The sequence below is a fragment of the Meles meles genome, chromosome 6 (assembly GCF_922984935.1).
Source record: "Meles meles chromosome 6, mMelMel3.1 paternal haplotype, whole genome shotgun sequence".
NCBI classification, from domain to species: Eukaryota; Metazoa; Chordata; class Mammalia; order Carnivora; family Mustelidae; genus Meles; species Meles meles.
In genome coordinates this window covers 115,718,769-115,862,947 of record NC_060071.1, presented here as the reverse complement: position 1 = coordinate 115,862,947, position 144,179 = coordinate 115,718,769, and the positions used below count along the sequence as shown (strand labels likewise).

The window sequence follows — 144,179 nt, the reverse complement described above, 5'->3', positions numbered from 1 at the left end:
CCTCTTCTTGTGTTGAAATAATTAATAACACACGTTTATGGACTCATGGAAATCTGACTGATCCGGGCAGTCATGAGAGAGCACAGCTTAGATCGCCCCTTGAGAGAGAGCATGCTGTGAGGGTGCGGCTGGCTGACAGCCCCCAGCCGTGGCGCCTTTGGGATGCCTGTAGCGTTCCCACTGAGGCCTTGCTGTCCTGGAGCACAGTAGGGGTACGAGAGCCAGGCCAGGCCTGGCCATAACTTTCTTGGAGCTGTGGTCTACTCTGCATTTCTTCCTCCCCAAGCCTCCTCCCTTTCCCCTCTCCTTTGCCAAGCAGCAGGCCTGCATTGTTGCCGGAAGTCTCTCTTCACCCATCCCGGCTCCCACACCCTTCCTCCTTCACAGGTGTTCTCCTCAGGACATTTTTTTGCATACCTAATTCCATGCTGACATCTTTTTCTCAAAGGACCTGAAATAACTTGCTTGTTGAGACTTGCCTTGACTCCCTGCATGGACCACGCCACAGGGTTGCATGGTTCCAAGGATTCTTGAGTGTTGAGGAGCAAATGAGCAATGAAAAGACAAACTCAAAAATTTGGGGGTGGGGAGGATCTAACACAGACCCCTGGCCTGGACCTTCAAAATGGGATCTCCTTCTCTAAGCAAGATTCTGACAAGAGAGCAGAACAGCCCTTGTTAATCTTGCAAGTGTGTGGGGAGGGTCTGAGGCTTGTCTAGAGTCACACCACAGGGTTGCAGATAGATTCCAAGCATTCCAATTCTCCATCCAGAAGCATCCAGTGCTTAAAGGAGGAATTGATTCTTTACAGAAAGAGCAAAGACTGCTACTTAATGAAGGGAGGAAATGATCAATGAAGCAAAATACACTGGCTTTTGACAAGGATCTCCAAACTGAAGTGGGATTACCCTTGTCGCCCCTGGGAACACTGGCCATGGGCCACAACGACCTCACCCCACCCGCAAGATGACATAGTGCTTCTCATAAATTGTATGCGGTGATTGTTACCTGTTAGCCTCCAAGTAGGTACAGCCCACAAACATGTTTGCTGTTGTGTTTTATAAAATTTAAAATGAGTTGACGAGATTTATCAACTGGGATATTTTACATAAAAACCTGGAGGCCTGGCTTTTCTAGAAACATCAGCAAATCTAATCATACTCAACCTGCACGCCCCCTTCCAGCTTCATATGGGACCAGACTCCCCACCACTCCTATCTCACGACACCTAAAGTTCATCAAGTCAGGCTTCAACCTCCCAGGGGCAGTCAACCCACCAGATGTTGAACACTCAGATTCAAGTCACGAGGCCGGGGGAGGACAGGCTGAAGTGAGCTGTGAGCTCTTTGAGAAAAGTAAGTTACTAAGCCAATTCATAGCCTAAGTAGGATTTCAAGATGGAATCTTTTTTTTTTTTTAAGATTTTATTTACTTATTTGACAGACAGAGATCACAAGTAGGCAGAGAGGGAGGAAGGGAAGCAGGCTCCCAGCTGAGCAGAGAACCCGATGTGGGACTCGATCCCAGGACCCTAGAACCATGACCTAAGCCGAAGGCAGAGGCTTTAACCCACTGAGCCACCCAGGCGCCCCAAGATGGAATTGTTTTTGAAAGCAGTTTCTAGGCACTCCAGTGGGAATGGAGAGCATTATTAGCCCAGCTGGGAGGTTTTTCAGCAGTGACAGCTGGGGACAGGTACTGGCCAGAGACAGAGACCCCAGGCTGAGAGAGGTGAGACTTCTGTCCTGGCTTTGCCCTTACGGGTATGTGACCTTGAGAGATTCCTTCACACTCAGATCAGGTGGCCCGTGCTGTGGCAAGAAGAATAAGAGCTCACATCTGCAGAGTGCTTCTTATCTGCAGGGCACCCTGTCATCTCACACCAAGCCCTGAGGTCGAGTCTGGGTGTTTTTCCCAAAGCCTAGGAAGGTTTGGTGACCTGTCCCAAGTCAGAGGGTCAGCAATGGAAGGAGCCAGGATTCGAAGCCCAGCTGCTCTGACTCCAGAGCACACACGTGTCTTGGCTACACTTGTGGCCAGTCCAGCTGCCTGGCTGGCTCCTCTTCAGAACTAGGCAAGGCCTTGTAGGCCACGTGCTCTTTGTACGTTGTTAAGTGATACAGCAATGTCCACTATGATCACTTGAGCACTACATTTCTTTTCCCCAAAAACTGATGCTTTATCTAAAAAAAAAAAAAAAATCACTGATTCAGTTAGCCCCTTTCTAATTCATTCAAATTAATGGGTTTTTTTCTTTTAAAGAGAGTGTCAGAGAAGTGTGGCTCGAGACACATCATTAGTCCTGCAGCGCCCCCTGCTGATAAGAATCATGAAAGTGACGCAATTCTTACAGCAGGTGACATTGACCCCCTTCGTCCCCCTTGAATAAATATTTCTGGAGCAACTTACTTTGTCCTGGGCGTTGGACTAGCTGTCACGTGGTCTAGAGCATAGGAATGGAGGACATAGGATGTCCCTTTCCAGCCAAGCCTGCCCTCTGTGACTCAGATATAGGAAAAGGAAAACAGAGAAAGCCACAGGCGAGGGGGACCCCACTTCCCATCATGACATCACAGACAGGAGACCAAAGCCAAGCGTTGTTGTCATCCTCTCCCTCAGAAGAGTGCAGGAAACCCCAAGCCATGAGGTGAAGGGTACACCCGCTCAACTAACAACCAGCTCTCCAGCACAGGGAAGCCCTGGTTTGTCGCGTTTGCCAATTTCCATGGTGTAAATACTCCCACTTTGACCAATCTCAAGCTACCAACAAGAAGATTCACGAGATTCTTGAAAATTTCACAACTGGTCTCTCACAGGCGGGTGGGAGCTGGCTCCAACACATCATTTTTTCTTAATCTCTAGAAAAAATACACCCTCTCATCTTCCTTCCCAATCAGCTAGACTCCAGACTCCTTCCAGCTGGTACACATCATGGAGCAGGCACAGATCAGCCTCATCCCAGCAAGGCCGGCCCCTAACAGAGAATGGGGGGAAGCCAGCTGAGGTCCCCTCAGCCTCCACGGGGAGCCCTACACGGGGGTCCTCTTCTCCTTCCATTCCTGCCCTCCCTCTTGCTAGACTTTTTCATTTCTAACCAAGCGAACAAAGAGGGACTGTCCTAAACATCATGAGCAGCCCTGAAAGAGAATGTCCTTCTGACTTGACCTTCCTGTCTTCACCTCCAAATGCTCTCCCCATAGACTGGGTTCACAGGCCTGCCTCAGCCCAGAAGCTCTCACCCCAGCAGAGGGCAACTCCTGGCTTCTGGAGGAGCCCTGAATCTTCTGGTGTGAGGAGGGTGGCCTCAGGACCATGAGCCACTCCCTTCATTTAAACCCCAAGGAAGAAGGCCCCCCTCGGGCCCAGGAAAGGCGGAGGAATGTGTGGGATCATGCACAGCCTGGGGGAGCAAGTTTTAATTGTCTCCAGCTGGAGAGGTGAGCCAGCCAGAGCCAAACCCAGCTGTCAGGAGCCCCAGAGGACCAACCTCCCGAAGGCATGCTCTCTACTCAGCTCAGAAATCACCCAGAGCCCACTAAATAAACCCCAAAATCTCATGTCCCCAGCTATCGAAGCACCAGCCCCCAAACCCTCACCTCCCATGAGATTAGCCATTCCCTTGCTTTCTGCCTGAACCTGCCCCTGATTTCCTCTTGCACCTCAGTCCCTCATCCCAAGAACCTCATATCCTACCTACCACATGAGGCAACCGAAGGGGAAAGACCAGCTCCCGCTCTGGCTCTGCGGCTTGAGCTTGGAGTGGTATGTCCTTGAGAAAGTTCCTCAACCTCCTGAGGCTTGTGTTCTGAAGCTTAAATGGAAATTGTCATCGGCGCTATTGAGAGAATGAAATCGGAATGTGTATGAAAAAGACTTTATAAATCAGAACGTTACATAAATGGTTATTTTTCTGCCTGAGAGAGGTGTTTACAATGTGTTTTTTCTTTCATAAAAGGAATGTGAATTCTTTGTGGACATTTTGAAAAATACATTTGAATAAAAAATAAATAAGAATCACTAGGAGTTAACTGTTATGCACATTTGGTATTTTCCCCAGGTCTTTTTTTCCCATCTGTATGGAAATATGCCTTTGTTCAAAGGGATGATGAAGATATTTATGGCCCAAGGGTGGTGCCCTTGCGCCTCCCTCCTTCCCCTCCACCCCGCCCACCAGACCACCAGTCCCACATTCCCCTCCATCTTCGCTGCTGGGAAGAGGGCAGACTTAGTCTCTCACTAGACCCAAGGCTGAGGGGCTTGCTGTGTCCCCAAGTAAGGAGACCTGAGACATAGAACCTGTTCTTCCTGATAGAGACCTTCAAACTTTGTACTCTGCAAACCATTTTGGAAAGATTGTATGCCCTTATGGATCACTTGTCTGCCTATCCTCATTTGAAAAATAAATTTTTAAAAATTAAAAGAAGGAAGCTTTTTGCTTAGTAGCGTCTAGTGCTGCAGCCGTTCATTAAAATGTTCCTACTCGCGGGGCCACCTGGGTGGCTCAGTTGCTTAAGTGTCTGCCTTCAGCCCAGGTCTTGATCCCAGGGTCCTGCTCAGTGGCGACCCTGCTTCTCTCTCTCCCTCTGTCCCTCCTCCCCATTTCTGTGTTCTCTTCCTCTCTCTCTCTCTCTCTCTCTCTCTCTCTCTCTCAAATAAATAAATGAAATTTGGGGAAAAAATGCTTGTACTCAGGCCCTTTTCAATGTGGAACTGAATTTGCTGTAGGAAATACTTTTGCAAACCCCACACATTTTTCAGTGACTGGCCCATGAATCACCAGAGGAACCCATGTAGAACATGAATGCAAATTTGCTCCACTGGGTTCTCTCGGTACCTGACAAAATGTCATCTTTCCATCAATGTTACCAAGATTGGCCCTTGCTTCTGCCCTAAAACAGGTGTTTCTTGGCTGTCAGCAACTGTCTGGGTCTCCTCTCATCTGTAATGACAGTGGCCCCTCCTGCCTGAGTCCACCTCCCTCTGACTTCTCCAGTATTCCTGTCAACTGGGAGTAGGAGGTAACTCGGGACTCTGAATCCTTGGGAGGGGATGGCAGATGCTCACGGGACTTAAAGTGCATTATTAGGAGAATGTGTCCCAAGGCAAGTCCCAAAAGTCACTTCTGAGTGACTTGTGGCTGAATATTTCCACTCCAGCTGTTTCAAGCTAGAAAACGGTGAAAACCAGGGCAAGTACTCTTCCCTTGAATGCCCACGGCAAGTGCAGCAGCTTCTCACTAACGCTTCTCTCCAGACCCACATAAGCTCAAGGAGCAAAGGACAGCCACTCCGTTGGTCCTCTTGCTGCTGCCAGAAAAAGGTCTCAGTGACTCCTGTCTCCTAAGAGAGTGTTCACCCAGAGGACAAGTCCAGCTGTATTCCTTCAGAGTCCCTCCCGTGTGCAGAAGGTCACTAGTGTGCACAGTAAACACCTGGGCTTCGGACACAGGCTGACTTCAGCTTGAATCCCCACTCTACCACTTCCCACGAACTTTGGCCTCAGGCAAGTGCCTCTACCTGGGGACCCATGGGTGGCTCAGTCAGTTAACCCTTTCCCCTCAGCTCAAGTCATGATCACAGGGTCTTGGGATAGAGCCCTGCATTGGGCTCCCTGTTCAGCCAGGAGCCTGCTTCTCCCTCTTCCACTCCTCCTGTTTGTGCTCTCTCTTTCTCTCTCTCTTTCTGACCAATAAATAAATAACATTTAAAAAAAAAAAAGAAAGAAAGAAAGAAAAAGAAAAAAGTTACCTCTCTCTGGAGCTTGAGGCATGGGCTGTGTGTCCACAGGACATTTGTAAAAGAATGCTTTGCAGGAGACAGAGGAAATGGAACAAGACCCCTCCAGCTCCCCACCACAACCATGCACACAGCCTCCGCCTTCCAGGGACAGAAGTCAGTGTAGAGTCAGAAGACCATCTAAGTGTGGAGACCATCAGGATGATTTGATTACATTTTTCATCTGTCACCACCAGAACCCAGAACGTCCAGCTCATCCCTTTTCTCCAGTGCTCTTCTTTGTAAGGCCCGGATGGTACCCATCAGTGAGGCTACCCCTGGACAAGCACACCCTCCCCACCATTTCCTGTCCCCCACTCACTATTGAAGGCAAAGTCTCATTTCCCACAAAGAAAAGTTTAAGAAAGCACTCCTCCTCCCAAATTCTCTTGAGATGTGACTCAGACAGTGTCACCCTGCCAACATCTTAGAGTCCTTGCCTCAGGAGACCAGACTTCCGGCCCCTCCCCCAGCCCTGGGAGCTGCTGAGGTCTGTGGGGTCAGTAGGATCATTGTGGGAAGCACTAATGCTCCCTGGTTCTGAGACCAGCGCCCCAGTTATGACAAAACAATTTTCAAAGATCCTCATCAGACAAATGGGGAGCCCTTTGGACCAGAGGAAGAGTAATGAGGGATAAACCTCTGCTTGTTTCCCCACTGGAAGCAGTCCCCTGCCCAGGTGATGGAAGGCTGCAGACCCAGGGAAGCAGGCTCTGACTGGGAAAGTGAAAGACACCAAAAACCCAGAAGCTCAGATGACTTGTAGCGGCTGGTCTGGGAGGCCACTGGCCAACACTTTGGGCCTTAGAGCCGCAAGAGACAGCGTGAAGACAAGGAAAGTGAAACTGAACCCTGGTGTTCCTCTGTGGCTCACCCACTGACCCACCCCCAAGGAGGAAGTCACCTGCTGTGTCTACCACAAGCACTTCCTAGACTCAGGAATCAGAGTGTGACCACAGCTCCGGCCAGGCCTGCTCACCCGTGGCTGGGAGGGGACCCTTGTCCCCTTGTCCCCGGGGCCACCACAGCCCCAAGGGTAAAAGCCTCAAGCCCCATGGGCTCCTGGGAAACATGGTGGACCTTGGCAGGCTGCTGCCAGAGCAGGAGGAAGCAGGATCCTCACTCCTCAAGGTCCCCCAGGAGCACCTGGAGGACATAAAGCTGTCGGGAGGCCCAGAAGACCCAGGCAGCTGAGCAGAGCGAGGATTCCCATTCATGTGGGCCGGTGCAGGTTTGGGGCAAAGAGATGGACAAGGGGGTCAAAGCTGGAGATAGGCAGTGATAGGGAAGGCAAGGGAGGGATGGAGGGGGAAGGGAAAGGAATCTCATTGGCAATGCCTGCTTTCAATGGAGTGGAATATTTCCCAGCATCAACCCCAGACAGCTGCCCATCATTTTCACAGCTTTACAGGAAAGTCATTTGTCAGGCAGCCTAGTGGCTGAGGGATCTGGAGTCTGTTCTATGTAGATTCACATCTGTGCTCTGTGTCTCCCCCTAGGGGTCACCTTGGATAAATGTCTTAACTTCTACAAACCTCCATCTCATCTATAAAATGATGACAGTAGTTCCTAGTTCTTGGGGTTGTTGTAAGGACAAAGTGAGGAAACGTTTATAAAGCCCTTGGCACTGTGCCTGCTACATAGTAAACTCTTGATAATTGCTTCTCTTTTAATTTATTGCTGTTGCCATTAGTGGTAGATAAGCATCTGGATAACAGAGCTTCATTTCCCATGGCTAGCCTTTATAAAAGATGCATGTCCAACCTAAAGCAACAAGATCCAGAAAACCAAATTCACAAGCTGCTAATGGTGGAGTGTTAATGGTTCCAGCTACAGTGTTCAGTGGACACAGCTTGACCGAGGAAGTGGATAGTCAGACCCGCTGCAAACGTGCTGCACTGTGACAAAAGCAGGCAATTTGATTTCCCTAGTTCTTCTTTCTTCTTCTTCTTTGTTTTTTTCCCCTTATGGCCAATTTTCTCTGCTTCCCTCCAAGATGATATTTGCAAGGACAAGGAATCTTACTAATTCACAAGAAGGAGGAAAACATTGACACAACAGGGCCCAGTCCCCCAGACCTGCTCATGGCCATCAGATGGTCCATAAGCCTGTCGGCTCCCCTCCCCCAGAATATGCACAGAAGGGGTAACGATGCCATAGCACATTTCATGTCTCAGGAGTGAACTGTGATATCAGGAGATGGGCCCAGCACTGGCAGCTTGAGGCCACCCCCCTTGATGTTCACAAGGTGACCCTCACTGTCTTACAAACAGGAGAGGGTCAGAGGTTCTCAAGCTATACAGTTGTGATGTATCAGGAGCCCCTAGCTCTGTGCCATGAGCAAGAACTGCCCCCCCCCCCCAGATCTCCCTTCTACACCTTTGTCCCAAACCTGAAACTCAGACCAAGAGAGTCAGTCTTTGGGTCACGGGGATGGCAAGTGGGTTTCACAGTCAGTGCCGACTCTAAATTATGGAGAATAGAATTTTTTCAGAAAGGTTCTGAGGCCTTTTCTGGGCTTAGTAGGATGTTTGTGTGCTCAGGTAGCAGTGTCTATCAGGGCACTGGAAAGGAAGGGCCAGGGGTTTTGCTACAGAATTGTCATACTTGAACATTTTTTTGACATTTATGGTTTCAGCTATACGGCCAAGAGAGAGCATACAGGAACCTGTTATGGCTAATGACCGTATCAGCAGGGCCCCACGGGCATAGGAGTCAGGACAGGGACTCTCCAATGAGGGGGTTTGGGAATAGGGCATGCTGCCTGGTGTTGGCAGTTGAGGAAGATAAGCCCAGGTGGGGGTGCAGATGGGAAGCTGGGATGGTCTTGGAGCAGCCCCATTCCTTGGGTTTCTTGGGAAGGGATCAAAATGGAGATAGCAGCCTCCAAATGAGTCACCAAAGCAAATTCTAGTGCAGCCTCATATTTTCTGCCTTTGAACCCTACCCTCCTCCAGTCTACAGCACTCCCATGCCCTTTGCCTAGAGGAGATCCTGACTCCAATGTAAGTAGCAGCCATCATATACCTTCCATCTACCAGCTTCAAGCTTGGTGTATTACACACATTTAATCCAATCCTACATGGTAGGATTTTTTAAATTTCCCAATATTATATATACCTGATGTAATTACTTTTAAAAATCATGTGCTCATAGTTTTAAAAAAATTCAAATAGTACAGAAGGGTCTAAGATAAAGAGTAACAGTACTCTCTGAGCCCTGGTCTCACTTTCCAGGGGTAACTATTCTTAAAAGTCTCTTAAAGGACCCACATGTTCATAGTAGCATTATTCACAATCATCAGAAGGGTGGAGGCAAGTCAGTGTTCATCAACAGACGAATGGAAAAACGAAACATGGCGTATTTGTACAATGGAATATTATTTGGCCACAAAAACATATGAAACGCTGACACAGGCTACAACATGGATGAACCTTGAGGAAATCATGCTAAGTAAAATGAGCCAGACACAAAAGGAAAATGTGGTATGATTGCACTTTATATAAGGCACTTGGAATAGACAAACCCATAGAGACAGAAAGTAGGAGGCTATTTACCAGGGGTGGGGGGAGGGTGGAGAAGGGAGGGCGGAACTATTGTTTACTGAGTACAGAGTTTCAGTTTGGTATGGTGGAAAAGTTCTGGAGATGGAGAGTGTTTGCACTCATTGTAACTGTATTTAAAGTCATTAAATTGTACACTTAAAATGACTAAAATGGGGGTGACTGCATGGCTCAGTGGGTTCAGGCCTCTGCCTTCGGCTCAGGTCATGATCCCAGAGTCCTGGGATGGAGACCCGCATGGGGCTCTCTGCTCAGCAGGGAGTCTGCTTCCTCCTCTCTCTCTGCCTGCTTCTCTGCCTGCTTGTGATCTCTGTCTGTCAAATAAATAAATAAAATCTTTTTAAAAAAATAAATAAAATGACTAAAATGGTAAATGTTACATCATGTATATTTTAGCACAATTTAAGACATCAGGAACACCAACAACAGACATTCTGCCCCGCAGGACCACAGGTGACCAGCAAGCTGAAACCGTTCAAAGGGACCTCAGTCATCAATGAGAAAAATTGCAGCTTCTCTTAGACCTTTAAGTTTCTTTGTCAAAACACTAAAAACTCTATTATTTTAAAAAAGAGGATTTAAAAAAAATAGTAACACTAATAATTACGTGGCACATCTGTTATTTTAAGCAGTAGGAACACTGAGGGTTAACATGTTCTATTTCTCTGTAAAGAATTTACAAGGGTAGTTTGAACAGTGCTTGCCTTCCTTTCCTCATATAATTTACAACACAGCCTGAGCATCACGTATACACTTGGTGACTGTTCATACGCCTTTGGATCTTAACCTCTTTGTACCTCAGTTTCTTAACCAGCAGATGGAGAGGAATGGTACCTGGTTCTGGGTGGTTTTGTGAGAATTAAGTATGTGTATGTGGGAACTCCGAACAGTGCCTGGGACAGAGCGGGTCCTCTGAATGTGGTCCTCAGCCTGTGCGGAATGTTAAACTCTCCATGCGGATGAATTCATTTAACCCCGGAAACATTCCTCAGTATTTCCGTTGGCCTCTGAGGAAACCGAGACCCACGCAAGTCCTTCAGCCCTGAAGCGAAGGAGCCCGGCTTCAATCCAGGCCCCAGACTCACGCGCACCGTACACTATGAACATACATGGAGCACAGCTCGAGAGATGTTCTAAAGTAAAACAAAGAAGTCGTCGCTTCATTCTGGTCTCGAACTGCCCCACGTGCTCACCCGGTACTGCCTCCAAACCCCTTTGGTTGCCTCCATCCGGTTGCTTCTCAGAATCAGCGTCCACCTTTTCATTTTTGAAATATCATGCCCAAGTGTGCAGAGTGCACTGGAGCATGGGGACGAACACGATATTTGGACTATGTGAGAACAGGCAGGATCAATGAGAAAGAGAAGAAAGGGACAGGTTCAAGAGATATGTAGACCCAAAGACCCAGTGACAGGTACATACAGAGCTTGAAGGAGAGGACAAATCCCAAGTTTCTCAGCTGAGCCTGAAAGACTTCTATATCCTCAGTGGAGTAGCAGGCGAGTCAGTGCTGAGAGGGGCAGGAGACTGGGACTGGACTTTTGTCCCCTGCAGGGCTGTTATCTTGCTCTACAAAGGTGATCTGGATAACTTCTCTTTTAAGACTTATTATTTCATTTCAATTCACTTTTATTTTAAAACCATTTTATTTTAAATTAAAGATTAACTCTTTTTTTAAAACACAATTTTTTAGCTTTTTTTTTTTTAAGATTGCATTTATTTGAGAGAGAGAAGGAGAGGAGGAGGAAGGAGGTGAGGAGCAGAAGAAAAACGAGAAGTAGACTCCCCATGGAGCAGGGATCTGACTGGGGGTTCTATCCCAGGACCCGGCGATCATGACCCAGGCTGAAGGCAGACACTTAACCGACTGAGCCACCCAGGTACCCCCAGATTAGTTCTTAATAACAAATAATGGCCAAGATTTTCCTCTTAAGTGATTATCTAACCTCAAACAGCTCCTCATCATGTTAGCTACCAAAAGCTTCAAGAAGATAATCACCATTCTCAAGGTTCTTCTCTGAGCTTTATATGCCTTGGCATCTGAGTGACTGCTCTGTGTAAGACACTGAAGACAAACTGAGGCATGGGAGACAGATCTCACCCCTCAATCTCTTGTGTGAAATGCTTCAAATAAAAAGCATAATGTTTGAATACTAATGCCATCAGTCTCTTCCATTGACTCTATTTTATGTCTGATGTTTGGAAAAGTGATTTATCTTAGGTTACCATTAACGAAATTTCTAAGCAACTTCAGGACCCTCTGGATACGGACACTTAAAGGAAAGAAGAGTTTCATCTCTTACCGAGGGACATGACTGAAGAGGTTGGACTGGGCAAGCAGATAGACATGGTTTAAATCGGGGCTCTGGCATTCACTAGCTGTATGTATTAGTACAACCTGTCTAAGCCTCAGCTTTCCCATCGGTAAAATAGGAAATAATCTGCCTCGTGGGCTCAATGTGGCAGTTAAGTGAGATACCACATGAGAATGACTGAGAATGCCTAACACTTGGAAAGCATTCAATAAACAGTGGTTTATATCAATCATTAATTCCTTATTCATTCAATGCCCTCAGCCTGGATAGGTGAGCTAAACATGGTTTCTGCCTCTTTTTCCCCATGTTCTCCATCACTCTAATCAAAACCATGTTGGCTGGCAGAAGAAATTCTACTCCCCTTTGTCTTGGATTTTTTTTCTGTAGATGATGCATTACACATTCTTAATTTGGTGAGAGTGCCTCCTGGCATATGACCAGCTCCTCTCCCAGGTCACTGCTAAGGCATGAATTGAGATTCAGAACTCAAGCTAAGATCTATTACCATCCTTTTCTGCTGATTCCTGTCACCAGTGATGAATAGTGACAAATTAAGGGAGTGTAAGACCCTCGTTAGATTTACTTGTAGCATAGAGAAAGGCGCACAGTAAAAATTGATGATTAAATACCTCAGATGATTTTTACATATTTTCAACATGTTCCCCCTAAAGCATAAGCCATATGCTATGGGGAATCCAAGTGTTGGCCATCTGGCTGTCTCCATGTCCTCCAGCTGGCTCTGGTCACTTGCATGATTGGAAACCCAAAATGTCCACGTCCTCCCAGTGGGACTGTGTTCTCTCGGCCACCTTTCATCCAATTTTTCGTTTATGCTGAAATCTGAGTCTCCTTCTAACTTTGCCTCCTGACTACTGTTTTGTTCCCTCAACTGGCATAAACCCAATCAAGGAAATCAGTCCCTTTTGCCTTTAATTTGCCAGGGAGAACAACACCAGGCTGTTCACACAGCAGCTTTTTAGCAAGGGTATGGAAATAAAGGTGTGGGGACAAATTTTTTCAGTAAAAAAAAAAAAAAAGTGATGAGACATCATGAGAGCTGGGTTCGTGGGTGTGCAACTAGTGAGGTCTCATAGGGCTCTCGGCTCAGAGGGGGTCCCTTGGTTGGGATTCAAGCTCTGTAGCCCCTGTCTTAGAGTCTTAATAATTTTGTGTTTGAGTTTGTGTTTGTAAGTGAGGTCCAGTAGGTCAATGGAATGTGTACTAAGGACTCAACATTCAGTCCTGCATCCCACCAACACCCTGCCTTCCTAGACCAGGTTCTTGTCTGACCCCCAGTTCTCTTTCCCCTCTGCCTGGTGTCCCAGACCTCCTCCCCACGTGCACCCACTGACCTGTCCTCCACCTCCAGCCTCTCGCCAGTCCACCATGAGCTGGGGCCGTAGGAGAGGGTCCGACTTCCCCACTCCGAGCTTGGGCATGGCACTTGTGTCCTGAGGCTGGCATGAGGGGGAGCCTTCACCAGTGGGCTGCCCACATTGGCATCAAAATCACAAAGCTCAACTCCCAGCTGCTTACAAGCAATCTGCACTCCTGGATTCCCTGTGCCAGACTCGATATTAAATAGCAAATTAAAAACAGCATGACAAAGGCACAAAGCGATTGCAGTTGAAAGGAAAAAGCTTTACATTTTAGTAGCTCTAACAGCCCCTTTTGCTGCATTTTGAACGTTTTCGTTTTGCAATGGGCTCCACAAATTATCTAGCCTGTCCCAGCCCATCGTTGTTCTGATGTTCTGTAACCCTCTCTACCGTAGGGTGTTTCTCACCGGCCAACCTTCCCCACCAGGTTGTCTTTGATTCTTCTCAAAGTCCCACAGACCCTTCCATCTCTCTTTTTCTGTCCAGTTCACCTCTCAATCCCTTTTCCTAGGCTAGCCCCAAACTCCGAATCACCCTCACAGTGCTGTGCAGAATTACTCAATGTTCTCTTTGTTTCCATTTTCCATCTTCCAGATCAGTTCCTGGAACTTAACTTTTCATGACCAAATGACCTACTAAAGTGCTTTGTGAAACAAAATACAGGTTTCCCTCTGAGAGAAATTCTACTATGAGTTGTTTTGTTTTGTTTTGAAGTATCGTTAACACATAGTGTTATAGTCATTTCAGGTACACAATACAGCAATTCAACATTCTACACATTTCTCAGTGTTCATCATGACAAGTATACTCTTAATCCCCTTCACCTATTTAGCCATCCCCCCACCCACCTCCTCTCTAGCAACCATCAGTTTGTTCTCTGAATATAAGAGTCTGGTTTTTGGTTTGTCTCTTTTTTTCCCCCTTTGTTTATTCATTTGTTTTGTTTTTTTTCAATTCCACTTATGAATGAAATCATATAGTATTTGTCTTTCTCTGACTTATTTCACTTACCATTATGCCCTCTAGGTCCACCCACGTTGTTGCAAATGGCAAGATCTCATTCTTTTTATGGCTGAGTAATATTCTGTTACATGTATTCATATACACCTGGTCTTTATCCATTCATCTATTGATGGGCATTTGGGTTTCTTCCATATCACGGCTATGAAATGTAATGCTGCAATAAACATGAGGGTACATATCTTTTCAAATTACTGTTTTCACTTGCTTTAGGTAAATACCCAGTAGTGGAATTGCTGAATCACATGATAATTCTATATTTAATTTTTTGAAGAACCTCCATACTGTTTTCCACCATGACTGCCCCAGTTTGCATTCCCACCAACAGTGCGCAAGTATTCCTTTCCCCCACATCCTCACCAACACTTGTTATTTCTCATCTTTTTGACTCTAGCCATTCTGACAAGTATAAGGTGATATATACAAGTTTCTTAAGTAATAGGATTCCCCCCCCCAATGTCTAGATATAAATAATTAATACTTTTCAGTGGTATTTATCAATAAGTTATATTCCCTGAAGCATTAGTCTCACAAAAACAAAAACAAAAAAAAAACCATTAAAATAGAGTGAAAGAAAGAGATTCCATAGCCAATAAGCTTGGGAAACACTAAATATTCTGCTTTCCTCCTCCCTTTTTTGTAGATTTCCAAGCCTCATTCGCTTATTAAAGAAACTGTTTTTGTTTTTAATATAAAATAGTATTTCCCCAACTTATTTATCAATGGAGCCCCCCCTTTTTTTTTCAGAGAACAGCTACTAACTGCCCACTTTGTAAGCATTGCCATAGAGCAGGCAAACTTTTTCTGAAAAGGGTTGCTAGTAAATATTTTAGACTTTTAGGGCCATACAGTCTCTGCCACTGCTCACCTGTGCTCTTGGATCTCAAAAGCAACCACAGACAATACATAAATGAATGAGCATGTCTGGGTTCCAATAAAACTTTATTTACAGACACTGGAATTTGAATTTTCTATTATATTCACATGTTACAAAATATTCTTCTTTTGATTTTGTTTCAACCATTTAAAAATGTGAAAACCATTCTTAGCTCAAGGGCCAAACAAAAACAGGCAGTGGGTGGTTCTTGGCCGGCAAGCAGTAGTTTGCCAATCCCCAACTTAGAAGAGGACCAAGAAAAAAAAAGTTACTTGGAAACACAAGTTGGATATGGTTTCTCTACCTTAACTGTTACTGATTCTGAATTTTTTCTAGTTAATCCTTTTATACTTGGGTTTTTTGTGGTGTTTTTGTTTTTTTGTTTTTTTTTGGTAAGCATTATGACCATTTCTGGTTCAAATGGCTTCAGATTCTAGTACTTCAGTTCATAGTGGTTAATCTTTAATTATCTCACGTCTGCTGCCGTCACTCAGCATGCACCCTCCTGGTCTAAGCAGGTTAGCCCTGTGGAGCATCTGTCTCTGCCTTTCATGTTCCCTCTTCACTCTCCATCCTGGAGTCACTCTGTTACTTGTCAGGATAGAGTCTGGATACAGCAGAACCAGTCATGTTCCTTGATCTCTCCCCATTTGCTCGTCTGAAGATAGATAACTCCCCTGGAGCCCAACACCAGGGCCAACAAACAAACCACAAGGCAGACAGCCACATTCTTTGCAAAGAACTCACCCATTTCCAGTCTTTTCATAATTACACCCACAGACACGTGTTCTTGACTTCATGACACATTCCATTCTCCTCTTGGTAATACATGGGCGCTCTATTTTCTGAACCAAAATGAATTAAAATTAATTTTCTGAGAAGTTCATAATTAAGATTGTCCCCTGTGATAGCTGAAGATAGCCTTGGAGTTGCAAAAACTCAATTCAAAATCACAGTGCATGACATACACTCTAAAGTTCTTAAGTACATTTACGTTTTGTCTCTCTTTTTTTAATTTCCTTACAGTGGGTATGTAATGGGAATAGAATCAAACAAAGAGAAAATCATAGGGCAGCATCTTTGGGCAGGATGAAAAGGAAAGATGCATGTGACTGCTTTAGTGTTCATGCGGCATCTTCTCTCTACCTATTTTAGAAACAAATAGAAACTGAATGACAGAAAGTCACTGGTTACTTTGAGAAACTTCATCAATTCCTGGAGGACATAGAACAAATCTTCTGTCCTGAGAGGCATTCACAGACATTTTAAGAAACTAATATGAACATATGACCGAAGACTTAAACGAGAGATGTCTCCTTAATGGCCCACCCTTGGTCAATAAAGTGTTAAAGGAGAGTGCATTGGAGGACTGAGAATCAGGATGGTGGCAGCAGGTGGGTGGCTGACTGGGGACACTTGCTATCTTGAGGCAACTCCAAGCATGTGGTTTGGCTGAGCTTTGGGAAGACAGATGGGGGCAGTGATCAAAGCAATACTCCAGGAGAGAAGCCATTGGTGTCGTCCATGTTTAAAGCTCTCCAAAGACCTCAGGCCTCACTCTAAAGAAGAGGAAGTTGAACACCTCTTTGGTCACTTTTGACATAACACCTTTAGCATAATTACACCTCAGCCCAGCCATTGCTGTGGTGAGTGTCTGGGGGCATTGAGTGGTGAGTCAGAAAACATAGACTGTTGTCTCAGCCCTGCCACTGGCTAGTTGGCTTAGCTTGAATTCCCCTCTCCAGAAGGCTTATTAGCACATTAAGATCTTGTCGTTCAGTGGCTGAGAACATGAACCCCAAAGCCAGAATGTTTCCAAATCCTGCTTTTCACCTACAAGGTGGGGCGCCTTCTTCATATTATTTAGCATCCATCTTAGGGGTTTGGTTTCCTCTTCTGTAAACATTTGACAAATATTAGTTATTATTGTGAAGATTATAAAATTGGGCACCTGGGTGGCTTTGTCGGTTAAGTACCCAACTCTTGATTTCAGCTCAGGTCATGATCTCAGGATCGTGAGACGGAGCTCTGTGTGCCGCTCCACACTAGGTGTGGAGCCTGCTTAAGATTCTCTCTCCTCGGGATGCCTGGGTGGCTCGGTTGGTTGGGCGGCTGCCTTCGGCTCAGGTCATGATCCCAGCGTCCTGGGATTGAGTCCCATATCGGGCTCCTTGCTCAGCAGGGAGCCTGTTTCTCCCTCTGTCTCTGCCTGCCTCTCTGCCTACTTGTGATCTCTCTCTAACAAATAAAGAAATAAAATCTTTAAAAAAAAAAAAAAAGATTCTCTCTCCTCCCTCCCTCTGCCCTACCTTCCACCACCCCACCATGCACACACTCTTCTCAAAAAAAAAAAAAAAAAAAGAAGAAGAAGAAGAAAGAAAGAAAGAAAAAGAAATGCCCCAATTCCCTATTAGCCCTACCCCAAGGGGTGAAGGGGTGAAGGGGGAGCCAGGTCTAGCCCAGGTGGCAATGAGAATCTGGGAATTTGGGGGATACAAGCAGAAAACTTTCACTGGATGCAATGAGACACTGACAACAAGGAGGGGACAGCGTGCTTATGGGGAGTCTTTGTGTTCCTTTGAGGGTGGTATTATGTACACAGAACAACTCTGTGAGGTCTGATACTCTGATCATTACCAGCTCCCTTTTGCAGATGAGCAAACAAGACTTAAAGGGATTAGGCAAATTATTCAATGTCCCAGAGCTGGTAATGAGCAGAACCATTATTCCAGCTCAGGTTCCCTGGCTCTAAAGTGCATTCACAAGCTAGGGACCACAATGCCAAGGTTGGGATGTTATTGTTTAGTGGGGACAGGGTTTCTGTTTGGGATGATGAAAAGTTTTGGAATTAGTGGTGATGGTTATACAACACTGTGCCCCTGCTTAAGGCTACCTAATTGTTACTTTAAAAATGCTTAAAATGGTAAATTATACATCACTTATATTTTATACACACATACACAAAAAAAATGCCAGGCAAGAAGTTGAAAGGGTTTTCCAAAAACCTGGGGTCAAAGACAGATATTGAAGTAAGGAACCAAGCTTGAGTTAGCAGTTGAGAAAAACAAAAACTAGAATGTATTTATGTCCTTCCCATGCACAGAAGATAATTTGTAAAACATATGTAAAACATGGAGCAATCATAAACTTGAATTTGTTCCTTGAAGAAAGCATTTTGCACCTTTGGAAGCACACAGGTTCAAACACACCACACTTCGGAGCCATTCCTAGGGCTTCATAGAGAAAACTTACTAGAAAAGCTGAGGAACTACCAAGAACAGAGAAATCCCACCTTTTAAATTAAGAAAACCTTAATCGATACAGTAAGAACAGTGTCTGTCGGACAATATTCCTTTCTTATATAATTAAGATTTAGAATACAAAATGTTCTTGCCAAATAATGACTGAATTGAAATAAACGTGTGAAAGAGCAGGAAACTAGAACAGACTACATCTCTGTAAATCCCACCAGAGAGATTTACAATCAGCAGGTTATTTCCAGTCATAAAAGAAGCTATAAAACAAAGGCATAGGATGAATGCTGGTTCCCTTTGTTAAGGAGGCTGTGGATTATCTAGGAAAAGTCAGGAAGTCTCACACAGGACAAGACTGGGGTTGACATTTGGAAGGTACCAGAGCCCTCTCTGTTTTCTTTCTTTATTTTTAATAACTTGTTTTTTTAACTTTTAATTTTAATTCCAGGTAGTTAACAGACAGTGATATATTAGTTTCAGGTGTACGATATAGTATTCAATACTCCGGTACATCACCCAGTGTTCATCATGACAAGTGCACTCCGTAATCTCCATCCGCTACTTCCCCCATCCTCTACCCCCTTCCCCTCTGGTAACCAGCAGTTTGCTTTATGGAAGAGCATCTTAAACAGGTCTGGGGGAGGGGAGCAAGCAGGAAGGACTGCGGTGTCATTGCAATGTCATCATGATGGCTTTTGCTTCCCTATCCAGAGAGTGAAGCAGTCTGAAAATAAGCAATTAGCCTGGCAGACTCTGACACGATTAACAACATCCTCCTTGTCTCCTTCCCATTCGAGGCATCTGACTGGATTTCGGAAAACCTGGGAATGGCTATTTTTCTATTGTAGTAGTGCCCCCAGTCCAATGCAGTGGTCTTTGGCAGTTGCTGGAGACCTGGAGCTGATAAGAAGGTGGTTCACTGAATACCTTTTAGACTGGTTTCCATGTGGCATTGAACCCTGGCCCCGTGCCTCCCTACCGGCTTCTTCCTTGGTGGTCCAGAGCACGTGTGAGGCCAAGAACATGGAGAAGACAGTGTCTCCATAGAAGAGGCAAGTCCTGGAAGGGGAGCTGTTTATTCCTGGCAAGGAATATGCCTGGGCTAGAGGCACCCACCCCACCCCACCCCCCGCCAGGCCCCAAACATCAGAAGTCCCCTCTCCAGCCCTCCATGGGCAACTGTCCTCCCTCAGAGTCAAAGAGATATACTCACCATACACCCAAGCCCCAGCCCTCTCTTCTAGACAACACAATCTAGGAAGTCCAAGAACTTCCTTCCCCGAAGAGCCCTGAGCCTACTTCCAGGACCTATGTTAACCCCTTCTCTGGGTCTGCTCTTCTAAGGACACATCTACACACAAGCAAATACTCCCCAGACCCAAGGGGTGGCCAAGGAGCCTGGACATGTAGGTTGGGGTGTCCACACACGTGTGCACAGGCCCCTCAGGATGCAGAGCAGGGCCAGGGAGGGAAGAGAAAGGGCCGGGCAGTGTAGGGCCTGGGCAGGCACTCCCTGGACTGCCATGCCCCTGGGCAGAAACCTGAGAAGTCCACGAATTTTCAGTTTGAACCTGACCTTCTAGGTGATTATGAAAGTCTATTTGTCATGTATGCATATTCTTTTATTAAGCAGTTCACTGGCTTGGTGTACAACTTTCACAGAGGTGGACATACGGTGTGTGGGCCTTCAGTTCTTCCCTTGCTCCAGGCCCTGCAAATGTGAGGGCGGTCCTAGCTCCTGGACTGCACCCCTCTCTTCCACAGGCCGTTTCTGGGGAGCAGATGGCTCCATCTGCCCGTCTCCCTCTTACATCTAAGAGGTAAATCAGCTCATCCTTGATTGGCAAAATGTACCCCCAGGGGTGAAAGGATTTAAGCCAAACCATCAGTCCTCCAGGTAGTTGAACCAGGCAAGAGGACCAACACCTTTCTTCAGGAGGAGTCAACAACTCAATAGTGCCCTGCATAAGTTCAAAAGCCATGAAAATTCCTGCCCGTTCTTGGGGTGGCCTCTATTGATCTGGAAGCGGAGAAGGGAGGTCAGACTTCTCTCTGCAGCTGGAAAGCAGCCCTAACTTTTTATTTATTTATTTTTTTAACTTTAAAGAAAGATACATGTGGAAGACACCTGTGGGTTGGGAGCTCAAAGCATTTCCCTTTTCTGTCCCTAGAGAACCAGCCCTGGAGGAAACGGGAGGTAAATTGCTCAGAATAACAAGCCCAGTGAGACTATCTAAATGGGCCCTAGCCCGTGCTACTTATGAAAGGGAGTGGGGTAAAAAGTCTGGCAAACCCTGGAGATTAAGACAGGTTTGACAGCAATCTTCTGCTGCCTAAGCGTGCCGAGAGGGCACGGCGCAGGCCTCCTGGGTACACTTCTCATAGTCCTAACATGTCTCAAAACACTTAAGAAGAGCACCCAGATAAAGTTATTGACGTTCATGGTGCAGAGGGATGACGGAAGGGAATCGGGCCCAGGGAGAAGGAGCAATGAGCAGTGGGTATGAGCCCAGCTGTCACGCCTGTCAGACAGAGCTTGGCCAGTGGCCTCAGGATGGCAGTAAAGATCAAGCCTGAGAAAGGCTGGCTCAGGCCGAGTCAGCCCAGGGCAGGGAGAGTTGCCAGAACCCAGGGAATGGGGCACCTGCTTGACTCCAACAGTGAGAACCTCCTTATACTCCATGCCCTAGGCAGCCTGCTTGCACGCCCTTGCCACATCCAGCGGGTGTCTCTGGGGCCCTATGCTGACCACACACTCCAGAGTTTCCCAGGTGTGCCCTGTCTTGCAAGAGGAAAAGGAAAGCCTGTCACAGAGAAGGGGTCCTCTGATGGATAGTGGCTTTCCAAGCCTAGAGCAGGCCTGGATCCCTTTCCCCAGGAGAGGGGGACAGGGGCCCGCATTCAGCCACAGCCTTCTGCAGACTCAAGCCTGCTTTCCCAAACTGACCTTTTCTCTGCCCTCAGCCACCCGCCCGGCATGCTCACTGGTCTTCTCTCTGTGTCCCCCATCCCCGTGATGTGCTCCTGGACCCAGAAACTACCAGCACGTTCCCAAGTAGTAGGAAACCCAAGCAGCATAAACGCAGAGGGGGACTATCTGTCCCTTCCAACTCAAAATGCCACTCTGACTTCTGTGTGTTGGACACTGTAGGGTCTCGGACAGAGAGACACTGCTGGGATGTGTAGGTGGCCTTTGGCATCTCCTGGGGTCTTGGCATGGTCAGAGAACCTGTGTGTAAGAAAGAGTGGTTTCAACTAAAACCTGAAGAAGCCCGAGCTAGAGGGTTCCAGAGAGTCCTTGTCAGCCTCTCCCAGACCTCCACGCTGACGTCTTCCCAGACGACTCGAGGGTCTTCGGACTACAGAGAAGGCCAAGTGTCATTCTGTAAGGTGGAGAATTTCGCCCCCATCACCACCTTCTCAGCCATGTTTACTGAGAACATCTTTCCTTGGTTCTGGTTGTCCTCAAAAGGCACCAGTATCACTCTCTGCTCCTAGAAAGAAGCCACTTCTGAGCAAATTCCTTCCCAGAAAACTCGGGGTGTGGGTCACAAGCATCCGGGAGCTGCTGTGTCAGGAGGATATGGGACTTCTGTTGCTTATGGGACAATCTGTGGCTGACAACATAGCAGAAATAAAGCTAACAGGATACCCCTAACCAGGTACCTCACCCTATTTTTGTGTGGTAGTCAGACTTTTTTTTTTTTAATTTATTTATTTGACAGACAGAGATCACAAGCAGGCAGAGAGGCAGGCAGAGAGAGAGGAGGAAGCAGTCTCCCCGCTGAGCAAAGAGCCCGATGCAGGTCTCGATCCCAGAACCCTGGGATCACGACCTGAGCTGAAGGCAGAGGCTTTAACCCACTGAGCCACCCAGGTGCCCTGGTAGTCAGACTTTTCAGAGCTCATTCTTTTCTTCTATTTTCATCTTCACAAAACACCATTTAAAATTCTGCTTTGACCTCTTAAATAAAACTTAACTGACCTGCTCTAAAAACTCTCTTCCAGGGACACCTGGGTGGCTCAGTTAGTTAAGCATTATCAATAATCATATTTAATATGTACATGTTATATCCATAGCAAGAACGCGATGTGAGGACAGAAACCATGCCTCTGTATGGTCAATATAGTATCTTAAGTATATTCCAAGCAGACCCTGCAACATGAGTATGCCACCACTTAATATTTTTCTAAGAATTTTTTTCAAAATATGTGGAGCTGGTATGTTCAGTGAGGCTTTTTAAGGACTGGCAAAATTAGATGCGCTCCCCACTCTGGTCTATTTGGCACTTCCATTTCTATTTATAGCAATAAGACAGGCATCATAGAGCTTTGTGGCAAAGACTGACCAAAATGTACTCTATGCAACATCCACACTGTTCCCTGCCTGAAGGTGGGCTTCTTCCATTATCTGTGTGGTCCCTGGCCCCAAAGCGAGACAGCTTACTGGGACTGAGGACAGAAGGGGCAGCCCATACCAGTAATGAAGGGAGGTGTTCTGCCTCCACTTATTACTTTCTTTAGAACAGAAATTGTCCTCTGACAGCGACATCTGTCACATCTCATACCACACAGGGACCTGAGAAGATGCGAGTCTCTGTTCTAAAATATAAAGCATGTGTGTGGGGCAGCTGGGTGGCTCAGTCAGTGAAGCATCTGCCTTCGGCTCCGGTCATGATCCTGGAGTCCCCGGATGGAGCCCCGCATCGGGTGCCCTGTCCAGCAGGGAGTCTGCTTCTCCCTCTCCCTCTGCCTGCTGCTCCCCCTGCTTGTGTGCGCGCTCTCTCTCTGTCAAATAAATAAAATATTCCATATATATACATATATATGTATGTGTATAGTGTTTATGTGAAGCATGTGTGATTTCTAAACAAAGAGCTACTTTAACAGGAAATTTGTGAGATGTTGTTTGTTTTTGTTGCTGTTGTGGCAACCATCAGCCTATCTCCTAGGACAGGTGTTGAGCTATTGGAGTTCAGTGCCCAAGTACAATAGACAACACCATAACAACACACTCTGAAGCCTGACTAGACTGACTGGATTCCATCCCGACTCTGCCATTGACTGGCTATGATATTTTAGGTAAATCGCAACCCCCCTGTGCCCTAGCTCTGTGGAACCAATGTCAGTCTTGCCTCAGAGGGCTGTTGGAAACTTGCATGAGCTACCATTCATACGACACTAAGAACAGTTAGTCCTATAAAAGAGTGTAAAATTAATATATAATTACAAGTCTATTCATTTCATATGCCTCCCACAGGAAAGCTAAAACCATTTCTTGGTAGTGTCAAGAGGTCTCGGGCCCCATAGAGGATTTCCTAAGGGTGTCCCATAAAGGAAGCTCAAAGACTTATAATGTCAGCATCACAGAGCTGAACAAAGTCTCAGAGCTAAAACAACACTTGATGTAGACCCTCATCCTAGAAAAAGATACATAAAAATTACCCTCAAATAAGCCCAGTTAAAATTGAAAGGCTCCCTGAAACTACTATAAACAGTAATTATTTTAACAGAAGGAATTTAAATTACTTATACTTAGAGGTAGGTTTTACACATATCTTTATATTGATTTGGACATGGACACAACTGGTTTTTTAAAAATAACTTATTGAGGTGAAATTCACATAATTGTTTTTTAATCTTTAAACCACCTAATTGAGAAAATTGCTGGAAAGAGTACTTCGAGCTTTCACTTGTTTGCAAAATTACTTCCAGCCTACCCAATATGAGCCCTCCAGGTAAGATTTCACCACCTCACTGGGTAAATGAGAATGATTGTCCTCATACTATAAATATACTAATTCATACTGTATGAGTTGTATGTTTACTATGTGGTTATTACTATGTTGTGAAACTGTAATAGGCAGATTTTTACAAGACCCTTCCTTGTGGATCGGGACTCATTTGAATGAATCATCACAAAAAATTTCCAGAGTGGGGGCACCTGGGTGGCTCAGTGGGTTAAGCCTCTGCCTTCGGCTCAGGTCATGATCTCAGGGTCCTGGGATCGAGTCCCACATCGGGCTCTCTGCTGGGCAGGGAGCCTGCTTCTTCCTCTCTCTCTCTCTCTCTCTCTCTCTCTTCCTCTGCCTACTTGTGATCTCTCTCTGTCAAATAAATAAAATCTAAAAAAAAAAAATTTCCAGAGTGGAACCAAAAACCTAAGTAGGAAGGGCTTAAAGATGCCCATCAGTACTCCTTGACAGCTCCGTTGTGAACTAAGTGTGCCCTTATGCCGACTTGTGCTAGAAGAGAATGAGAAGCTTCTAGAGGTTCCAGAGGGTTGAGTTTTAATGGAGCTGGATTTTGTACTTACATGGAACCAGATGTCTTTGTTGGACCAGTTTCCCTGGACTAGGAAACAAGATGGCACCCAACGATCACATGGCTAAGTGCAGGCAGAGGAACTGGGAGGATAGGAAACCAGATCAGATGCCTGCAGACTGAAGCTAGGGCCTTTAAGAGTTAGTATGAAATTATTTCAAGAGCAGAGAAATTTAAGGCTATGTACTGATATTAGATATTTTCACAGAATTTTTTAGAATAAGGAATCAAACATAGGTAGCTTATTTTTGTGTTGTATTATCAGACAGTATTTTCTTTATATAGTCCCTTGTTTTTTTATAAAAATTTTCATTCATGTTAACTCTTCCAGCTCTGTTAAAGGAGTTTTGTTCATGCTTTCCTTGGAGTAACTATGAATGTGTTTTACCCTTAGAGCCCTGAACAGTGGGGAAGGAGGGGGAAAAAAAGAGAGAAGTTAAAAGACAAAACTCGGGAAGACAAAACTTGAGAAGGAATCTACTTACCTTGTCATCTAAGCATCTCCCTCTAGCCACCCACCCCAGTTCAAATCTTTGAACCAGGGCCTACTCTTCAAGTCTCAGAAAACAGCCTTATCTCTGCCTCCTACGACCCTCTGCTGTTCAAAATCCATCTCATAACCAAGACCTTTCCAGTTGTGCCCCAATTGTTCAGTTTCTCTCAATCCTCCCATACATCTTTCTTTCCTTTTCTTTTTTTTTAAGATTTTTTAATTATCTACTTATTTGAGAGAGTGAGAGGGAGAGGGAGAAAGAATCTGAAGCAGACTCCATGCTGAGTGCAGAACCCAGTGCAGGGCTCGGCCCCACGACCGCAAGATCACAACTTGAGTGGAACAAACACTCAACTGCCTGAGCCACCCATACATCTTTCTTCCTTCTTATATTCTCAAATATTTTTTTTAAAGCTTCAATTTGCCTCTAAATTTATGTTTTCTCTATGTTGCTTTTTACAAATATTCTGTGCCACATAAATATTTTTTACACTGTCCTATTAGATTTGCAGTTCTTTAAAGGGGAAGAGCTTCTATTGGTCTTTGCATGTACAGAAATTGACAGAAAGAGGGTCTTGCTTCATATTCTATTTTATGACTTTCTTCTCTTATTTTATGCTGCTACACAGAGCTATTTCAATCTTCAGAATAGCTATATAATATTCCAAGGCACAGATGTTTCATATTATTGGTCTATCAATAGATATTTCAATTGCTCCAAATGGACTTTTAGGTTGTAAGAAAGCTGCCAAGGATGACTCCCTTGTTTCAAGCTTAACTTTCTGGATAGATGGTGGTAATGCCAATTAAGATAAAGAATACCAGAGAAGTAGCAGGTCTTGGGTAATTTTTGCTGACGATTTTCTCTTTACAATATTAAAACCATTAAAATAGAAACCAACATCAATACATTACCATAATCTAATTCTCATATTCCATTCAAGCTTCACTAATTGTCTCAATATCATCCTTTATAGCAAAAAGACTCAATCCAGGATCATGCCTAGCATTTAGTTACCATGTCTCTTCAACTTACTTCAATCTGAAATTGTTCCCCAGTGTTCCTGGTCTTCCACAAACTGGAGATTTTTAAATATTATAGGCTCATTGTTTTCTAGAAAGTTAATTATAATGGATGTGCCGATGTGTCCTCATGATTAGATTTAGATTATGCATTTTTGTCAGGGGTATCACAAAAGAGAGGCTGTGTGCTCTTGCTTACATTCTATCAAGAGGTACTTAATGCCCATTTGTCCCACTGCTTGTGATGTTGATTTTGACCACTTGATTAGATGATATGTGCCAGACTTCTCCACTGTAAAGGTACCCTGCTTTCCTTCTTAATCATCAAATATTTGTTGGGAGGTATTTTGAAGTGATGTAAATTTCCATTCTCCACTCACCACGCATCGCTTGATGATTCTTGACTGAATTATTTTTATTATTTTCGTTGCCAAAGTGATTCTCTAATTCCATCATTATTTTAAATTTGTTAGTTGACATTCCATGGTAAAGAAGAGCTTTCTCTTCTCCCTATTTATTATTCATTTATTTATGTCCCATAGATTCATTGATTCCCATTTTATTGAGTAGGTTATTGTCTATAATTATTATTACTTACCTCGATGTTCAAATTATCCCAGATTTAGCAAGTAGGAGCCCCATCAAACTGGCTTCTATGTTCCTTTGACATGTCTTCATTATTCTTCCAGCACTCCTTCATTTCTGACACAAAAATATATTCCAGACTCATCCTGTACTTTCCCTACCCTAGGCCTTGAATCAGTCATTTCTCTGAAGAACCTAGATTTCCTTTAGTGGAGAATGTTATTTAGAAACCAGCGTTTGGGTACTAGGTGTACTCATTGCTGGGTTGTTGTATCTCCCAGAACCTCTCAGAGGATAGAATCTATAGAGATCTATTTTTCTGTATCTATTGAAATATGTGAAAACCGTAAGTTTACACAGTTACCCTCCTTGCTATTCCAACATCACAAGATTCGCTCATTCTAGTTACCTTCCTCTCCATATCACAACTTCATTCTCTGATCAGGAGACACCTGTCTTTCATTATTTTCAATATGTTTCTTTATTTTATCAAGATCCAGTGTGTAACCAATCTTCTGTTACTATCATCACACCCCTGCACAGTTGCCCTCATCACCTCACCTACTCTGGGCCCACCCTCAGCCCCTACACTGGCATAGAGGCCCTCCTCTCTCAACTCAGACCCTGACAATCCTGTTGGGGCATCACCACACCAATTGACTGATGCTGCCTCACCCCATTTGGGCTCCCCATATCTGACCGGTCCCTGAAACTCTCACTCCCCACTAATGCATACTTTGCTTGGCATAAGCTAATGGCTTTACACTAAATTATTCAGAAGTGCTGAAAAGAGAGAGCAAGGAAAAAAGTTTCCTTGAAGATTTTTTAATTTAAAAATTAATTCAAATGTTATTAAAAATAAAGAAAGATTGAGGAAATTTTTTTAAAAATAAAAGATACTAAGGAGACATGACAACAAAATGAACTGTGGGATCTGGAAAAGAATAAGGCCATTACTGGGAAAGTGGTAAAATTTGAATAATATATATAAATTCATTAATAATAACATATTAATTTCATTTCCTGGTTTTGATAATTATACCACCATTATGTAAAATGTTAACATTAGGGAAATCTGGGGGAAAGGTAAATAGGAACTCTCAGTACTATTTTTGCAATTTTTCTGTAAATATAAAATTATTTCAAAATAGAAAAATTTTTTAAGCATTACATTCTCTTAGGAAAAAATTCAAATAATGTAGAAATATTCAAACTAAAAAATGAGGAAGAAAATAAGGAAAATGTACCAAGTTTACACAGACTCTCTCAGGAAACAGAAGAAGAAAAAAACACTTCTTCATTCATTATTCTTTTTTTTTTTTAAGATTTCATTTATTTATTTATTTGACAGAGATCACAAGGAGGCAGAGAGGCAGGCAGAGAGAGAGGGGGAAGCAGGCTCCCTGCTGAGCAGAGAGCCGGATGTGGGGTTCGATCCCAGGACCCTGAGACCATGACCTGAGCCGAAGGCAGAGGCTTTAACCCAATGAGCCACCCAGGTGCCCCTTTCCTTCATTATTCTGATATCAAAATCAGAAAAAGGAATTACAAGAAAACTGTGAGCCAATATCCTTATTAATCTAAACATGACAATTCTTAACAAAATATTAGCAAATCAAATCCAGAAATATATGTATATCAAATACATATCAAAATATATATAATATTTTGAAATCAAAAGTATATAATAATATATTTAAATATATATGTATATATAGATATAGGTATGTATATATATAAATATATACATATGTGTGTATATATATGTGTATATATGTCTATGTATATAGATGTATATATAGATCTATATATATAGACATATATACATATATATACACACATATGTATATATCTATATATATACATATATACACATATCTATATATATACATATACATATCTATATCTATATAGATATATAGACACACACACACACACACACACACACACATATATATATATATATATAGTCAAGCAGAGTTTATCCCTGGAATGCAAAGTTGGTTCAAATTGGTTCAACTTTCAAAAAAATCAAGTGTAATTCACCACATCAACAAACTGAAAAAGAAAAACCATATAGTTATCACAATAGATTTTTTTTAAAAAAGCATTGGCCAAAATCCAACATCTTTTCATAATAAAAACCCTCAGGTAACTAGGAATAGAAGCTTTCTGAAAGTGATAGAGGACATCATACTTAATGGTGAAAAACTGAATATATTTCCTCTAAAATTGGGAACACAGCAAGATGTCTGTTCTCACTGAATCAGTGCTCTTTGATGGTTCAATATTCAAAATAAAGAAATAAATGGCATACATTTTAGAAAAAAATAAAAATATTATCATCTACATAGAAAATCCCAAAGAATTAGGGTGTTTGGGTGGCTCAGTCAGTTAAGTATCTGATTCTTGATTTTGACTCAGGTCATGATCACAGGGCTGTGAGATCCAGCCCCACATTAGGCTCCAAGCTGGATGTGGATCCTGCTTAAGAGTCTCTCTCTTCCTCTCCCTCAGACCCTCCCCCTCCCTCTCTAAAAAAAGACCTAAAACAAAAAAAAAGGGGGGTGGGGGAGAAAATCCTAATGAATCTACAAAACAATGAATAGAATTAGTGAATTTAATAAAATCAGAATATAAGGTCTGTGTACAAAAATCATATTTCAAGATACTAACAGGAAACAATTGGAAATTGAAATTTTAAAAATAACATTTGCATTACATTATTCATGTTCATGAATAAAGAAGACTCAATAGCATTAAAATATCAATTCTTCCTTAATTAATGGAAAGATTCAAAGCAATCCCAATCAAAATCTTAGCTGGCTTATTTTTTTTTATAGAAATTAACAAACTGATTCCAAGATTTATATGGAAATGCAAAGATTGTAGTCAAAACTATTTTGAAAAAGAAGAACAAAGTTGCAGGCCTCACATGATCACATTTTAAATCTCTTATAAGGCTTTATTAATCAAGACAATGTGGTTTGGGCATATGGATGGACATGTAAATCAATGAAACAGAATAGAGAGTTCAGAGTCCATAATCAATTGACTTATACATATAAGTCAATTGATTATGGACAAGGATGACAGAGTAGTAGTTCACTAGAGAAAAGATAATCTTTTCCACAAATGATGATGCTGTAACAATTGGACGGATATGTACAAAAATGAACTTTGATGCTTACCCTTACCATATATAAAAGTTAACTCAGCAGGTAAATCTACAGAGGCCAAAAGTAGATCAAAGTGTGCCAAGACCTGAGGGGGTAGGAACAGAAATATGAAATCACTACTAATTGGTAATGAAGTTTCTTTTTGGTTAGATGAAAATGTTTAAAATCAGAGAATACGCTAAATATGCTAAAAACCATTGAATTGTACACTTTGAATGGACTAAATGTATGGTATATGAATTATACCTATTTAAAAAGCTGTTAAAAATTAATTCAAAATGAATCATACACCTAAAGGTAAGAGGAAAAACTATGAAGTTCTAAGAGAAAATATAGAGAAAAAGTCTTTGTCACACTGGATTAGGCAAATAATTCTTAAATAGGACAAAAGAAGGAAAAACTACATAGGAAAAAAAAGAATAAATCACATTTCATCAAAATGAAAAACTTTTGCTCTTCAAAAGACACCATTCAGAAAAATGGAAAAACAAGTCAGAGACTGGGAGAAAATATTTGCCAAAACAACTCACTAATAAAGAACTTACTTCTAGAATATATTAAGAACACTTACAGTTCAATATCAGAAAAATAACCCAATTTTTTAATAAACAAAAGATTTGAAGACACTTCACTGAAAATAATATACACATAGCCAATAAGCACATGAAAAAATGTTCAATATTATTCGTAATTAGGAAAATGCAAATTAAGACCATAATGAAATAACACTACATAACCACTAGAATGACTCAAATCCAAACAACTGCAAACGGATAAAGCTGATGAAGGTGCCAGGCTCCTGGGATATTCGTGGTGGGAATGCAAAATGGTACAGCCGCTTTGAAAAATAGTTTGTCAGTTTCTTATAAAATTAATCATACACTTCATTTATGACCCAACAATATCACTCCTAGGTGTTTACCCAAAAGAAAACTCATAGATGCACTGTAACTTGTACGAAAATGATTAGAACAGCTTTATTTATAATTGCCAACAGCAGAAAACAAGTCACACCGGTGAACGGATAAACTATGGTACAGTGGAATAGTAGTCACTAATGAAAAGGAAAAAAACTACTACAAGCAACAATATGGTCAAAACTCAAAAGCACTGTACTACCGAAAGAAGCCAGAATAAAAAGCTACGTGCACACAGTATGATTCCATTTATGGGGGTGCCTGGGTGGCTCAGTGTGTTAAAGCCTCTGCCTTCAGCTCAGGTCATGATCTCAGGGTCCTGGGATCGAGCCCCACATCAGGCTCTCTGCTCAGCGGGGAGCCTGCTTCCCCCTCTCTCTCTGCCTGCCTCTCTGCCTACTTGTGATCTGTCAAATAAATAAATAAAATCTTTAAAAAAAAAAAAGATTCCATTTATGGACTTTTTTTTAAGTAAGATCAGTGGTCATTAGGGGCAGGGAGTAAAGGCAGGAGATCGACTGCAAAGAAGCAGAAGAAAAACTTTCCAGGTGATGGACATGTTCTATATCTTTATTGCAGTGATGGTTACATGACTCTATCGATTTATCAAAACTCATCTAAGCATACACTTTTAAAAGAGTGCTTTTACTAACATAGATGTGTAATTACAATACAATATATGCAACTTCGACTTCAGTAAAACCCGACTTTAAAAAATGATATTGTAATAATTACCAAAGAATACTTGGGGGGGGGATTGCATTCTCTTTAGGAAAAATTCAAATAATAACCAAAGTAGACTTAGTCAAAAGTGAAAATCACCTCTCTGCCCTCTTCAATCCTACTTGTATATATTCTTTCAGATAATTTATCCATATTCATTTGTTTGTAAAAGTACTTATATGTGATATTATATTACATATTGTTTTTGTAGCCTGCTTCACAGCTGTCACTCTCCACTGTGGACATCTTCCTGTTGTTTATCAATACATAAAAATCTCTATCATCTCCTACCTCAGCACATCTCACTGTCAAGGATGGACTGGGCTTTCCATAAATGTTGTTGACCTTCTCCACTTGCCCAGAGCCAACAGGCCAAAGAGGGTCGACCTGATCGTCAAGAAGAACACACTTATTCCAGCAGCTGTCAGTTTCCAGAGGACACTGTGTTCTTTGGACCTGTTACCAAACCAGCCAGGTCAGTTTCTCCTCCTATTTCAAAGCAAATTTCCTCTCATTCTCCTTGAATTGCCACAACATTTGGCCTGTAATCACGCTACAGAGGAGGGGGAAAGTGTGGCCTAGAAGAGTATCTTCCTATAAACACAGAACAATTGTTCACACATTATCATTCCTATTTATGTTTATTTTAATCAATATGCTTACAGCCTGAACTGTCCAACTGAACCTCGAGAGACTTGTTCAAAGTCACACAGGTCCTGGCAGTGGCGGGAAGGAAGAGTGTGAGATGGTTATGCTGTCTTCAGCCAGCAGGCAGGCTGTGCCCGGAGCTGCCATCCCTACCAAGCCCAGAACAGAATGCCAGGAGCATGGGGCTCAGCACTGACAGTTGGAAGAGACTGTTGGATTTTGGAACGTTGGTATGACAGCTTCAGGAGCATTTTCCCCACCTACCCTTGGAAAGAGTCTCCAAGTGCTCTAGACACCTCAAGGTCTACTTTGTAGCCTCAGGGAAGCAGCATCTGTGACTCCTGCCTTTTTGTTACCCTGACACCCCTGGAATGCCCACCTCGGTCAAGTGTGTGACAACTTCCGGCTATGCGGACCGCACAGGGGTCTCAGGGCATATAAGGGATTCACAAGCCAGGCTTCTCCAACTCATTACTCTACCAAATAGAGTGGGCACGGAGTAACTTAATAGAGATATAAGAGCAACTATATGATTGTTGATCAAAAGAAGGGGCTCAGAGTCATCTGACTAGGTCATTTCCAAACTTCCTTTCCATTCTAAAACTCTCCCTTATGTTGCTATTCAAGGTAGCAGTGCTGTGGCAGACCGAGAGACTTGGTTTCAGATCCTGGTTCTGCCACCTACCAGCTAAGTGACATTGGGCAAGTTACTTGACCTTGCTCACCTCCGGCTTCTGGAAGGTTTCTGTGATGCGATGCAGGGCTTTGCACCACACCTGCACAGCGAAAATGCTTAGTACCGGGCTCTCATTACTTCTATTACATATTAAGAGCTTTATCTTTCTGGGAATACACACAGAAAGTTTTTCTAGCTCCAAGGATCCTTTCTTCTAAAACCATGACTGAGTATAATAAAGGGGGATGTGAGAATCTGGAGGAAAAGACTGGCCAGATAGTTCTTTTTAGTTTTTTACTTTAAGAGATCTGAATGATGGCTAGGAGGAGCAGTCAGTTCTCAGAGGTAATCACTGAAGATAAGTGAGACGAAGGGGTGCCTGGGTGATTCGGTGGGTTGGGCCTCTGCCTTCAGCTCGGGTCATGATCTCGGGGTCCTGGGATCGAGCCCCACATCGGGCTCTTTGCTCAGCCGGGAGCCTGCTTCCTCCCTTCTCTCTCTGCCTGCCTCTCTGCCTACTTGTGATCTCTGTCTATCAAATAAATAAATCTTAAAAAAAAAAAAGATAAGTGAGGTGGGAAGTTCAGGGACTGCTCAAGAACATAAAACTAATTTGACAATCCATTCTTTGCCTCAAATTTCTCCCCTGCCCCAGCCAAACATGCCGTTTGAGGTACCACACAGCCTAACACTAACTCTGCTCCGAGAAACGTTGATATTAGAAGTGTCACTTACAGTCTCTGTGTCATATTGATAATAACCATGATTTATTTATTAAGCACGACGATTTGCCTGGCCCCAGGTCTATTCATTATTTATTCAGTCTGTAAATCACCCTGTAAGTATCACTTCCCTATTTTACGGGTAGAGAAACTTAGGCACAGAGAGGTTAGTCACCTTGCCAAAGATCACACAGCCAGTAAGTGATAGAATCAGAATTCCATAGTGAATTAATTCTGTGGGTCCAAGGGGATCAGAATATGTGATCTCAGGGTCCCTGTCAGCTCCAAATCACAGGCTTCTGGGTGTTAGGATTCCAAGGCACCTGGAGGCGACCAACATTTGGAACATAAGATGATCTCCCTAAAACTCTTCCTCCTGGGGCTTGTGTGGTGGCAGGAACGGACAGACATCCAAGCAAGAGCTGGAGAGGAAGAACCGGCTCCAGTTCTTGGCAGCAGACTCTCAGCCCAACCTTCTCCAACTGGAAGGGAAATGTCATTCCACTGGACTTTCCTACATTCAATGGCAAGAGGCTTTCTTCCCAGAATACTCTCCAAAGAAATGACATGTGGCTTACAGCACAATTAGGAGGAAGCTGAGAAGGCTGAGCATGGAGGACTGAACCCAGTTTGGATGGGAAGAACAGCAACAGAAAGACCCAGAGCTGCTGGGCACAAAGCTTGAGTTCGGCCCCAAGTTCCTGGGCCCGGTTTTTGGTGCAAGGCAAAGCTGAAGAATCTGATGAAAGCTAATAACTAGTAATTATAAGGAGCTAAAAGACCGGCACAGGATAAAGTTTTAAGGATACAGTGTCTGGAAGGCAACACACCTGCACTTTATTCCTATTAGTTTTCCTGTAAGTTGAGTTGCCTTTGTTTGGTATGTCATTTACCCTTTCGGGCCTCGTGCCCTCACCTGTAAGGTAGTCTAATAATAAGGCCATCATGAAGATCCGTGTAGAGCATGAAACCCAAGACCCAGGGCATGGTAAGTTCTTGATAAATGTCTGCTACTATTAACTGTGATCCTAAATAATATTCTTTGCAGGGTTGCTCCAAAGACTCAGTCAACATTCTCAGCTGATTTCCATGCTTTCTGCTGGCTAGGCTGGCAATCAATTCAGTTGTCTCTAAGTTGTCCCTCTCAATCCTGGGAAAATTGCTTCCTACCTGCTTTTATAAGTGTTGCGTAGAAATTTTTATTTTTCAAAATATTGTCACAACACTGATACACTGCTGATGGGGATGCGAAAGGATATAGCCACTTTGGAAAACAGTTTGGCAGGTTTTTTTTTTTAAGATTTTTATTTATTTATTTGACAGAGAGAGATCACAAGTAAGCAGAGAGACAGGCAGAGAGAGGGGGGGGAGCAGGCTCCCTGCGGAGCAGAGAACCCAATGTGGGGCTCGATCCCAGGACCCTGGGATCATGACCTGAGCCGAAGGCAGAGGCTTTAACCCACTGAGCCACCCAGGCGCCCCCAGTTTGGCAGTTTTTAATAAAGTTAAGTGTACACTTGCTGTAAGACTCAGCAATCACACTTGTGGGTACATATCCAAGAGAAATGAAACCTATGTTCACAGAAAAACATGTCTGTAAATGCTTAGAGCAGCTCTATACATAATCGAAACTGGTCAAAACAGGAAACAACCCAAATGTCCTTCAGTTGGTAAATGGATAAACCGACTAGTAGTACCTCCATCAATGGAATACTACCTAGCGATCAAAATGGGGGACCAGTGACATATGCATGAATGAATCCTAAACGCAAAGCGAAAGAAGCTAGACTCAACAGGCTCCATACTGTATGATGCAATTTCTGTGACATTCTAGAACAGGCAAAATTACAGATATAGAAAATAGGTCAGTGGTGGTTTTCAAGGGCTGAGGATGGCAGGAGAGCTTGACTAGAAAGGGGCACAGGAGAATTTTCGGGGGTGAGGGAACTGTTCTTTGTATTGAATGGACTTTTAGGTTGCATGACAGAAATATACACTAAAATGGGGCCCCTGAGTGCCTCAGTGAGCTGAGCAGCCAATTCTTGGTTTCGGTTGGGGTGGTGATCTTGGGGACGTGGGATCGAGCCCAGCGTTGGTCTCCGCACTCAGTACAGAATCTGCTAGTTCCTCTCCCTCTGCTCCTCCCCCTACTCACCCTCTCTCAAATAAATAAATAAAATCTTTAAAAGAAAAAAAAAGAAATATACACTAAAAAGTGTAAATTTTATTTTATGTAAATTGCACCTCAGTTAAAAGAAAACCAAAAAAAAAAAAAAATATATATATATAGGTGTACACATAATCTCATTTTATTCCCATATCCTCACCACCTAGCTCAAGTTCTTTCATTTTCTCTGGGAAAATGAGGCTTGCAGAGGGAAGTGGAACTCCAGCGGAACCAGCACCCCCAGGGGGAGGGGCCTGCTTGGAGCTACTTCTGCTCTGAGCTCTGACTCCCTCAGACACCTCAGTGTTGGACCCCTGCAGCCAGTTCTCTCTCCCTCTTCCCTTTCCTATGAATGTCTAATGTTTTAAGCCATCAGCTTAACGAACACCATTAATTAACCAATGATTTGTTAAAAGTTTGGCAGTGGGTACCTGAATGCCACAAAGTTCCCGAGAAACGTTTTCCTTCCAAGGTTTCTAATTTTGTCCTGGGGAGGAGACAAAGGACATGCTTCCAAGGAACCACATGTCCTGGGGCATCCATGTTCCTCTGATGTAATATTTATAGGCAAATATTCTTGCTACAGAAACCAGGAAGCTGAATCGAGCTGCGGGATCTGTCACACTAAGCACTGACTTCCACATAGCCCCTTGGAATACATATTTGCCTTTAGAAAAGTGCTCACAATGGAGGTTGATTAATTATTTAAAATAAAAGTTATCATCCCATGCAAACTCACACATCTCCATTAAAGATCTGTGATTTTTGTTTGCTCTTGGTAACTTGGGCTTTGAGTCTATGATGGAACAAATAATATATGCAAAATTGTTCCAGTATATTAAAATTTCTCTTACATAATATAAACTCTATTCTGTATCACTGACAGTAGCTGAAGTGATCAATGGAACAAGCCACATCAACAAACTTCCAACGTCTACAAGGAAGCTAACCCCAGTGCGAACGAACAAAAGAGCCCCCACAGGCTCCTTCTTATACAAGCTATGAACCAACGCCTTTAGTTTCCTGACAAAGGAATCAAATTAGTTCAAGGACTATAAGTAAAGTATAGGCTAAACACAGATTGGCTCTTGACATAATCTCCCCCTTTCCATCCTGACCCCTGAAGTCCTCAGAATTGTTGAAAGCCATTTTGAGAAGAATTCTGAACAAGGCACTATTAGCAGAGACCACCCCACCAAGCACAGTGTGCAGAGCATGACCCAAACAGTCTCTTTCTTCCATCTCCTTTTTTTTCAGCCTCATTTTCCATCCTCCCAGGGATGTTTATATCAAGGAGGGAAGCTCTACTCAGCCCCCAAGGGCAAAGATGAAGCAATCTTCATGATTTTTTTCCCCCCAGACACTTCTAAGAGTGTTTTAACGTTTATCCGTGCGGTCTATAAAGTATGATGGAGTTGAAATAGATAATTGCAAGGTTCGGTCCACACTATTTATTGTACACCCCCCCCCACATGCTACCTACAGTGTTGGGTGCCATGATATGAGTAGAGCAAAATGGGCATGGGCATGGTCTTGACCTCATAGAGCTTATGGTCTACGGTGGGTAGGGGGACATGGGGGTAATTGTTTACAAATAAGTCAACAAACACCAAATCAAAACAGATGGGGATTGTTCTAGTCCATTTGTGCTATCACAGAGTATCACAGACTGGATGGTTTATAACAACAGAAATTTTTTGTTCCCAGTACTGGAGGCTGAAGTTTCAAGGGACTGAATAGTGCGCTTTGCAGGGGAGAAAACCTATAGGAGGAATACTCTGGCATTTCTACTCCCTCTCTTATTCCCCCTGGGAAGAGGAGTGACTCATGGGCTTGAAGATTGAGAGGAGAAACTGCCTCCCTGCGGTTCAGCCCGGTCTCCTTAATCCAGCTTTGGAGAATCCAGGGGGGGCTTCCTGATGGAGGTGATGACTCAGCCCCAACAGATGAGAAGAAAAGTGGGGAGGGCTGAGTGGGAGTATTTGGGGGAGGTAACACTCAGGGCAGAAGGAACAGTATGTGGAAATCCCTGGACCCAGAAGAAAACATTGTCCTTTGGAAGAATGGCAATAAGTTCTGCATGGCTGGATTTGTAGAGGGTGGGAGTCTAGGCTTTATCCTGAGGGCACTGAGAGGAATAAGAAGGTTTAATTGAAAGAGTGAAGATACTTCATGCCTGATACATCTTCTGGCTGCGGGGTGGAGAATGGGAAGTTCCAGCCCTCTCTGAAATTGTTAGAAGAAGAAACAAGGGTCCTTTGCAGGGCCAGAAACCTTTGCCTTGGCATTCAAAACCAACTCTCCTGGGCCCTGGGTCTGAGCTCCTTTCAGATGGCCCTCTCCACATGGCCTCCATCCCGGCTCTGTTAACCACTCGTTCTCTCTTCCCTACAGTCCTGGGTGGGCACAACGTCCCAGGGCTTCTGTGCAATTCCTTGTAATTTTTTTTACACCTGCCCACACACTTGTAAACAACCCCATTATTAAAAACTCCATGAATGATCCTAATTTGAGTGTGCCATCTGGTTCCTGCTGAGCCCCTCATGGTTACACCCCCACTCCCTAAATAAGGAGAAAGCAAGCCTAAGTGACATGCAGAAGGGATGGGAATGTCCTCGTAAGGATTATGGCTTGAGAAGTTTGCTGTTTAGGAGAGATAACAGACTTCCTGAGATAGTGGTTTTCCTTTAATAACCCTACTCTTTGCTCAAGAATGATACTACTCACTTAAAAAAAAAAAAAAAGAAAAATGCTGGATGTCCCACCTCCCAGAAACAAATGCTATTAAATGTTTGTTGGCTATCCTTCTACACATTTCTCTACCTGCATATACTCATACAGATATGTTCAATTTTGAGTGACTCTACCCCAAATGCTGTGTCAAACCTACTTTTTCTCATTCATCCACAAGCCCAAGTGTTGAGTTGTCTGTGGAAGAGTCCAAGTAGATGTGTTCAAAAATAAATGGGATATAACAATCTAGAGTTTAAGAGACTCCGTCCTGGGGTCAGTGTCAGAGTGATGACCACAAAAACCTGGAGGGCAAGAAGATCCCATGAGGTAGAGGGTAGAAGGGGGAAGAGGCAAGAAGAGCTAGCACGGAACCACTGGAACTCAAACACTGACAGGCAAGAGAAGGAGGCAGGGGGGAAAGGGAATTCTTGGCCTTCGAGAAAGAGGAGTGGTCAACAGTGAAGAAGGTCACCACGGGGTCAAATAAGATAAGAGCTTTGGATTTAGCAATACAGGGTAGCTGGTAGCCTGGATAAGAGTGATTTTGGCCAAGTGGTAGAGCAGAAGGCGCACTGTGGAAGAGCTGGGGTGAAAATGGAGGTGGTCTGCTTGCCCTCCCCACTTGCTGGCCCCTCATCCCTCATCAGAGCTTCTCAGACTCTGCTGTGTGGATCAATCCCCTGCGCATATTGTTGTGTTGCCGACCTGATTCTGTGGGTCTGGGGTGGGGCCTGTATTTCTTTTTTTTTTTTTTTTTAATTTATTTATTTGACACAGAGCGAGAGATCACAAGTAGGCAGAGAGGCAGGCAGAGAGAGAGGGGAAAGCAGGCTCCCTGCTGAGCAGAGAGCCCGATGTGGGGCTCGATCCCAAGACCTGGGATCATGACCTGAGCTGAAGACAGAGGCTTAACCCACTGAGCCACGCAGGTGCCCCAGGGCCTGTATTTCTAACAAGCGCCAAGGAAACATGGATACCACTGCACCAAACTTGAACTAGCAAGGGGCTGGATGAGGTTGCCCCGTGACAATGCCCAGTCTTGATACATTTACACAGGGCTTTCCCAAAGACACTTAAGCGTACAGAGATGAAAGATGATTATTCACGTCACAAAAGTAATAAAAAGGAAAACTAGAGGAAATTTTTGTTCTTGTATGTCTAGTCCTTTCCTGCATATGTACCTTGCTCGTGAAAGTCCCTCCATTTGGGTCACTTTAAAGTGTTTCTTAAGTTCCAAACTTAAAAGGATTTTTTTAGTCATCTTTCAGTTACTATTTCTATTTTAATTGCTTTGGTCCAGGAACACGCTCTCTGAGATTACAGTCCTCTGAAAATGGTTGATATTTGTCTTATGGCTGAGAACGTGCTCCATTTTTTGTAAATGTTCCATGAGTGCTTGAAAAAAGAACATATACTACTATTGTTGGGTGCAGTGGTTTATGTCTCTTAGGTCAAATTTAATAACTGGGGGATGCCTGGGTGGCTCAGTCAGTTAAGTGTCCAGCTCGTGGTTTCAGCTCAGTTCATGATCTCGGGGTCATGAGATTGAGCCCCGCATTGGGCTTATACTGGGCTTGGAGCCTGCTTAATATTCCCCCCCACTCTCTCTTTCCTTCTTCCCCTCCCCCATGCACATTTGCACACGCTCTCTTTCAAAAAAAAAATTTATTAACTGGGTTGATGGGTCTTTATAGTCTATCAATTACTAAAAAAAAAACAACAAAACAAAACAACAACAAAAAAAGACCATGTTAAAATCTGACCGGAAAGCCTTTACTCCCCGCCTCTCCTATATGCCCAGGCCTCCGCCCAACAACTGGGAATTCATGGCGACCAAAATCTAACGTGGTCTCTGCAGACCCAGTTTCTGCCCTGATGGAGCTGACAGCCTAAGATTTACCTGATCACCAGCAACTCCCCACCCCTCTCAGATCTGGAAATATTTTTCCCTCCTCTGAGCTCTTTTTTCTTTCTTTTTTTTTAAAGATTTTATTTGTCAGAGCACGAGAGAGCACAAGCAGGCAGAGCAGTAGGCAGAGGCAGAGAGAGAACCAAGCTCCCTGCTGAACAAGGATCCCGATTCGAGACTCGATCCCAGTACTCTGGGATCATGACCCAAGCCGAAGGCAGCAGCTTAACCGACTGAGCCACCCAGGTGTCCCCCTCCTCTGAGCTCTTAAGGAATTCACTGCCTGTGTAACTAATTTAACATGTAGTCTGTTTTCATTGTAATTATTTGTGCTCATAATTTATTCTCCTATCAGCTTTTAGATTCCAGGTGGGCAAAAATAATCCTATTTTTCTTATATAACTGATCTATTGAAATATGATTTTTGACAAACTATAAAATTCACTCTTATAAAATCCATCATTTAGTGGAAGACTATCTTATTTAACTTAGCACCCTCTATAACAATGGTTCTCCACGTTGGCTGCACATTGGAGTCACCCGCAGAGCTTTATGAAAAATACCGCTATCTGCCTCTTGCCCCCAGTGGTTGTAACTTAATTGGTTTGGAGTGCAGTCTGGACATCAGAATTTTTTTAAGCCTAAGAGTGATTTTAACTTGTAGTCAGTGTTGCCCTATAATGCTTTGCACATAACTGGCACCAAATAATTTTGTGTCCTAGTTTCTAATGTGAGTTAGCCCTAGTTCTAATATCCAGCTAATTAACTCACTCAGAACTACTTCCCTATCTCCCTTACAACCCCTCAGCCCTTAAAATGATCTGCTTATGTCTGTATCCCCCACTGGATGTTGAAGGAAGATTAGGAGACAAAAGTGTTTAGAAAAGGTAAGTTTACTTGCAAAGATGTGCAGACTTCACTAGGATGGGATCACTGAGTAAAAATTACAACACATATTTAAAGGAAAAAACGTAAAGGGAAGATTACCATGGTTTACATTTGTCTTAAGCACTGATGATATGCTCACAAGGGAAGATACCTCACATATCCCCAGATTTCTGTATTCAAAAGTTAGTGATAAAATGGTCTTCATTAGGGAATGGGTAACTCAGGGGAAAAGCCTAAAATTTCATTCACTTTGGACACCAGGTGTAAAAGAGTAGGTCAGCTACTTTATCTCGGGTTGAAGGTGTCTTATTTTGTCTTTTTCTTCCCTGTGGGACTCGAGGTACACTCTTAGAATGATGGCCGTGCAGTATCATTTTTGTTTCTACAGATGAGCTGCATGAAGTCAGGGACCAGTCTAATCTCATACATTATAGTATCCCTGTGCTGGCACATGCTAGGTGTTCAATAAATATTGATGGAATAAATATGTTTTAACTGGATAGGGAGATGCACAAGTTTCCCATTTTGATATTTTTTGCAAATCTTAATTATGGCACTCTGAACTGGGCACTCCCTAATCCACCTGGGATACAACAAACTCAGAAGGGGTTTTACTTCCACTTAAATGGTTGTTGAGGATCGGAGGTCCATGAACGTGCGAGCCTCACGGTGAGCAGCAAGGATAGTCACCCCCGGATGAATGGATACAAAATTCTCTTGGCTGGGAGCGGTCCGTCAGCGAGGCCGGTCATCCTGCCAGTCCTGTAGCGCCACTTAACACCTGCCATTGACACCTCCCCACTGCCAGATCCCAAAGGTTCGCGTAGGCATTCCGAGCCGCGCCCCCTAGTCCTCAGCAACAGGATTCCCCCCTACCTCCCCGCCCCATGCGCGTTCCGCCCAGGGCGCAATGCAGAGCGACTCAGGCAAAAAAACAAAGTAAAACCAGTCACGCCAAGGAGAGGCAGCGCTATTTAGGCAGTCGGCTACTCCCCCAGAGCCTCCACCCTGTCCCCTGGGCCAGGCGCAGGGCGCTCAGACCTTGCCCGGCTCCAGGAGCCCCAGCTCCCTCCACGTGTCCTGTCTTCCCAGCAGCCTCCTCTGCTGCCTGGGGAAGAAAACCTCCTGACAACTCGCGGTCTGCGGACTACGACTCCCAGCAGGCACCGCGCCGTTCCGCTCTCCGCCCCCTTCACAGGACACGCAGGCGCTCTGGACTCCGTCAACAGGCCGGACTGGGTACGACCGTGTGCAGTTCCTTCTGGGATTTGTAGTTTTTCTGGAGGCAGCTGGGCCGTCAGTCAAAGGGACGACAACTACAAGTCTCGGCGGCCCCAGCGTGACGGGCCCGGTCACGTGGCAGGGGGCCGACCGGGCGTGCGTGCCGCCGTTGATCCGGTGCTGCAGTGAGGAGGTGGTTCTCGCCTGTGTTGTGTGTGTGTGTGAGTGAGAGAGCGAGTGAGTGAGTGAGTGAGTGTGTGTGTGGGGGACTCGGCTAGTTGTTGTCGGTGACTTCCCCCTCCCCTCCACCCCTCCCCCCTTCCCCGCCGCCGCTGCAGTGGCCGCTCCCTGGGCCGTAGGAAATGAGCGATAACGATGACATCGAGGTGGAGAGCGACGTGAGTCCCGGGGCTTCTTCCTTCCCGTGCGGGTTGTCAGGCGGGGACAGCGGCCAGGGCTCTCAGCCGGGCGACGGCGGCAGGGGGCCGGGCAGCCGCCTCCTCCTTCCCCTTACCACCCCACCCCCCCACCTCGACTGGGACCGCCTCCGTCTCGCTCCCAGCTCGCTCCCCTCCGGGCTTCTAGCTGGAGCGGCCTTCTGGGACTGGAGGTGGGGTGGAGACACGCGGCCTTTGGGACCCCCACCTCCCCCGGTGGAGCAAGGTGCTGCGGCCTCCGGCTCCCACCCTGTCCCGCTCAGGATCTGGGGGACTGGAACCGGGTGCGCCCGAGATCCCATTGTCCGGATTCCCGGGAAGGGGACGACTCTCAGGACCTGCCCCCTCGGTCTGCGATCAACCTCTTCCCGAGACCCGCGGATCCTAGGGGGGTTGAAGGAGGGCGGAGAGGTGGGGTGGGAGTGCCCAGATGCCCCGAGCTGGGTGCGAGGGGAGGAGACAGTGCTCTGAACCCCCTCCAGCCAGAGTCGGATCCCGGAAGGAGGGGCGGCGCTCGGGACCCCCCCTGCCCCGCTACCGGATCCTGCTGGGGGGAAGGGGGCGTCGGGTGGGGAGGGAGGGAGGAGGGTCGGGCTGACTCCCCACCCGCCGCTTCCTTTGCCGCCGGCATTTTCTTTCTTATTATTGAATGTGAAGTGTAAAAATAACTTCTATATTTTCTATTTTTTTTTCTCTCTTATTCCAGGAAGAGCAACCGAGGTTTCAATCTGCGGTACGTCTCCTACTCTCCATTTCATTTTCATTTCCGTTCAGTTCTAGTCCTTTTTGGGGTCAGAGAGAAAAAGAGATTGTTCTATTATTTTTAATACTATAGTAAACTCTCCTGTTAACCGCTAAGGTGAGGCGGGGCCTTGTTCTGGGATTCTAGGTGGGTGGGGGGGTGGGTTTGCAAATCTCCTCTTCCTAGACTCAGGTGATAAGTTTCAGAGGGTGTAGGTGAGTGAAAGGAGCTGTTTGCAAAAAAAAATTAGTCGTTCTGTAGTTCCCAGGTGGGGGATTTAGCTGTCACTATGTAAGTGTAAAATGTGAAATGTCATTCTGAAGTAAACTGTGTTATTTCGGGGCAAAGTAGTCAGATTTACTTTGGAACAAGCAGACTCTAAACCATATATGCATAGTTGTGTGAAGCTGAAGCCACATGCAAAAAAAATCATCATGTGGTCATGTGACTGCTGTAGACCTATAGAATGTAGCACAACCTGGTATTATTCTAATACAGAAATTAGAAATCTAGAGGAACCCAAGGTTGAATAGGAAAGTGTCACAGACAGCTTGTTCTGGTCTATTTGAGTTGAAGGAGATGTATGAAAAAAATAGAAAAATTGTTCAGAAGTGGCATCGCAGAGATAGATTTGCTAAAAAGTGGTGGTTGAGACCATACAGTGTTATCAGTAATTTCTCATGGTTTTGATATTAATATTCTCAGTAGATGGTTCTGTGGATTTAGATAGACACTAATCTCGTGCCTTTCCAGTCTGGGACAGTACTGTGGGTGTTCCATGAATAGATTAGAGAAAGAAAAAAAGAAAATCAGAGTCAGCGAGAGGAAGAGAAGTACATCAGAGTATCTAACATTTGACAGATGGGAATAGTACAAAGTTTATAGAATGAGGATCAAAAATTCGGATGCCTCTGGGAGGCCCAGGCAGTAAAATCGTCAGGAATAAAGTAAAGAGCAGAGGTGAGGACTAGGTTCTGGGTTGCACATGTCTCTTCTGAAAAGGCAGCCACTAAACTCCAGTGGGTTGTTGTTATGTGGGAGTAAGGGCTCACTGTTGCCAGATCTTCCTATTTTTAAAGATAGCTTAGAAATCCAGACTTTTATGTTATTTTTCTGATTTTTGAAATGTGTGGGACAACCAAGTTGTTTGGGAACTTGTTAGAATATGCAGGATACCACTTTGATACCTCTGATATCCCAAGATAAAAGCAAGTCCTCTTCCTTGTACCTGCTCTTCATTAGAGCAAGTAAAGTTTCTGCAGGTTGTCCAAGCAGATAGGCATTAAGAAAAAATGTTGTTTATCCAGAGTTTACTGGAGTATGCAGTTGTTCCGGAGGGTTTTAAAAATTATCCCTGGGTGATAGTCACTAAAAAGAGTTTGTTTTGTTTTATTTTTGCTTGAAATATTGCCAGACACTTTATGCATGTATTTGGAAATTCAGTTCTTTTTTCTAGACACTATGATCCTTAATAATGTGAACGTGGAGTTTCATGTTTGGGATCCAGTCTATTTAAAACACTTTTTTTCTTCCCGAAGTCGCCAGTTATAAAATGTGCCGGAGGGCTTGATCAGGGTTGGAGGATAGGGATTGGTTAGGCCTCCTTTGCAGAATCATTATTTGACTTGGAATTACATTGGCTTTCCAGTGAGAGAAAGTTTTCTTTGTGAAAGTTTGGCTTACAGTTCTTGAAAGCTTTCCGCTTTTCAAAATATCCATCCACTTGGGTATTGATGTGAAATGCTTTATTAAATTATTAAAATGTTTCCACTCTCCTAGAATGCTAATGTCATTGTTTTTTCTAGATATTTTTAGTCTGATGTTAAGGTGCCTAGGATTTTTGTTTTTTGATTTTGGGAGGTAGGCAATGGGAGTGGATTTGACCCTCTGTTTTTAATTTGAGACATCTACTTGCTGAGACTTTTAAATACCATCTGGTACAAAATAATCCCAATAGCACGGCAAGAAGAAGCAATAGATAAATTTTATAGTATATCAAACAATTACTGTGAACAAGTAGGGTAAAAAGGATTTGGGAGTTTTTTTCCTCTGAATACATCAGTTTATTTCCTGCCACTTAGTATAGATAATATATTTTTTAAAACTTGAGGGAAACTATTCTTAAGCTTGTGTTAATTCAGAAAAGGCTGTGGACTGTGAACAGCCAAGGATTTAGGACTATAGAAGAACTTTTAAAAAGTTATTTGGAAAAGGTTCTTTGGGTCCTGATAGAAAAAGAGGCCCTCATTTGTGTTTTATAATGTCACTACACTAGGCACAGCCTTGCTAAGTGTGAGAAACGTAAGATTCTCAGCAAGGACAGTTAGGAAGTGAGGCTAACTATAACAGAAAGTGAAACTTATTTGACGAATATTGTTTTCTGTTGCCTCAGTGCAAATGGCAAACAACTTTTCCAGTGACCAGTAAGCTTTGTTGAAGGAAATAATCCCAAACAATATTTTTATTACTGAATGCTATCTTACTGTTTTTTGGAGGGAAGAGGTTACATTTTAAAGATTATTTTCTGGGACAGGTACATTTCATACAGAGTGATCTTTTGGTTTTATTTCGGTTTGGGAAATTCCTTTTGGGGAAAATGAAAGTATATGAGAAGCATAGGGTCAGTGTGTTAGGAGGGAAGCCCAAAGCCTTTTTCAGCACCTTCTCCTCCATACCAGCTGAATGTGTTGCAGTTACAGTAGGTTGTTGGGGGTGCAGTTTCACTTGTGGACCCTCCTCATGTGAAATATTTTTAACTTCTCAGTGCTCTTTGCTTCTTTAGGAATTGTAATCCATGTAGAGGGGAGTGAGCTTGGTCGCCTTTGAGATTGGAATTTACTCAGGAAACCATTATCTGTTTTACCTGGAATTCGCTGCATCTCAGAAGTGCTGCACACTGCCTGTACTCGGTGTGTGCTTTAGAATGTTGACAGCGATGCAGCAACACCAGGCTTGCCTCCTAAGTACACCTGTTTGTTAGAGAAAAGGGTAATCTTGTGTTTTAAAGTTCTTTTTCAGGATGGCCGTAATGGGGAAATAGTTGATCGAGGAATCCAGCTTGGTTTTGAATTAGAATTTCATGACCAAGCCATTTTTACTCTCTTAAATGGCTATAGTTTGACAACGTATTTGGTTTATGGCATTCCCAAGTTCATTCACGCACCAAATCATATCCCCCCCAAAAAAAAACCAACCCTCAATAACACATGTATTTAGTAGATGTTAGAGATACATAGCAGGCAGTGAACTTCCAGCAGGACAGATATTGGAAAGTTGAAATTCATATCTTTTGTTAAGGACCTTCGTGAGTTTCTCATCCTAGCTGCCTATTTCTTCGTGTTGCAATTTTCAGGTTGATTAAAATAAATTAAGTTGCTTAGAAATTCAGCTTTATTTACCCTATCTGCTTGCCATCAGAAGTAATAAGTAGATCTTTTCTGATGAGAATTTTGAACTTGTATATTTTCCATGTTTGTGTTTAATAAGAACAGCTTACTAATAATAAGCAACACTCTCCTCTAAAACGGCAACCTTTGAAATTCTTAAAGGCAGTGAATGTGTCGTGGGCAACTCCAGTTCGGTATAGGCTGAGCATTTTTTATATGGGAATTAAGAAGATTCTCCTTATAGATGGGATAGATGTCAAGTAGTGTGAAAGAAATAGCATTGTTCTGGAGAACCTTGTGCGCCCTTGAATAATGGAGCAATATTTCCCCATGCTATTTGCCTACCTAGAACTTGGAGGAGACAAGGCTGCTAGCTGACATAATGCTTTGAATGTAGATGCATTCTCTATGCAATAAGTTGGAAGGAAATAATTCAAAGAGATTTCCCTCAATTTTGAATAGATCTCCGTAGCTTGAATGACCTCCTGGTTTAGCAACTTCTTGGCTAACAAAATAATGTTTGCTTTCAACATATAACAAAACTTAAGATACACGTGCTTGTTAGTGTCAGAGGTGGACAAATTGTAGGTGAAGATTTGTACTCTGGCTGCCAGTGTGGAAAGTTTGGTGGAAATAAAACAGAGGCTGAGTAAAAACCTTGGCAGAGACGTCAAAGCTGGAAACGATTTGGTACTGGAGTTCCTGTTGAGCATCTGTGGGCCACTCTTCAGTATCACACAGCCCTTTAGGATTTCTGTTAGCCTGGAATGCCCTGAAGGAAGGATTTTTTGGCAGAAACTGCAAATTGAAGGAAACTGAAGGAGGCGGCATCCAGCCACTGCTCCTATAGGATGTGAGGAGGGAGGTATTTGGAGGCCTGCTATGCAGCCCAAGAATCTTTGCTGTCTCCTAGAATTTGTTTGGTACCACTTGTTTTCATTATCAAACATCTTTCTCAGTACAGGCAACAGAAAGCTGGCTAATTTCTGAGTTTAGCTTTATTTGTTTAAGACACACAGTTCTTTGACCCTTCCCCCATGCCTCCCCTTTTTTAAACTAGTTTTGAGTTTGTGGGAGGATCTCAGATGCTTTATACTGGAAGTCTTTACCCTGTTTTTCATTCTCAACTCTGAAATCTTGGCCCTTTCAAAAAGGGTTGCCAGCAAGTGAAGACCATTAACAAAGCAGTGATAGGCCTGGCAACTAGCCTTCCATTTGGATGATGCGGAGTGGGGGACAGGGGAGTAGTATTATTGGGCTGGATGGATCTCTGTGGTTTGGAAATGTTTCCCAAACAGAATTCTCAGCTTTGTGTAAAGGTTTTTCGTCTGCTCTTTCAAGCCATTAGAGATATCATTTAGTATAGAGTTGCCTGGAGTTAGGCATGTTAGTTCTGCATATTTTTAACTTGCTCTTTCAAATGAGGCCTAGGGAGGAGAAAATACATCCTTGCCATTGTCTCTAAGAGCTTTGAAATTGACTCTGGTTAAAAGTAACAGCTTGGGGATGGACATGGCAGCAGGGATTGGTCTAAGATTCTACTCTTCTGCTAGTTAAATTGGGCCTGGAACCACCACAGAAATTCCATCCACTACTTCGAGAACAACAGTCCCCAGCCCAGGCTTTCTACCAGGCAGTGGACTGCTGCCTTTCCTTGTTGAGCCAACTTCTCAAACTTGGCTGGCTCCCCAGATGAGAAGCCAAGATTTCTGCTGATGGTCCACAGCCAAGTTCACTTAACAATCCTCTAACCAAAAGACTTGTCCATTTGAGTCCTTTCAGGGCTCAGTGAATGGGAAGGGGGTAGTGCATTGTGGGGATGATTTTGGTGTTAGATTATACCTAGCTCCACCCTTCTCGTGCAGGCCTGAGTGAAACCAAGTCCAACTTGATTCTAACCTTTTGAGATTTGCAGAACTCTCCCAGAAAGAGAACAGACAATTAGGATTTTATTTGTATCAACAAGAGGAATTGTGGGTGACTCTGCTGCCAGTGCTTCTGTGTACAGCTCTTAAGCTGAGAGGAGGGCCAGAAATCAGGGTGATTTAGTAGACAGGAGTATCTTGGACTGTGGCTGGAGACCAAAGGTGGGCAATTAATTCACATATAAATAAACCGTTCTGGGAGTCTGTAGCAAATGATGGAGAGGCAGATAGATGCCAAGTGCCATCTCCATTTTCTCAGTGCTTTAGGTATAGTCCAGGTTAGAGCTCAGCCCACCTTACCTATGTAGGTGACTAGAGGGGACAGTAAGTTAGGAAAGGACTAGATACTTAAATATGCTTAATTCCTTCAGCTTATTTCCTACTGCTGTTAGAAGGCATCAGCATCTCATTCTATGCTGTGTGGGAACAGTCCGGGTACCTATAGCCTCAGTTTATCTGGTGTCCAAACTTGATTGTTCCCTCAGTTTCCCCATAAATTCCATGTGTCATTAAGTTCAGCAAACACTACCACGAATTCAGACTTCACAAGATTAGGAGGGTTTTAGAAGTGCCCGTGCATCTGCCCTCAAAATGACCTGCTATGCTATATAGAGTCAGGGCCTCTGTGGGAACCAGGTGTCCAGTTCAACAGAGCCTGTTTGAGAGACCAGGAAGTGACTTCAGTTACCACAGCAGCTCCCAGCCGCCTCTTCCTCTCTCATGTCCCAGACTTAGGATTAGATAAGGGAATTTCAAGTCCTTTCATTCCCACAACTCTTGTCTTTATAGATTTTTGTCTGTACATCTTGTCTAGTACAAGGATTCATTTGAGGCATTCTTGTGCTAAGCCAAGTTATTTACTCTTGTTGCTTCATATCTAGACTTCCTGGTGCTCTGGGTAGGTTAAAGCTACCCAGACTTTCCATATACAGACCTGTTCTCTGGGTTAGCTCAGTACAACCTTGTGTATTCAGGGTACATTTTTCAGAGTATATTATTTTCCATAGTGCCCAAAGTGTGGATGTGATAAAAAGTTTTTGCTTTAGACTAAGTTAAGCGTCTGTGTTCCATTCGGAGGGAATGCCCTTTTTTTCCGGACCTGCTGAAGCTCTCTTGGCAGTGCTCTCCAGCACTCTCTTTTGCCTGAAGCCAGAGTATTTTGCCATTTCTGATTTGTCTGGAGTCTTCTTCCCTCTCCAGCTGATAGTTCTTTGTGATGTTAAGCAGGACAGGATAAGACTTTGGGCCATGGGTATTTAGATACTGCCAAATAAACTTGACCTGCCACAGGTGCCTGAGGAAATTTATTCAGAGCATGTGGGTGTCAGATGATTTGCTATCTAAGAACAACCTTTCTGGCATGGCGTGTGTGAGGGGAAGCCCTTGGCAGGATAGCACCATGGATAAACGTTAAAAAACAGGAACTCAGAATGTGGTTGGGTCTTTATCAGCTCTGTCATAATCTCAGATTCATGGCATTTGGGTTTTCTAGAGGTTTTAGTTAGTTTCTATTGTAGAATTTGGTGAGCAGGTCTTAAATTAGTCCCTTTTAGCAAGCTGGAGACCAGACTCATGGTGATGGGTTTCACATGGAAAGAAACACTGCACCAGTGACCTACTCCTTTTCTGGGCACCCACCATGGAGAATCTTTTACAGTGGGGGTGATCACATTTTATAAAGGGACCCCCTAGAGCTTTTCCCTGGTCACTTCCCAACCATGGACTGGCGGCTGTTCTGTCACATAAGTAAGTTGTGGGGGAAGACTGATGTTGCAGGAGAGTTACACTTTGTCCCTGTGAATAACTTTTATTTTACTTATGCATGAGCTGGATGCATCGAGCTACTTTGGATGTTCCTGTCGCAAGCCTTGCTCACCCCTTTCTCCCCCTTTAGCAGATCCTAATTCTGGAGACTCCTAACTGCCCACCTCGACAAGTCCTTCCCAGCCCAATCGCCAGGGACAGCGCTGACAGCATATACTTCCAGGCTATTCCCCACCCACCTATAGCAAGCAAAAGGAGGGAAATTGCTAATGTGCTCTTTCTCCTGTTCTTCTAGGCTGACAAACGGGCTCATCATAATGCACTGGAACGAAAACGTAGGGACCACATCAAAGACAGCTTTCACAGTTTGCGGGACTCAGTCCCATCACTCCAAGGAGAGAAGGTGAGTTTATTGAGAAAGCTGATGGCCACCACTAACTTGAAACTTGCTGGGGGGCTCACCAGGGCTCTTCCCTGTCTGGAAAGAAATGGAATCAAGAGATATTACGGTTGCGTGATTTCCTTCATTTTTGATTCTTTGGGGTATCATTGCATACCTACTCTGTTCTTAGCAAATGACAGATGTGATAGAGCTGCTTCTAAGACATTAATAAGAGTTATCCTTTAAAATAAGAATGATTTATAACAAATTATTATTCAAGAAATGATTATAACTATACAGTACAGAGAATAGCCCATAAAAGTTTGGGATAACACGAAGAATTTCTGAAGTCAGTGATTCCCTAGCCCTCTATGAGAATTTCTTTCATATGGTTCAAACTTAGTACTTATTTTAAATGGGGAATGTATATGAGCCAACCTGGACATCGATGATCTTCCAGTTTCAGCAGCTTTTATTTCAAGGCATATATAAAGAGCATTTTAAGCTATAGGACAAAAGACTTAAGGAAAGATAAATGTTCATATGAAACGGAGGGGAAAAAAATAACCGGTCTTTGCTTCCCTCCACCCCACTGATGGCCTTCCAGAAACTAATATTTTCCCTGGAGAGTTAGGCTCTCCAGCTGTTTCTACATTTGAAAAACAAAGTTGGAAGCTTTGAGTAAAAAGCCTATGGGTTAGGGTCACTTCTTGGAATTTGGAGAAAACATCTGTTTGTGCAGTTAGTTATAGCCTTAACACAGAATGTAGCCAGCTGCTGACCGTAACAATTCAGTGGTATGAATGGCAGACTGGAAAGAGGACCTGTGTTTTTGTGTTCAGTGATTCAGTATTTTAAAAAGCAACTATTTTAAGAAAAGTCATTACTTTCAGGTATGCTTTGAATGACTCTCCTGATTTAGCTATGGGGGTGGGGGTCCTGAGTTTGTTTGGTTATCCAGAATCAAACTTAGAACCATTATAGTTTTACTTTGTTTATACTGCCACTCCGGTCAATCATGTGCTTTATGCCTTATCTAAGGTGTGGCTTTCTCTGTGGCTAAAGCATGGAGTAGGTCTAACCTCTGTGAAAAAAGCAGAACAGGCCAGGTGAATACCTAGTATTGCAAAACCAGGATTTTCCATGTATTAGGTCTACTTACTGTGGACTTGGTTTAGTGGCCTTGAACTAAGGTGCTTACCTAGAATAACAACATTCCTGGGCACAACACTCTCAGAGCAGCACAGGAAATCTTTATGATGGAGAGGCAGACTCATCCTTTCAGAGTACACACATGCAAAGGATTACTTCTTGTGCTTGTCTGAACTGTAGACAGTGCTTATTCTTATGCCGTGGTATCAATTAAAACGGCTTTGGTGGGGCATCTGGGTGGCTCAGTGGGTTAAAGCCTCTGCCTTTGGCTCAGGTCATGATCCCAGGGTCCTGGAATCGAGCCCCGCATCAGGCTCTCTGCTCAGCCAGGAGCCTGCTTCCCTTCCTCTCTCTGCCTGCCTCTCTGTCTACTTGTAAACTCTGTCTGTCAAATAAATAAAATCTTTAAAAAAATAATAAAAATAAAACGGCTTTGGTGAACTAAATGGACAGGGCTCCTTTAAGTCTCACATCTAACCCGGAGTGGCACCAAGGCAGTGTTTTCCAGGAGGTGGCCTGTGGCTCACTCCCTTCAGATTCACTGCTGACTGCCATTCTGGAGGCAGGCCTGGGGATTTATATTTAACAAGCAATCAGGTGATTCTTCGGCATTTTTAAGTTTGAGTACACTTTGGGAGAAGCTGGTCATAGGAGGTCAACTATACCTTTTTCCTTATCCAGCATATTTTGCACTGCTATAATACTCTTCTTTAAGTTCTTAAAATCACACTGTCCTAAATCCCATTGTCTCTTTTCTTCAAGGAAGTTGCTAGTTTAAATTTGGTAGCCTTACAAACTGAATAGTTTGTCATTTGATGTGGCCCATTCATTTATTCAGTCACTTCATTTATCAAATGTTTATTGAGGGTCTGCTGCATGCCAGGAACTGTTGTAGATACCAGGGAAACGGCAGAGAACAAAACACACAAGCAGAAGCTCTTTTTCTGGTGAGGAAAAGATAGAAAGTGAACTAGTAACTGTAAAATATATATAGCATGTCAGATAAGTGCTATGGAGAAAATTAAACAGGGTAGGAAGGGTTGCAGTTTCAAGAGGTCAGACAAGGAAACTCACTGGTAAGTCAACATTGGAATAAAGGTTTGAAGGAAGTGAAAGAACCAGGCATCTGTCTGGTAATAAGCACTCCAGGCCAAGGGAAGGCCAGCGTAATAGCCCAAAGGTAGGTACCTGGGAGTATTGCTGGGCCTGTCAAGAACAGAGGCCAGGGTGGCTGGGGTGGAATGAGTGAAGGGACCATAGAAAATGAGGTCAGAGAAGTAGCAAGACTAGGGGAGACAAGTAAGTAGTCAAAGGGCTAGGTTATGTAGAGCGCATTAACAAAATCCTAGTGTGGGAATTGACCAGGTAGCTTTCTGATCTCAGAATCCTGTTCTGTATTATAATCCAGATATTCCACACTAAGCATAAGTAAAGTCATTCTAATCTCCTTCCCACCCAAATTCCACCATCTGCATGATTTTCCTTGTCTGCCAGCATTGTTTCACAGATGCTGGGGGGAGTCTAACAGAGTACTTTGTCACTCCATCTAACCAGTGCTCACTAAATGTTGCAATTTTTTAAAAATATGGTATTTGAACCAAAGGAAATTGGCTAATTCTTGATTTGTATTGCAGTAATTAAGGTTGCAACATTATGTAAATAATCATGAGTTTGGGAGAGCTCAGATCCAGTTCTTGCAGGGAAGACATCCAGTCTCTTGATTTGGGCATCTTTTAAGTTCCAGGTGACTTCTCACTTAATATTTGAATTACCTATCATACATGGCCTAAGTTTTTTTGATTTTTAAACCGAAACGCAATACTGAGTGAATTGGATCCTAACCCAAGAGTGAGGGATACTTGTATAAAAAAATAGCTTTAAATGTGAGACCCAGACTCTGTCCTCTGTTTTCTTTATTTTTATTATAACATAAATGTTATAAAAAGTGGTCACCTTTTGCACAAGTTAAAAAATCAGTAATAACCAACATCTCTGTTGCAGCATAAAAATAAGCACAACGGTTCTGTGAGGTTTTATTCTAATAGAATTGAACATTGGCTATTACTGCTGTTCCTATCATTATTACTGTATCAGAGATGAGGAAGCAAGCTTGAGATCATGATCCCCATCTGTAGCTGGACAGGGACTAGAACTTAGGACTACTGATTGCTGAGGTCAGTCTTTCTGCCACAGTGGAGGGGTAAACAACTTGAGGATATTTGAATAAATCTTACTTAAATACTTATATCTTTATATTGGGAGCTCCCCCTAGGTAGAGCTGGTAATCTTGGCAGTATGTCATACCAGGGCTATTATTACTAGAACACTGTCTCCTGAAGTGGCATATGTAGGTGACACTAAAGTACAGACGGTTGAAGATCACTAAAGTCTGTAAATTTTTCTGAGTCCTCATAGCTCCTCTGAGAAAAAGACCATTACAGCTGGTGGTCCATTTAGGCTTTGCCATAGGTCCCAGTGTTAGCAAGTAGACCCTTGAACTCTACTTTTTGAGTCTCTTATTTTTGGTGTAGTTCTTCCACTGGACATCCCATGGGGAAAGATGGGATGGAAATAGAACTATCAGCCACTCAGCCAGAGAAAGGGATGTAAGGGCAAGGACAACTGTTCTAAAGGTGCCTGGGTGGCTCAGTTGGTTAAGCATCTGCTGTTGGCTCAGGTCATGTTCCTGGGGTCCTGAGATCCAGCCCCACATCAGGTTCCCTGCTCAGTGTGGAGCCTCCTTCTCCCTCTCCCTCTGCAGCTCCCCTGCACATTCTCTGTCTCTCAAATAAATAAATAACACTTTAAAAAGGAAGACATTACTTTTTTTTTTTTTTTAAAGCAGAATTATTATTTGTTTTAAGGGTGCTAGGTTGGGTGCTAGGAAGTGTTGCCTGTGGCTTGCTGGCACTGAGATCATCCTGTTTTTTCGGGTTCAAGACCTGGTGACCAGCCCATCAGTTTGCCTTCACATGGGGAAGTGATTCTGCCCTCTGCTCCATACCTAGCATCCAATCTCACTGTCTCCTTGACATGGTTGACTTTAGTGGTAAAAGGTTCTATTGCAACATTGCCATTTGCAGCTGTACAATGGTTGAGAGAAATTTCTTATCTTTTAAGTCTCTTCCTAAATGCCTGTTTTAGTTAATTGCTCTCTCAGGCAGTTGTGCTCTGGATTTCTCCTTTCTGGATAGAGCTGTGTTAAAAAGAGATAATATATGGGTGCCTGAGTGGCTCAGTCAGGTAAACAGTTAAGTCATGATGCCAAGGTCTTGGGATGGAGCCCCACATTGGGCTCCCTTCCCAGCAGGGGTCCTGCTTCTTCCTCTCCCTCTGCCTGCTGCTCCGCCTGCTTGTGCTCGCTCTCCCTCTCTGTCTCTGCACCAGTAAATAAATAGATAAAATGTTTAAAAAAATTTTTTCAGATAATAAAAAATAATATTACCTAAGATGAAAATAAAATCAGGGTTTCTTCTAGTGAGCATTAAGTTCAGAATTCCTTCCTTTTGGGTGAGAACATGAGGGCACTGCTCAGCTTCTACTAAAGACTCTGACAGTTCTCAGTACATAGCTGTGGAGTGAGAGCACCAGAGGAAAGCATGGGCTTACTCCGTCCTGGAACTAAACAGCAACAGCCGATACGGTTGTGTACACCTGTTTAATTGAGACCCAAGACCCATGTTGAGCACTGTAGAGGTTTAAAAGGTATAATAATAGACAGAGTCTCCTCTTGAGGGTCTTGTTCTCTTGTTGGGAGAGAGGATTATACCACTTAACAATAATAAGATAACATGCTGAGCATTAAATAAGAGGTTAAAATACTGAGCTAATCTGTTTCGTTTCTATTAAAGCCTGCTTTTCTTAACATGTTAAGGTGTTGAAACCAAATAGCTCCCTTATACCAAGGAACCTGACAGTTCTTACAGCCGAAGGTCACTCTCCCGTTAAACTCACTCAGAACTGTGACTGGGGCACTTATCCCAGTTGTAATTCTACATATGTTTGTATGGTTACGTGGTGACTGTCTGCCCATCTGCCATACTGCACCGTGAAGGCAGGGAAGACAGCTTCTGGTCCTATTTTCTTCCCTCAGTGCCTGGCAAACAGAAGGGTGCAATGAGTACTTATTAACTGAAGGTTAGAAGACCCTGGCCCCCCATCCACATTATCCTGGCAGAGAATTGTCCTGGTGGGCACCTTTTAAGGCATGCTGTTCACTCAGCAGCATGTTTCTATGTCATATAGGGGCTATTGAAGGGATTATCTTTTAAATAAAATGTAGTAAACCAGGGCACCTGGGTGGCTCAGTGGTTGAAGCCTCTGCCTTCGTCTCAGGTCATGGTCTCAGGGTCCTGGGATCGAGCCTTGCATCGGGCTCTCTGTTCAGCAGGGAGCCTGCTTCCACCTCTCTGCCTGCCTCTCTACCTGCTTGTGATCTCTCTCTATCAAATAAATAAATATAATCTTAAAAGAAATAGTTTAAAAATAAATAAATAAAATGTAAACCACAGTGCTAACCATTTCACCTCATTACTCATTAAGGTTGTTTCCTGGCCAGACTCCAACCCAGGCAGTTATTTTCTTCAAAATTAATTTTTTCATTGGGGCATCTGGGTGGCACAGTTAGGTGTCCAACTCTTAAAACAGTCCATAAAACTCTTGGTTTGGGCTCAGGTTATGATCTCAGTGTTGTTGGATGAGCCCTGTGTCGGGCTTCATGCTCACTGCAGAGTCTGCTTGAGATTCCCTCTCCATCTCTGCCTCCCACTCTATGCACGTGTGCACTCACACTTGCATGCTCTCTGTCTCTGAAAATAAATAAACTTTTAAAAAATAATTTTTTCAAAAATTTAATTTTCTACCTTAAATTTGTTGTCCATAGTTGCCCAAGTCTCATTCAGCCCTGGGCTCAGCAACTGTAAATGTATTGATTTATTGAATTCTTTGTAAACTGTATTTATGTGCTACTGAAAAGGTTTTCAGTGCCCATCAAGGTAAAAACTGGTGTTCTGTGTTCTCTAAATAAGGTACCCACCTTGCCTTCCTGCTTTTTTTCTCCTCCTTCCCTTATTGTGGAGTGCTGTACGCCCCCTCTGCTTCCCCAGGAGTGTCATTTATCAAAGTTCCTTCCTCTTCTCAAGGTCCAACTTCAGCCTTAAACACCCAAAGGACGTCAGGGTTTCACAGTGAAGAGACCCACCACGAGGGCCTTCCAGCCTGTGCTACCTTTTGCTGCTGGACCATCTCCATGTTTCTCCCTGCCTGGACCTCCCCTGCCAGTCTCCCTTCCTGTCTGCCTTCAAGGCTCATATCAAGCAGTTCACCACCCAGAGAACCCTGCAGTATTGTTCTCCCATCAGCTCCAGCAGGCATGGACTCCATGGGGCCTCTCCTATGTGTTCCTTCCCTCTGTGACAATCTTATCACCTGACTGAGGGGTACACTCATTGAGGACAGAAACCTTGTCCCACTCTGCTGGAAGTCTGCAGTGCAGAGCAAGGAAGGGCTCACTCCTGTGGGGAGGACTAGAGAGCCAGGAGGCTTTTCCATACTGAAATTTGGAGGGGTGCCGGATTGTTTCCTAGGCCCTCCTTTCAGCATTTCTTTTGCTTTTTTCCATGTAGCAAAATTGCAGAAATTTTAGGAAAATGGGAAGAAGAAAACAGTACCCCCTTTCTCTAACGCAACTGTAGCCTTTCTTTATTCTAAGATTTGGAGACGTGTTGCCCTGTATATATTTAAAGTGAGCCACAAATCCATTTTAAATTTTCTAGTTGACATAGTAAAAAAAAGTAAAATAACAGATGAAGTAAATTCTAATAATATATTTTATTTAACCTAATATGCAAAAATAAGTATGACTTCAATGAAATCCCATGTATTTTGTACTTAATAGCACAGCTTAACTCAGTCTAGTCACATTTCCAGTGCTTATTAGCCATTTGGACAACCGTGCAATTCAGACATATCTCCCCCATTCCACACCTCATGTTAATATGACTAAAATTGGGTGCTGTCTTATAGTGAGTGCCAAAAGAAACTTGCCTCCATTTCTTCCTCCCCCAAAAAGCTGCTGTTGCTTAATTTATGAAATAATGGATGGAATCTAAGAAGCAAGGAAATGATGGTATTATCAATCTGTATATTCCCTTCGGATTTCTTTGTATACATGCTTTACATGAGTGAGATGTTACAACTTGTTATCACAGAAGATGCTTTTTGCACAAATGATAGTGTTCATATTGTTATTGGGCATATTTCTGTTGGCCAGTTACGTTGTTTCCCAGATTTTAATTGTATAAGAAATGTAGTGATGACCATTTTGGTGTAGGTAATAGTTTTCCTACAATATTCCTAGAAGTTGGGTTGCTAGGTGAGAACATCTGGTTTTTGCTGTGTGTTGACAAAATGCTTTCCAAGAGGATTGTTTTCATGTCTTCATTCTTCCATTTTTTATTTTGTAAAGCAAATGCTGAAGACTGGTCCTTTTTTAAAAAATCAATTAATTAACATCTAGTGTGTTATTAGTTTCAGAGGTAAGTTCAGTGATTCAGCACTTGCAAATAACACCCAGTGCTCATCACATCACGTGCCCTCCTTAATGCCCATCACCCGGTTACCCCATCCCCTCCAGCAACCCTCAGTTTGTTCCCTATAGTTATGAGTCTCTCATGGTTTGTCTCTCTGATTTCGTCTTATTTTTCTCTCCCTTCCTCTGTGATTCTCTGTTCTGTTTCCTAAATTTCCATGTATGAGTGAAATCATTTGATATTTGTAATGTCTAGTCTTGACAGTGTTCTAAGAGTTCCAATTTTACCATTACTGGAATTTTTAGTAGGCAAAAGGTAGTAATTAATTTTGTATTCTGTGTATTACTGGTGAGATTAAATCTTTTTCCACATGTTTATTTTCTAGTTGCATGTCCTCTTTGGGGTACTGTGTGCCTCTGTCCTTCATTAATAAGTTCACACCTTCATTTCAGACTGCCTAGAGCACATGAAAAGAGAATGCAAGGTTTGAAACATGATCTGTGTTGACCTTTAAATGTCTGACTCCTGGCTTAAGCCCCTTAAAGAGCATGAGGACTACTTTCCTGTAGTAATCAATAAAATGGTCCTTCGGACTGGGGAGGGGCTGCCAGCGGGAAGTTTGGAGGGGCTACATTGGGCTGGTTCTGACCCCACAGTCTTCCAGCCTACCTTATTGGCGTTGATGGGGCTTCCAGTTTGGAATGAACTACTTTAATGTAAACTCAGATTTATTATGCAAATCCTTTAATTTTTATTTTCAGAAGATGGTTTATTCAAATGGAAATGTATGTCAGCTTTCTCTTTACCTTAATGTGTATAAAAGCTTTTGCAGATTTCAGAAAATAATGGTGTTATGTTTCCTTAAAATATGTCAGTTAGTGAGGCAGGCAGCATTCTGTTTTCATTCCCCAGAATATGGCGTTTTGGTTCTTGGGGGAACAATGCAGTGGTAACAGCTTGGTAAGAACTGGTTTTGACAGTAAGGAGGAAAACTGAAATAGGACCAAGGTAATTACTTCTTGAGTCAGAGTTAGGAGCCTAGGGAACAGCGGTGGTTCAGAATAGTGAACATTCTAGCACTATTCTTCTCTTCCTCACCTCTCTCCACCTGTTTTCTAAAACAACGTGGGTTTTTACACAAATCCAGATTACTGTAATAAAATTTACATCTCCAGAAACATGTGGATCTCTTGCCTTATATAAAAAATTGTGAGAGCTGCTACCTTAAAGTGGGGCTTAGTAACCTTGGATTTCATCCTAACATCAGTGTTAACTACTTCAAGATTCCCAGGGGGCCTTAAAAAAGTTCTAATTAGAGTCATACTCTTGGGTTTGGGTCTTTTTGTGAACTATGTCATTGTTTCTTGCTGCAGCACATGAGGTGGGTGCCCTGTGTTCCCAAGCTCAGTTCCATTCAGCTGGGTGCCGCTGGAGGCTGGGTTGGCCCTTGCCTCTCTTTGTTGCTGTGGGCAGGGATGCCACTAGGCCGGTAGTAGTGGCACAAGCCCAAGATGGGATAGGAACCTGCTGGGCACCTCAGCAACAGCCACCCCAGGTCTTCTCCTGTGTCCATTTTGGCTGTGCCCTTGTTAGGTAATGAGACAACAGTACTGTTGGGAGCTGGCATCTCCCTTCCCTTGGGGCCAGGTTCATTCCATTCTCCCACGCTGTCTCATATCCTCAGGTTTGTTCTGTTTGCCGCTTCTCTGCTAGAAACCTGTTTAGTATGCACCTGTCTTTAAAAGAAAAAGAAACACAGTCTTCCTTCAACAGCTGCTATTATTACAAGCTACTTTTTTCTGATTTCTCACTTTTTTAGCCTAATTCTAAAAAATTGGTTTTCAGCTTCAGCTCATCCCTATGCTCTTTACCTGTGCAAGGATGATTTACCTGAACTCTGACTATTCCAAGGAAACCATCCTCTCCTGGGTCTTTATTAACATCTTGTAGATGAATCCCTTTCCCTCCTGCTCAGACTCTCCTCTCTATGACAACGCCATCAGTGCATTTCTGTTGGTCACAGCTTCCTCTCCGCCCCCAAAGTAGAAGTGTCCTGGAGGCCTGGGTTCAAATCCTGACTGTCCTGCCTACGAGTAAGCAAGTTAGAGCTCTGTGCCTCAGTTTCCTTATTTATAAAATAGGGGAAATAATACATCAGAAGCTTGTATGAAGACGCCTGCCATTTAATAAGTACCCAGTAGGTGTTAGCCGTTGCCATCACTGTCGTCATCATTGTCTGTATTACCATAATATGGCCATGGCTTTCAGGAAACTTCTGCATGGCTCCCAGAGGTAGAGAAGGAGCCTGAAGAGCCACTTTGCTTTAACTCATGCTGCTGCTACGTAACAGACCCAGTACCTCTTTGGTCCCCTCAGCCACAGTGTGTGCTGGCTCAGAGCTATGTCAGTTTCTGCTCAGAAAATTAAAATCAGAATTAGTGCCTCCTGATTTTAAAAACTAGCAGAAAAAAAAATTACCCGTTTCCATACTTGGTATCCAAAGGCAACAGTCCATACGTGGACACACTGACTTACCAAGTCCTATCAGCTCAGTCACATACACACACACACACAGATTGCTGACTCAGCCAACAGTGCATTTCAGAAAACAGAAACCGAAAGCCCAGGCCATTGCATAGTCCATGCTATAAAGTCTGGGGCCACTCCATAGTTCAAACCATAAAGCCCGAGGTTCTTGTCTGTTTCTTGTTTACTGTTCACATAGTAGAGACTTGTAAAGGCACAGAAGGGCCTGCCCACACCCTAATCCTGTGGCTGGGCACATGATCTCATGGTTTGGAAAGCCAGAAAGAGGGGATTTTAGATGTCTGGCGTTTTCTAGTTTCAACAGTTTGCTTTCACCCCCATTCCTGGACTAGATATGCATGTAATTTTGGGAGAATTCTCTGTTTTGTGCTTTAATTTTTTTACTGGTTGGATTTTACTTAGTACTCTGGGTAGGGCAAAATAAAGTTAATTGAACCATTCTTTTGGACTTGCTAAGGGGTGACCTGGGATGCTTTGCTCTCTGCGGGGGATGGAGGAAGGACTGTGCTTAGCCTTCTGGAGGCCCTGTGCTGGGTTTATACCAATCCAGCCGCCTTCACGGGCCTCTGTGTTCTGAGCATCTATGAATTTTAACTTCATCTGAAAACTGCCCTGAAATGGGTAGATCACTAACAGGATCTTTTTCCCTCTTTGTTGTGCCATGCTTATTGCTCACTTAGACGTCATGGTTTCGTGTATAACTATGTGAAGAAGAAACTGGCAGCGCTTGGGCTGCTTCTCAGTGTGGTCCTTCATTAAGAAAAATCATCACTGAACATTTGCAGTCTTGCATTTTTTTCCCTTGTCCCAGCTGCAAATGAGTCGTTAAATAAGAGCTAGTGTTGCTTTCTGGGAACTGTTGGTTGAAAAAGTAGACAAACGTTAAGAGGGACTAGGATGTAAATATCCATAGCAACTAGATCATTGATGGGATCCATAGAATTTGGAGGGTCTGAGAGAATTTCTGATCAGATAAGAAATAGCCATGGAGAAAAAATTTAGGTCTGTGGTCAGAGAACCAGAATGCAGCTGTCTTCTGGGCTCCTGAACTCTTCTCGCCACTCTGCCGCTGATCCTCCAGAACTTCTTGTAAATCCCATCTCTCGTATCCGGAGAAGCAGAGTATTTTAATTAGTCCTTTCTAATTGTGTGCCCCTTTTTTCATCTTATTCCTTAGTGATTACCCTAATAAGTTCCTTCAGCAGAAATGGAAAACAGCGTCTGAAGCAGCCTTGCAAGCCCCCGTTGCTAGGTACTCTCATTCTTCCTACAGAAGCTGGCTGACTCCAGAAACACACCTAGCTCGGTCTCCACTCTCGTACCCCTGCTGTGCTACTCTCCCTGCCCAGAGTGATCCTTTCCCACAGATGTCACCTCAGTCTAATGTGTGTACGTGCGTGCGTGTGTGTGTGCACACACACACACAGAACCAAGGCCATTGCCTGACACACAGTAGGTAATGGCCCCAGCCAGAAGCCATCTTTCCTGTGGCCTTTCTAATCTATACTACTCAAGTTACACTTGTCGGTGCTGCCCTGTGATTTGTCTGTGTGTAGATATATTTATCTCTTCAGCTGGATAGTAAGCTAGCTTCTGAACCAAAGAAGCCATGACTAATATGTTTGGTTTCCCCACAGTGTCTGCTCAGTACCTTGCACATAATTTGCAGCAGATAAAAATGGTTAAATATGAACAGTTTCCTTTTGAGGAAATTGCCTTAAGCGTGCTGTAAGTGGAAAGCCTGGAAGTTCTAGTACTTTTGAGGACTGGTGAATAAATCCAGTCCTTGCAAAGTTCTCTGATCTCCAGCCTAGCCTGAGGTATATAAGTTGAGATTGTCAGGATTTAATACAAGTGGATACAAGTTTTGCTGTCCTGAATGTAGATGTTTTCTTTGCCATTTTCCCCTGTTGTGTTTGGGTTGTTTAGGACCCACTAGGATTATAACACAGAACTGTCCAGTACTGCCCTACCCTGAGTGAGAAGCTGTGCTACACACTCAGCTTCTAGACTACCCTGCCTTGGGTGTCAGTACTCTGAACTTGGTGCAATTTTACGAGTTTGGCTGGTTAGCCGCTGGCCATGAGTAGCTCTGGCCATGTTTGCAACTTGGAGGGACTCTTTTTTAGGCATGTTGGACCTCCAGGGACCAAGTAATCCGACATCCATTTTAATGGCTTGTCAGCTTGTTCCTCTAACACGGCAGTGCCTAGGCTGCCCATGGCCATGGTCAAGGTGTGGTTGCTTCCTGAAATGGCCCAATCTCCTGCCCTTCCTGTGTTGACATCAAGCTCAGACAGCTTTCACTAAAGTCTCTTCAGCCAGGAAGGCTGAAATAATGACACAGCAGCATGGCTCAGTGGAAATAGTTAACACAGCCAGGGTGTGTCTGAAATCAAGGGACCTGGATGAAAAGCTTTACACCTACTCCAGTTCCGAGCTCGATCCCCCCGAGGTTTTGCTCTTGTCTCTCTGGCCCAGCTGCCCATATCACTCCCTAGCAGAGAGTGGGTAGCGTCAGCTCTTGGTTAAGTAGTATTTTAATGTTTTCAGACATAGCCAGGCTGAAGACTTGAAAGCAGCCTAAAGAACCTCAGAGGGGATGGGGGGAGTTCAAGTTCAGAAGTCAGATGGATCCGAGTTTGAATGCAGGCTCTGCCATTATCTGGCTGGTGACTTTGAATAAACCAGTAAAGTTCTCTGAGCCTCAGGTTCCTGGTGGAGCTGTCTCCCAGAGAGCGCTGCTTCGAGGTAAGCCACATACGGTGCTCAGCGCCTTGCCTGGCACAGAGCAGGCTCCTCCACAGCAGTTCCTGGCGCCGCCGCAGTCCTGTCCCGCCTCACCCTCCTGCTGCTCTTCCCCTGTGTGCTCTCACAGAAAGGCGTGGTTTCCTCACTGCTTGGACTAGGTCTTTATTTTGTTCCCTTTGCTTTTTCTCCTATTGCAACAGGCATCCCGGGCCCAAATCCTAGACAAAGCCACAGAGTATATCCAGTATATGCGAAGGAAAAACCACACACACCAGCAAGATATTGATGACCTCAAGCGGCAGAATGCTCTCCTGGAGCAGCAAGGTGAGCCCCTGAGCTGGTGGGGCCTCTGGCCCTGCTATGCTCCGGCCAGGTCAGCGCTTCGCACCTGGGCCTGCAGTCAGAACCAGTTACAGAGCGCGTGCTCATAAGCAGCTGCGGCCTGCTTCTTGGGCTGAATAGTAGAGTGTTAGAACCATCTTGAGGCAGGACCTGAGCCGCCAGTGAGGGAACAGTGGAGTCCAGGGGTTGGACGTTTGGAGACTTTTTCTGACCTGATCTCAACCCTTCCTGGGGCTCAGGTGCTCTGCCTGCCGTAGGGGTCGCACCTGGCATCAGGTGTCTCAAAAGAGCTTTGAGGTCCTTGGATTGGAGTGTGCTGTGTAAGTACCAGAAACTCCAGGTGTTCAGGGACAGTGAGCCCTCCCCATTGTCAATGGTAGTCCAATCAGGGCAGCCTATGGGCCAGGCCCATGCTGTTCTCCAATGCTCACACCCGCCTTTTCCTACAACCACAGGGGAAAGCGAGAGCTGATCAAGTTCTTTGTTCCTGGGGAATTCACTTCTCTTCCTCCCTCATGGAAGATGCAAGTAAAAGGAAATGCAAGTAACCACCTGGGTTAGAACACCTCAAATAAAATAAAATAAAATAAAATAAGATAAAATAAATGGGTTGACCTTCCAGGCTCAAGATGAGCTGAACCCCAAGGGACGGGCAGTGGGAGGCGGCAGCGGGTTGGTTATTGGGCCGAGCAGCCTGCATGTAGGGGCTACGTGTCGAAAGGCCCAGGTATTCCGTGTGTATTGGTGACTTGCTTCCAAGTGTCCAGCTTGTCTTTCCAAGTGGATCTTGTACAAGAGAGCTAAGCCAAGCCTTTTCTTTGGCTGACACATCCTATGTCATCCTTTCCTGCTGTTGTGTGGCCTTCACACCCTTGTGGAGCCTGGCATGGCCAGGCCAGCTTCTCCTCTGTCATTGCACTGCTGGGTCCCACAGGGAGCTTATGCTCCTGTCTCTACGCTCGGCTTCCATGGCAGGACGGTGACATCACAAGCCTTCTCTTTAGGGTTGGGTGGCATCGCGGAGTGGCTGGCCATGTCTACTGGGCCCCCGGGTCTGGCTGGGAAAGGAGGAGGGCAATGAAGCCTGTGGGTGGAACAGCCACCAGAAGGGTGTTACTTCTGAGCCACCCTGAGCCTCGGGGGCTGGCAAGCCCTTCGGAAGAACAGGCTGGACCCTGAGCTGAGACTTGGTTACTCCCCCAGTCTCCAGAAGGCTGTAACCTGCTCGCTTGGTTGCCTTTCAGTCCGTGCACTGGAGAAGGCGAGGTCGAGTGCCCAACTGCAGACCAACTACCCCTCCTCAGACAACAGCCTCTACACCAACGCCAAGGGCAGCACCATCTCTGCCTTCGATGGAGGCTCGGACTCCAGCTCGGAGTCGGAGCCCGAAGAGCCCCAAAGCAGGAAGAAGCTCCGGATGGAGGCCAGCTAAGCTCCACGGGGCAGGCCAGCAATACAAACTGTCTGTCTCCTCCATCATCCCATCCTTCTTTCAGTTCATCCCTAGAACCCTCACAACCATTTAAGAGACTTTTTTTTTTCCTCTTTCTCTCTCTCTTTTTTTTTTTTTTTTTTAATTTTATTTTTACGTAGAAGCTCTTGGACAACAGCTCTCGTTCTCCTTCCCCATTTCCACTTTTTTTTTTTTTTTAACGTTCCCCTTCAGGGATTCCCTGTACCCACCAGGAATTTTTAAACCAAAACACCCCAACTTGGCAGCTTTTTCTATGGAGGACAGACGGCCGGCCGGACCTCTGAGCACATGATGTCCGGACCGGCCACCAGCTCCTCCAGCCCTGCCGGGCACTTGCCCGGAGGACTCCTGCCCCTCCCAGGCCTTTCCTCCCAGGCCACCCTCACCTCCGTTTGATAGACTTTGTGAATCTGTGGACTGCTCTACTTTAAGAAGATGACCGGTTTGGAGTAATCAAAATTAATCCCCCTTCTTTTTAAGGATTTTTTTTTTTTCTAAAAAGCTATTTATCGCTCCTATTAAAAGACCAGATCCTTGAAGAAGTCTGTGGTATAAAAACAAGTGGGGACAGAGTTGCAGCCCCGTCTTTGGCCTGTTTCGCTCCTGCCTCTCTCAGCCAGCCTTAGGGAGGGCCGCGTGACACCCGTGTGGTATGTGTGGGGACAGTGGGCAGCAGTGAAGTAGCCGCCAAGGGGTGGTAGGGGGTGGGACAAGGAGGGAGGATCGGGTCGGGGAGAGGTTTTGTATTGAGGGCCAGTGATGATGTTTTGATATTTATTTCCTGCTACTGAAATTTGAATCTGAGTGAATTGTCCCTGTTTCTGATGATGTCGGTATTGCAAAACGACAGATTCATGAAGTAATGATCAAATCTTCCTTTCTTTCTGTGTGTATTTCTAAGAAATAGAGCCAACTGATTTTGTATGTAAATACCAAGAGCAATTTACCTGGTACTAAACCCGCCCCCCAGTGCGGACCCTTCCCTGCCCTCACCCCACTCCTGTTCCACCTGTCCTGGAACCTGTTCCCATCGTGTGATCCAGCCCTGGTCCTGGCTGCGGTCAGCAGATCCCAGTGAAGGGTTTTGTGTGTTTAGGCCTCATTTCTTTGTCTTTTTCCTACTCCGTTCCTGGCATTTGCTGATTTCTAGTGTGTACTCTGTAGTCTCAGTCCGTGTTTGATTCCATTCCATGGAAATAAAAAGTATGTTGTACATACTGCCCAAGAATTGTCTTGCAAGTTAAGGCTTTCCCCTTTACTATAAGACTATAAATAAAAACTTATTTTATCCTTCTTGGTGGTGGTGTCTTCTTGCCCTTGCAGAGGCCAAAATGGTTAAGGGAGGGGCCCTCTGGAGGCCATGGGGTCCGTGGGGAAAGCTGAGAGAAGGGCAGAGGTCTTACGTGGGCTTGCAGAATCTGGAGCTCCTGGAAGTCACAGCAAGCCCCTTGTTGTAAGGGCTCAGCTCAGCTGGGCAGGCCAGGGGATGGGTAAGCCAGTGGTGGTGACTTTGCTCATTGGATAGCAGCTTTTAAAGTTTCAGCAGGGGTGGGGTTATCCAGAGCATTTCTAGAGGCAGTTCCCCTGACTCTTGGGGAATTGGTAACCCAGAGCTATGGGTTTGGGTTTCTCCTGGTAATGAATGTCTAGTTCTTTTCCGTTTCTAGAGAGTTCCACCACGGTAAGAGGAGGCAGCAAAGGAGCTGTCAAGGGCTGGAGGTAAAGGAGGCTCGTTCAACAGCATCATGTTAGCTCCACTCAGCCTAGTGACCAACACTGGCCTGAACTTGTTTTACCTTGAAAGGAAGAGAATTTATGGCCAGAGCACAGCTCAGCTTTGGTTTTCCTGTCTGGCTGACAGGAAACTGCTATTCCTAGACCAAGGGAGGGAACGAAGTTAAATCAGTTCTTTGATTTGTCCCTCTCTTTAGAATGGCAGTGCTCGGGCTCCTGTCAACCGGATGTCAAGTTCAGAGGATCTCTTTTTGGTTAATGGGAGTCGATAGGTAGGCCATGTCTCTACAACAGGCAGTTTAGAGCATGATCAAAACATGATTGCAATTAGGAAAACAAGGATGCTGGGAGAACAGCATCCCATTTATTAAACACCCTCTTTCCCAAGATCGGAAAGATACTAAGAATAAGAAAATGGGAATGAAGTCAGGTGATTTAATAAGCCCTCAAAGGTCTCATACTTTCTTTTTTGTTGCCCTTTACTATATCTCTTTGTGTGTCTGACCTTAATTACAAATCTCCTACACAGCTGGCTGGGAAGGGGTGGGCCTCAGGAACAAGCTGCAGGTGAAGCCGTGTTTTTGAGGTGGAAGTAGTGGTGCAGCTGGGCACGCGGGAGGCGGGCCACGGGGAGGAGGGCAGTGGAGCGGAGAGCCAGCCCTGGCTCCAGGATATTGGCTGGACAACAGCTTGAGTTTTCAGCTTCTCAAAATTTCTATAAGCCAGCTGGAAGAAAAGGGCCTGGGTAGGAGGCTACCAGTTCCTGAGAAGCTCTGAACCACCTGACTGCGCGCTGTGATGGAAGAAAGCAGGTGGCACTGGCAGCAGCTGCCTGGAAAGAAAAGAAGGTAGGAGACCCAGAATGGAGACGGTGCTCACTGAAGGGGACAAATGAAAGTCACGGCCGGGTTCCTTCTCGTCTGTCTAGGATGCCAAGATAAGCGTCCCCCAGGACACCGAAGTCTTCACCCTGGGTCGCTTTCACAGCGAGTCGCTGCGCTGTGGCAGGCGGCACAGCGCCGGGGAACCTGGTGACACGCCTGGTCGCTGCAGTAGGCAGCCTCACCAAGGGTCCTATAGAAAGCCACCTCTTTCTCTCTTGCAATGGTAAGCTTGATATTTTCCTACCTTTACGACTGCCCCAAGTGCAAGGGTGTTTTAAACGGCCCGGTTTTTAAAATTCTTAATACGTAGATCCCGTATGTCGAGTAGCTGTAAGTTCAACAAAGAATTACCTCAGCTCAGAGCTATCATCTTAACTGGGAAAGGTTTGAAAAACAAGACTGAGTGGGTGAGTGGAGATGGAGCCCTGACCTAGGACTGAGGAGAGCAGAAGTCTGTTTCTAATAATAGAGTGATTTATGCTTGGGTTCTGAAGTCAGACTGCCTGAATTCAAAATCCTGGCTCTGACGGTGGCTGCTCATCTCAGGGGAGCCACTTGTCCCAGACTCAGTGTCCCCATCCGTAAAACGGTAATAACAGTACTAGCCTCATAAGGTGGCTGTGAGGGTTAAATGAGATAATGCTTACAATGTGCTTGACCTCGGGCCCTAGTGAGCAGCCAGGTGCCAGCTGTCATTATCTACCCAAGGCACATGACCAGGGCTGACTCTAAGATGGAAAAATCCAGCTCCTGCAACCAGCCTTCTCTGCAGTGTGTGAGAGCGGACATCTCGGTATCCCACAAATGCTTCCCACCCCTGAGATGTGCCCTGTCCTTACAACACAGGGTGAATAAAGAGACAGCAAGGGGACCCCAGGACTGGACTGACATACTTTTTAAAACCAAAGAGGCACCTGTGGCTTCCTTAGATCTGCTGTCAGCCCAAGCGAGGCTCTGCCATTCCCTCCTCCTGCTATTCTTTGGCATCTCTGAACTCTGGACACATGGCGTGCTGCCCATGGTGGTGTTGCTCAGAGCAGGGTCCTTGAGCCATGCGCAGGGTGCTTGTTGAAAGGGTTTCTGGGCGCCTGCCTCTCTGACCTAAAGTGTACCGTGGCCCAACACCCAGAGTCCATCTGCTCAACAGGCCCTCCCACGTGGTTCTCGTGCACTCAGCTTTGACCCCCAAAAGTAAAATAATCCAGAGAACAAAAAGCTATTGGAGGAAGTGTGAGACTACAGCTGAGCTGAATTAGCAAAGTAGGTGTGAGGTCAGGCCCTTCAAGGCTGTACTTGGGAGAAAGGTGGGGGAAAGGAGAGGGGCTTGGTAAGCCATGCGCTTGATAGGACTGCCCTGATGGCGTTTCCCTTCTCCCAGTGGGGCTCTCACTCTCTTGAGGGCTGCCTAGCCACCCGCTTTCGAAGCCCCCAGCATGGGTGATGGTGTGGGGCCACACCCATGGCTGTCCCCATATCACACACTGGCTGTCCTCTGGTTGCTAGGTAGGTCTCTAGGCCAGCCGGAGCAAGGCTGTCTCAGACCCGTTAGCCAGGCTCTGCTATGGACAGCCTCCGGGAGCATGAAACTAGAGCCTTTCTTGGTTCCAAACAGTTTCGCTGGACTGAGGAGGAAACCCAGGTGGGGAGAAGGAGTTTGCCGGCTTCTGCTTTGGCCATACAATGGGACAAACCACGGTGAGAACTGGGGCCCTTCGGAAGCCCTGCTAGGTCACGAATGAGCAAAGACAGAATGTCTTTCTGTGTGGGGGGTTATTAAAGCATGGACTAATTTAATTAATACAGCGCCACGCTTTCCTTGGGAAGGGGGTAAACAAAAAATATTTACTGAATTCCTGAGGTGGAAATCAAATTGGCCAAATAACCCTTTCCTGGCCAAGTTTGGATAAGCTGGCTGAAGTGTGCGCAGGGCTGGAATGATGGCATCAGGCAGGCCCCCACTTGAGTTCTGGAGGCCCTCCTGGCAAAGGATCGCCTCCACCTGGTGAGTGTCCTTACGGCTTCATCAGGGTCCTGATAGGGCCAGGAGCCGGGCAGCTTCCGAGCTAGTGCCTGATGGGTAGGACCCCGGCTTTGAGTGTGCCTCCTGGATTGGCTCTGGGTAGCACTGCACTGGTTTCCCGAGGCAGAACAGGAGGACAGCGATAGCACAAAGTGCCATTATAAGGCGTGAGTGTGACAGTCCCTCAGCTGTGCCTGGCACTCGGTAAGTACTCACATGTTACTATTTCCTAGTCCTGTCCTGGGCTGTGCAACCGTTAGAGTTTCGTTGAAACATGGAGCAAGTAAAACCCATCCTTCAGTGCATTTCATTTTAATCGGTACAAGAAAGGAAGTAAATACAGGTTGAATACGAGAGGGTGGTCACAGATAGGCTTTACTTGATTCCTGATGGAACTCAAGCAAGACCACAAGTCTTACTACCTTTTGAAAAACTCTGGACGTGGGAAAAGAAATACACCCTTGCTAGCTGGATTAGAGCCATGAACCATTACCATACTGGTTCCTTCACCCTGTGTTCTATCCTGGCTTTACTTTGGATTTCTGCACCACTGGTGGCCCGTGCTGGGCCCTGCACAGGAATCCTGCCAGCCCATCACGTGCCCTCTGGCTCTGTCCTGCCCAGGCCTGCTTCCCATAGTGCTTGAGCCCTTGTTCAGCCTTCCCTCCCGGGGGCCCCTTGAGCTGAGCTGCCTGGAGAGGTGAGGTGGGGACAGACTAGCCTGTTGTCTCCATGAGGTTTGATGACTAGACCCCAGGGCCCGGACGCTCTAGCTCATGCTGGCTGAAGTGTGTGTACCTTGTGCATGCACACACACCCAGAGGGATGGGCGTGTCTAGAAGAGAGCCCAACAGGTGGCCCTGGACAGTTTGCAACCAGCTGGGCAGGCTCCCTCCTGTGCCCTGCGCTGGGTGCCAGCTGCACCAGCAGGCCTGTTCTGTCTGCCAGGCCCCATTTAGGGTTGTTTTCCTCTGTGTCTGTGGCAAAAGTGGGGCCCTGGTATACCGATAGCCTTCTCTGAGCAAAACTGTCCAGCACCGTCTCTGTTAATTTTTCCCAGTAAATTAATGGCCAGAGGAGGCGGTGGGGAAGAAAAATCAAGGATCCAATGTTAGGAAATCTGTGCCAGAACCTTCCACTCCAGTGTTGAACGTGATGAGGGTTTGAGTGTCCTGCCAAGGGAAACAGAAACTAACAGCTACCATCACAGGCCAGCTGAGAAGGGTACATACTCCATAAGCTGGGTCCTGCAAGGGCCTGGTGAGCCATGCAGAGTCTGGGTCAAGAAACAAGCCAATGGGTGTGCAGATGTGCCACCCACACCCTCAGTCAGGTGGAGGCGGCCAGCTGGCAGCGGGGCTCCCACGCACATGCCTGAGAGCTTCATTGTTTCCTATCTCCCAGTGCCATCAACAGCTCCCAGGTGGCAGGGCAGGTCTGGGGCTAAAGGACAGTGGCTGCTGGCTTGCGGCCAAAGGCCACAGCAAGGCCAGCCAGCCAAGAGAAGGAATGTCACGTCCACAGCAAATACCTACCACAAGGCCAGTGGGAGGCTTCAGGTAGAGGAACTCTGGTCCAAACAACTCAACTAGGTCTCCCACCCAGGAGAGGAGTCCAAGACTGGCCACTCGGCACAGGGCCGCTGGGAACACTTAGGTGGGCATTTCTAGCTGGTAGCTCCCCCGAGGCCAGGACCTGGTCTCACACTTGCTGCCTCCTCACTATCACAGTACCTGGCCTCCCACGGGTTACCCTCCGCACACAGAGGTGGCATGCCAAGGGACCCCAACATCTGGCACACGTGCATTCCTGTGCACTTGTTGGCCAGTTCTGGGGTTGCCTCGGGAGGAGTTCAGCCCCGGGGCTGTGAGCAGCATGTATCTTGAGCTCAGCACTATGGCAGGCGCTGGGGATATTCAGGGCAGCTGAGGAAGTGCGTGCCCTCCCTTCAGGAAGCTCAGAGGAGGTAGAGACTGGACTCGAACACATGGCACAAGGTACACGTCTACACTCCAGATGCCGAAGGAGTTGTGAAGCCCGGCCCTCCACGAGAGAGACTTGGTGTGCAGAGGGGCGAGGGCCAGAGCCAGGCCCTCACTTCCCAGGCTCTGGTGTGCTCACCTTCCTCCCTCCCCACAAGCGCCACGTGGAGAGTTTGGGTGAAGGGAAGGTGGGCCAGAGCCTCCACTCTGCATGGACAGGATCCCTCTGCCCATTCCACCACAGTCACTAACTGCCTTGGTACCCAGGCTGTGGCAGCCACTGCTCCCAAGAGAGGGGAGAGACATGATGGAGCCCAGCAAAGCATCAGCCTTTCCAGGCACGCCACATAGTTCTCCTGGGTACTCATTCCATCATCCCCATTGTTATCAGGCTCCAGGGGTGCGCCTTGCACGACCCCCACCACTACCCTGCCAGGCACTGGTCAGCCTGCCTGGGGGACATAGCCCCCTGCTGTCCCAGGGCCCCCTGGCCCTGCCCTCGACAAGGCTGTGACATTTAGCCTACTCTGACTTGGGAGCCAACAGCGTCGGCTCCTGTCACCACCTTGTCCCACCCGCCCAGGCCATCACGGGTATAGCAGACAACATGAAGTCACATCCAAGCGCACTGGCATGCGATACTTTTTATTCCGGAAAGAACCGAATGATATCAAAGATTGAGAGAGTAGTATGCCGAACCCTAACGTACCCATTACCCAGTGGCGACGGTTATCAACATGCCATACTTCTTGAAAGAAAATGGATGGTAAAATACATGATTATGATTTTTTTATTAGTATTTTCTAAGTAAGGAAGTGTGGAGACGTCAAAGGGACACAGGAACCAGCTGAGAGAGTTAATGGCCAAAGCCAAAACAATGTAAACAATAAAATAAACAACACAGTATGGAACATAACCCAGAGTATAAAATCAATACTCCTGAGTCCATACTTGATAGACACACATGATTGTATAAATAAATGGAGAAAAGACAAACCTCCCACAGAAAAATTCCAAATAATCTATGTAGATGCTCCACCTTCAAGGGTGTGGGGGAGAACTCCATTCCTGCGGCGTAGGCCAGGCACACGGACTTCCTACTAAAGGGGACAGTCTGGAAAGGGGAAGAAAGACTCTCACAGCGGGGTAACCGGACACACACTGTTCAGCCAGGTGCCCAAGGCTAAGAGCCGTGCGGACACACAGCCCCTTGAGGGGATGTGAAGACAGGGCGCCTGCCTCTGGGGCCTTCCTTCCAAAACCCACAGCCCCAGTGTATTGGTTTTCACAGAAATCTCAACTGAGGGACACTACGAAATACCTGACTGGTACTCCTCAGAACTGTCAAGGTCATATGAAAGAAGGAGAGTCTGAGAAACTGTCACAACCAAGAGCAGACTAAGGAGGGACTTGACAACTAAATGTAACGAGGTATCGTGGGTAGGATCCTGGGACAGAAAAGGGAGATCAGGTAAAAACTCCGTTATTGAACTGACCTATGACCTCTAGTTAGTAGTAATGTATTGATACTGGTTCGTTCGTGTGACAAATATTCCATACCAAGACCCTAACGATAGGGAAACCGACTTAAGGGGTCTCTAGGAACTCTGTCTACTATCCTTGCAATTTGTCCCTCAATCCAAAACTATCCTAAAATAAAAAGGTTATCTTTTAAAATGTGTTCTTCTTGTTATTTTGCAGGAGTTGTGTTTATGCAGGAGGGGCAGAGGGCAGGGAACGTCTTCCATGAAGCTGGGCTGGCAAGCAGCACTCTGTCCCCGCCTGCCTGGTTGTTCTTGGATGTACCCAAGAAGTGGGAGGGGAACATCGGCCACCTGGCCTCGTTCTCGGAGCCTCCTGCACCAGCTGGTAGAAAGCAGTGGCGAGGTTATTGCCGGGAAGTGAAAGAGGATGTCCAGGAACCAGTTAGGCGGGCCGGGTCAGGCCGGGAAGGGCAGGCTGTCTTCAGGGCTGCGTTCTGCTCCCAGAAAGATTGACTCACCACAACCTTGCTTCGGAGTCACTCGGTGTCACACTCTGCACTTGGGGTGGCACCCCTGTGGTGCGGGGAGCATGGCTCTATGTCAAGGACTTGGCTTAGAAGGGTGAGGTGAGCCTGCCGCTGCTGTTGGCTGTCACTGTCCTCGTCCTGGTAAAAGATGGGGACAGGCATTTGCGGTCTCAGTAGTCCAGCCCTGGAGGTAACCCATGTGTGTTTAGCTCTGGCCCCCATTCCTGAGACCATCCATTTCACCTTCCTTTAAACACCTAGGGGGATGGACACACATGGGCTTGGAGGCAGCGAATCTGGGGTCAGGTTCAGACTCCACTATTCAGTAGCTAACAAATATGGGTGATTCACTGAAGCTCTCTGCCCTGCTTCTACAGCTATAAAATGCAGATAATCCACCTGCCTCACCCACCTCATGAGGCTGAGTCAAGGATCAAATGAGACAAGGCAGGAGATCAGGAGGAACTCTTAGGGGTTATTCTTTGGGTGGATGTGGCAAGGGTGGGCAGTGTCCTTCAGCAGGTAAGGACTTTGATGCCCTGGGGGCTGATATGGGATAGAGTTTCATAAATTTTAGAATGCTTTTGGTTGCATAGTAAGTAATAGTAATAGTAAAGGAATAGTAAATCCAACTCAGGTTGGCTCACATAGCTGAAAAAGCCAGAGACCAAGCAAGCTGCAGGAGCGATGTGCTCAGGGTTCTGGCCATGTTTCTCAGTAAGTCAGGGAGTCTGTGTGTACTGCTTCTAAGACTGGCTTCCTTCTAGGTAGGAAAATGGTTGTAGGAGTCCCAGACCACACATTCCCTCACAGGAGAGAGGTGCTTCTCCTCCATCATATAATGTCCAGGGCTTCTCTCTCTCTGGTCTGTTTCAGGCCATGTGCTTGGCCCTGCAGCCATCCGTGAGGCTGGGACAACCCATTTGACTGGCTTCAGCTTGGGTTATTGCCAGATGTGAACAAATTACTGAAGCAAAGAGGGACGGATTAAAACGACTGGCTTAGGCCAACCGGGACCTGGACCTGGAGGTAGGAAGGGAATCAGATCCACACAAGCCTACTGGCCGCCACAGTTGGGGAGCGGAGGAATGGATGCCGACCATGTCCACCACAGGTTTCCATCCCAGTAATAATCCGCTGTTGTAGAGAACCATGGTGATTTGTCTCCCTAGCATCCATGTCCTCTTTCCATTTGGCTACAACCCTAATTTGCATTTGGGGCTTCATTCCTTCCCCATGCTTAGACTATGTGTTTCTGATGGAACCGCATTTCCCACTCATGGGGGAAGCGTGTGATCTAGACTTAGGTCAGTCAGTGCCCTCTAATCTCCTGGCCACGAGACCACTTCTCGGAAAGGTACTTGGCTTGATCAAAGCCCATGAAACGCAGTGACACTTGCCAGGAAGGAAGACTGGGCCGGTGCCAGCCGCTCGTCTGCAGAACTTCACCCTAAGAGGAGACAAGGCCCGGAGCGATTGCTGCCGCCATTTTACACTCCCATGGAGAGAGCCCGAGAGTAGAGCTGATACAGAAAGATGGAAAAAGGGGGAGAAATCTACCGAAGCCATACAACCAGGCCAATTTCAGGACGTCTCTGTGAGTCAACACATTTCCTCTTTGCTTTAAGCCGCTTGTAACCATGTCTTAAGTTGTACAATTCTCCTCCCAGTTCAAAGGCAGTAGAATCCCTGAACGGCGCGTGTGGGTGTCTGGAATCTTTGGTACAAACTTTACCAAGCACGGTTCTCATCTGAGACTAGCATTACATGGAAAGCATCTCGGCCATGAAAGATGTGGAAGAATGCTGAATGAACACGGATGGGATTTAGCCTCGATCAGGTGGAGGCAAAGTACAGCCCACCTGGCCAAATCTCACCCACCACCTGTTTTCATGAAGTCTGTGGCTGTTTTGTACTCCAAGGGCAGACTGAAGTTGAGTAGTTGTTTGCAAAGCTTGAAATATTTAGTATTTGGGAGCTCTTGGGTGGTTCAGTGGGTTAAAGCCTCTGCCTTCGGCTCAGGTCCTGATCCCGGGGTTCTGGGATCGAGCCCCGCATCTGGCTCTCTGCTCAGCAGGGAGCCTGCTTCCCTTCCTCTCTCTCTGCCTGCCTCTCTGCCTACCTGTGGTCTCTGTCAAATAAATAAAATCTTTAAAAATAAATAAATAAATAAAAAATATTTAGTATTTGGCACTTTACAGAGAAAATTTGCTGCCCCCTGGTGTAGATGGTAGACTAATAAGATATTAGCAAATACTTCCGCCTCAACTGAAGGCCTGCATTCCCAAATGGATGCCACAGGGAGTCGACCTCCATGACCTCTGTATCATTAACCTCAGGTCTGATTACCAGCATTAGGAAAGCAAGTTTTCATCAAACTGAAGTTAGCCCAGAGAACGAGAGCCATCCCACATCTTTGTTAATATTTGGTCTCTGCATTGTTCTGACCACACAGGCCCTAAGAAAGCCTCCAGACATAAAGAACATTCATTTCCCTGTCCCAGACCATGACCCTTCCCTTGGAGTTGGGATGTCGAAGCTACTGGAGAATTCCTGCAGATAGCCCAGCGGCCTCCTTCCACAAGGAGGTAGGGTCAGTGGCAAGCTGGTGGGAAGACCAGACAGCCTCTCGCTCTTCATAACAGAATGGCAGCGCTGGGAGAGGTGCATCTGCCATCTGAAGCCGACGGATTCCACTTCTACCGACCAGAGAGGGCACGGGGGCTCTACTCTTCCTCCAGCGAAGCTCCTGCCCCAAGTCTGGCATAGAAAGTTAACATTAATGAAATAGCCAAGGTCACAGGAGCAGTCACCTTGCCAGGGTTCCTAGCCTCCATCTCAGCTGCTAAGTTCAATCACCAGGAAACTGCATGCCAAGATCTAAGGCTGGTTCTCAAGGGAAGGCCATCACGGAGCTGTTATTTAATATTACGGCATATGCTTTTGTGTGAAGTCTCCATGAGAAGGAGCCTTCATCAAGGATAGGACTGCCCTGTCCCCAACACAGTGGCCAGAATCTGAGGGGTGGTTTCTAACTCAGAAACGATGCCACGAAGAGAAGGCAGTGTAGGAATATGGTTCGCTCGTACTGTTTTCCCAGGGAAGTCTGCTTATCTAGGAGGCTCCCCTTCTGCTCACAGGAGAATCTAGCAGGCTGCCCGACTTATATGGGGCTCAGGGTGGGTCTGAAATGCATCCAAGGGGGAAGCTGGAGCCCATCTGGATATAGACACCTGTGGTAGCTTTGTATTTCTTTACTGATGGACCCCGCGTTGAATGCAACATCAGTGCCTTCTACTTAAGGAGCCAAATGATACATTTGAGAATTTCTGTCCAGCACTCACTTGAATGCTGTCAAAGTCAGGAAATCCTCCAGACCCAACTGGGAGCAGGAAGGGAGTCTCGTGATTATGCCAGTGTAAAGCCCAGAGATAAGAGTGCCAGCAAACGACCCTCTCTTTTCTGGGAGGCACACTTCACCTACCCCTGGGCCAGTACACACCCTCCCGCCTGGGTGTCATAAAGCCAGCTCACACCCGAGCAATCCCTTCCGTCTCTTAACCACACCCATTACTGCAACCCAACCCCTAAGACCGTGTGAGGCTCCAAGCATGCGAGGGTTTGACCTTTCCTTAAGGTGATGGCCAGCATGCCTCTCCCCGCGCTGCTTTGTAGCCCAAGCTGTTACCAGGGCAATGACAGCACAGGGACAGGGATTATATTCCGAGAGGAGGACACCCTCTCCTCACCCCTGGAGGAAAGCCAGTTGACCGCAGGACTCTGGCCTGTTCGCGTTTCTGTGGCAGCCCCCTGCCTCCGGTCAGGACGACCACCCCCACCTGTGGCTGAGTGCTTGCCTTAGGACCCGGAGCACAGCCCCTGCCCAGTGTCAGAGGGAGGATACAGACACAGGCAGACCATGAGACATGGTGTACAGAGTGCTGGGGGTAAACCAAATTGCTCTGGGGAGATTGGAAAGACAGAGCTTCTCTCGCTGTGCATTAGGTCCACTGTGGCCTCGGCTGGAGGACGTGTCTGAAGGTGGAGCCCAAGCCAGACGCCTGTCTTCGCTCACACGCAGGGTCTGGAACCCTGCACACAGGAGACTGGCGGTCCGTGAACAGCCTTCAGTAACTCCCAACACTGGACGTTCTGAGGGAATTTTCTTGGTACTAGTCACAAACAAGAGACATCATTGAAAAGGTCATTCTTTTATTATTTCAAGGAGGTAATACATAGCCCAATCCGCCAAAGCAATAGGGAATTAGAGGCAGCAAAGGGCAGAGTTTTTGAGAGGGGCCTCATGCTGCATCTCTGAGCGCCTGTCGGCCCGCAGTCCACGGCTGCTTACGAAGACCAGGCCAGCCACATGGAGTTTGCTGGGACTGCAGCAGTGGACAGATGGCCCAGCTCGACACCCCGCTGACCGAGAAAGGGTTCCCTGTGAGCCGCAGAGGCCTGGACAGGCTAAGCACACGGGGCGGCCCCCCGCCCTGCCTCAGCCAGGGTTCCGGGGCTCCGGCCTCGGCAGCAGCTGGCCCACCGAGCACTTCATTTTATGTCTGGGAGCCCAGAGTGGGCAGGACGAGAATAAATCCTGAGTCAAATTAAGGTGAAAGACTTAGTAGCATTAATACTCGGGATGAGAGAAGACAACACTATCTCTGAGGGGGCCGGGCTGGGAGTCTGACGGGAGATGGAAACACACAGAAGGGCCACGGAGAGGGGTTTTCACATGATGGGGCAGGGAGGGGTGAGCACTGGGCTGCTTCCTCGGGTGCAGAACCGAGCTAGAGATTCATTTCCACTCATAATTGGCTTCCTGGGTCGAAGTCACCGCCCGGGTGGCTGAAGCAAAGCGCCTGCACACCCATCGGGGGCCCTGGGGAGAGTGTGGCTCGGTTCTCCAGGCAGAGGGGCAGGAGCTCACAACCCAAGGAGACCTTTCTCCCCCACCCCCGGATCCCTTCCCCTGCAGCCTTGGGCATCTCGTAGTGAAGTCCCACCATGATTTTTTCTAGAGAATTCAGTCTGATGGGACCAAAGCTCCCCCTCCCCCTTGGCACAGAGCACTTATTTCCACCCGCAGGACGGCACCTTCCTGGTGACTTAAGGGTGGCGTACAGGAACGGTGGGGGGGCAGCAGTGACTCACAGATGCCGTTCGTTTCAGTACCACTGTCCAGGCTGGAGAGCTGGCAGCAAGGGCTGCTTCTGCCCAGGGCGCATCGCTCCCCAACAACCCAGGCCAGGCCAGAGCCAGGTTCAGGTGCCACGCGGCTGACAGATTTTTGGTTTGACAGAGGTGGAAAGACTTTTCAAAAAATCACGTCACTATGTTCTCCAAACCCAGAACCATCAGTTTTGTTTTGTTTGACAGGAGAGGACAAAGGACCACAGCCCCATAGTGGCCAAGGCTTATGCAGCACAGAATGTGGTACGTATCGAAATGTATACACCTTGGTCTGACCGGGGAGGTGGGTGAGCAGAGAGCCACGGGAGCCTTGTCTTCTAGGCGGTGGCGGGCTGTGCTGGTGCCTCGTCCTCCCGCTCTTCAAAGCCGGGGACTGGCTTCTGCAGAAAGTGCATGGTGGCCTGGATCACCTTATCTGGTCCGATGTTGTACACAGGGTGAGTGGGCTGCTGCAAAGAGAAGGACAGAGGCCAGTTAGCAGCCCCAGTGGTCCCTGGGAATGGGCACAGCCTTGAAGCTGTTAAATTCAATGCACTTGTAAGCATTTATCAGAAGGAAGACTCATCAGAGACACCCAGGGAGATCCACCCACAAGGCCCTGATGTCCAATGACAAGGTATTAGTAAAAACACTGAACACTACGTGGGATACAAAGGACTATTATGTACCCATTTAAAAACATGCTTTCAGAATATGTAATGATGGGCAAATGCTTATGGAGGAGAACGGTACGCATGTTACCCTAAACTTTTTGAAAATGTGTTCATAGATGTGATTTATAGGCAGAAGTCGGACATACACCCAAACAGGAATAGTGATGTGATTGTTTTAAATTTTCTTAATTGTACTTCTATATATATTCCAATTATTAAAACAATCACCATGTATTTACATTTGTAATGCTGCAAAGGGAACACAACCCTATGATGCAGTAAATGTGTCAGGCCATATTTAAATTCTTTTATATTATTCCACTCCCTCACAGAAACCCAAGAAACTTTGGGTCTAAGACAGAGTACAGCTGGGGGCCAGTATTCAGGACTCTTCCATTTGGGGAGAATGAAGAAAGGAACAGAACTGCAGGAGAGTTTTAAAAGCTTTTTTTTTTTTTTTACATTTTATTTGTTTATTTTAGAGAGAGCGAGAGTGAGTGGGGCAGGGAGGAAGAAGGAGAGGGAAAGAATCCCAAGCAGACTCCACCTTGAGTCCAGAGCCCCTCACAGGGCTTGATCTCATCACCCGAGATCATGACCTGAGCCAAAAATCAAAAAGTTCGATGTTCGGGGGCGCCTGGGTGGCTCAATGGGTTAAGCCTCTGCCTTCGGCTCAGGTCATGATCCCAGGGTCCTGGGATCGAGCCCCCACATCGGGCTCTCTGCTCAGCAGGGAGCCTGCTTCCCCCCTCCCTCTGTCTGCCTCTCTGCCTACCTGTGATATCTCTCTCTGTCAAATAAATAAATAAAATCTTAAAAAAAAAAAAAAAGTTCGATGCTCAATGACTGAGCACCCAGGTGCCCCAAGGTTTTAAAACTTTTAAGAGAGAATACTATGAGCGACTTTATGCCAAAACATATAAAAGTACATATAAACTCAATAATTCTATAGAGCAATTTAATTTTCAAAATTTACTCAAGAAGTTCTTTAAAACATATGAATAAATAAAACAACTGCTTTTTCTGCTACCATCATTCTTGCCCCAGGATACCAGGCCTAGATGGCTTTTCAAGCAAGTGCTATCAACATACAAGAAACAGATCATCTCTAACCTGTACAAATGTTCTCAAAGACTTGAAAAAAAAAAAAAAAAAGGTGGAGAGGGTGACAGGGAGAGAAGATACCCATCTAATTTTATGAGGCTATGATATTATCCTGAAATATAAACTGGAAAAAGCAATACAATAAAACAAAATTTTTAGATCAGTTTTTCTTTTGAGTATCATGCAAAAAATCCTAAATAAAAATACTGGCCAAAAAAATACTAGCAAACTGAATCTAGCGATGTATTAAATACACACACACACACACAAACACACACACACACACTGTCCTATGACCAAGAAGGGTTGATCCTGGGAATGTAAGGTTATCATCAGAACATTTATTAACAATAGCATATTTGATTAAAGGAGAAAATCAGATGCAGAAAAAGCACTCAATAAAATTTAATATTAGATTATGATTGAAACAAAACAACAACCTAGCAAGCCAGGAAGAGAAGGTAAGTAACATCCTTAACCAGATAGGAAGTATTTGTCAAAAACCCCAGGGGTCCCTGGGTGGCTCAGTCATTAAGGTCTGCCTTTGGCTCAGGTCACGATCCCAGGGTCCTGGGGTCCAACCCCACATCAGGCTGCCTGCTCAGCCGAGAGTCTCCCTTTCCCTCTGCCCATCCCCCTGCTTGTGCTCTCTCTCTCTCTCAAATAAATAAATAAAATCTTAAAAAAAAAAAAGTATCCTATATAATGGTGAAATTATAAACGCCTTCCTATTACAACCAGAAACAAGATAGGAGTGCACCCTATGACTGTCTCCAGTCAGCACTCTATGGGGACCTTAGCCAGTATCTCAAGGCAGGAAAAAGAAATAAAACTCTTAAGAATCAGAAAGAAAGGGGTGCCTGGGTGGCTCAGTTGGTTGAATGTCCAACTCTTGGTTTCAGCTCAAGTTGTGATTTCAGGGTCATGAGATTGAGCCCCATGTCAGAGTCTACTTGAGGATTTTCTCTCTTCCTCTCCTTCTGCCCCTCCCCCTACTTGTACTCTCCTCCTACTTGCACTCTAATAAATATCTTAAAAAAAAAAAAAAAAGAACAGAAAGAAAAGGGCAAAACTGTCCTCATTTTAAAACAACACCACATTCTAAGTAGAAAATCCAAGAGATTCTACAAAATATTACAACAACTAAGTAAGTTTAGCAAGGTGGCTAGATACAAAATTAAAATATAAATATCATTTCTGTACTTTAGTAACAACCAGTTATAAAATATAATGGAAGAAAAATCCAATCACAACAGACACAAAAGCTATAAATTTCCTAGGCACAAGTCTAACAAAAGATGTGCTAGTCTTTTATGGAGAAAATGATAAAAAATCTGAAAAATTGTGTTCACAAATGGAAAGCCTCAGAAGTCAGTTCTCTCCCATTAATCTTAAGTCCAATGCAAATTCCTATAAAAATTCCATTATAGTTTTTTGTGGGACTTGATAAGCTGATCCTAAAATCCACAGGAAGAAGCAAAAAGCAAAGAATAGGAAGGCAATTTCGAGTAAAAGAACAAAGTGGATGGGACTTGCCTACCTGCATTTAAGATTTGCTTAAGACAGTATTGTAAGGCAAACAGACCAAAGGAACAGAACCGAGTCACCTCGGATACAGAAACTCGAGTACGTGATGTACACGGGACACACATCAGTAGGAGACTTGTAAACTTCAGTTAGTAGTGGGGCTGGTCAACTCTCCATCCACATGGGAAAAAGAGAAAATTATACCCAACAGACAAAAGTCAATTCCAAGAAAATTAAAAATCCAAAGGGAAAAGCAAAACTTTAGACTGTTTGGAAGAAAATATATGTATGACCTCAGGGCAGGGAAAGATTTCTTAAGTATCCCTCCCCTCCACACCCTCAAAAACTAAAAAGGCAATAAAATTGTTCACTATAAAATTAAAAGTCTCCTTTTCAAGAGCAAGAAAAAAACCCATGAAAAGTGAAAAGACAAATCACAAACTGGAAGAGACTCTACATACACACCACCGACAGAGGATTACTATCGACACAGAGAACTCCAACAAATGTATGAGAAAAGGACAACTAAAATCACAAATGAGCAAGAAAGCAAGCAGCCAGCAGCCAAGTCATGGAAGATACAACACAAATGGTCAATGAGCATCTGTAAAGATGCTCAAGCTTACTACTAATCAGGGAAACGCAGAAATAAAACCGAGGTACCACTTCCCACGTATCAAATAGCAGAACGGAGAAATTGGACAACAGTGCGACTGCCCTGAGTTCTGCGTGAGCATCAAGTGTAACAACCCCGAGGGGGGCGGGAGACGCTGTCTAGTGAAGGTGAAGCGTGTGTTCTCGTCAACCCAGTGAGTCTCCCCTAGAGAAACTAACACAAGAAAGTACACGGCGAGTCTGTCTGCAACAGCACAACCCGAAACCATCTCGATGTTAACCAACGGAAGGAAAACTGCAGTCCGTTTGCACCCAGGAATACCAAAGAGTTGTTACAATGGATACACCAGGGTAGCACATGAACGCCGATAAACGTCCGAGCACAAGGTCGGCAAGAGAAGCAGCGCAGGGGACACAGGCGGCAGATCATGCTCTAAAAGGCATGAAAGCACACCCTCTCTGTGCTGTTGACGGAGACGGCACAACGATACCGGCAAGCATGACAAGTGTCAAACTGAGGACAAGGTGATGCTGGGGAGGTGGGCAGCGAGACAAAGGGAAAAGGGTTGTGTGGGAGGCAAATATGGAAAAAACTGTTAAGACTTGAAAAAGCTGAGTGGTGGTGAGTCCGATTTGCTCTGCTCATCAGTGAGGCTGAGCGTCTTTCCTTCCATCTCCTGGCCATCTGTGTTCCTTCTATGGGAGCTATTTTGCGACCGTCTGCACGGACCCATTATTTGTCAGCTGTGGACAATGTTAGCTGGAGTCACGTCCCAGGCTCAGGTCTGGGCTCAGGAGTGTTTCACTGCGGCCAGGCTGCCCTAGGGCTGGAGGTGGGCTGAACATCGGCCCTCGTGGGGCTGACAGTTTTGGGGGGCAGCAAACAAAAACGAGTTAAACACACACATTACAAATCGTGCTGGGTGCTGGGGAGGGCACAAACAGGGCACCATGGAGGCGCATTTCGGGGAGACCTCGTTTAGAGGTAGTCTGGAAGCTTCTCAGGAGAGCCCCTATGCCAGCGGAGGGCTCCAGAAGACAGCAGGCCATGAGCCAGCGCTGTGTAGCTGCAGATTCCAGAAACTTACTGCCTCTGAGCAGCTCCCTTAGAGGAACTAATGGTTAAGAGGTTTGGGTCCTGAGGCAGGGGGCAAAGGCACAGATCCTCTGTGGCGGACTGGACCCCAGCCCCCGACCTGGAAGCCTGAGTTTGCCTTTTGGTAGTTTCCTCCTCAGTCACAAGCTCCTCCGGGAAGGCTGTGAATCCAGGAGGGTCTGGGGGGGATAACGTGCTCACAGGTCCGCGCACAGGATATGCGCAGAGGGTTATGCACGGCAAGAGTGGCTGCTCTGCTCTCTTGGTAAGCCCCATCCTGGGGACCCTGTGGAGAAGAGGTGTCACATCTCCCATCCCGCCTTACCAGGGCATTCTCCGGCACTCCCAGGACCACATCGTGCAACATGGCTCCACTGCCGAAGTGCTGGGCTATGGACAGGCCACTCAGGCAGTAACAGGTGTGGTAGAAGTCCCGGGACCTGCAAGGACAAGGTGAGGACGAGCCCTCTGAGCAGGGGCTCCTCTGCTCCACGCAGATCCCCACAGGCGCAGCCTCCCACAAGAGATCCAGACCCAGGACACAGCCCCACGTCCCAATGCCACCCGGTGGCCTTTCTCAAAGCCCCATCCTTCTGCCCTGGCCACAGTAGGAACTGTGGGCTTGGCCCCTCTGGGGTCCCTCCTCTTCTTCTTCCCTCTGGTCTTCTGGAAAGGGCTCTCCAGGGTGGTGCTGGTGCTAAGTTAATATACTTCTCTGAAGGACTACCAAAATGCCTGGAAATGGGCCACGTTCTTCCTGATCAACTGCTCGAGACCAGCCCTGCTCAAGACCAGCCCGGAGCTGGGCCTTCCCCGGCATGTCAGCAGGGGCAGGGTGTGTCCAAGCCCAGTAGCCAGAGGGACAGGATTTCTCTGATTTCCCTTTGCTTTGGCTGTGGTGCCTAAAGATATCCAGTGTATGTGGCAATAGTTGTGATGATTATAATTTCTGTTTATGACACTCAAGGGTTTTAAAATCCTATATCCTGTTCTATTTAGATCAGTTTAGTTTAAAAAAAAAAAAAAAAGTGGGGGAGGAAAGAAAAGCTACGCACCAGCAATCTGTATGACTTACCTGGGGGTGGGGGGTGCATATAAGCAGGGGGAAAGAATGGGCACTGAGGGTGCCAGGAGGGCAGTGGAAGGCGGTGCCCCCACCACGACTAAGCAGCTGGATGCAAAGGGACTCCCCTCACCTCAGCCCCACACACCGGACTCTTAAAGGTCAGCAGCTGCTGCCCTCTGCAGAGCCCTGGGTAGGCCTGAGTGACACACTCTCCCTCCCTTCCCCATGCACCCCTCCCCTGAGAGAAGGCACTCACTTGCCAGGTTTATCCAGAAGCCCCCCCGCGGGGCACTGGCAGCACATGAGGATGTATTCCTGCAGGGCCTGCTGATGGAACATCCAGTGGCTCATGCTGAGGGCAGGGTCGCCTGCAGAAAGGCAGAGGGTCAGCACCGGCCCAGGCCCGGGACACCGCCAGCGTCAAGGACAGTCTTTGTACTTTACTACCCACTGAGGGCCAGTCAAGTTTTCCCTCTGTTCTTCCTGGATGAATTCTGAAGATTGCATTCTCAGGACACTCAACACCTTCACCCAAGTCCCGTGATATGTCCCTTCTCCAGACCTCTGACTCCAGTCAGAGCTGCAGCACAGAGTGGATGCCGGTGTGAGACTACATCCGTGAAGGTGTGAGCCAGCTGCTTCTGCCTTCCAGATCAACACTGATACTGCCCCCTGACTCAGTCCACAAGTCCCTACTCTTCTCCTTTTTTCAAGATTTTCTTTATTTGCGGGGGAGGAGGGTCAGAGGGAGGAGAGAAAGTCCCAAGCAAACTCTGTGTGGAGTGTGGAGGCCAATACGCGGCTTGATCCCACAACCCTGAGATCACAACCTGAGCCAAAACCATGAGTTGGTACACTTAACCAACTGCACCAGCCAGGCGCCCTAAACTACTCTGGACTTCTTAAGACACTTCCTCTAGCGCATCTCCGACTCTAACTGGCTAAGAGAGCTCTCAACAGGGGTGACGTCTGTTCCTTCTCTTTTCTAAGCCTGAACTTCATCTATCTCCAAAGGGCATCCTCCAACTTTTCTCTTGGCTCAAAAACTTTTCCTAAGCAGCATTACTGGTAAGTGCCAGGATTCTTGCGTCATCTAATATGGTAGCAGAAGCAGAAACTGGCAATTCTGGTAATAGTACTAAACTAGGAACAAGCAACCAGGCTTCTACACTCTGAAGCTGAATCTGTACGGTCAGAGAATTCTGGGCACCGTACAGTTATCAGGTGGGGAGGAGAGACAGATTGCCAACAGATGGAAGTTTCCAGAAGCACTTACATGGGAACTGGTTTTTAAAAACTACACACATGCATTCAGTCCTTGGTTAATTTTATACTTTGATCCCTGGGCTACTACAAAGATAGCAATCAATCTGTAAATAGCAATTAAAAGCTAATTTTTCTTTTTCAGTCTTTTTTTGTTTCTATGCATTTTTCTGTGTAGTTACTATAATTTTGTATTTTGTGTTTTCCATTTAACACTAGAGGCATACATTTTTCTATGCTATAATCATACTGTTGATTTTTTCCTTTGTGATTTCTTTTTTTTTTTTTTTTAAGATTTTATTTATTTATTTGACAGAGAGAGAGATCACAAGTAGGCAGAGAGGCAGGCAGAGAGAGAGGAGGAAGCAGGCTCCCTGCAGAGCAGAGAGCCCGATGCGGGGCTCAATCCCAGGACCCTGAGATCATGACCTGAGCCGAAGGCAGCGGCTTAATCCACTGAGCCACCCAGGCGCCCCTGTGATTTCTTCTTTAAAGAAGCATATTTAATAGCTATAGGGACTTTGGGGAGGGGATGAAAATTCTAAAACTGATTATGGTCATGGCTGCACAACTCTTGTGATGCCACTAAAAACCACTGAATTGTATATTTTAAATAAGTGAATGATATGGTTATGTGAATTATATCTCAAGAAAGCTCTTATTTTTTTAAAAAGCAAATGCATTAAAGTTCAGAATAACTGCACTAAGCATCTGTACAAAATACACCTTTATTCTATATCCTGTAAGAAGTAAAAGACTATTATATTGCTAACCTATCACTAAAATCGGAATCTGAAAAGAACTGCTATGTTTACTACTAGATAGATTACAGAGTAGGTCCATTACATGCTGCATTACTGAAGTCTGCAAGCTCAAAGTTCACAAGCCTGACAAGGAGCTTCCCGGAATCCTGGAATTTGCACGGCAGCACACAAAATCACAGACGAAGGCGGACATGACAACAGGGTGCTGACGGCTTGGAATCAGCCTTCTCAATCCTCCATACCTCTCCCTCACGTTATGAATCCCCATCACTATGTCATTTTGGATCTCAAAGATTCCTTTCCAAAAGTGTTCCCAAACAGAAACTGACAGGCACAGCGACATGTAGCTCAACATCACAGGTGGACAGAAACAGGCCTGCGGTATGCCTCCAAGAACATTCAAGCCACCGGTAACTGCTCATGGGCCTGCCTGTTTCCTACGGCTCCATAGAAACCAAAGAACTCTAATTTGGTCAGCATTTTATATTTTAAAAATCTTAATAATTTGTTCTTCTAGTCAACCACTGTGTTCTACACCCATACAGCAGCGACCTGCATGGAGCCAGGGAGGTGGGACTGGGTATGTGTGCCACCGGGGGTCGGCCTCTTGTTACCTCATTAACTACCGAGAGGATCATCATCTTAAAAGTGTACTGGGTTGTTTGCTGAGATAAAAGTAGGAATGAACATGTTAGGGAAAAAGCAGGTGTGGCACAGAAGGAAACAATTTCAGTACATAAGTCTCCCTCCCTTCAACTCCCATCCATCTCCCAAAGGTGCCCATTGTTAAAGGGGTTTTGCTCGCCTCCAGGAAAAGCTGTGGGGCTCTCAGCCCATGTGCACACAGACCAAACCTTTTACACTTCATGTTGGGTTCTGGAGAGTTTTCCATAGGAACCCATCGCATGTAACCATGGTATGGAGAAACCGTAATATATTTAACTATTAACCTTTTTTAAAAAAAAGAGATTTTATATGTTTGAGAAAGAGAGAGAGAGCAAGAGTGGCGAGGAGCAGTGGAGGGAGAGGGAGAAGCAGACTCTCTGCTGAGCAAGGAGCCCAGTGTGGGCCTCGATCCCAGGACCCAAGATCATGATCTGAGCCAAAGGCATACGCTTAACTGCTTAGCCCCTATTAACCTTTTCATGAGCGGTTGGGTTGCTCGCCATTCCTTTGCTAATATCTCTGCAGGTAAATTCCTGCCCATGCACTAGCCCGGTTTAAGTAATTTAAACAAGTCTCCAAACGACCTTCCAAAAACTGATACAGCTTTTTACACCCACACTGACAGTGCAAAACTGCCCGTTTTCCCACATTCTCCCCAACACTGACACCATGTTTTCTCATCTCTGGCAATCTGACAGTAAAAGCGACCAGCGCCTCTCTGATTTGATCTGCACATCTTTCACTGTATCTTTTTGTTCCGTTTATGCACCTGTGGCAGCTATACCGGGGTAGGCGGCGATCCGGTATCAGAGAGCAAGTCACTTAGCCTTACTGTTCTTTGTTTCCTCCTCTGTAAAATGGGGGTGACAAGACTACCTATTTCATGACATTGTTCTGAGGCTCAAACGAGAAAATCCATGTGCAGGACTCTGTTGAGTTCCAGGTTGAGCAAGTCTCGGCTGCCCGCCAGGAGGGGGGGTAGCCATAGCAAAAGCAACGCCCCCAGGAGCTCCTTCCCTGCCTGTTCTGAATCTCCCTGTTCAGATCCTCTGCCTGGGTTTCAGGGAGGGTCAGCTATTTCTTAGTGATTTGTAAGAGTATCTCAAAGAAATTAGCCCTTTCTCATTTGTCGTAAATAATTTTTCCCACCTTATTTCTTGTTTTGCTTATAGAATTTCTATTCTTTGGTAAAATAACTTTTCTTTATGCAAAAAATACAAATTAATTGCAGAAAATCAGAAGATACAAAGAAAGGAAACAAGTATCACTTGTCATTTCACAACCCAGATACCTTCTAGTAATTTTTTAGAGTCAACTCTTCACTAAAAATGGAATTATGGGGCACCTGGCTGGCTCAGTCAGTTAAGCATCCAACTCTTGATTTCAGCTCAGGTCATGATCTCAGGGTCGTGAGCTCGAGTGCCGCATCAGGCTCCTTACTGAGTATGGAGCTTGCTTAAGATTCTCTCTTTTCCTCTCCCTTTGCCCCTCAAAAAAAAAAAAAAAAAAAGGAATTATATACATGCTGCTTTGAAATCTTTGATCATAGTGTATTATGAATATCTTTCTACCCATCGTCTCCTTTTGACTCCCAATGTCAGTATTATGCCTCTTGCTCGAGACACTTCCCTTCTCCGTTTCTCACTGTTGCTGAGACATGGGTGAGCTTCAAGCCCAACTCGGGTCTCCTCTCTCAGGCAGTGAAAAAGCTGCAAGGCCCAAGAGTCACAGGCAACCTCTTCCACAGGCAAAGCTCTGAGTGTGATCAGGCCTCCAGAGCAGGTGCCACAATAAACAAAATGTCAGTAGGACCCCCCCACCCCCCCACTCCCCCCACCCCATCCCCTCACTGCCACCCATACTGGCAGGTGGCGCTCCTGTAGCAGCTCTCCCGGATGCTCCTGCAACCGCATCAAGAATGTGTCGCCTCCCGGCCAGGAGCACATCTGTGAAAGGCTGCCCATTTTACCAGGGGCTTCACCTCACCAGTTCCAGATAAAGAAATCATTAAAACCCCAGGCGACTTTTGCTTTGAGAACATTGGACTCTCGGGGATTTCTTGGCTTCTCTATTACAGCGGTCAAGCCAGAGACAGTGCAGGCTCAAGTCAGGAGAACGGTAATTCTTAATGCCCCGAGATCAGAAGCCCAGGGGCCCCAGGCAAGGAATCTCAGGACAGACTACGACTGGAAGAATGAGGAGAATGGGCAGAGGTGGTGTTTGCTTCAAGTCTGTATCCAAAGTGGCGACAACTCAAATGAAATGAAGAAAGTAAAGAAAAGGGGCTCAGAAAGATGAGCCAAAGAAGATAAAAAGGCACATGGGGATGGCAAGGCAGTAGCAAAGAATCCCATCTTCCACATTTGAGCAACTAATTACCCACCTACTAAGTCCAAAGAAAACCTTCCCTCTGGGCCAAGGGACCTCACTCCAAGAATAGATCAGGATCCAGCCGGGCAGCCATGACTTCCCCTCTCCCACTGGTTTCCCCAGAAACACCCTGCTCTCACATAAGATTAACAAGAAAGCTGATCTGGGAGTCCGCAGGCAACCTGAGATTTCAAGACATAATAAAGGAAGGCTCCCAGAAGTTTCGCTTGCTCTCTGAGTGCTTTGGTTTGGCAGTCCCATTTGAGATGCGACAGAAACGAACACAGGTCTCTCCCCTCCAGGTGGCGGAGGGGCGGGACAAACTTGCATTTAGGACACTTCAATGAATTTAAGATATTTCTAATGGCGGCATTTCTAATGGCGGCCTCAACAAAGCTGGTCAGACACAGGATCTTTTCTGCACTGGCTCTGTTTCTCTGTCCCTTTCTGCAAGTGCCTGTTTGGTTACTGTTGTGACCGCAACATGCACAGCATGGGTTTTCAGTTCCAGTCTGACTGATGCAGAACTCTGCCCTGGAAACTGTGGCTTCACACCCAGTGGAGGTGGCAGTCACCCCGGGGCCCAAGACATACACCTACCTCCTGGCCACAGTCAATCTGAAGCAGCCACTGTAACGCAGCTGAACCCTGGAATTGAGTCCTGCTCTGTGCGTGCCTAAGGCAGGAGGTCCCATACCGGGCACCCGCACTCCAGGACAGACAGAGCTCATTTCTGCCCCCCTAAAAAAGCACGCTGGCCTCCTGACTTGATAAGCAGCCGCAGGACATCTCTGGGCCCCCGCCAGCACCCCGCCCCCCACCAACAGCCCCCCAGGCTCACCTTGAGCATGCAGTGCCCGGTGCAGCAGGGGCAAGAGCCCCGCCTGCCAGAAGGAGTAGCAGCCATCCACCAGCTTGTTGCAGCGGCCCTGAAATCCACCTTCGAAGCGCATCTGCCGGCTGGTCACCCATTGCTGAGGATGACACAGAAAAGGAAAAGGCAGTTACAGGCGAAGGTCCCATCCCTTGGCTTCTTGGCACTGGCAGTCCAGGGCGCTGGCTGTTACCTCCTCCCTCACTGCTGCAGATGCAGAGTGGAGCACTTAAGCTGGACCCCTTCCGGGCAACAAACACTGATCTCGGCTCAGAGCCTAACAGACAACGGACAATCAGCTCTTCCTGGGTTTCAGATGGGTTCTGGGGCTGACAGGATGAAGAGGCCAAGTTGGCCTATAAGGACAAGACTTAACTAGGAAACATCAGGCCAAGACCACCAGGGGCTCGTTTCTAACCACTTTTCCTGCTGGGAAGTTTATTAAAAGCTGATCAATGGAATTTTGTGCTATGTCTCATCAGATGATTTTAAACTGTCCCTGACTTTGACTTGGCACCTGAAGAAATCCATCCAAGGTTTCTTAGCAAAACACTTGAAGGACTGGAAGCAGAAGCCATTATCCCAACCATCAATGATGGATCTGTCTGGTCTAGCCTCTCTGCTTCTCCAGGGGAACCTGGCTGCCTAACAGAAGAAAATCTTTCACTCTGACCCTATAAAATGGCTCCTGATGTCCCTCGGCAATCACCCATGATGCTGCCCTTCCCCGCTTATCTCTAAGTTTCCTAAACACACGCTGCTACCAAGATCAAGATAGCCGTGGGTTTGGCCTCCAGGAATGAGCAGAACCAACTGGCTGAGCAGATAATGACATCTCCATTTCCCTCCCAGGCAGTTCCAGCCACCAGCCATGGACTTTCAGAACTGAATGGTGTGGCATAAGGCACCTCCTCATCCCTAGGTTCTTGCTAGACTGACTCCCCAAAAGGAGCTGCCAAGGACCCTTTTCGGAATGGGGGTGTCCAGCCTATGTTTTAGTTAGCAGTTGTGGAGTTTAGATTATATCCCTGTTCAAGGCAACACTCACCCATAAGAGTCAAGTCCCAAGTTTTCTGAAGAAAGACAAAAACTAGATTGCAGGTACAGACACTAATATGTCCCCACTAAGTCTTCAGTGAGCCCATTAGGGATGACACTATTTAATGAAAGTAGGTGAAGCATCACTCAAGGAAAGAGAAAGCAGGTACTATAATGGGGAACCCATTCTTCATTTTTACTTACCCTACAGACTAAGGGTTGATTTTTTTTCCCCCAGACCAATGGTTTTTAAGTCAGACTAAATAATTTTTCCCAATGCCTAAGCCCATGGGTTTATTCTGTTTCTCTTGGCTATACGAATTCATAAAATCCTTCAGGCATGGGTCCTAGTTCTCCCAAAGCAAATGGAAGGCAGAGAGTGGTTTGGTAAGGACACTGGCATTTATTGAGCACCTACTATATGCCAGGCTGGTTTATAGATTTTCTCTCCTTTCAGAGTCCGGAGTGCTAACCTTGCCTTTAAGTTTAAAAAAACCCTGTTATCTCTACCTTATAGAGGAGGAAAAAACTGAAGCTAGAACAGACAAATTTCCTAAGGTCACATGGTTAGGAAGTGGTAGAGACAGGGCTCAAATCTAGAATATTGCCATTGTAACTGAGGCTTCTGCTAATTATATTCCATATTTCTGCCTAGGAAATGGGACTTCCATATTTCGTGCCTTACTGGTGATTAGATTTTTAAATGTCTAAAAACTCAAGGTCTAGTGGGAAAAGTTGTCTATTTCAGCATGAACCTTCAAGGAAAGTATACCATAGGAGGCTTCCTAAGGATTAGGATGAAATACTGCTGGTCGCGTAGCTACAGAGTACAACAGGAACTTCCTTACAAGCTCATGAAGGGTCTCACGACGGTTCCTATGATGAGAGGCTGACATCTGAACTTGGGAAGAGGAGATGAATGTCAGTTGCAGCTGGTCTACTCTGAGGTCATGGTTGGGAATAAATGCTTCGCAGGAGATGGTGGCACTGGGTGTGTGTATGTTTGTAGTAGTTTGTAGTTGTGTGTAGGCTTCTGGTGATAATGTCAGTACAATCTGGTGACTCCCTGAAGCTGACTGCTTTCTGAATTCACTCTCAATGTCTGTCAGGAACTCAGAGTCCAGACTTACATGCTTGGGCTACCTACTCACGTAGTTACTAGTTGGGGTGAGTGCTGTGTATTGTGCAAGGCTGATAATCACAGACTGTACCCCTGAAACAAATAACACATTATATGTTGCTAATAATAATAATAATAATAATAATACATAAATAAATAAATGTAATTACTAAATGTTCATATATTGCAGTCCATAACAAAAGCTTGGCCTCAAAAGGCCTGAGAGCCCTTCTTATGACGTTTTCTCTTAGGAGATTCTTCCTAAGACACGTGATGTCATCTAAATTTAAGGAACTGAAGCTACAGCCTTGGGAGTATGAGGAAGGTACTCTGGCTCATGCCAGATGTGTGACAGACTCACGAAGGCTATGGAGTTGGCCTAACACACCTCAGAGCAGGAAGATGGAAAGGCAGGAAAAAAGGAGCCAAAACCAAGGAGACGTTCACCTCTCCCACTTTTTTGGAACAGTGCTGAGTCCCCCAACAACTGCATTGAAAAGCTTCATTACAGGACATTTAGTCCGTGGGCTCCAGGCAGGAACTCTCAGCCCTTCCCACAGCCGAACAGTCCCAAAGCCTGTGGGTTTGAGCAGTCATATCACGGGGGGCCCTGGGGCCCAAGAGGAAGAGGGGTCAACACACACTTACCAATAAGCTCTTCAAATTCAAGGAACGTTCCTTCTTGAGGATGACCAGGGCAGCCAGGCCACAGAAAGTGTAGCCGCCATGGGCTTCCATCCCTGGCACCCCACCAATTCCACCTTCCCAATTCTGACACCTATGGGGAGATTGAGAAGAGCAGGCTGAGTGGTCAGTGTCAACCAACGAGTGGCCAGCTCTAGTGCGGGGCACAAGTGCGGAACAGCCCTGGACGGCAGAGAATAGTTTGCTTAGGTCACTGTGTGAACCGCACAGCTGTGAATGGAAAGATGCCAGCTAATTAACTTCTGCAAATGCCTCTCTCTCACACAAAAAAAGGGAAACTCAGAAATATTCTACTTATGTAAAAAACATAGTACCTCAAATCTTTACCTTTAGGGAAAAGCTTATAAAATCATACATTCAGTGTGACAACTAGTATTTAAATGTTGTATCTATTTCTGGTATTTTTCCTCTTTTCTGTATTTTCAAAAAATTTCTATAATGAACATTAATACCTTTATTACTATCAAAATAAACTTATTTTTAAATGACAACTTTCTATATATTCAAATTAGCCATTTATTATTATCATAGTTGTTGTTATTAGGGGGTTATAATATATTAATAGTGTATTCTCTAGTCATAAAAATGTGCCTGATCTTTGGACCAGCGATATGGAGTCATTTCTAGGAATTAATCCCACAAAATAAGTGAAAATGTATTCAAAGAGCAGGTTAGAAGAATGTTTACCATATTCCCATTTACAAAAGTGAAATATTAGAAACAACTCAGGAGCTCAACAGTAAGGGACCGGTTATAGAAATTACAGCACACTGTACAAAAGAAAACCACTCATTTAAAATGATGCTACGAAGTATATTTAAAGATGTCCCAAATATATCACATGAAAAAAGCGATAAAGTGATAATGTACAGTATAATTTTTCTGGAATTCTAAAAAGATATACACCAACAGAGTGGTTGGCGGTAGATTCCAAGCAGTCTGACTGTTCTTCTTTTTGCTTGCCTATAATAAATGTTTTATCTGTGAAATAAATTTTCTTTTTAGTATATTTTCCTGTAACAGGGCAGGACTTTACTTCCAGTGATCTCCAAGAATGAACACGGGCTCATACTCTGCAGGTGTGTCTGCCTCCCAGTACTAGCTGCAGAACAGGTGCACAGGGGGAGGAGCGCTTACTCCAAAACTTGGCAGGACTTCCAGACGAAAGAGAAAAGAATTAGTAATCCTGCCCCCATCTTCCAGGCACCTCTCCTTAGAGGCCTGGCCTCTCAGGAACTCACAGGCCATGTTCAGAGCAGTCCCTGGGCCCAGGGACATCACAGTGCAGAGCGCCAAGTCAAAAACAGGCTACCATTCCCTGCACAGACCCCTCAGCACCTCTGTCCCAGGACCCTGCCACCCCCCACCCTCAAGAGGCGAGTGTTCCTTCCTCACATTTGGCCGCAGGGAAGGTAAGAAGAGCTCAAGTGTGAAGAGTGTCATGAGTGAGGAACATCTGGGGACCTCTTAGCATTTTTCTTTTTCTTAATTTAGCTTTCAAACAATTTTTTTTGAATTAAAAGAATAAATTCTGTTAAAGAATAAATAATGAAAAGTAAACCTCCTGCCCACCCTAGTGCCCAGACCCTCTCCCAGGCAGTGACCAGGCAGTTTCTGCACCTCTGTCTCTTTCCCTCTCTCTCTCTACACACACACACACACACACACACACACACACACACACACACCCACAAGTGCAAACGCACATGATCTACATTCCACTTTTTCTCCCTCTTACATGCATGGGAGCAATTTTAATCACTGTAAATTCGTAAGTTGAGTAAAATTCTTCGGGAGTGTCTTCTAGCCAAATCTAACAGATTGAGCACAAGAGCCCAGTAAAAGGAAAGGAAAGGAATTTAAAAAGGGATAAACTCCAAGGGTAAAGAGCATAGGAGAAGATACACACACAGACAGGAGATAACAAAATTTTGAAAGCCAGGAAAGGAGAGAGATAAGAAGTAACGGACCTAACAGATTAGAGAACCCTACACCAGCCCGGCGGGCAGAAAGCAGGGTGATGTGCTCCAGCGGAAGGACCAGGAACTGGAGACGCAGGACCCCTCGCCCTCCCTCGAGAAGCCAAGAAGCCGAGAAGCCACATGAGGTGGAAACAAGTTAATTGGTTGCAAATGTATGTAAGAATCAGTTAGACCCCCTGGTGCCCAGCAGGCCAGGACAGGAGGTTTGGGGGGGGGGGCTAATCAAGAGGGTCTGGACTCCAGGATATCCAGCACAGAGAACAGGAGGGAGGCACCACACTGAGCAGGGGAGTGCGTGAGAATCTATAATCTGAACAGCCCCCACCCCGTTTCCTCCTAGTATTTCACAAAGGCAGCTACCAACTTCCTACCCCAACCAGGAATCTGGAAGACACTCCACAATGGAAACTGATAAGCCCAAGGGACAAAGCCCAATGGGGTGAAAGGCTGAATGCTGGCACACGCAGCTCTCTGCCAGCTTTTTAGCACTCGGCTCCTAAATCTGAACACCAGGCATTTCTGCAGTCTCTAATACGAAAGAGAGAGAGAGAGAGAGAAAGAGAGAGAGTGGAACAGACACACAAAACTAAGCTGGAGAAATGACACAGGGAGCAGAAGGAAACGTTTTAGTTAAAATAGTATATGAGAGAGAAATACTGCAAGAATAAAACATGCCTGAAACAAGAACAGGAGAGTACATAAAAAAGTATTTCTTTTAGAAATTAGAATAAAATAAACTCTAGAAAATTTAAAATAGAATTGCAGAAATAAAACCTCATCAGAAGGGAATCTCTCAGAAAGTACAATAAGAAAGGTTAAAAGAGTTAACAAGTAGGCAAAATAATCCAAAAAATCAGAAGACCAACCCTATGTATAGGAGGTTATAAAAACAGCAAACACAGAAAACAGAGGGAAAGAAATTATCAAAGAAATAATATAATAAAGATTCTTAGAACTAAAGTATATGCCATTCCAGACTGAATATACTTGCCGAGTGCCAAAAGAAAAATTTTTTAAAATCTGTATCATGGTTCATCAGCATCAAGTTTCCAAACAGCAAGAATAAAGATTTCCAAAAACTTCTAGGGAGGGAGATATGGTGGGACAGAGAAAAAGAGAAACAAAACATAAGCGTCTGCCTTCGGCTCAGGTCGTGATCCCATGGTGCTGGGATGGAGTCCTGCATCAGGCTCCTTGCTCAGCAAGGAGCCTGCTTCTCCCTTTCCCTCTGCCTGCTGCGCCCCCTGCTTGTGCTCTCTAAAGAGACACACACACACACACACACACACTGGACTGGGACACACACACACACACACACACACACACACACACACACACACACTGGACTGGGACTACAATGGCATTGGGAGGCAGTGGTTACCATAACAGTTTTTGGCTACTTAAACTCCTTGCATTTCAGCTTAATATCAAATTCAATATCCCACCATTTTATATGCAAGGAAACTATGGCATAGAGAAGTGAAATGATTTGTCCAAAGCTACTAAATGACAAAACTGGGATTCAAACCCAGGTAGTCAGAGTTACACATCAAGTGAGTGCCTAACAATCCAATCCTGCAAATACTAGTTATACACTCTGGACAAAATACACAGAAACAACTTTTCCCAAGGGCTCAGTGGGCTGAAAAAAGGCAGGCAGATTTTGGTGGAGATTTAAAAGTTGGAGCAGACAACAGCAGGCAGGCAGTCTCTTCCCTCGCCAGCCCTATTTTTTTTCTTTCCAGTTTGCCCTGGGATGGCTGCGGTCACCCAGTGGTGGCAGCAGCAGGTCAGAGGGGTCAGTGGAGGGCAGTCGAAACAAACAGAAAGCCTACTATTTTCCTGGTAAGAAGAACCAGGCTGACGGAAATGGTGGAGGAACACCAGAAAGAGGAAAGTAAAGAAGGAAAACTCCAAATTCCATGTTAAACGTCTACCTGACTCCAGGTCATACATGCATCGTGCAAACTGAAAGCAGATTCTGACCCAAGAACTGACCAAAGGGCCAAACCCACTGCCCAGTGCATGTGTAACAATCCGTACTTTGGGTCTAACCAAGTTGACTGCTGCTAAAACAAAGCCATCAACACTCTTTAAAGCAATCTAACAGAATCCAGCCTCTATGATACAAGACCACAATGTCTACGATACAATCCAAAAATTACTTGACATATGCAGAATCAGGAAAATGGGACATCCCAACTCCAAGATACCCAGATGTTGAAATTACCAGACAAGAATTTTGAAGCATTTTTTTTATTTTATTTTTTAAAGATTTTATTTATTTGTCAGAGAGAGAGAGAGAGCAAGAGCGAGCACAGGCAGATAGAATGGCAGGCAAAAACATAGAGAGAAGCAGGCTCCCTGCCGAGCACGGAGCCCTATGTGGGACTCGATCCCAGGACGCTGGGATCATGACCTGAGCTGAAGGCAGCCACTTAACCAACTGAGCCACCTGGGCGTCCCTGAAGCAGACATTTTAACTATGTGTTTACCTCAGGGTAATGGAAAAAAATATATACTTGTAATGAATAAAAAGATGGGAAATCTTAACTGAGAAAGAGAAAGTATAATAAAGAACCAAACCCAAGCAAGTTAGCTCAAAAGCCTATACTCTCAATCTCTAAACTATGGCTACCTTACACCAGTGAGTATTACATGCCAGGTCTTCAGTAAATGTTGGTTATTATTATTGTTAGTCTTTTCCACAATGATACTGGAAGCCAGAAGATAATGGAGGAATGCTAAAAAAAAATTCTGAAGGAATACAGTTTATATAGTTTCCAATTTAAAAATCTCTAACCAAATAAAATCTCAATCAAGTGTGAGACAAGAATAACCATTATGCACAATCTGAAAAATTCATCTCCTAAGTGCTCTCTTTTGGGATCTACCGGAGTATGTGGTTCATTAAAATGTGTAAGTAAGCCAAGAAAAAGGAGGGCAAGGGCTTCAACAAAGGAGAGAAGTGAAGTGAATTTCATGCTGAAAGGAAGCTTCTGGATACCTGCTGGGCAGCAGGCTGAGAGCAATCTGTCCAGACTGAAGCAGGAGGGCACAGGGCTCCAGGAAGGAGAACTCAAAATACACACACACACACACACACACACACACACACACACACGAGAACTGATACATTACCTAAAGTGTTTGACTGTAATGAGAGTGATTTTATAGCTCTGGCAGAAAATCTGGAAATAAATTCATGATGTATGCATTTTTAAAAAGAGGTAATGACTAATTCCAGGAAAATAAAAATTACCTAGGAAAGTAAATATGATCATAGTTTACCATCTGATTTACCTGTAAATTATATTTTCATAGTAACAGGTACTACTTTGGTAAGAATAAAAACGTAAAAAACAAAATAATACAGCTTGGATAACATTCCATATTAGTACACAGGTATCTTCTATACCTTTCCTTTTCTTATTTTTTAATCATGAGATACCTGAAACGTCTAGGAAAGTCTACCAAATAATATATAGAACATACATGTATGTAACACCTAGCTTTAATGAAGTCATATACACTTCAGTCTCTCTTTTATTTTAAAGAAATGAACCATTACAGATACAGATAAAGTCTCCTTTGGAAATGGGTAGACATTTCCTGATTTCATTTCCTCTTCTCTCCCTGAGAAGTAACCATCATCCTGAATTTGTTTTTATATTTTTATATTATATATATTTTTATATTACCACATGTCATTCTTCCTATAAATACAGGATTATTGTGCATGTTTTCAAATTTTAAGTAAGTGTGCTAATCTGCATGTTTTAACATCTTTAACTCAGGGTTGTTTTTGAGGATTTATCTGTCTTGATACACACAGCTCTGGTTCATTCATTCCAACTACTATCTTATATTGCAATGTGACTACACCACAGCTTGCTTCTCCCTCAGAATCTGTTTCTGGGTTTTGGCTATTACAAACAAGTCGCATGTTGGTCTCTTTCATGCACGTGTGTGAGCTTCTGTAGGTGTGGGATTACTGGGTCATTAGCAACGACATCTTTAAGGTATTATCAAGTTGCTCTCCAAACTGGTTAAATCCATTTAGATGCCGTGAGTACTGTTTGCACAAGGTTTTGATCCTTGCCCATCTATACAATAACACAACACTGAAGAAAATTGGGGAAAAAAGAAAATTTGGGAGCATTTCTGAAATGCACCATGCTACAACCCCAATCCGTCTCTTGTAATTTTAGAGTTCCTTCCATTCCTTTTTCATTTTTCTTCATTTTCAGAGTCTTGACCCCCTGCTTTCTAAGAGGCCAGGACAAATCCTGGCATCTCTCACCTTGCTATCCATTCGGCCGTGCCCTCAAAGAGGTCTGGAGTGATGATGTTGGTCAGAGAAGCTACGGAGGCGGCACAGTACGCACTTCTGGAAGGACAGAAACAGAGGGGGAGAGTGTTAAGCTTTAAGGAAGAGCTAAAATAGGATTCATTGAACTCAGGCGGACTGCTCTCTGCCTGGTAAGCTGTAATCACCTCCTGTCCTCACTCTTGGCACTCGGTCAGTCCTCCTGGGTCTCCAACTGAGAGGTTTGACATTCTATTTGGATAGAGTTGCTCACAGCGTGGCTTCAGTGAAAGAACATGACATTCTAGTCTCCCTACCTCCACATGGTCAAATCTACATCAGAGGAAATAACAGCCAGATCAATTCATGTCCAAAGTGAATTTAGCTCTTTCCTTCAAAGACCTATCATGGTTCCCAAACTTCCACAGTGTCATTCATTCGGCTATTTCTGATATGCTCATTCATTCGATGTCAGTAATGTTTTCGATCCAGAATTTCTGTATATGGAATGGACACATTAAAGGTTAATTGTATATTTTTTCTTCAACAGACACTCCAAAGCAGGGCACTAGACCCTAAAGGCTGCTTAGTCCAGACGAGAGGGACAGGAATAGATGAGTCCACTCGGATACTTCCCTTAGGCCTTCAGAGGGAGAAAAGAACTTTGATTTCAAGCACCCCACCACTAGGTGTACACACACACACACACACACACACACACACACTTTTAAATGAAAAAGAAAGAGAACATCTTTTTTTTTTTTTAATGTTATCCTACTTGATTTGGAATAAGTCTTCCCATTCCATCCTGCCAGCCCTAATTCTTCTCAGGACACATTTCATTTCAGCTTCTCTCTCTCTATTACGGAATATATCTACAAACTGTGTTTTCTTTCCTTCTATGCCCTTTTAAAATATCCAGCATCTCAGCTCCATTTTACGATGAAGACAGTTTGTTCTAATTCTGCTTACAGATCCTTTCTAAGGGCTCCTGGGAATATAAAAGGGAAGAAAGAGGAAGGCCTAGATTCTGTATCGTTCAATATGGACATAGCTACTAAGCCAAACTTACGAGGTATCCCGAAGACATCTGTGCAGAAGCTGCAAGCTTATGATATGACACCAGCCTTTGCATCGGCCGCCTCACGCTGGCCCCGGCACGGCAGGGGCTGAGTTACTCCAGCAGACAGCAGAAGCATGCAAGAGTCCTATGTGCCAAACATTATCACCCACCAGAAGCTAACCTCAGAGGTCTGATCTCACTTCTTTCAGGTTTGGAGCCTCTCAAAGGGGTTCCACAGTATTTGCTCTTGAACCTTCACATAACCTCTGAGGTAGGGAAGCGGCCAACCACGTAGTTTGCCTCTCACAGACGGAAGAACTAAGACGTGATGCCAGAAGCTGCTAGTCCTAGATCGCACACTGAAACGGGAAGCCAACAAAACCCACCCCTTATGTGCAGTTTCTTCCTCTCTCCTTCTATCCGGCCATCGCATCTCTCAAATTTGTTCACTACTCCCCATCCTCTCTACTGTCCCCCAAATCCAAATCACCGTTCCCAGGATCGAGGTCCTGACTGGTCTTCCTCCCAGAGGACTTTTACTAAAACACTGCAATCCATTCACTGCAACTGGGAAAGTTCTAATAAAATACAGACCACATCCTATCACTCCCTACTTAAAAAGGGTCAGTGACTTCCCACTGCTCTTAAACTCCTACTTCAGGACCCCTTGGTCTGCTCCCAGCCTGTCCTTCCGGCTTCACTGCTACTGCCCACGAGGCCCTCTCCACTTCAGCCATACAAAACTGCTTTCTCGAGCCCACTCTAGGCCCTGTCACCTCAAGTTCTACGAATGCTGGGTCTCTGCTGCCCCCTCCCCTCACAGAACACTCCAGGTTCTCCAACCTAGATGAGGTCAGTAGTAAATAACTGCTCCTTTCTGAGAACTGAGAAAGGGCGGCAGGTGCAAGGAGTTCACCGAGGTTTGGTCCCTGGCAGCACACCTGTGTTGTAAAGCCCCAAATTAACTCATCCCGGAGACTATCAGGAATCGTGACAGACGGGAAAGATCACGAGGCCATTGCGTCTAACCCAGAATGAGGCCTCCTAGCCTCCAGACGCCCAAACATGCCCTCCCCCAGTCTCCACCCGTCACTGCTGGTCAAACCCACTCAATACGCACTCTGGAGTCCTGGCGGACACTTTCAGGCAAAGGACAATTAAATACCAAGCAAGAAATGTTGGGGGCGCCTGGATGGCTCAGTGGGTTAGGCCTCTGCCTTTGGCTCAAGTCATGATCTCAGCGTCTGGGGATCAAGTCCCACATCAGGTTCTCTGCTCGGCGGGGAGCCTGTTTCCCCCTCTCCCTCTGCCTGCCTCTCTGCCTACTTGTGATGTCTCTCTCTATCAAATAAATAAATAAATAATCTTAAAAAAAATGATGGAACTGGGATAGGAGAATGCAAAGCAAGGAAGCGTTCTCCTCTCTGATCCTACGCAAACGAGAAGCATGGCTGAAAGGGAGCCCATTAGCAGAGGAGCTTCCGTACAGGTGAGATACAGCTGCAGGGCTCTTGGATGGAACAGATCAGTTTTACTGGAGAAGTTTGCTAGCATCTGTCTAGCAGATATAAATATGAACACAGAAAAAACCTGCGCTGGAACTAATAAGCTGGAGAACAATCACACCTGCAAAAGCTATGTGATACAATGCAAAGCAATATGACTTTGCCTTGTAAGTAATGTCAGAAGTTTTAAAAAGCTAAATTTGGGGGCACCTGGGTGGCTCAGTCACTAGGCCTCTGCCTTCGGTTTGGGTCATGATCCCAGGGTCCTGGGATCCCGCCCTGTGTTAGACTCCCTGCTCAGTGGGAAGCCTGCTTCTCCCTCTTACACTTCCCCTGGCTTGTGTTCCCTCTCTCACTGTCTCTCTCTGTCAAATGAATAAATAAAATCTTTAAAAAAAGAAAAGAAAAAGCTAAATTTTGAAATCGTGCATATTCAGTTGGACCAGCTGTAGAACAGAAATGAAAATGTGGTGTCAGGGGTGGGGGAACAATTTTTAACCTTTACCTTAAGAGTCAACAAAATACTGCTTTTCCTCATTAGTCATATGGGCTTTGTTGGTGTTGACAAGGTTAAACACACAACCACAGTCCCAGATGGAGTCACTTATGCTAAGCCCCATATCACCAAACTGAAACCTAATCATAGTTTCGGCTCTCCAGAAATGAAGTCTTAAACCAGTTCATCAGGAAGCACCTGATGAGTGCTGGTTAGGTCACCTGCCTGACAGAACCCTGCTGCCTCTGAAAGGAAAGTAACCTTGCAAAACTGACCCACTTGTTTGCCTTGTATAACTTTCCTGTTCCCGGTCCCTTCTTGATACGGTAGAAATATAGGTTTGGGGGTGCCTGGTGGCTCAGTGGGTTAAAGCCTCTGCCTTCAGCTCAGGTCATGATCCCAGGGTCCTGGCATCAAGCCCCACATCAGGCTCTCTGCTCAGCGGGGAGCCTGCTTCCCTTCCTCTCTCTCTGCCTGCCTCTCTGCCTACTTGTGATCTCTGTCTGTCAAAAAAAAAAAAAAAAAAAAAAATATATATATATATATATATATATAGAGAGAGAGAGAGAGAGAGAGAGGTTTGGCCTTCTCCCAGATTGCTGGTACAGCACTCCCGAGTGACAGGGGAGACAGGAGAGTCTCTAGTGATTCAGAACAAGCCTGCATGAAGCACACCTGCATTGTGCTAATGAGGTGACTCCGGGGGGACGGGCCGCTTGCCACAGAAACTGACCCCATGACTAGAGGGTTGGCAGCTTCAGCCGCGCTCCCCTGAGGAGAGGGGCTGCAGATCAAATTAATCACCAATGGCCAACGATTTCACCAATCATGCATACACAACAGAACTTCCATAGAAACCCTAAATGATGGAATTTGGGGAGCTCCAGGGTGGTGAACACAGCCAGGTGACTGCTGGGAGGGTGGCATACTCCAGCTTCATGGGGACAGAAATTCCTACACTCCAGACCTTTCCAGACCTCGCTCAATATACCTCTTCATCTGACTGTTCGTTTGTATCCTTTATAATATCCTTTGTAATCAATCGGAGAGTTCTGTGAGCTGTCCCTACCAAATTACTAAACCGAAGAGGGGTCATGGGAACCTGATTTGTAGCCAAGTCAGACAGAAGTGTGGGTAACATGGGGACACACAACTTGTGACTAGCATCTGAAGTGGGGGCGATCTTCTGGGACGGAGCCCTTAACCTGTCGAATCTGAGCTAAATCTGGTTAGTTGATGTCAGAATTTAACATGAGGAAAAAAAAAAAAACAGACGCTTGGTGTTGGAAGTGTTGTAAGAAATTGTTTTTCCAGGGGAGGACAGATTTTTGGTTCGAGTAGATTCATTACATATGTTTTCCTCCCCCTTTACTTTCAACAACGGTTAAGCCAGAAAATGAATCAACTTGTATAGAAGCTAAACACATTTACAAATGAGGCAGTAAGATGGCTTTGCTATAGAAAGCTCAAAAAAAAAGTATTTCTCTAACAATAATAATTATTATTATTATTCTAAATATTCTAATATATATTATATATTATTCTAAATAATATAACAATAATTCTAAATAATAAGAATTTGGTAGAAGATCTCAGTGATCCACCACCTTTGAGAAATGACTTAGTGAATTCCCCATACATCTTGAGTAATCTTCTGCCAGATGAGTGAGCTACTTGCTAGGTACATTAGATCACTCCAGAGTAAAATAATAATTTTGAGCCAACTGGTTCTAATCAGTAACTAAAATTCGATTTCTCTCAACTCTACTAGCCCCCAAGGGTGTTTGAACCTCCCAAAGCAATTCTCATGCAGGTGATAGACATTCTCCCAATTTCTTCAAATCCATTCAGAAAATATTTACGAGGTCTCTACTGGGCTTCCTTCTCCCTTCCTATCCTAGAGAGATGAAAGATTGTATTATGCCATACCGTTATTATATGTTATGCTATGTCATTTTCTACCAATCAAAAAAATTTTTGATTCTGAAAAGCATTTGATTTTGTTCCTGTCTTACTTATATTTTGACATTTACATAGGAATCAAGGGAGAGCGACCCCTGAGGATGTCGGTCTCACATTTGCCATGATTATGAACGGTGTCCCTGACATGTCATTCCACGGGTCATTCTGTGAGACAAAGCAGCATATTTTTCCATGTTGTTCCTTGGGGTTGGCATCTCCAATGGCAGATGAGCTCTGGAATCTATGTATGCAGCAGCCTGAGAAAAACCCCACTCACCTCACATCCACCTCACCTCCAACGTGCATGAGAAAAGAACCATCGGGCTGCTTCAATGAGTACAAATACTGAAGAAGCTTCTCTCTGAGAAACAAGCAGCAGAAAGGCAAGAGACAGCAATGGTCAGTGCAGTGTCAGCAGGGGGCCCCTCTGGAGTCCCGCACCCTGGCTTTGGCCATACCTGTTAATGACGTCATAGGCCTCCTCGGTGCCAATGATGCAGAGTGCGTTGACGGCGGCATATGTGGGAGCAAGATGCGGATACTGGCCAGGGCCCCCCCCAAAGCCACCTTCTGGACTTTGACACAGCTCCAGGAACTGACACACGCTAGGGACACAGCCAAATGGAAAACCAAAGTCAGAGAGCATTCATTTCAAAACAAGTTCCACCACAGTCCATGACTTTCCCTCAAAGGGGGAAAAATAAAACCCAAACCTCTCCTCTCAACTACTGAACATATACTGAATATAATTAACCTCTGAAAAGGGCCTCTCTTCCCTGATATTTTGAATGCCTTTCTTTCTGAGTTTTGCATTGAAGGACCCACCTAGCTGTGAAGCACGGAGCAAAAGGCCGGGCAGAGACCACCAGCGTTTCACAGAACTGGGAATAAGTCTCATGCTCCTTGACCAAATCTTTCCCATACTTTTCCCTCAGGTCGCCATGCCGCATCTGTGTTGCCAGCCCTTTCTCCTTGCCTCTGAGGTCCCTAAATTGAATTTTGTCGAAATTGTGATGGCACCCAACCTCTCGCCATGCTAACCACCCCGCTCTGGGGCCACCACCTAGGCCAGCCAGGGTATTTAAAGAGATGTCTCCTCACTCCATTGTCACCTGAGCCCCAGGGGCTTCTGACTTTTATTCCTACCACCACCAAGAAAGAAGCTTCTAGTGGAGTCTGCCTTCATGGTTAGGAGAATAGAAGGAGGGTGGACTTCTAGCGCGCTGACCTCAGTTGTGGCAAACTTCAGCACTGCTGACTCGTATCATAAAAATGCACCCCAGCCTGTAGCCTTTTGGAGAATTTGTCACACTCATCCACAGAGGCTCCAAGTCCCCCACCAAGGGAAACTGTTTTAAGGGTTTGCCTCCAAGCACGGCATTGGGTTGCCCAGAACTTGCATTATTGTCTGAGGTCAAACTGAGGGAGCCCCTATTTATCCAAGGTCCTCTGAAACTCACCGGGAAGGGGGTGCCCCAGGAAAGTCCTGGTTATTGAGCTCTTTCCCCACAACTCAGCCGGGACCATAGGCTCCCTATTCGGACAAGTGCGCATTTCAGAGAATAAGCTGCAAATCTCTGTCCTAGTGCTCTGGCAGCCTTCTTCCCCCAGACTCTTTGATCTCATTCTTTCTTATCTACTGCTGCCAGAAGGACCACAGAGAGTCTAACTCATCTCTAGGGCACAAGCTTATTACTGCTTTTCCACATCGTATCTGATGACTTTTGATTTCAGACTTTCCATTATCTCGCAGGGACAGCAACAGAAAATTCTGCTCACTGACTACGGGAGCTCTGAAGTCTTCACAGGTTAAAAGAAAAAAAAAATACACACTCTCTTCTATACACTCTCCTTTCCATACACACTTCCTTCTATCTGCACCTCTGATTTGACTGCGCAAAACACGAGAACTGACGTAGAAGCTGATCATCAGAGAAGGAAGACAGTACTGTGGCATATTTGTAATAGTGATTAATTTTCAATGGGAAAATGAGTTTGTTCCTAAAATATTTTCCAAACCTTCATTAATTCATATCCTATTTCCTGGAAACAAATAGCTAATAAATTAATGTCCTGACAAAGGTTGGCTGGACTGGCATACAAAGACTTTTCTGTATCACAAAAACAAAAGGTTTTAGTTGATATAAAGCTTAACAGCACATTTTTAAAAAAAAAAAATGAAAAGAAAAAGAGTCACCTAGTCATCCATTCTCTTTCCCAGCTCCCGAGATAGAATCGTGCCAAATCCAACACCCCGGACTCTGTAGCCTCATGTCTGGTGAGCCGGCATCTGAATGTACCTTTAAATCATCCCTCCGTGCCAACCTCCCTCAGCTGATATGCAGCATCTGACTGGCCATGGGGCTACACTGGGGAGCAGGGCTGGGCTTTTCTGGACTCTCAGACACTTCCATATTACAGAACATTCTGCTCCAGAGGCTTTCCAACCCATACGCAAAGGAACTGGCAAACTGACCACAAAGTTACCAGCCGTCATTAGCAGAGTTCTTAGCAACTCTGAAAACCAAAGTGTGAATGAGACTTCTATCTTTAGAAAGGGGGAGGAAAAACTTATCTGAGAGAGCAGAAATTCACCACCTAGTTAAAAACAAAACAAAACAAAACAAAAAAAAACCACAAGCAGGAAACACAGTGCAAATACCAGGAGTGGCAGACTTTCTGAAGAACGAGTTTTCATACATCGCTCCTTTAGTACTGTGACTAAAAGGGCAAGGAGACCAGTTTGCTTTCACGTCAGCGAGGCATTTCATTCTAGCTAATGTGACAATTACCCACAGAGTGGGGGACTAACTTTAAGATGAGGGATTTTCAAACCCAACACGTGTATCTCACAAACATTGGAGAGCGAGTAGAGACAACAGAGATATGAGAAATAAGCCTGGGCCTCCATATTTTTACCAAATTCCCAGAGGATGTGAATACACCCAAATTTGAGAACCACAAGTCTTAGCTGAGCAATCAGAATCACTTGGGGAATGTTTCTGAAAAACCCAATGCCCGGGCCACACTAATACCAATGAAATCAGAATTACTGAGGATGGGACCCAAGTGGCCATATTTTTTTTTAAATTCCCATGTGGCTCCAATGTACAGCCAAGTACCAGTGCCTGTGAAACTTGAGTGCACATAGAAACCACCCAAGAACCTTGTTAAAATGCAGCTCTGATTGGAGGTGCCCGGGTGGCTCAGTGGGTTAAGCCTCTGCCTTCAGCTCAGGTCATGATCTCAGCGTCCTGGGATCGAGCCCCGCATTGGGCTCCCTGTTCAGCAGAGAGCTTTCCCCCCTCTCTCTGCCTGCCTCTCTGCCTACTTATGATCTCTGTCTGTCAAATAAATAAATAAACTCTTTTAAAAAAAATGCAGCTCTGATTAAAGTGAAAAACGGGCTGGGGGGGTACAAGTCTATAAAACATATATGTGCAAAAGAAAGTAAAACTTAAGCAGTGACTTAAAACCATAGGTTGGGAAATATGAATCCATATGAAATGGGAGGACAGTTAAAAAAGAAAAAAAAAAAAGAAACTAAAAATGAAATGGAAAATTTAGCCTGAAATATAAGTGAGTTGTGGGGGAATACCTGGAGCTCCCTACATTGTTTTCCCCTGGCGCTGGAGTTTACTTTAACAGTCCTATGGGAAAGGAGCTTAGAGCGGGAGACAAACCAGAGGACTCTGGACTCCGGGAACTAAACTGAGGGTTACAGAAGGGAGGGGGTGGAGGATGCAGTAACTGGGTGAGGGGCATTGAGGAGGGCACGTGTGGTGATGAGCACTGGGTGTTATACGCAACTGATGAATCGTTGAACACTACATCAAAAACTAATGATGTACTATATGTTGGCTAACTGAACATAATAAAAAAAAGTAAAAATAAATTAAAAAATAATTTTTAAAAAATGCAGCTCTGACTCCAAAGAGCTAGATGGGCTTGAGTCTGCCCTTTCAGCAAACTCCAGGTGATGGCCATGCCACTGCTGGGGAACCACATTTGGGTAGCAAAGATCTGTGCTGTCCAATAGGTCGTGACTAGCCATATGAGGCTATTTAAATTTTAAACTAAATTCATTAAGTTAATTTAAACTTAAGCTCCTTGGTCACAGAAGCCATACTGCAACTGTTCAATAGCTAAACGTCCCAAATGGCTCCCACAAAATAGAGAACATCTCCATTACTATAGAAAGTTCTACTGAACATCAACACTGTCATTCAACTATGAAAAAGTCTGTGAAACCTGTAAGGAGATCAATTCAAAGCAAAAGTATCAATGATTAACCGTCAGCATCATAAGGGATTTACTTGGACTTTAAGGTGATGGTTGAAGACTGACCTGAAGTGGTTGATTCTGGGCATTGCTGTCACCAACTTGGAGGAAGTACTCTAAAACGAGCAGTTAATTCCAAAGGACCAGAGAAACACCTCCAAGGTGAGAATTAAAGTCCAGAATATCATAAAATAAATCAGTAGCACATAAGAATAAAACAAATCAAACAGGGACAAGATAATAAACTTAGGGATGGCAGGAGTGGGGGATAAGTAAACCATATAAATATACTATGGGAAAGGACTGGGAAATAGAAGAGAAAGAGGACCAGAGGTTAGGGCCTCTGAGTTTGTGAACATAAATGAGAATACTACTTTTTTTTTTTTTAAGATTTTATTTTAGATTTTATTTATTTATTTGAGAGAGAGAGAGACAAAGTGAGAGCGCATGAGAGGGGAGGTCAGAGGGAGAAGCAGACTCCCCATGAAGCTGGGAGTCCGATGTGGGACTCGATCCCAGGACTCTGGGATCATGACCTGAGCCGAAGGCAGTCGCTTAACCAACTGAGCCACCCAGGCGCTCCAAATGAGAATACTTCTTAAGAGCATCATAAATGCAACACTGGGGGCGCCTAGGTGACTCAGTCAATTAAGTGGCACCTTCGGCTCAGGTCATGATTCCAGGGTCCTGGGATCGAGTCCCACATTGGGCTCCCTGCTCAGTAGGGAACCTGCTTCTCTCTCACCCCCTGCCACTCCATCCCTCTCGTGCTCTTTCTCTCCCACTCACTCTCTCAAATAAATAAATAAAATCTTAAAAATAAATAAATAAATAAACACAGTGCTGGCCACAACTATATTTGGTTCAAGCCTCCATTTGCCAACTCAAAGGAGGTTCAGGTTAGAGCTGTAAAAATGGCTAAATATCAAAAATGTTAAAAGGCTTAATATGACAGGCAACACCAAGAAGAAGCTACCCAGCAAAATACCTCAAGCGTACAAAGGATAATTGTACAAACTTTCTGGTAAAGAAATGAACACCGACACTAATCCACAGCACCAGAATTTAGGTCAGACTTAAGAAAACCTTCAGCACCAGAACGGGTCACCGTGGACAGAGAAGTTACAAAGATGATAACTTTGGAAATAGCAAGTCATCCTTGAGCAGGATGGCTTGGGAGGTGAGGCCAATACAAGATGGATGCCTGGACATCGGGCTTCCTCTAGGATGAAGTCTTTTCGAATTTCATACCATGAAACAACTTGAGCTTAGCACGAGAAAGAGGAAAAGTCCTTCCTGAGCAGAGTCTGGCAGTAAACGGGTCAAAGGCAGATGGGCTCTGCATGGACCCCAGGAGGCCGGTGCTGCCTGGAGAGTCTGACACGTCGTCATGTCCTCTGGATGCTGCTGCTCTGGAACTACGGTCAAGGCTGAAGTAGGTCATTTTAGAACAAGGCTTCTCCACCTTGGCACTACTGACATTTTGGACTGTGTAGCTATACATTGCGGGAACTGTCCCACTGGCAGCACCCTTGACCTCAACCCACTAGCCCCCAGCGGCTCCTGGCCAAAAAATGCTCAGAACACAAAGGACGAGATGAGGTATCTTCATAGAAAGGTAAGGAAACAGACGAATTATATTTTAAAATTAAAAGGAAAAATATTTAAAGAGCTATTCAGAGGATCAGCTACTAATAGCCTTTTGAAAGGGAAACAGTAGAACACTGACACATGAAAACTGAAATTTAGTATTTGGGAAAACTTCATAAGCAGAGAAGTCCTAAAACAATTAGGTTCAAGACAATTTTTAGATCTTACAGGAGCTAAAAACCTAACTTTGACAGTGCAGCCATCTCCCTGTGATTTCACTTTAGTTTTCAGTAACAAAGCATGGGATCCTCATTACCCTCCCTGCTAAAATCACAAAAACAAATGTAGTTAGTCTAGTTCCAAGATATTAACTTATCTCAGGTAAACACATGCAAATTTGTGGATACAGTCTCTCAAAAGTGGCAAGCTAAATTCCTACCTATGAATATACACACTGTCCTTAAAAGGTCTGAGGCCAGCAGGAAAAACCTGGCCCTTCCTGGCTTCATTAGGCAGTCAAAGCAGCTGAAAAAGCGATTTTGTCCACTAGAGGGAACTCAGCTTGCCATACAGTTCCCTAAACACATAGAAGAATGACACTGAACAAAATAGGAAAGAGAAGAGCGTGTATGTGTGTGTGTGTGTGTGTGTGTGTGTCCAGACCTAAACTCTGCACCTAATACCTGTATGAAGAAGGGAACAGAAATGTGACTACATTTTCAAAGCATTTCTTTTCTCTGTGCAAAATGAACAAAAAAGTAATATCTGATATCAGATTGTCTTTTAAAAATCCCCATATTTTTATAGACGTCATTAAGATTTCTCTGTATCTTACTAAAAATAGTTTATTTCCTTATTTGTCAAAGCTAAGCTCATTGACAACAGATATTATCTGCCCCTAGAATTAACTATCTGCCAAGCACAAAATAAAATTCATTATTGGAAAGTCTAAGTAATTCTTTAAAAGTCTGTTAAATCAACGCTCAGAAGAACCACAAGTAAAGATTCTAAGGCAGCTGGGCAGCAGAAATTCTCATTCACTATCACGCAGTTCTTAAAATTAGAACTAGCTTTTTAGTACAAAAGCATCCTTTTAACTACAAAACAATAAAATAAATAACATTTTAAAATATGCACATAATCCCACCATCCAGAAATAACTACTACCAGGTATGTATACCTTCTGGTTTTCTCTATGCACATAACCAGCTATATTTTTAATCTACAGAAGTTGAATCCTTTTAACTACCTTTTTTCACTTAAATCGTGACCATCTTTCTACATAAATGTAAGCATTTTAAAGATGTTATTTATTTATTTGAGACAGAGAGAGAAAGCATGAGCAGGGAGAGCAGCAGAGGGAGAGGGAGAAGCAGACACCTGCTGAGCAGGGAGTCCATATAACGTTTTTGTAAACAAATGTGCATTTTACATGCATACATTTTTACTAAAGTATAATGGATATATAGCATTTTATTAGTTTCAGGTGTACAACAGTGCTTCGGTATTTGTACATATTGCAAAATGATCACAGCAAGTCTAGTTAACATCTGTTGACGTCAATTTTTCAATGTCTGCACAGTATTTCACTGTACGCTCTGCACCATATTTTACTTAAGCTTCAGATATACTTTAACACATCCCTACAGTGGATACAGGGGCTGTGTCCAGCCGTTCACTATGGAAGACCCTAGAAAGGGGTCCTTTCTTCCTATCTGACGTTGCCTGGAAAGCTGTTCTGACACTTCCTTCCTCGGCAAAGCCTTACCTATACGACAGCAAGTCTACAACCTAGAACACACTCAGAATCGATGCTGACCCAAGACTGATCTGCGGTCTTCCCGGTCAGGAATTACGTCCTCCTCCCTAGCACACCTATTCTTGCCTGCCCCAGAATCCTCCATTTCTTTTTTTCTTCTCTCGTGTGCAACTCTCCCATTCCCCGGCTGCACCTCCTGATTCTGTATGTGTGGGGGAGAAACTTCCCAAACACTCCACAACCCGCCCCCCCCAACTGGTATTTCAAAAACACATGAGCCTTTGACAATTAAATTCCTGGTATTGCAGAAACTGGGTCCAATTCTACTTTCAGAGCTAGAAGCAACGAGGCTTGTGGCAGCATCATGATGAGGACAATGCACATTTTTCCTTTTTCCAGAAAGCATCGTACACATCACAAGGGTTAATTGCCTAATTCTTTATTATCTTCCCCATCCACAGTCGTCACAAGACACTCTGCCCAGGAAGGCAAGAATGAGAGGTCATTGTGAAGACAGAATGAATGAGACAATGTGTGGTTCTGTTCTTCTGACCTGACAGCGTGACCCAGGCAGGGGCACGGTGACCAGGCAGTGACCAGCGCGGGGCCCAGGCTAGTCTCCACCCATCCTCATGCGGCCGGTACTGTGGGCTGCAAGCAAACGACTCTGGCTCACGGGCCTTCCCACCTGGACTCCTCTCCCTCAGGAGCGCCAGGGGAGCAGAGGAACTCCAGATGTCATCAAGGGAAGGTGCTCTCTCTCTCTCTCAGTGAGAACAGGGGCATCAGATCCAATCCCTGGCTGCCCTTCCCCACCCCAGGTATCCCAAAGACTGGAGTGAGGACAAGGTTCTGCTTTAAAATCTAAACTGTGACGAGCTTCTAAGGATGAGGTGCCACAGTCATTCCCAGAACAGCTTCTGCACCAGCAGTTTGGGGACAATCTCAGTTGCTTAGATATCTGTTCATAAATCAGAAGTTTAAGAAAACTGTGGGTCAAGGCATTGGCACCCCAAGAGTGTAACACATCTAATACCATCGAGAGCTACACTGTCCCCCAGGCCTGACGAAGGGGACAACCATGGAGGTGTTTATGGAAGGCATTTTTGTTCATGGGGCTGGCATATGTTTCCCCACAGAAGCTACTCGAATTCATACTGTTCTTTCTGGCAAAATCATGTCTTTCAGAATTGATGATGAAGAATTTTCTCAAAGACCAGAGCAAGAGTCAAAAGAAAAGGCCACAGAAGAAACCAGAATCCTTCTCTTGGGAGTTCAAAGTCTTGTTCTACCCACGAGCTCACAATAGGCTTCTAAAGTGGAGGAGTTTCAGGAAGTTACTGGGGTCAAGGGGAGGGCAAGGGTATGCTTTGCAGCATGATGGGTTTTTCATTCAAAATCAGTAAAACAGAAACAAAACAAAAAGAACCCCCAACTCAAAAGGGAATTTTCAAAGAACAGCCCAGATTCCCGGAAGCCAGACTCACTCTGTGGCCACCATCTGGGGGATGGGTTCATCCAGCAGTTCCAAGCTGTGCAGGATCCAATAGCAGAGCCATGGGCGGCTGGCATCCAGACACTGCGAAAGGCACAGGGGAGAAAACACACCCCGTATTCAGAATCATTCCAAGACGCTGCTGACAAGGAGGCATCTGTCTCACCCCGGCAGCCTGGAAAGGGGGAGGAGGGCACCCTATGAACAATAAGTGAATGAAGGACGCTTTGCTTTGTGGCCCCAGTCAGCAGCTGAAGTGACCATATGTGCAAAAAGGACAATGGGACAATGGGACAAAGACATTTACCTTGAGGCCACGGGGTCCTCCCCTGAGAGGCACCCAGCGAAGGCTCAGCAGAGGAGCAACCACATGCTAGGAAGCTAAGTGATGCTGTTTTCTCAGTGTAGACCCAAGGAGATCCAGGCTCTCAGAGAGCCATTTGCTGGATTAACTCATTCACTGATTCAACAACTATTTGGTACCTCGTTGTGTGTGCCAAGCATTTTATCAGATACAGGGACACAATAATGAACAAAATGTAGTTCCTACTCTTGCGATGCTTGGGATACAGAATGTGTGTTCATCTGCAGAGGAAGAGGACTCTAGACAGATGCAGTTAAGCACGAGTTACCTTAGGGCTTTCTGGAACAAGATGGCGCATAACACAGGTGTGCATGTACCTGAATGACGATACGCACTGCACTGGGCAGGAGCCATGTGAAGGGAGCACAGGAAGAGCCTAATTCTGCCTCAGGGGCTGGGAAAGGCTTCCTGAGGTGACACGTGAGCTGCTTGAGATCCCAATTCAACCCATAAACACGGAGCGAGCATTCAAGGCAAGCAGGCAGGTAGTCTTACTGCTCCCATTTTCCAGATTAAAAGTTTACAAATGCAATCCAGAGAGATTAACTTTTTCCAGATGACAAAGACATCAAATGTCAGAGCTAAGAAGCCAGGTTTCTGGACTCCCACTCCAGTGCTCTTTCCACTGGCCCAAGTTACCCTCTTCACAAATGCACTGACTGTCCCTAGCTGTGGCTAGGCCACCTGAGGAGCACTGGGTGTGGATCCTGCCTGCCTGGCTTGGAGTCCCAGCTCCTCCTCTTAGAGCTATGTGCTTCTGAGCAAATGCTTAACCCTGCGACTGACCTACCTCATGTAGTGAGATAAGTTGGTGAGATGAGGCATGGTAAGCTTCAGCTTGCCGACCAGCTGTTGGCTGGTACGGTATTAACCATATCGGGCTCACTGCACCCTAACCACGGAGGCCCTGCGTTAAGGATTGAAAATTTTGACCCGGAGGCCAAGTCTAGCCCGTAGGCATGTTCTGCTTATTCCTTGTAGCATTTTGGTTTTTTAATTAGAATTAGTTGCAACATGTAGGCACTGGGAGATTCACAGAGAAATCTGGATGTCTGGCTTAATTTGAAAAGAGAGAGAGGAAGAGAGATCTGGCGAGCGCGGGTCTGCATTCCTGGATAGCAGCACCTGGCAGGAACAGAGGGACAGCACGGTGCCCAGGTGTGCCTCAGTCTCCCTCCCACCTGCCCACTTCTCTTATTTATACTACCTGCTTAGATCTACAAGCATTTCAGCTGGCCAGTCCCTGTTGTAAATAATCAAATGCAGACTCCCCCAAATAAAAAAGCAAATTAGAAGCAGGGCTACTGTGTATAAGGTGAGGCAGGAAGACTGGAGCCCTCCTGTTCACATTCATCGCCTGCCTGCCACTTTCCCAACACCCTCCCCCCTTCTCCACCACCACTGCGCTCCCCTGAAGCCCCTCTGGGGAACCCCAGGGCTCTGAGGAATGTGATTTAAAATGCACGCTAAGCGTGGGCATTTTTATAGTGTTCAACTGTGGAAGTCCTCACTGGGATTTATATACTGATCCTCTGGCCAGCACAGGATTAGATCCGCTTATAGGGCAAAGGATTAGGGATGGACAGTAACTGCCTTCTAGGCAGCTGACAAGTGGTGGCCAGGAAAAGCACGTGAACCCCTCACCATGATCGAATGGAGGAAGAAAGCCCCACCCCACGCAGGATGCTCTGTCCCTCCCAGAGGAGGACACGACTAGAGATCTAGTTCTGCCCTTTCAGGAGGGGGAATCCCAGGCTCTACAGGTCTGGGCTCCTGCGTACCTGGCTCCTGCCACAGCCATGGGGTATGAAGAGGGACTCTGCAGCAGGCCAGGCCCATGAGTGTTTCACATTCCAACAGGGAAAAGGACTATCTGCCTGACCATTCGCCTGAGCTCCTGGGCAGCGAGCTTACCTCGTAGGCATCTGTCAGCTGTCGAAGTCCTCTTTTCAGATAATGGAAGTGCTTCTCTCTCTGCAAAATCAGCCTGGAAAGACAAAGAGCTTGAAAACCTAGTCTTACGCTCCTGCTCCCTGCCCACTAGAGAACACGTGTGTGCACGTGCACACACACTCAGCTTCAGGACGCTGCACTCCCCATGGTTAACCAGTGGATAAGCAGCATCTCCTTTAGTTCCCAAGGGCAGCTAAACCGGACAGAAGAGGCCAGCACCTGAATGTCCCTAAGGTGTCTGAAAATGTGCTGGCCAACACTGTGGGTGAGTTCCTCTCCTTCATGGTAGGTGACTTTGGGCAAAGTGAAAAGCCACAATGGACACACATGGCCAGGCGATGACAAACCATCCAGAAAGCTCCTCCAGGGTCTAACTGCGAACAGACACCTTGCAGCTCCCCACCCTGTGAGCAATTTCACCCTGAGCCACACTCACCCCTTTCCCTGAGCTGTTTAGCCTCTGTCGTTCCAGTCATTTCTTCTGGGGTCACTTCTCTGAGGCGGGTAGCGTGTACCCTGCCTGTTCCCCAGCTGTGCATCTATGACTCCCTCCCCGAAATTCCACCTCCTACATGCTGACCCATTGCCCTGGCCGGAGGACCCTATTTGTATTCCGCAGCCAGTTGGTCTCCTTGGCACTGAGATCAGCAATTCTGGCTGTAAGATGGAATGTGCTGCCCATGGCCACCTGCACGGGCAAGGCCAAGGACAGGGGCTGCGCTTTTTGCTGGGTCTCACAGCAGAGGCCTGTGATTGTGGGAGGAAGGAAAAAAGAACAAAGTGGCAGACAGTCCCTCTACTTACTAATTCCACAAATTAAAAAAGAACCATTCTCCTTTCTAGGGGATCAGTTCAAAAACGACTGACTGAACTCCCTCTATATTATGCCCAGAGTACAATCACTCATGTAGTCTTTACCTCAAAGACTCTCCCAGTTCAGTGCTGGAAATGCATTAGAGACGTGAGTGGCTACAGTGTGAGAAACAAATGGGCAGGCGCCATAAAGGAAACACAGGTAAAATACTACCAAGGCTCTAAAGGGAAGGGGTGGGGACATCTCATGGAGAAAGGAATGATCAGGAAAGGCTGTGTGCAAGAGGTGGAACACGAGGTGGGCGGCCCTGCAGAAGGAGAAAATGTTCACGGGTAGAGATGGTGAGGTGAGGAGGAGACGGCAGCCAGAATGAACAGCAACAAAAGGGCTCAGACCAGGGCTGTCCAGAAGAACGTCCTGCAGTGATGGAAATGGACCTGTGTGGTTCAGCAGGCAGACACCGGTCACGTGTGGTTGGTGTACATGTGAAATGTGCTAATGTGGCCGAGGAGCTGAATTTCAAGTTTTATTTAATTTGAACTGCTTTCAGTTTAAACAGCTGCAGGAGACACAGGCTACTGTATTGTGCACTGTAGGTATTCAGGTGCAAGCCAGGTGGGGGATCTGGCCTGAATATTAGGAATACAATAAAAGTGGTCAAAAGGCAACTTAAGCCATTTATAAAATGGGGTCTGGGATGCCACCTGAGGAATTTCGACTCAATTTAGTAGGCTAAGGTAGACCCTGAAGATTTTGTGTATTTTTTTTTTACTTAAGCTATGTTGGTTTTTGTTTTTGTTTTGTTTTTTAAAGATTTTTATTTATTTATTTGACAGATGACAAGTAGGCAGAGAGGCAGGCAGAGGAAGAGGGGGAAGCAGGCTCCCCGCCGAGCAGAGAGCCCAACGTGGGGCTCAATTCCAGGACCCTAAGATCACAACCTGAGCTGAAGGCAGAGGCCCAACCCACTGAGACACCTAGGCACCCCTGGGTTTGGTTTTTTCTTAATTGAAGTAGAGTTGACACACAATGTTAATATTGTAATAACCTAATCATTCAACAACAAGTTTATGCATTAAATGATGCTCACTCAAGCATGCCTACCACCAGCACCATATAATGTGATTACAACACCACTGATGACATTCCCTATGCTGCAACTTACTCATTCCAGAACTAGAAGCTTGAATCTCCCACTTCCCTTCACCCATTTTTGCCTTCCCTACACTCCTCTCCTCTATAACCACCAGTTTGTTCTGTGTATCGATGGGTCTGTTTCTGCTTTTTGTTTGTTCATTTGTGTTTTAGATTTCACATATAACTGAAATCATGTAGTATTTGTCTTTCTGTGTGACTTATTTCACTTAGCATAAAACTCTCTAGCTCCATCCATGCTATTACAAATGGCAAGTTCTCATTCTTTTTTATGGCTAGGTAGTATTCCATTGTATATCTACACCACATCTTTATCCATTCATCTACTGATGGGCACTGAGGTTGCTTCCATATCTTGGCTATTATAAATAATGTTGCAAGAAACACAGGGGGGCATATGTCTTTTTGAATTAGTGTCTTTGTCTTCTCTGGGGAAATACCCCATAGTGGAATGACTGAATCACATGGTGATTCCATCTGTAAGGTTTTCAGGCACCTCCATACTGTTTTCCGCATCAGCTATGACAGTCTGCATTCCCACCAACAGTGCACAAGTGTTCCTTCTCCCCCACACCCTCACCAACACTTGTTATTTCTTGTCTTTCTGAATCAAGCCATTCTGACTGGTGGAAGGTGAAATTCTGAGGTTCTGAACTGAGAAGAAAATGACCCAAACTACGCATTAGAAAGATTATCTGGCTGCCGTAGGTATTCAATATGTGTTTACAAACTGGGCCAAGTCAAAGCACGAAGTGTGGAGGGAGGTGAGGTGGGAAGACAGGGTAGGGGGGTGCTCAGAGTCAACCAGGGCAGAAGTACTTCAAGTACTTAAGGGCTCAAATTAGCATGGTGACCCATGGGCAGGTGGGCTGATAGCACAGGAAGTGTATTTGGGTGACAAGGTCAATGGCACTGTTGGAAATACATGTAACACTCAGGGGAGGGCTCCAAGTGACACAGACAGTGAGTCATTTGTCTGCACGTAGGTGACTGATGAAGCTACAGGAGTAGAGGACAAACCAGAGAGAAGAGCCTGAATGCTGAACGGGGGAAAGACCCATCCTTACGGGCTTAGAGGACAAGGAGCCAGAGGAAAGAGTTAAAGAAAGTCACATAAGTGGGAGGAGGATAAAGGCAATGTCATGTCACAGGCAAAACAGGAAGAGAGAACTCCATGGAGGTATTTAACCATCACAAATGCTGCAGCAAGACTGAGGAAAAAGAGAACAAATGACAAAGTGGCTGGTGACCTTCGAGAGAGCTCAGGGAGCAGTGAGGGCAGATTCCAGAGCATAAAGGAGAAGAGAAGGCCAGACTCGATGTCTCTTTGAAGGAAATCCAAGGGCCGGGACTCTGAGAGCCCACTGTGTGCAGACCAAGAGGGTAGAAGGTGATCCATTCCCTAGAGCAGCAGCTCAGAGGTAGACACAGACGAGCCCGTGGCAGTGACAGCCCTGGCCCAGAACAAAGCCTGGCAGGCTCTAGCAGCACATGGCAAGGCATGCAGGATGAGAAGAAACTTCCCGAAGGACACAGCATTGTGTTAAGGAATGAAGGAGACCACAAGGACACGAGTTAGCCAGCCAAAAAGAAGGGAGGGCGTGGGTGTTTCAGGAAGGGAACAACGCCGCACATTTGTGTAGGTTTAGTTCAGCTGGAGCAGAAGTACAAGGCAATGAGCCCTGAGAACTCAGCCTGGAGAGGTACAGAGACACTAGATCACAGGGGACTTCTAAATGCATCAGAAGTCACTGTGCTGTCAACATCAGATGACCCTTGGGAAGTAAAAGGAGCTGTCACAGAAAGACCACATATTGTACTATTTCATTTACATGAAATGTCCAGAAGAGGCAAATCCGCAGAGACAGGAAGTAGCTGAAGCGGGTGCCAGGGGCTGGACGGGAACAGAGGAATGGGAGGGTGGTGGCTAAAGGGGACAGGGTTTCTCAGGGCGGTGACAAAAACACTCTAAGATGAACTATGGTGATAGATGCACAGCTCTGTCCATAAATTAAAAACCACTAAGTTGGACACTTTAAATAGGGAAATTACATGATATCTGAATTGTATCTCAAAGCTGTTAAGGAAAAAAAAAAGGCAAGTGAAAAAAATTTTAAGGCAGTCATTGAAGTATTTTAGGCGTGGGAAAGACATGGTCAGATCTGCATTTTCTAGATCGCAGGAGCAGCAGCATGCTGAAGAGATTGGGGTAGGGATAAGACTAGTGGCAGGAAACCAAACCCACAATCCAAGCTTGCCGTGATGTGTGTGAGGGGAGAAAGACAACAGACTGGCAGCCTGAGGGGCACTGGGGGGAAGGCAGGCGGTTCAGTCAGAGGAGAGGTAAAAACTGCTTGAGAGCGAAGATGCTGAAAATGCAAGAGCCCAGAGAAAATCCACCAAGGACGGTCCCTAAAGAAGAGGGAGGAAGGAGGGTCGGGATCGAGAGTTCAGGAGAGAGGAGCCTGGCAGTAAGGACGGATGCTCCATTCTCATAGATGGAAACAGTGAGAGAAAGTGTGAAGTAAGACAAACACAGGATTTGAAAGTGGGGAAGAAGGAAACTCATGTGGGACAGCCCGGAGTTTCTCAGGAGGTAGGGGGCAAGGCTGGCCAGTGGGGTGAGTGTGTTAGGGAATCCACAAGAGAGGAGTGAGGGGAGCTCACAGCAGCAGTGAAGGCCCAGCTAAAGCTTGTAGTATGACTTCTGGAGAAGTCGTCGCTCAGCAGGCAACGTCGCATGACTTTTCTCCTGGGAAATCTGGCTGGGACCCTTCCGCAGAAGCGCCAGGATAGGGATGCCAGGGTAGGTTCTGGGAGGAGGGGAAGAGCTGAATGGTGGAGGTGGGAGGGACCTGAATGAGCCCAGGGAACCGCTGACAAATAGCTCTAGAACCACGCTGGTGCAGGCTGAGAAGCTGGGGGCGGCCAGGATGGGGGTGCAGACAAGGAGAACCAGGAGGGTCCACGAGACCATCCATGAGGGCAAGTACAGAATCTGGAGGCAGATCACCTGACTTTCAGCTCTGAAAGGACCCATTCACGGTGCCGGTTTTCTTTCTTTCTTTTTTTTTTTTTAGATTTTATTTTTATTTATTTGACAGACAGAGATCACAAGTAGGCAGAGAGGCAGACAGAGAGAGAAAGGAGGAAGCAGGCTCCCCGCTGAGCAGAGAGCCCGATGTGGGGCTCGATCCCAGGACCCTGAGATCATGACCTGAGCCAAAAGCAGAAGCTTTAAGATTTTGTGACGTTAAGTACAGTACTAGGGAAAGGGACCAGATGAGAAGGGGGTGCACTTACTGCAACCACCTGGTCAGTCCGTCCCCCTACTCCACTGTCCTGTCACTCTGAGAGCTCCTGCCTGGCTTGCACATCTGGGCCCCGCACAGATCAGGCTCTCGACATCTATTTGTCGAATGAGCAGAAGAAAGAAGAAAGAAACGGACAGTAAGGCCTGACTGACCTAACAAGACTGTTGTCCCTGGATAGATAGATGTCCCTTCTGTTTAAATGAATGACAAACGGGCGCCTGGGTGGCTCAGTGGGTTAAAGCCTCTGCCTTCAGCTCCGGTCATGATCTCAGGGTCCTGGGATCGAGCCCCGCATCGGGCTCTCTGCTCAGCGGGGACCCTGCTTCCCTCTCTCTCTGCCTGCCTCTCTGCCTACTTGTTATCCCTCCCTCTGTCAAATAAAAAAATCTTAAAATAAAATAAAATAAATGAATGACAAACCTCCAGGGGAGTTTAGGTTCACTCGGAGAGGGCAAGGAGAGGGGTGACTGGACCGGCCCTGGGGTCTCCAGCTCTCCTCTGTGCTCATACCCTCCACACTGAGGAGACGTGCCCACCACAGGCTGCCCACCCCCCAACCCCCCCCACCCCCGGACTGAGAATTCTGAGAGCCCAGTTACACAGCTAAGCAAACATTTCCTCTTAGTGGGAAAACAGAAACAAGAAACCTGGAGAAGAAATACTTTTCCTTGTTATCTCCGCACTCCTCTCACTTGACAGGGAGGGCTTTTCTGTCACTACAAAGTGAAAGACCTCCGGGGCAAAAGCTTTTCTGCCTCAGGGGTAAGAGATCCTGCCTCAGGGATACCTGGAGCCTCACCTGCCCAGAAACACCTAACGGAAGGGGGCCTCAGTTACCTTTGCTGCAGCTCGGGGTTGGACCCTATGGGCAGGCTCCCTCACAGCACCCTCCCAGCTGAACCTCACCCACAGCCAGGCCCTAGCAGCCCTGCCGCGAGGGAACTAATAAGTTCCCCTAGCTAGTTTCATCTGAAGACCAGCCACAGGCAGGAAAACAGAGATTCTACACCGAGAGCCATTTCGACAAGCGAAAATATTCTCTTTCATTTTCACCCACTTATTCAAACACACACACACACACACACACACACACACACACACACACACACACACACTAACGCTGACATGCATAGGTTATTCTAAAATCTTGCAAAAGGTCTCTTTGTTTATGTAGAGCTTCAAGAGCCACAATGCTGACTGAATTTTAACTTCTCCTCTGAGACTTATTATTCTTTTATTAAATATCTTTTTTTAAAAAAAAGACGTTTTTTAAATTTATTTGACAGAGGGATCACAAGCAGGCAGAGAGAGAGGAGGGGAAGCAGGCTCCCTGCTGAGCAGAGAGCCTGATGTGGGGCTTGATCCCAGGACCCTGAGATCATGACTTGAGCCAAAGGCAGAAGATTATCCCACTGAGCCACCCAGATACCCCAAGGCTTATTATTCCTTTAAATTGAAGGGACATATATCCAGTTTCTTTCAGTCAGTGAAACTGTACTAAGAGCCTTATTATATGGACTGAACCATGTCCCCCAAAATTCATATGTTCAATCCCTAAACCCCAGTGGGGCTGTATTTGGAGGCAGAATCTTTAAAGAGTTATTTAAGATTAAACAACGTCTAATGACCTTGTAAGAAGAGGAAGAGATACCAGGGAGAAGCACATACAGGAAAGGCCATGTGAGGACACAAAGGTTTCTCCTGAGGTCTCTCTCCTTAGCTTGTAGATCCTGCCAGCACCTTGGTCTTAGACTTCCAGCCTCCAAGATTCTGAGAAAATAAATGTCTGTTCTTTCAGCCGCCTAGTCTGTGGTATTTCATTGCAGCAGCCCTAAAAAACCAATACCCTTATTATTCCTTTATTCTCAACTCACCTCTGCCCAAAAATCTTTTCTGTGTAAGGAGGTAAAATAAAAAGCTAGAGCTCTTTCCCTTTCCTTCCTGAACAATTCAGCCCAAGAGCCATGCCATTAGGTGAAGCAGAACAACACAGGCTCTGTGCAGGAGGGGGGCGGTGGGGCAGGGACTGCAGGGTGTCAGTGTTCAAGCGGATGAGAAGGACATCTATGTGGCTGTGCAGAGGGGGATGGGAGATAGGGATACACAAGAGAAAGGATCAAGTAAATATGTTAAAGATACTGGGAGTCCAGTTCCACTATCTGAAAAAGAACTTAGAAATATAGGTGTACTGGGCAGCAACGTAAACTGTAAATACAATGTAACTTCTTACTATAACTTGAACCCCATTGAGTTCAAGACCCTTCATGATGTGCCTCTACCTATTTCTCCCCAATCTCATCCCAGACCCTCACTAAACTCCAGTCACACTGCCTTCCTTGTGATCTGTTCTTTTCAGTCTCAAGACTTTAGCTCATGCTGTTCCCTCTGTCTGGAATACTGCGACTGCCTCCTAGGTCTCAGCCTGAGAGCCACTTTCTCTGAGAGGCCTTCTGCTATAGACTGAATGTTCACGTCCCTTCAAAATTCATGTTGATCCTAATCCCCAGTGTGATGGTATCAGAAGTGGGGCCTTTGGGATGTGATTAGGTCATGAAGGGATTAGCGACCTTATAAAAGAGGCTCCAGAGAGCTCCCTCACCCCTTCCACGTGAGGACACAGTGGGAAGATGGCCATTTATGAACCAGGGAGTGGGCCCTCCTCCAACACCGAACCTCCCCAGCCTCCAAAACTGTGAGAAATAAATGTTTCTAGTTTAAACCACCCAGTCCATGGTAATTTGTTGTAGCAGGCAGAACAGACTAAGACACATTCCCTAACTTCCCAACCTAAATTACATCCCCCCTGTTACTCTCTCAGAGCGTCCCATTCTCTTCCTTGACACTCATCCCATTGATAACAGTGTATTTCCATTTGTTTATTTAATGACTACCTCTTCCATGAGACTAGAGCCCAGAAGGGGCAGGACATGGGTAGGCCTTAATCACCCTGTTGCCCAAGGGGAAAATGACATGGGAGTACCTGAAAGAAAGAGAGAGGGAGTTTAGTTTAATGCATCTAAGCTTTTTTACGAAAGCTAACGGAATAAATGAAAAGGGTGAATTTCTAAGTGTGTGGAATAACCACAGGGAAGGAAAAATTAGCTTTCATGGGAAAGCAGCCTCCTGACAAACAAAACTGTTAAATGCACAGTCAGAAAGATCCTTGGGAGGGACTACCTCACTCCAGGAGAGGATGCAGGCTTCACGGTCTTAGAGAGAGAAAGAAATCATTCCTGGAATGGGGAATAATTGTAGAAGGTACTGATGTTCAGCTTCAGCCTTGAATTTCAGCCAAACGTGCTGTTGGGCTGTGGCACTGGAAAGTTCATTAGGCAAATGCCTCCCTCAGCATCATTCCTGGCATCCCTGGACCCACGCGCAGTCAGTGGTCCTGGATGTGTGTGCGATGCTATCACACCGACCAGCATCATAACCTCAAAAACAAACACGCCGTGTCATTTAGATTTATTGCTAGTATCTGAATATTCACTTTAGCTAAAAATGAAGTTGGTTCCTATGTTATGTCAGACTTTCTAAAATTTGACTTCTAAAATGTTTAATATTGAAATTGTGATAATAATTTAGAATTTTGCTAAATCTTCAGGTTTATTCTTTTATCCTAGAAGTTAGTTCTATGATGGTGATGTTTGGCTTCAGCCTTATATTGATACATTGATTTCTATCAGCCATTCACTCAGCCTTTCTGCCAAAATGTGTAATATCTTTAATATTCATTAGCATGCTATGACATAACGATATACTTATTACCATCCTTTAAAACACTCATTTTCATAGGCAACAATAAAATGGTAAATGTCAGATTCCTGAAATAAACCCAGACCCCTGATATATTCTACTTCCAGAAAGATCCAAACCCAGGAGGAACATTTTTGTCTTCCACCCACAACTGACCTAAGACCTATGAATTCCTATGAATTCAGGGGATTTAATTTTTTTTATTGTCCTCTGGCACCCTTCCCCAAATACCACTTCTTCCTCCCAGACTATGTAACCTCCAATTCTCCCTCACATCTCAGTAAGAATAAAAGAAAAGTCCAAGGGTTTGTTCTGATGGTGGGTGAAAAGGAACATCAAATGATCAAAGGTCCCTTTCGAAACACAGGGATCACGTGTCCACAGGGCCTCAGACAGCAGACTCAGAACCCAGTCCGGTGAGTCACCAGGGATGCAGCAGCGAGGCACAAAGACCCCCTGAAGCAATCACACCCCTCACCACCACCAAGTCCCTCTGCCTCTAGAGAACATGCCCCCTTCAGCTGTTTGTTGACTGATTTGTAAAAAAACACTCTGTTTTCTCTTTAGCACAAATGGCAGAGTACAACACATATTTTTCCGTATTTTTATTTTTCCATTTAATATACCTTGGAGATTATTCTAAGATAGAAACCGTGTTTAAATAAAAACTTGGAAGAAATAAACAAATTGTTTTTAAAAACCTATTTGGCAAAAATGTTATTTAAGTAGAGTTGACACACACTGGTTGTATTAGTTTCAGCTTCTGAGCTGTGGAAACCAATGGCTTCATTTCCTAATCTCCAGCTGTGGCTCCGGACGAGCAATAACTCATTTATTGAGGACTGAGCTTTAGGTTAATACAGAGATTTAGTTCAGCAGTTTGGGAAAGACTCCTAGTTAGTTGGTATCTTCCCTCGTTCCTTCCCCAGGGAAGAAAAATGATGACCTTCTCATCTGCCTTTCCCTTTTTCCAATTTGCCTTTTCCAATTGTTTTCTGCCTTGGCTGATCAGAATTTTCAGAAGAAAATTTCTTTTTCAAGGAAATAGTGGCAAAATATAATGGTGGTAAAAAAAGACACAAAAGGAACTCGGGCCAGAACCACGCATGATGTCCCAGTAAAACCAGAGCACTCAGAGCCTGACTAGCCTGGAATTATTCTGTTTAGTCTCCGAAGCACAGGACTCAGGGCTCAGGCAGGACCTCAGCCTCGCCCTGCTTCCCAGCCAGAGCGAATCAGCCAGCAGCGCAATGGCCCTTTGTTCAGAGGGGGTCAAGGCAGAGTGCGGGGTCACTAAGATAAAACCATGACCACACACAGTTTCGGACTCCTAATCTGTTCTGATGGCTGGAAATATGACACAGGATGGTTCTGGAGAAACAACTTGGGACTGGGAGAGACATGTTAATAGAGGGATGAAATAGCCTCATGGAATCTAGCGTGATACATTATAAACTACAAACAAGGAAAAGCAAAGGTTCAACTTAAACAATAAGTTTAAGTTAAGCTTATAATCCCCTTTATGGAATTCCTGACATCAAATTGCTTAGAAACCTTCAACTTGCTAAGTGCCGAGGGAAACAAAAGGCACTGTGTGTTCTCCCTGGAGACTGCATCCTTGGGAGCGGCGCCACAGTGACCAATAAGGGCCGGACTGGGAGAAGCTCAGACTCATCACCTCTTCCCAGTCAAAGCACAACACACATCAAGAGAATCCAACCTTTGCCATCTCCTGGACTCAAAGTGCCAACAAAAAATAAAACCTCAAGAGTTCTGATCCGAACCACCAGAGCACCAGGTCACGACTAAGCAACAGAAACATGAATTTCCCCTCCCCATCATCAGACCTCAGAGTCCAGGCCTTAAGGGGTCTCCCCATGTAACACCTGATGGCTCAGATCAAGGAGAGCATCTCCTCTAAACAGCTTTGTAACAGAGGAAGGAGTTGGGGTCATTAGCTTACCAGGTGGCCACAAGGTCAAGGTCAAGAAACCCTTCTCCCAACAGACTTATCCCTTGAGGTTGAACAGGCTCAAGGAGGAAAGAAGAAAGACTCGCACAAGAGGAGGTGTCTCCCTGATCCCCCCACACTCCTAACCACAGCTTACCTTGGTACAAGGTGGTTGAACTTGTAAGAACTGAAGACATCCTGGATCTTTTCTTCTACTTTTGCCTGGTAAGAATGCAGAAGATGGGAGAGAGAAAACAAATACGGATGAGTCCTCTGTCAACTTTTTCTTCCAGTTGCCACAAATGTCCATTGGCTACAATTGCTTGGTGTGGTTTTTGTACTTCATAGGACTGTAAGCCCCGATTCAAGGGCTCTGCAGGATGGCGGGCTCAGGACAGATGAAGCAGAGAGAATGTCCTGTACCATGATGGCATTACACTCGACTTCTCCAGTCAACTACCCATCTATCCAAACTAATGGCGGTCCTGGAGTTTGGCTCACTGGCACCAGCTAGGGAGCAGACAAAGCATTTTGCTTGAGAGATTTATTCTTGCCTGCTCTATGAAGTTGTTTAGGTGTTCGCTTAACTGGCCATTCACAAATACAAAATTAATTTCTGCTAAGGGTCATACCTTTTAATGTCAGACTGAACCATTTAAATACAGATGGAACATTAAAATTCAATCTGTATTTAAATTCCTTATGGGATTTACAAGAACATCAATCATGGAAACACCAACGAAACAGCACATCTGGTCATTGGTCCTATGTCACACACAGCACTCAACAGTCCCATAATATACAGGATCTCAGAAAGCCAGGTCACAAATCCAGATCGCCTGTTTCCACCACGACATGGTCACACAGTTCAGCTTCTGTAAGGAAAGGATACAGCAGTGCAGAAGTGGGCTGGTTAACAGGAGACAGGGTTTCTCCTTCACTGGTATCCCTGTTCTTGGTAGTGAGGCATGTCCTCATTGAGATTTCAAGATACATCATAATGTCCTCTCTGGGAATTTCAAAATGTATTCTTTATTTCTGAATGGTCCACTGAGTTACAGCATCTAGGGCCTTGACGTATGTGCAAGAATTATTTGTGATGATGAGGGGAGCAATGATGTGAGTCATCTAAAATGGCAGCCAATCTAAAATTCATTTATACTTGGTTTCACGATATACTTTGGTATTTGCCTCTGAACATGAGTTTGAGGGATATTTCAAAAAACAGACTGAAATCACTGTAAGAATCTGACTCATGAGGAATAGGGAAGTTGTCCCAATTCTTCATAATTCTTTTCCTTTCTAGACTCTCACACAAGACTAACATAAAGCACCAGCCTAAAAGGAAGACAGACTGCATTTCTCAGTTACGCCTTCTTTAGCTGTAAGCTGAAAGGGACAGAAAAATATACAAGAAACATACGTCAGTAAGATCATGCAAGAAAGATTTGCCTATAATATTTTATGAGAGCTAAGTGACTCTTTAAGTGAATCGATGAATTCTGAATGAAACAAAACCAACTGGGAGGAAAACTCACTTTGTTTGCCCAAATACAAGCTGACTCAAGTCCACACGACTTAATAATATTCCAAGGCCAGGGCGCCTGGGTGGCTCAGTGGGTTAAAGCCTCTGCTTTCAGCTCAGGTCATGATCTCGGGGTCCTGGGATGGAGCCCCGCATCGGGCTCTCTGCTCAGCAGGGAGCCTGCTTTCCCCTCCCCACCCCCCGCCTGCCTGCCTCTCTGCCTACTTGTGATCTCTGTCAAATAAATAAATAAAATCTTTAAAAAATAATAATAATATTCCAAGGTCCATGGATGAGCCCATTATCGCCTTAGCATTCTGACACTGAGATCCTTGAGAAAAGGGCCCAGCCAAGAACTCCTTCATGAGCAGACCCACCTTCGGCTCCCCCTCGGACAACAAAAGCAACCAAGAACTAGCTGAGGAGAAGAGTTTTACTGCTAAACTAGGATACCTGACAGACAGAGGCAGAAAGTGCTTAAAATATTCCCAACACTGTGTCATTTCTCTTCGGAGCTCCTAATCACTCTTCAGCAGAATGAACAAGTGATATTCCAAAGCAGTTAGTAACAGACTCAACGGTCTGAAAATCTAAGTTATGAATTCTAATAAATACCTGAGTATTATAGGCCAGCTGTTCATTAAAATGGCCAAATAACAATTCCCTTTATCTTCTCTTAAGAACTGGTAGATGTTTCTAATAGCTTCATTGAGATATCATTCACGCACCATTCAACTCACCCATTTGAAGTATATGATTCAGTGGCTTTTAGTACATTCACAGAGTTGTGCCTCCATTACCACAATCACTTTTAGGATATTTCCACTAACCCCAAGAGAAATCCCGCACCCCTTAGAAGTCACCCCCAACCCTTCATCTTCCCCAGCCCTGTCAACTATTCACCAACTTTCTATCTTTATGATTTGCCTATTCTGGATACTTCATATAAATATAATCACACAACATACGGTCCTTCGTGACTCTCTTCTTTCATTCAGCATAATGTTTTCAAGCTTCATCTATGTTGGGGCATGAACCATTACTTCATTTCTTTTTATTGCCAAGTAATATTCCATTTTATGAATATATCGCATTTTTTAAATCTGTTATTCATCCGCTGATGGGCATTTGGGTTGTTCTCATTTGGGGGCTATTATGAATAAAGTCGCTAGGAACATTCTTGTGTAAATTTTCAAATGGATGTGTGTTTTCATTTCTACTTAGGTATAAGTATGTACCTGGGAGTGGAATTGCTGGACCATATGGTCACTCTATGTTGACTCTTTAAGGGACTATCAGACTGTTTTCCAAAGCAGTCATAGCATTTTATATTCTCACCAGCAACGTATGAGTATTCTAATTTCTTCACAACCTCACCAACACATGTTACTCTCTGTGGTTTTGATTATATCCATCCTAGTGGGTGTGAAGCAATATTTCATTGTAGTTTTGATTGCAGTTCTGTCATGGCTAATGATGTTGAGCATCTTTCTACAGGCTTATTGGAGATTTATATATCTTCTTTAGAGAAATATCGATTCAAATACGTCTTTTTTTAAATTGGGCTGCCTTTTTATTATTGAATTATAATAACTTCTTATATATTCTAGATACAAGTCCCTTATCAAATACATGATTTACAAAAATTTACTCCCATTTTATGGGGCACCTGGGTGGCTCAGTTGGTTGAGCGACCGACTCTTTGTTTTGGCTCGGGTCGTGATCTCAGGGTCATCATGGGATCAGGCCCATGTTTCAGGGTCATGGGATTGGGCCCCCTCCCCACTCAGCAAGGAATCTACTTGAGATTCTTTCCCTCTGCCCCCCCGTCCCCACTCTCACTCTCTCTTTCAAAATGGATAAGTGAACCCTTTAAAAAAATTTTACTCCCATTCTAAGTATCGTCTTTAGGAACTGGTATATTTTAGAAAAAGATCACCTTAGAGCACACAGATTGGTTTCTAGAGTACAACTTTTAAAATAATACTTAGCAATAAGCTGGCAAAATTTTTTTTGACACATAGTAATGGATTAATATAGAAATTAAAAAGAACTCATCTGTGAGGAGAAAACCAAAGTCATCTCCAAAACATGCAACATCCTTTTTTGCCTTCCCTTCTCCCCATATGGCCTGCCAAGTGTTATATAAAATCTGAGTAAATTTGTTACCGAGAAGATGCAAGCATTCTTTGCTCCGATTTGTGGAGCAGAAGGATAGGAAGAAAGTTAGTTGTATACAAAGGAGTTACCATAACAGGTATGAGTCTGCCATCCTTAGAAAGGCCAGCTTGAACGGTTGACCCTTGGCTGGTATACAGAAACCTCAACTTGGGAGGGTCCCCACCATCCCAAGAACTGATGCATGGCTCACTGTGCTAAAACTGCATAAACCTTATTTATGCTCAACAGCTACTTTTTTCTGGGAGTCTGTAATTTTAAGATGTGCTAGGCAGAATGCATATGTGACCGACCCCCAGTAAAAACTATGATCCTCTGAGAAGCCTCTGAGAAGCTTCTCTGGTAGGCAACACTTTGCATGTATAGTCACAATTTGACGTTTGAGAAATTAGGTACATCCTATGTGACTCCACTGAGAGAGGACCCTTGGAAGCTTTTGTCTGGTTTCCTCCAGAGTACACTATGAGTCCTTCACTGGCTGATTTTGCTTTGTAGCCTCTTGCTGTAATAAATCATAACCGTGAGTACAACTTTGCTGAGTTCTTTGAATCCCTGCAGTGAATGAACTAGAGGTGGTCTTGGGGACCTCTAATACATTAATAGATTTAGAAATTTAATCTTAATTAAGGGAGGCAGTCATAACAACTGCTTAATATCTATAGGCAAGATCTATTACTAAATTCCTTTTTCAAAATTCATCAAAATTCTCACTTTTTTTTTTTTTTTTAAGATTTTATCCATCCATCTGACAGAGAGAGAGAGATCACAAGCAGGCAGAGAGGCAGGCGGGGGGCGGGGGGGGAAGCAGGCTCCCCGATGAACAGAGAGCCCGATGTGGGGCTTGATCCCAGGACCCTGAGATCATGACCCGAGCCGAAGGTAGAGGCTTAACCCACTAGGCCACCCAGGTACCCCCAAATTCTCACTTTAAATATAAGAGAACTGACATTAAGAATGAAAAAAACAAAGTTACCTCAGTCATGAAAACTCTGAACACTATATAGCTCTCAAATCAGAATTCTTTTTTAAAAAATCAGCTTCAATACTGCATAGGGATTCTAAACCATGCCCACTTCCCCTGAGCTCTCATTTTATCTTGGATTTCCATGCTTTCTTTCCATCCCAAAGGAAAAGACTATTATATTCTAGTCAATCTCTCCCATGAGAACGCCAATAGGCAAGGCAGTCACCAACGGGGTACAATACAAAGACTGATTAACAGCCCCATAACAACAGGTAATTTTCTTTTGTATACATAGCAAAGAGTCCATAGGTTCATTTCTCTTGGGCACAGGGCACACAGCTCATGACCATGTTAATGAAAGTGATATGACTCTTTGGGGAGAAGGGATGACAGCCAAAAGCATTAGATCTGTTTCAGAAACACTGCTATATGAAATGTTATAAGAAAGGCCACTGGGATTAATCACTAGAAGACTCAGTCCCAAGGGTTTAGCTCTTCAAAGTTCTTAAATAGCCTGGGAGAAAAAAAAAGTAACAAGAGGCTAGTTCAAAACACACACACACACACACACACACAGAGATAGAGAAATTCCTGGGACAATAGGGGAAATTTAAATTTTTAAATGGGATATTAGATATTATAGAATTTTTTAAATTTTCTTAGGTATGATATTAGTGTCCTTATGTAGAATATTATTCTTTAGAAATGCATGTTTTATTATCTTATTATCAGATTCAGGAAAAAATATTGGCATATACATATATACACATGTTGTGTATACATACACACACACACAAAATTGTGTCCTGGCTAGATGATCCATTGGTTTATCTCCTCTTTTGTCCTTAACTAGGCTGTTTCACACTCCATAGATATAGAAGTTAATTTGTAGAAAACTGATAGTTATGCAAATATTTCTACCCATATGCATATGGTATCTGGTAAAATGCAATTAATGATCATGGAATGTATACTGACCAGTTTTGCTATGCCTTTGTAATTTCACCTCAGCATTCCTTAAGTGCCTGCGCTTGTGTGGCACATTGAGTTCTCTTCTGAACTGGTTATCACATCCTATCAATTCCATGAGTTAAATCTTTGATGTGTTCATTTTATAATTGCATGAGTCTTGATTTTATCCTCTTTTAAAATTTATCCTTTAACAGTTTATATGAAGGACAAAGGTTAGGTAGAGGGTAAACAGGTGCTGTCAATTTTTTGGTATATTTGAAATTTTTTATAATAAAATGTTGGAGGGAATCATTAAGAATCAAAACAAAACAAAAAACTTAATACCCAAATTTCACCATGACTACTGTATCTAGGCATAAGAAAGATTTCTGGAAAGTCAAACACATTTGCAGATACACATACAGTGCATCCATATCCCAACTAAACCGTGACTTTTATACTTCTGTGGCCATGTCTGCATCCCCAAATTTTAGCAAGGATCCTACCAAACTGGTTTGCCCAGAATCCCCCAACCTTAATATCTGATCATCCTCAGTATCTGACTGGGTTCCTCATCCTCCATCTTCCCTCAGTGATGTCTGCTCACGCTGCCTGCCTTTAGGAGGACGCCCATGAAATTGGCTTAGCTAGAATTCCTTCTTTCGCCTGACCATTCCTTTTAGTAAGTTTCCATCCAGCAATCCCTCCACCTTGCTCCTTGGCTATAAATCCCCACTTTCCCTTGTCATATTCAGAGTTGAGCCCAATCTTTCTCCCCTAAGCAAAAGTCACTGTAGTAATAAAGTCTTGAATAGAGACTTCCTTTTACAAGTGTCGCAAATAGCTTTTTCCTTAACAATACCACCCACAACCACCGGCAGAGTGACTAAAGTTGAAAAAACCAACAACACCAAATGTTGGCGAGGCTGTAGAGCAACCAGAACTCTTGTTATATAATGCAAGTGAGGGTATAAAATTTAAAGGATAGCAGTTTCTTATAAAACTCAGCATACACCCACCCTATGATCCAACAATTCTGCTTTTAGGTCTTCGCTCAACAGAAATGAAAACATACGCTCATAAAAAGACTTCTGCGTGTAGCATTTATAGCCGTTAATATCCAAAATCTAGAAATAGCTCAATTGTCCATCAAGAGAAGAAGGGATTAAAAAAAAAATCAACGGGGCGCCTGGGTGGCTCAGTGGGTTAAGCCTCTGCCTTTGGCTCAGATCGTGATCTCAGGGTCCTGGGATCAAGCCCCGCATCGGGCTCTCTGCTTGGCAGGGAGCTTGCTTCTTCCTCTCTCTCTGCTGCCTCTCTGCCTACTTGTGATCTCTGTCAAATAAATAATAAATAAAATCTTTTTTAAAAAAAATTAACAACCGTGTTGAAAGGAGAACTGCAGGCCCCAAATAAAGTCACTTATGCTAGGTCACCGAACTGGGGCTTAATACCTAACCTAACTGCACTTTCAATCTCCCCCAGAACGTAATCTTTTTTTTTTTTTTAGAATTAATTTATTTATTTGACACAGAGAGATCACAAGTAGGCAAAGAGGCAGGCAGAGAGAGAGAGAGGAGGAAGCAGGCTCCCCACTGAGCAGAGAGCTGGATGCGGGACTCCATCCCAGGACCCTGAGATCATAACCAGCAGAGGTGCCCCGCCCCCCCTCCCCCCCAAGAAATGTAATCTTAACCAGTCAAGAATTTTCTGGTCAGTACCAATAAAGTAACCTGCCCCATGGGCCCTCTCTATGGACCTTACCATGGGAAGGGGGACCTCACCCAAAATAAGTATTTTCTTCCACGTGCCTTTATTTTTTTTTTTAAGATTTTATTTATTTATTTGACGGACAGAGATTACAAGTAGGCAGAGAGGCAGGCAGAGAGAAAGAGGAGAAAGCAGGCTCCCGGAGGAGCAGAGAGCTGGATGTGGAGCTCGATCCCCTGGGATCTTGACCTGAGCTGAAGGCAGAGGCTTTAACCCACTGAGCCACCCAGGCGCCCCTTCTGTGTACCTTTAAAAAACCTTTCCCTTTCTGTAGCCCTTTGGAGTTCCTTTCTACTTGCTAGATGGAATGTTGCCTGATTAATGAATTGGTTAATAAAGCCAATTACATCTGCTAATTTATTCAGTTGAATTTTGGTCTTTTAAGATTTGGTGGCAGCACTGGGATCCAAAGCAAACTCGTGGTGGCATCTGGAGACAGCAAGAAACAGGTCTGGTGCCCCCGCAAACCCTTCTGAGTTCATGCTCTTTCTTGCCATTTCTGAGGGCTGCCGGCGAGCTCTGGGTGGAGCTCCCCATCTGACTGGTTTCCCAGTCTAGGGTTACTAGTCGGTCCACCCCCAGTCCTTAGCCCTTGGTTGAATCTGCAATTCCACACTGGAATCCCCTCCCCAGTTCCAGTCCACGGTCTGGACGGCCAGTTTAATCCAGACTGGAAATTGCTGGTGATGCACACAGGGCCTTGTATTAGCCAGTCTGCAGTAACTTCTAAACCCGAGCCCTCGGTTCTGTCTTCAGACTCCATGCTGGGAACTAGTGGTGGCAGTAGCAATTCTCCATTTGTTTGGAATCAGCCCATGGTCCCCCTTCTTTGAGGTCAGCTGGTTTAGTCTTTTCCCCAGTCCCTAGTTCTTTGGTTCCTGCTGGTGTCCACATTCCCATCTCAGTTGGTTTGGTTTCTGTTAATGTGCACATGAGGTAAAGGCTTAACTAAGAGAAAAATAATAAATTAATAATAATAGAATGGGATCCTCAGAATCTAAAGAATTAAGTGTTCACCTTCTGTCACATCTGCTTATTTTATACCTAAGAACTATGGCCCCAGAAGCTATAAATGTCTACAAGCCTGTTTCGTGTCCTAAAGAACTTAGCTTGATAACTGTCAGGAGCCCCAAACTAATGCCAGACAGAATAAGGCCAGTCAGAGGCACAGAATAATTTCCATTATGGTAAATCGTAAAAAGCAGCTCATGCATTTGGTACTTTTCCTTCCACGGCTTCTATCTAAAGCCAATCTAGGGGCGACTGCGTGGCTCAGTCGTTAAGCATCTGCCTTTGGCTCAAGTCATGATCCCAGGGTCCTGCGATTGAGCCCCACATTGGGCTCCCTGCTCAGCGGGAAGCCTGCTTCTCTCTCTCCGGCTTCCCCTGCTTCTGTTCCTTCTCTCACTGTGTGTGTGTGTGTGTGTGTGTGTGTGTGAAATAAATAAAATCTTTTAAAAATAAATTAATTAAGTAAAATAAAGCCAATCTAGGGGCATCTGGGTGGCTCAGTTGTTAAGTATCTGCCTTCAGCTCAGGTCATGATCCCAGGGTCCTAGGATGGAGACCCGCATCGGGCTCCCTGCTCAGTGGGAAGTCTGCTTCTCCCTCTCACACTCCCCCTGCTTGTGTTCCCTCTCACGCTGTCTCTCTCTGTCAAGTAAGTAAATCTTTAAAAGCAAATAAATAAATAAGGCCGATCTAATGACGCACCAACTTTTATATCATGAACTATCACGTCCCTTCTTCCAACATCTCCCTCCCTCTCCGAGAGGAGGACCCTTCCAGAAAGTGGATTTGCTGCCTAACACTCATGTTAATGCTGAAGACCCAGGAAAAGAATCATTAGTAGATTAAATATAAGGCAAGGATTTTTTTTTAAAATCCTCAGGAAAAACAAATCACTTTATAAGCAATCCTTACAACGTACATCTGCCTATAGGGAGTTCTTTCAATCCTTTATTTTAAATACAAAATAGCAGTTGGGGTTGACATAATCAGTCTAAAACAACTTCAGTCAGTTTGTTTTGGTTGCTGATAGAGGTAAGCTGATGGTATCAGGAAAGATGACAAATTAAGCACAGATTTAGCCATTATTCCTGAGGATAGGAACTCACACTTCTACATGTTAAATTGCCTCTGTAAATCCTTTAAAGATCATTTTAAAAAGTAAACAAACAGTAGTTAAGTTGTGGTGATCACAGATACACACCAACTGGACACGTTGTAAAAGGGTCCTAATGTTACACAAGTAGGTACCTGTAACTTGGGATAGAATATGCTTAACAATATTCAAAAGGGATTTATCTCAAAAAAACCAAAAATGTGGTCTTGAGAAATACATTGGTTGACCCAAAATGTGGCTCCAGCAAGATAAAAATACTAAGGTCAAAGATGTATGTGAAGATTTTGGAGAAAATTTTTTTATAAATAAAGAGGAAAAACAGTATTTCTAAATTAGTGTGATTTTACAAAGTGTGTGATTCTAGAAAGGTACATGTACCTAGATATAAAATCTAAATTTTGTAGGTAGGCATTTGATTTGTTTACACAAATTTAAAGTACGTGTATTTTTCAAGTTGACCAAATAACTTTTTTTTTGGACTTTTTAATAGGAAAACTGAGGGAAATTTGATATTTGGAATTATCTTAGAGTTGAGCAACATGATACATGCTGAATTTCAATAAAGCAAAACCAATTCACCATAGGTAGCCTGCTGACTGTGTGACCAAGCAGAGCTCTGGTCCCTTGCATCAGAAGAGCAAAAAACTAGTAAGTTTGATCGTATTTAGTGACTTGTTTCACCTCCATTTAATAATCTTTCAGAGATTATAACTTGAAATAAGTCAACAGAAGATGTCCAGGATTCATTCCTGGACCCCTGATGTTCCCTCCGTCAGGAGCTGCAGTGGCACAACGCACAACACTTGAAGCCAGCTCCCCAGCCTGTCTCCAGCCCTCTCCACCCCACCCCCAACCCCACTGGCTTCACCCACCCAACTGACCTAATTTCCTACCACAGCCAACCAGCCCCCTCCATGCCTGGTATGGTGGAGTCTTCGTCCCTAACATCTCCTCTGACTGGAATGGCTACCCACCAATTCCATCCTTTACAAGCCAACATTCTCCATGAAGTTGTCCTGACCACCTCAGCCCACAACACATGGCTTCCACTCCCCCAAACCCTTGTGCACTGCAATCATAATGTAGCACTTACTTACACACTTACACGCTTTTGTAAATCATTCTGTGGTTGCCTCCGGCATATTCTTTTTTCTCTCTAAGAAAAAAGAATTTTGAGGGCGGGAACTAAGACTGATAATCCTTCCAGATACTCCTCACAATTGACTGTCATTTAACTGAATGCTGTCTAATGACCTCATGCCACTTCAAGTGGAGGATACTAAGGACAAACGAAAAGAAAAACAGGAGTCGTACCTTCTGTAAACAATAGTTTTTGGCAAACCTACTACCTCTGAGACTGTGCTGGTATTAATTCACCGGCCTGAATCACAGAGCATTTGCAAAAGGGGAAATGCAGATAGCACAAAAAAGGAAGACAATCACGTCTTGTTTTCTAGAGTTGTAAAAGGTTCTCCAAGCACCAAGCCGGTCAGGAAACAGCTTGTCCAGGCAGAAATCTTTACAAATACCTAGAACCTGACCACTGCTCAGTATCTTCACCACCACAGCCTGAGCTAAGCTACCATCATCCATCACCTGGAGTACTGCAACAGCCTCCTAGCGGGTCCCCCTGCACCCCTCCTCACCTCCTCACAATCCCAACAGTGACCGACATGGGCCTATGAAAATGCTAGTCAGATTGGGTCGAAACTCTCAAATCATGGATCAGTCTGACTCCTGGCAGGAAAGAGATAGCACATCCGAAGTGGGTGATGTGAGGAGAGTTTATCAAAGAACTAGTTACACAAACCATAAGAGACTCTTAATCTCACAAAACAAATGGAGGGCTGCTTGGGGGGAGGGGGTTCGGGAGAGGGTGGTGGGGTTATGGACATTGGAGAGGGTATGTGCTATGGTGAGTGCTGTGAAGTGTGTAAACCTGGTGATTCACAGACCTGTACCCCTGGGAATAATAATACATTAGATGTTTATTTTTTTTTAATTAATTAATTAAAAAAAAAAAAGAACTAGTTACAAAAGTGTGGGCAGGTATAGGGAAACCACAAGAGAGAGTGCAGTGCCCTAGGGCAGGCAACACAGGGGGTACCCGATCTCCACCTAGGCCTGAAAAAGTGTGAAGAGAAGGAGAGGGTGCCCGAGAGCTCCAATGAAAGGTGCCTGCGAAGAGTCATGACCTCAAGTCTAGAGACCCCCTCCAGAACACACAATCTGTCAGGAAAGGAGTTAATGCGCTGATCTCAGCCTCCGTCTCCCTCACTCCCTATCAGTACACCCCATGGCCAAATACACCAGGAAGCCGTAGGGCAAGGGAGCCTGTCCGTGCAGATCCACCTCTAGGGGCACAACTGCAGAGCAGGGTGGAAAAGGATAGAGTGGATGTGGGGAGGTGACAAAAAGTTATCCAGCCAAATGGCTCCCCATCTCAGTCAGGGTAACTGAAAGTATACTTACAATGGTTGATAAGGCCCTACGTGATCCGACCTCATGTCCTATTCTCCCGTTTACTAACCTCTGTCCTTACAGTGACCACTCACTCCACTCACTCATCAGGCGCTAGGGAGGCCTCAGGGCCTTTATACTTGCTGCTTTCTCTGCCCGAAATGCTTCTCCCCCAGACACACACACGGCTTATTCCCTCACTTACTTCAGGTCTCAGCTCAAGTGGCAAGCACATCATCAGATGTTCTCCCTTACCACCTGATATAAAAACCTTTCCGGCTCCTTCCCCACCCATTCCTGGCATACTTCATCTCTCTTATCCTGTTTCTTTTTTTCCACAGCACTTCTTATTAAAATCAGACAGACAGACAGATGGAGATTTAGATAGATAGATAGATAAGATACAGAGTTTTTTTCCCCCTTTTTTGTTGACTGCCTTCCTGGCCTGGAAGAAAAGTTTCATAAAGGCACCAACTTGGCCTCTTTTGTTTACTGCCTTATGTCCAGTGTCTTGAAGAAAGCCCGGCACATAGAAGACACTCAAGTATGTGTTGAACAAATAAAAACATGAATGAATAGAACAGAAGAATCCCTAGCTAAGGGCTCCTTACACTGTTTATAGCTTCCATTCCTATTATCAAATTGTTGCTTAACAAATAAATACAGTCTCCTGATAATCAGACAAGGAACAGGAGATAAGCATTTGTTCTTATTGGCAATAGCACAAAATTAAACCCTGCCAGTAAATCCCTATGAACAAACAGACAGAACCAAAAGAATAACCAGCGTCTTCTGTAGACAATTCCTCCGGACAAGGTTGGTACTTCTTAGGAGTATATATCATCATTAACCTACCCACCTAGTACCTAAGCCTGTTTTCTCATCTGTGAAATGGAAAAGGATTGAGTGACACAATGTATGGAGAGCATTTAGCACAGAACTGGGGCTCAGTAACGGGATACTACTATGATTATTAGTAGTGTTGCCACTGAAGTAACCATTTGTATGAGAGACTGCATCATCTTCCTGCTCTCTGGAATGGTTTATCCCAGACTTTTAAAATGTGAACTAGAAGAATGACATGGAAAGGACAAACAAGATGCTCTACTATCTATCACATAGTTAGGCCTCGATTTGAAACACACCCTATAACAGCACCCAGTCTTGGCCTTGGCTAACCCTCTGGCAGCCCAGAATCGTGTTCCATCCATTTTTGCATCACTTATTATGCCTTGACATTTAAAATAAAAGTGCCAGTATTTCTGGCAGGAACTAAGCAGGGATACTCGGCTAAAAAAATAAAGTAGTAGAGGAAAAAGAGCAGATCAGTAAAACTTCTGATAATGTTCCTGGTTTTGACTTGCTCCTTTAACCATGGAAGTCTCCGTCCTATTCTCTAAATTAATAGACCAGCTTCTGACTCCCTTTTCTCCACCAGTATTCTGTTCATATCCTTATCTTCTGGGTCAGTTAATTACATAAAAAGTGACCCAACAGTCTTATACCACATGAAAAGGAAAAGGCTTGACCTGAATAAACTCTACAGTCTGTCACTTAGGAATACAGCAAAGATCCTGTAGGTTTTTCATTCATGAGAGACTTCTTTACAATCTTTTACAAATAACTTCTGTAGAAAGACACACTGGTAGGCTAACTAAGCTGGGGAGCTAAATTCAAAAGGAAAGGGTTAAACCCCATGTAGCATAAATCTCCAGTTATAATATTCTTTCAGCTACTACGTGTATAACTGTGTACTCAAGTCCTTGTTTTTTGTTATGAATTTATAATTATATTCATAGTCACAAATATAAAATATGATAACCACCATTACTAATTTTGCCTAAATGCAGGCTTCCAAGTTCAGGTATGAAAGTCAAAGCACGTTCCTCCGAGGTTAAGCCTGGGAACTGATCTTACTAAGAGATCTTATTTTATTTGTTAGTACTAAAGCCTGATGCTTACTTGTTAGTACTAAAAAGAATCATCTCAACCACTTCTAGTGACAGATGGGCAAACATTTCCACAATAACTTGGGAACAATTCCAAATGGAAAATGAAAAGAAAAACAAGAGCTCACTACTCATTCCTCAAGCACTTTTCAAAGTGACAGGTTGGAGGCCACAGTGAATGAACGGTAAGTCGTCTAAAAATGTATGATTTTATTGTAGCGCTTTCCAGACAGTACTGTTTTTCTCAACCATGCTGTGCCATGCTCTTGGTCCGAAACTTTTCTTTGTATTTCCAGCGTTTAACATTGTGTCCAATACTCTGTTGGTGCTCGATTGAATGACTATTAAAATGCCCATCCACAAGGCAGGCCCTACACCTAGCAGTGCAGGTCAGAAATTAAACAGACCCTGGAATGGCATGACCACAGTCTGGCCGCTTCTCGTCCCCTCTATGTCCCAAAACTACGGGCAGGTGAGGAAAGTGCACTATACATCTGAAAACCTCCCGATGTCCCGGCCGAATGAAACGGGCTGTCTGACCCGCCTGAGCTGCTTTAGTCCTCCAGGCACAGAACGCGATTCTCCCCGCTTCCTTAGCCAGAGAGGACCCAGGTACTATCCTCCCCTCCAAACCAACCCTGATAACGACCCCTCCCCAACCCGGCCCCACAAACGCTCCATTCCTCAACAGAACCAAGCCTGGAAGCCCAGAGCGTCCCAGAGAGGAGGCACCGCCGTGCACTGTGGGAGTAGTAGTTCCCCGGTGAGTTCCGCACGCCTACGGCCCCGCGGACGGGACTCCCGCTCCCAGAAGTCCCCGCGTGGGCGCCTCGCTCAGTCTGGCCACCTCACCTGTTCTATGGACGTGACTGTTTCCACCGAGTCGTCCTGCAACCGCTCCCGCGCGTGCTCGGGCCTCAGACTGTACAGCGGCTCTGACCAGACATGGGAGGAAGATGGAGGGCAATAGTAGGTGAAGGAACTCGGAGAAGCCATGATCAGGAGAGCAGCAGGCGGTGTATAGGACTCCCTTCGTCAAACAACAACGCGCATTGAAACTCAAGCGGGCTAAGGAGCTACGGAGAGCGGGTAGCGTCAAAAAGACTTTGAACGCGAATCTCTCTCCACCCACCTACACTTCTTCAGGCAGCGAGTTACTAGGATGCTGCCGCCCCCCATTGGGCAGAGGAGTTGCTGCAGGAGGCTCAGCTTCCTGGCGCTCAAGGAAGGATATGTCTATCCATCTGGATTTCATTTTAGAGAGACGATGTAGGACGCCTCTGTTCGTTATGCAAATTAACGCACGCACGCACACTTCAACGCCGTGCTAATTGTCACCTAATTGTAATGGTAGTAGTTCGCACTTTTGGGTGCCCAAGAACCGTGAGTGGAACTATAAAAACATTTTTGACAGCTCCTGACTCAGACTGACTATCACTAATAAAATTACTGTGCACCTTTGGGTGCGTGACAGCAGCCCAGGAGAAGCCTTCGGCTTCGCAACAAGGGAATTGCCTTCTTGGTACTCCGTGATGGAGGAAAGGAGCACTGTAGTTGTCTCCTATCCCCCCAGGGAGGTACAACGCAGTAGCAGGAACTAAAGTGCGGTAGAAGGAACAAGTATAAGTGAAACGACAAAGGAAATATTCGTTTATTCAGCAGTTGTTTAGGGAGCACCTATTATACGTCAAAGAAATTAGGCTCTAGGAATACAAAAGTGAACAAAACAAACAAGGTCCCTGTCCTTGGGAACCTCACAGACTAGTGGTATAGACAAAATTGATGAATGGACACAATAAATATATGAGGACTTGGCGATAAATGGTGTGGGAAAATAAGAGGGTCTACAAAAGAGAGGAAAGGAAGAGTGGACTAAGTAGATTGGGTGGTCAGGTTAAGCCTCTCTGAGGCCTCTCTGACACCCAAAGGATGACAAGGAAACCATCCACACAAACCATATGGGGAAGAGCTCCAGAAGAGGAAGGAACACGGAGTTTGAG

The 144,179-nt window shown here is 45.1% G+C and overlaps 2 protein-coding genes across 7 annotated transcripts; one reads left to right on the top strand and one right to left on the bottom strand.

Annotated features, from left to right (window-relative positions):
- The first annotated feature begins 42,547 nt into the window (after positions 1-42,547).
- On the top strand, positions 42,548-67,116 carry MAX (MYC associated factor X). Of its 6 annotated transcripts, none has more exons than XR_006818729.1 (6): positions 42,550-42,789; positions 43,535-43,561; positions 50,941-51,048; positions 64,208-64,331; positions 64,805-64,905; positions 65,594-65,731. XR_006818729.1 is itself a non-coding variant. In XM_046008766.1 (5 exons), exons 1-5 carry the CDS (start codon positions 42,754-42,756, stop codon positions 65,779-65,781), a joined length of 483 nt encoding a protein of 160 aa, XP_045864722.1. In that variant the 5' UTR covers positions 42,556-42,753; the 3' UTR covers positions 65,782-67,116. The 6 variants fall into 6 exon arrangements, 4 of the variants coding, with proteins under 4 accessions (XP_045864724.1, XP_045864726.1, XP_045864722.1 ...); XR_006818730.1 differs by having other exon boundaries at positions 64,805-64,889; positions 65,594-65,650; XM_046008766.1 differs by lacking the exon at positions 64,805-64,905 and having other exon boundaries at positions 42,556-42,789; positions 65,594-67,116.
- Positions 67,117-78,649: 11,533 nt separating this feature from the next.
- Positions 78,650-143,315, bottom strand: FNTB (farnesyltransferase, CAAX box, beta). The gene is made up of 12 exons (XM_046007155.1): positions 143,032-143,315; positions 128,415-128,479; positions 117,229-117,301; positions 114,943-115,034; positions 106,284-106,430; positions 106,103-106,186; positions 100,794-100,880; positions 94,452-94,581; positions 91,613-91,745; positions 85,965-86,076; positions 84,968-85,082; positions 78,650-80,096 (listed from the first exon to the last, which is right to left on the bottom strand). Exons 1-12 carry the CDS (start codon positions 143,173-143,175, stop codon positions 79,965-79,967), a joined length of 1,314 nt encoding a protein of 437 aa, XP_045863111.1. The 5' UTR covers positions 143,176-143,315; the 3' UTR covers positions 78,650-79,964.
- Positions 143,316-144,179: the final 864 nt, after the last annotated feature.

Excerpts from the sequence above, each read along its gene's own strand:
- MAX (XM_046008766.1), top strand. The coding sequence starts at position 42,754 with ATGAGCGATAACGATGACATCGAGGTGGAGAGCGAC. Across the intron at positions 42,790-43,534 it reads ACATCGAGGTGGAGAGCGAC|GAAGAGCAACCGAGGTTTCA; the intron begins GTGAGTCCCGGG and ends CTCTTATTCCAG. Across the intron at positions 43,562-50,940 it reads AACCGAGGTTTCAATCTGCG|GCTGACAAACGGGCTCATCA; the intron begins GTACGTCTCCTA and ends CTGTTCTTCTAG.
- FNTB (XM_046007155.1), bottom strand. The coding sequence starts at position 143,175 with ATGGCTTCTCCGAGTTCCTTCACCTACTATTGCCCTCCATCTTCCTCC. Across the intron at positions 128,480-143,031 it reads CAGTCACGTCCATAGAACAG|GCAAAAGTAGAAGAAAAGAT; the intron begins GTGAGGTGGCCA and ends CATTCTTACCAG. Across the intron at positions 100,881-106,102 it reads GGAGGTGAGGTGGATGTGAG|AAGTGCGTACTGTGCCGCCT; the intron begins GTGAGTGGGGTT and ends CTGTCCTTCCAG.